At 38.7% G+C, this 144,179-nt stretch overlaps 3 protein-coding genes across 8 annotated transcripts; 1 reads left to right on the plus strand and 2 right to left on the minus strand.

Annotated features, from left to right (window-relative positions):
• Positions 1 to 14,333: 14,333 nt before the first annotated feature.
• TSPAN6 (tetraspanin 6) lies at positions 14,334 to 21,377 on the minus strand. Of its 2 annotated transcripts, none has more exons than XM_053579644.1 (8): positions 20,823 to 21,187; positions 20,214 to 20,402; positions 19,839 to 19,913; positions 18,994 to 19,092; positions 18,458 to 18,592; positions 17,708 to 17,791; positions 16,604 to 16,709; positions 14,334 to 15,871 (listed from the first exon to the last, which is right to left on the minus strand). In XM_053579644.1, exons 2-7 carry the CDS (start codon positions 20,223 to 20,225, stop codon positions 16,641 to 16,643), a joined length of 474 nt encoding a protein of 157 aa, XP_053435619.1. In that variant the 5' UTR covers positions 20,226 to 20,402; positions 20,823 to 21,187; the 3' UTR covers positions 14,334 to 15,871; positions 16,604 to 16,640. The 2 variants fall into 2 exon arrangements, with proteins under 2 accessions (XP_053435619.1, XP_053435620.1); XM_053579645.1 differs by lacking the exon at positions 20,823 to 21,187 and adding an exon at positions 21,220 to 21,377 and having other exon boundaries at positions 14,337 to 15,871.
• Positions 21,378 to 28,898: 7,521 nt separating this feature from the next.
• On the plus strand, positions 28,899 to 53,359 carry SRPX2 (sushi repeat containing protein X-linked 2). 3 transcript variants are annotated; one of them, XM_053579646.1, is made up of 11 exons: positions 28,899 to 29,244; positions 31,067 to 31,278; positions 35,553 to 35,633; positions 43,862 to 44,053; positions 46,157 to 46,333; positions 46,624 to 46,750; positions 46,915 to 47,036; positions 48,109 to 48,288; positions 48,618 to 48,751; positions 50,615 to 50,736; positions 51,834 to 53,359. In XM_053579646.1, the coding sequence occupies exons 2-11, from the start codon at positions 31,197 to 31,199 to the stop codon at positions 52,012 to 52,014; spliced, it is 1,398 nt and encodes a 465-aa protein (XP_053435621.1). In that variant the 5' UTR covers positions 28,899 to 29,244; positions 31,067 to 31,196; the 3' UTR covers positions 52,015 to 53,359. The 3 variants fall into 3 exon arrangements, with proteins under 3 accessions (XP_053435621.1, XP_053435623.1, XP_053435622.1); XM_053579648.1 differs by lacking the exon at positions 28,899 to 29,244 and adding an exon at positions 29,486 to 29,507; XM_053579647.1 differs by lacking the exon at positions 28,899 to 29,244 and adding an exon at positions 29,526 to 29,594.
• Positions 53,360 to 56,077: 2,718 nt separating this feature from the next.
• On the minus strand, positions 56,078 to 117,090 carry SYTL4 (synaptotagmin like 4). Of its 3 annotated transcripts, XM_053580671.1 has the most exons (18): positions 116,960 to 117,079; positions 115,748 to 115,799; positions 82,249 to 82,425; positions 81,781 to 81,996; positions 81,538 to 81,647; positions 81,184 to 81,286; positions 71,733 to 71,834; positions 71,097 to 71,172; positions 70,497 to 70,587; positions 70,281 to 70,384; positions 69,215 to 69,316; positions 67,905 to 68,083; positions 67,522 to 67,624; positions 66,856 to 67,017; positions 62,713 to 62,821; positions 60,516 to 60,615; positions 59,549 to 59,757; positions 56,078 to 57,697 (listed from the first exon to the last, which is right to left on the minus strand). In XM_053580671.1, exons 3-18 carry the CDS (start codon positions 82,356 to 82,358, stop codon positions 57,549 to 57,551), a joined length of 2,025 nt encoding a protein of 674 aa, XP_053436646.1. In that variant the 5' UTR covers positions 82,359 to 82,425; positions 115,748 to 115,799; positions 116,960 to 117,079; the 3' UTR covers positions 56,078 to 57,548. The 3 variants fall into 3 exon arrangements, with proteins under 3 accessions (XP_053436646.1, XP_053436647.1, XP_053436648.1); XM_053580672.1 differs by lacking the exon at positions 115,748 to 115,799 and having other exon boundaries at positions 116,960 to 117,090; XM_053580673.1 differs by lacking the exons at positions 115,748 to 115,799; positions 116,960 to 117,079 and adding an exon at positions 115,644 to 115,740.
• Between the last annotated feature and the right edge of the window lie 27,089 nt (positions 117,091 to 144,179).

Below are 144,179 nucleotides of genomic sequence, written 5' to 3' on the forward strand. Positions count from 1 at the left end.
CAAAAGGTGTTGGAAGAACTGAATAACCACATGTAAAAGACTGAAACTCGACCCACACATTTCACCACTTACAAAAATTGACTCAGGATGGATAAAAGAATAAATCTTTTACATGAAACAATAAAAATCTTAGAAGAAATTGTGGGAAATTTTTTAAGCATATTGGAGTAGGGAAATATTTTTATGATGAATATTTCAGTTGCAATTGCAACAACAAAAATAAGCAAATGGAACTTAATTAAGCTGAAAAGCTTATTCACAGCTAAGGACACAATAATCAAAGCAAATAGACAACCTTTAGAATGAGAAAAGATATTTGCATGGTATGAATCTGACAAAGGCTTGATAATTAGAATGTACAGAGAACTCAAATTAATTAACAAAAAAAAGCCAACAATCTCACCTACCACTGGGCAAAAGATATAAACAGAACCTCTAAGGAAGACAGATAACTTGCTAACATTAGAAAAAATGCTCACCATCCCTTATCATTAGAGAAATGCAAACCAAAACCACCCTGAGATATCACCTAACTCCAGTAAGAATAGCCCACATCACAATATCTCAAAGCTGTAGATGCTGGCATGGATGTGGAGAGAAGGGAACATTTTTACACTGCTGGTGTGACTGCAAACTAATACAACCTTTTGGGAAGGAAGTATGGAGAATCCTCAAAGAACTCAAATTAGACCTCCTATTTGATCCTGCAATCCCATTACTTGGCATCCACCCAGATGAAAAACAATAATTCTATCATAAGGACATTTGCACTAGATTGTTTATTGAAGCTCAATTTACAATCACCAAGATGTGGAAACAAACTAAATGCCCACCAACCCAGGAAAGGCTTAACAAGCAATGGTATATGTATACCATGGAATACTATTAAGCCGTAAAAAGATGGAGACTTTACATCTTTTGCATAAATCTGGATGGAGTTGAAACACATTCTTCTTAGTAAATTATCATAATAATGGGGAATTAAGAATCTGCTGTACTCAATACCAATATGAAGCCAGTAGGCAGTCTAATACATGCCCACACAAGAGAAAAACTCAATTCAACTCAGGGAAGGAGATTGGTATGCTTCCCCTTAATGGCCATAATGTGGGGGTATGTGGCATACCTTCTGTGGGGCAGGACACAACTACAATATGGACTCTACCTATCAAATGCAAACATAACCTAATTATTTGTACCCTCAAATTAACCTGAAATTAAAAAATAAAATTAAAAAAATTAAAAGTGTATTCAGTACACTGATTTTACCAGAATAAAACATCTGGGAAGAAAAATAAATGGTTCGTTAATAAGACATGGTTAAACAAATAATGATCCATCCCTACTGTAGAACACTACAGAAGATCTGCATGACCTGGTATAGAAAAATCTTTATGAAGCATTGTTAAATGGGAAAGAAAATCAAGCTAAGGAACACCTTGTATAATAAAATGATAGCTAACCAGGCACTGGAATGGCACAGTGAGGACCTCTATAAATCTACATCTCCATAAAAGCATTGAAAATATTGGCAAATTTATAAAAATCGTCTTTTTTAGAAATCTGGAAAATAACCAAAGACCTAAAGCAATCTGAGAAGCATCTATTCATGAAAAATACTGAATCTCCGTAAGAAAACTTTATGATATTTTTTACTTGGCTTACTCCCATGGTACCTCTCCCCAGTTTCACAGTTACCTTGAAAGCCAGCCAACTCACAACCACAGTAGCTGAAAAAAAGCCTTATAGTCACAAGATGGGGCAGACTGGGTTTTAAAAGTCTCATCTCAGAGTATTGGCACTATTTGACTTGTCTTGTACTTCCCTGAGAAAGCTCCATTTATAGAGTATTTTCATTATTTGACCTGACTCAGAGCTTGCTCCATGAGAAAACCTTACCTATAGCTCATTTGTCAAAAATAATAAACTGCAACTGTTTGACATCACAGCTGCCTGAGTTGACTATACCAGTTTGGGCAAGCCAGAGCCTGGTCAAAACCTTAAAAGGAAAATCTATAGAATGAGATAGCCACAGTGGGTTTTAAAATTTTCTGACACATTCCCAGGGATCTAGAATGCTACATGAAAGTGCAGGGCTGTGTACCTGCATAGGAAAACCTGAGAGTGCACTAACCTCTTATCTCTTCTTAACTTTAAACCTCTCTGCAAGCCAGAGTAAAGGCTAAGGTTGAATTACAACTTGTTTGAGTGTGCAAGGCATGCCTCAAATGGCAGAGGGATACCCACATGCATACACCTCTGGCAAACGGTAGAAAAATTGACTCAAGTCACTTATGGATATATCTGAAAAATCACTAGCTAATCATTAAACTGAGCAGAGACTTATATCATCTTACAATATAGGTAATATAAGCTTTGTAGAATTAGTCCAGAGAAGTCACTGGCCAAAAGGACAGCAAAACTGAAAAAACAAACCAAACAGCAAACCCTTGAGAGGGAGTGATATGATCTCGAGTTGCCAAATTATATTATTTAAAATGTCTAGTTTTTAACAAAAAAAATTACAAGACACATAAAGAAACAGCACAGTATAACCTATACACAGAGGAAAAACAGTCAATAGAAATTGTTACAAAAGGAGCTCAATATTGAACTTATTGGGCACTGACTTCAAACAGCTTTTATAAATATGTTCAAAAAACTAAAGGGAACTATAGCTAAAGAATTAAAGAAAAATATGACAATTATGACTCCACAAATACAGACTATCAATAAAAAGATAGCATTTTTAAAAAAAAAATTCAAATAGAAAGTCTGGAGTTGAAAAGTATTATAATTAAGATGAAAACTTCACTAGAATTGTTCAACAGAAAATTTAAGCTGGCAGAAGAAAGAATCAGAGAACTCAAAGCTAGGTCCATTGAGAAAATGCACTCCGAGTGACAGAAAGTAAAAAGAATGAAGAGAAAAATAACAGCCTCAAAGACCTGTAGTACACCATCGCACATACAAACATACATATATTAGGGATTTTAGGAGGATAAGAGAGAGAGATAGAGAAGCAGAAAAAATATTTGGCCAAAAATTTTCCAAGTTTTTTGAGAAACTTGGATCTATATATCCATAAAATTCCAAAACCTTCCAAGTAGGATAAACCCAAGGATATCTATACTCAGACAACCTGTAGCCAACCTGTCAGAAAGACAAGGATAAAGAAAGACTCTTTAAAGCAGCACGATAAAAGCAACTTGTCATGAACAAGGGATCTTCTCATCAGAACCCATGGAGGCCAGAATGCATTGGGATGACATACACTTAGCACTGATAGGAAAAAATTGTCAACAAAAATTTCTGTATTTGATAAGTCTGTCCCTCAAAAATGAAAAAAAAAATAACATTTCCAAATGAACAAAAATTTTTAGCTAACAGATCTGATATACAAGAAATACTAAAAGGAGTCTTTCAGTATGAAATGTAAGGACTAGGCAATAACTCACATCCACACAAAGAAATAAAGACAACCAGGAAAGTTAACTATGTGGGTAAACGTAACAGACAATGGGCACAATGTAGGGGTGTATGGCACACCTTTGGGGTGTGGGACATAACTACAAGAGGAACTCTACCTAACAAATTCAAATATTGTGACCTGGTTATTTGTACCCTCACATTAACCTGAAATAAAAATAAATAAATAAATAAAATAAATAAACAAATGCGTTTTTATAATTTTTGTCTTCTACCTTATTTAAAATAAAATTTCATAAAGATAATTATAAAATGTGTTGATAGACTAACAATATATAATTTGTATGACAATAATAGCACAAAGAAATGAAAAGGGAATGGAATTATATTGGAGTAAATATTACGTATACTGTTAAGTTAGTATTAATCTGAACGATATTTTTTTAAGATTGTCATCCCCAAGGCAACCACTAAGAAAATAATTCAAAAGACACATAATAAAATAAAAAACAAATTAAGACACTAGAAAATAGCTATTTCTCACAAAATAAGGTCATAATAGCAAAAGAGAGGTACAAAAAAGATATGACATACAGAAAATGAATAGCAAATGGCAGAAGTCATTTCTTCCTTATCAGCAGTTATATTAAATATAAATGAAGTACCCTCTCCAAATAAAAGATGGAAATTGACAAAATGGATATAAACAAACATGATTCAACTATATACTGTCCTGCAAGAGACACATTATATTCAAAGACTCAATAGGTTTGGAGCAAAAGAATGTAAAAAGTGTACAAAAGTTACATGCAAAAAGATAGGCAAACAGTACTGAAAAGAAGGCTAGAATATCTATAATAATAAACAAAAAAGACTTTAAGACAAAAAAGTGTTATTAGACTCAAAAAGGGACATTCTATAATGATAAAAGGGTCAACTCAGCAGGAAGAGATAATACTTTAACAGATGAGCAACTAACAAAAGAGCCTCAGAATACATGAAATTAAAATTGACATAATTTAAGGAAGAAATAGATAATGCAATAATAATAGTTGGAAAATTTTATATACCACATCAATAGCAGGCAGAAAAACTAAGCAGAAGGTCAACAAGGAAATAGAAAATATGAACAATGCTGCCAACAAGATCAATCTAACATAAATCTGTAGAATACTCTATCTAACAGCAATAGAATAGATATTTTTTTCAAGTGCACATGGAACATTGCCTAAGATATATGCTTGGTCATAAAACAAGTATTAATAAATTTAAAAGGAATACAATTACATGAAGTCTGTTCTGTGCCTAAATGGTGTTAAATTAGAAATCAACAAAAGAAGAAAACTAAGAAAATACAAAGTATTTGGAAATGAAACAACACATTCCTAAAAACCTCACGGATCCAACAAGAAATTCCAAAGGAAGCCAGAAGATACTCTGACCTAAATTAATATAAAAACACATAAATCAAAATTTATGAGATGCAGCTAAAGTAGTGCTTAAAGAGTAATCTACACCTTTTAATGCCTATAATAAAAAATACCTCAAATCAACAACTGAAACTTTTACCATAAGAAGATAGAAAAATGAAGGCAAAATACACACAAAGTAGAAGAAGAGTATAATGAAGTACAAAATGGAACTAATTGCTCTAGAGAATAGAAAAACAATAAAGAAAATCAATAAAACCAAAGTTGGTTCTCTGAAAAGACTGACAAGATTAATAAAGCTAGACTGACCAAGAAAAAAAAAAAAAGAAAAGATTAAAATCATGAATGAAAAAGTACTTTCAACTTTAGAAAAATAAAATCATTTTAAGTGAATGCTATGGAAAATTGCACAGCACATAAATAAATAACCTACATGAAAAGGGTGAATTTCTCGAATACACAAACTACCAAAATGGGTTCAAAAAGAAATAGAAAGTCTGTATAAATTTATAACAAGAGATTCAGAGGTTGCCATAGCTATGACACCATGGCATTCTACCCAAGGCAACAGCTTGAGATCTGTCTCAAAAATAAATAAATAAAATATAGCAAATTCAAATACCAAAAAAAAAAAAAAAAAAAAAAAGAATCTGTAAGCTTGGCAGCACCTGTGGCTCAGTGGGTAGCACGCCGGCCCCATATGCCGAGGGTGGTGGGTTCAAACCCAGCCCCAGCCAAACTGCAACCAAAAAATAGCCAGGCGTTGTGGTAGGCTCCTGTATTCCCAGCTACCTGGAAGGCTGAGGCAAGAGAATCGCCTAAGCCCAGGAGTTGGAGGTTACTGTGAGCTGTGATGCCACAGCACTCTACCAAAGGCGATAAAGTGAGACTCTGTCTCTTAAAAAAAAAAAAGAAAAGGAAAGAAAGAAAGAATCTGTAAGCTTTTTACAAAGAAAACACAGATTCAGCTGGCTTTGCTGGTTGATTTATCAAATATTTGAAGAAGAATTAATGCAAATCCTTCACAAACTCTTCAAAAAATAAATGGAAGGAACCACTTCACAATATATTCTATGAAGCCAATATTATCCTGATACCAAATTAAAACAAAGCTATCACAAGAAAACTATAAATAAAAGAATATCCCTCATGAATATAAGCACAAAAACCCTCAACAAAATACCAACAAACCAAATCAAGCAGTATAAAGAAAGGTGCATACATTATGACCAATTGAGATTTATCCTAGGAATGCAAGGTTGGTTCAACATGTAAAAATCAATCAATTTAATAATACACCTAAAATGATCAATTAGTATGTTTTTTTAAAAGACAAAAACTACATCATCATCAATTACTATATACTATATATGGAAAATACAGAAAAAGCTTTTGACAAAGTAAACAACTTTTCATGATAAAAATATTCGACAAACCAGGAATAGAAGGGAACTTCCTCAACCTAATAGAGGTCACTTATGAAAAACCCACTTCATAATTATATAAAAGACTGAAAACTTCCCCCATAAGATCAGGAGCAAAACAAGAATACCTGTTCTCACCCTTTTATTTAACATTGTACTCAAGGTTCTACTGAGGCAATTAGGCAAGAAGAAAAAATAAAGCCATCTAGATTGGAAAGGTAGAAGTACGATAATTCCATTTGCCTATGACATAATCTTATCTATAGAAAATCCTAATTCATAAATCAAAACAAAAAATATTAGAAGTAAAGCAAGGCCACAGGGTACATGATAAGTCCATGAAAAAGATGATCTTAGATCCTCATCTCACAACATACACAAAAATTTACTCTAAATTTTTTATATAGTTAAATATCAATACAAAAATCAAACTTTCAGAAGAAAACATAGGAGGAAATCTGTAAAACCTTAGATTAGGTTCTTAGATATAACATCAAAAGCACAGTCCATAAAAGAAAACAATAGTAAATTGGATCTCTTCAAAATTCAAATATTCACCTTTTTTATGCTTACATGGATGGAGCTTATATTCTTCTTAGTAAAGTATCTCAAGAATGGAAAAAAAAATACCCAATGTACTCAATACTATTATGAAACCAATATATAATCACCCACACTTTCATATGAAAGATAAAACACAATTATAGCCCAGAAAGGAGAGAAGATGAGGGCGAGGGGATTGGAGGGGAGTGGACAGGTGGAGGAAGGGTAATCAGTGGAACCTCACCTACTGTGCATATTGCAAGGGCACATGTCAAATATATTAAGAGTAGAATATAAATGTCTAAACCCAACAATTAAATAAGTGAGGTGAAGGCTATGTTAACCAGTTTGATGTAAACATTCCAAATTATATATAAAATCAGCACATTGTACCCCATAAATACAATAATGTACACAGTTATGATCTAATAAAAAATAAATTAATTAAAAAATAAAAAAATTCAAATCTTTTGTACTTCGAAAACACACTATTAAGAGTACAAAAAGAAAAGCAACAGGGCAGCACCTGTGACTCAAAGAGTAGGGCGCTGGCCCCATATGCGAGAGGTGGTGGGTTCAAACCCAGCCCCGGCCATAAACTGCAAAAAAAAAAAAGAAAAGCAACAGACTGGGAGAAAATGTTTGCAAAACACATATATGATAAAGGACTTGTTATTCAAAACACACAATAAACTCTTACACTTCAATAAGAAGACAAATCATCCAACTTCAGCAAACAAACAAAAGCCATAGCAGACTTTTCATCAAAGAAGGTATACAAACCATCAATAAGCACATAATAGGTGCTCAACATCGTCAGTCATTAGAGAAATGCAAATTAAAACCCCAGTGATATATTATTTTGTGCCTCCTATAACAGATATGAAAAGTAAGACAGACAATAGCAAATATTTGCAAAAGTGTGCAGGAACAGGAGCCCTCATAAATTGCTGATAAGAATGTCAAATGGTACAGCCACTTTGAAAACAGTTTAGCAGTTCCTCAAAATGGTAACATAAAATTATCATACAACCCAGCAATTTTACTTTTAGGTATCTGTCCAAGAGAAATGAAAACATATGTCCACATAAAGATGCATATAAATGTTCATGGCAGCATTATTCATAATAGCCAAAAATTGTAAACTACCTAAAATGTCCATCAACTGGCAAATGGATAATTAAAATGTGGTGTATCTATATAATGGAATACTCCTCAGCAATAAAGAGAAACAGACTTTTAACACATGCTACATCATTGATGAATCTCAGACACATTTTGTAAAATGAAAGAAAAAGAGACAAAAGAGACCGCACATTGTATGAGTCCATTAATATGAAATGTCTAGAAAAGCAAATCTTTGGTGATGAAAATGCTCTGAAACTGATTTTTGGTGGTAGTTGTATCCACTCACTAATGTAACTTTAAAAATCATTAAATTGTACACTTGAAATCAGTGAATTTTTATATGCAAAATATACAAATAACATCTCTTTTAAAATTAGAACTGACACTTATGTAGCACTTACTGTGCACTAGACACTGTTTTAAGTGCTTGGCATATAAGCAACTCATTTAATTCTTGTAACAGCCCTAGGAAGTAGGTAATATTATTTATCCCCCTTTCATAAGTGAGGAAACTGAGGCACAAATAGATTAGGTACCTTGCCAAAGAGCACGCAGCCAATAATTGGTAGAGATGAGACCCAAACCCAGTCAGTCTGGCCCTAAATCTGTGATCTTAACCATGGCTTCCAATTTGTGGGAGAAAAAAAAAAGATTACAGATACACTGGTACATGGAATATGTGGAAGGAATCACAAGGAACTTTAACCACTGATCCCCCCTGGGGAGTGGGAAAGAGGTTAGGTAGGAGAGGGAGACATTCATTTATTATTTTATACCTCTTTGAACTCTGAACTTTAAAAACGTTTTATAATAATTTGTGCATTATATTTTGTAGATAAGAAATACCTATTTTTAAATCAAATCATCAGTTACCTTTGATTTTTTTAGATTATACATTTTTAATTTTCCCTGAATTTTTAAAAATTTTCCAAATTCTTTGGAGTGGGTCTTTAGAATAAGTTCTCAAATAATGACCATGACATGTTTCCTGCTACATTTTGCCCTGCAGTGTTAGAGCCCCATGATGAGACTGATGCCGAGATGGGCCAGGGAGGAGGCTAAGAAAGACCATGACAGCATTTATCATTCACCTCACTTATTCAGTTGTTGTATTTAGCCATTTATACTCTACTGTTAATATATTTGACATGTCCGCTTTCAATATACACAGTAGGATATGTTCACCAGTTTGATATGAACATTCTAGATTATATATAGAGTTATCACATTGTACCCCATAAATGCAGTAATGTACACAGTTATGATCTAATAAAAATAAAATTAAAATTAAAAAAATAAAGTAATATGGAAATTCGTAGGAAAAAAAAAAGAAAGACCATGACAAACGGGCCTATGTGTTGTGCTATGCTTAGGTGAGACTGTGGTTGGGCTGGATTCAAGGCTGCACTGAGCTGTAGTGTACAGTTCCGAAGTCCCTGGATTCCCTGGGGCACACCAGGAGGGGGCTGGCATCCTAAGAAAATGCTGCTATCCTGTAGGGGGATAAATTATCTGTATGCATGTGTAGCTGTACAAATAAACCCATTTAATAAAATCATAAACTTGGATTTATGCCCTCAGGGTGAGTGAGTCTGCCTTCAGCATATGTGAGTGTCTGTGTGGCATAGGTTTATTTTTTGTTTTTGTGGATTTTTCCCACTTGATATTTAAAGATAATTCACAAGGGAATATGTTATGAAGGCAACTAAGTTTTGCAGAGTATCTTTACTAGCATAGAAAAGATTAGTTTATAAACTTTAGAAAACTTTAGACTGTGTGGCAAGATGCTTTTTTAAAATGAGGATTTTTGCATCTATATTCATAAGGGATGTTGGCTTGTAGTTTTCTTTTTGTTGTTGTTGTGTCCTTTCCTGGCTCTGGTATCAAGGTGATACTGGCTTTGTAGAATGAGTTGGAGAGGATTCTCTCCTCCTTAATATTATGCAATAGTTTCTGCAGGGTGGGTACCAACTCTTCTTTTTGATTTGTTAAAATTTGGCTATGAATCTATCTGATCAAAAAATAAATGCAAGTGGCATAAAAGCCAAGGGTCTTTTCAAACCACCAGACCCAAGGGATTAATTACACAGGAGGCTACTCAGAAACAGGTATTTGGAGAAATGCCATAATTTGCCAGAGATAAAATGTCACCTAACAAGTACCAGCTCATGATTCTGACCTGCCTGTGTGTGTTCCTCCACTCAGTAATCATAGCAACCAATGAAATGTCTTCTTAGAGGAAATAATTCATGTCTGCTGCAGAGAATCTGCTTGAGAAGTTGTGTACAAGAAAACTTTCCCATACTCAGATCCCTAGAAAGGTATATGCTAAAATAACTTGACTAGTGAGAACTAAAGCTTTTCCAGAACCAAGGCAAGAGGATGGAGAGCATAGGACTAAGAAACTTGACTGTTTCTTCCTGACTTTGACACTGGGCACGCACAGGACTAAGAAACTAAACTCTTTATTTCTCACTGAGCACGACGTGTGATCTTTGAGTCAAGGAACCGTTCTTGAGTTCAATTAGCAACATTAGTTTGTAAACTGGGAATATGATCACTTTACCCTTCCTTACTACTTCACAAGATTATTATAAAGACTGGTAAACAATCTTTGTTATGAGAGGAGTTAATGTTTAGACTGTGATTAACTTTATAATCTAAGTCCCTTTGTTCAATGACATCATGGGAGTGAGCAGTAACCCAGAGTTTGTTTGTTTTTAATATGTAGGTATTGTGTACTAACACCCTTCAAGGGCATAGTGTAAGGAAATAGGATACTCATAAAGGTTTCCTTTTTAAAGATTTCATATTCAATAAAGATTGATTAGAAGATATTTGGAGGAGAAGAGAATCTTTTTTTTTTTCTTCCTTCTGTTCTCTGGCTATGGACTAGGGTCACATAATACTCTCTGCTATTAAGATGCAGAAGAATCCAGTGAAAGAATCATGGGCTTCAGAGTCAGATTTCAGTTCAAATCCCAGATCTGCAACTTAATAGCTGCATGACCTTGGACAAGTTATTTAACCTAATCCTCAGCTTTTTTGCTATTATTTTTCTGAAAAATGGGAATAATACTACCTCCCCACAGTGGATAGTCAATTGAAACAATTATTAAATGCTCAATAAACATTAGTTCTCTTACCTCCTCTCTAGAGGAAAAGTTATTGAATGGGAAAAAAAATTTTTTAAATAAAAAGGTCTGTTCAAATGGCTTACCTTTCTTAAACCCATTTTCGTGCTTATGAAGTACATGGCCTTTCTGGACATGTGAAAATGTGTGCATGCCATCCTTTAACTCTCAGAATCTCTTAATGCTGTTCCCTAGGTGTGTTGCCCTAACAGTGTACATAATGTAAGTACTCTCCATTTCCAGTGGTGATTCTGAGTAACTGTATCACCTACCATACACTATATACAACCATTTGTGAACTGATTCTTTTTATCCAAGCAAGTGCCATGTCAGTTTGATTTGCTTGGTGGATGTTGCCGCTAGGCTTGTGTTTTCCCAGAAAAGGTGGTGAGAAACTTCTGCCAGGAGACAGAGCCTTTCCAACTCACCACTTCAATATTTTTTTTAAATAAAAACTTCGAGGATATTAAAATGAGAATACCACCAGATCAAGTATGACAATCCCAAAGAACTCATGCTCACCTGATAAATGCATGTGACAGAGCCAATGATAGTGACCACTTAAGACTAGCTGACCCATTTTCCCCAATTCTCATAAACCATGTCATCCTTGGTGAAGGAGCCAGCTCAGTTAATGTGGAAGACTGCTTGCTTACTGCCCATGCACTAAATGTTATAGGAGGAATGCTTTTAAATTTTTAAGCATTCAAAATGCTAAACTTTGGGGAGTTAGAGGGAGTGGGGAATACAGGCAAGCTGCTATGACCAACACACAACTAAAAGGCACAACTTGAGGGTAAGAGGTTTGCCCTGATAATCATCTGCATTTAATTCCTCAAGGTAAGGTTGGCATAATCTAAGAGCAGAAAGTCAAATACAAGGCCTTGGGGGCAGCTACACTTAAAAAGCAGAAGGAAATTCAAACAGCAAAGTAAAATAGAAAGAGCAGTGAAAGGGAAGGAAATCAGGATAGCACAAGGTCAAAACAAGAAAAAAAATTTTCAGTAACATCAAATGCAGCAAAGACTTCAAGAAAGAGAAGCAGCAAAAAGTGATTTGACCTGGAGGAAGTTAGCAGTGGTTTCTGAGGTTAAGTGGTTTCTGACTGGGCAGGTGGTTTCTATTACATAAATGGTGCCTTATATGGAATGAGATATTTAAATCAACATTTTATTTCACACAGAACATTAAAAGGCCATTATAATTAGACTCACTCATTCATTTATGCATTTACTGTGCTCTTACAAGTGCCTGACTCTACTAAGCTCCATGGGGTAAGAGGTACCTAATAAAAAACCATAATTAAATCATACTTGCTTCTCTCTCACAAGCAAGCTGGGCAAAGTTTAAACCTGAAGACTTAAAAATGAAAGTCTCATTTTCCTGTAGCTGTTACAGTTTTTCTGATATGTTAGCCTTTTGTTTTCCTTTTTTTAATTAGAAAGGTTTGATTTACCACATCATGTGTCAACCTAGAAAAGCAGCAAACATGTTAAATCTCAAAGTATCTTATGTATGCTGTGAGGAAAAACAGAAATAGCATTTACATCTTGCTTTAGTTTCTTTTTTTTTTTCTACAAACACAAACAAAAGCCCACACAGAATAGTCCAAAGGAACTGGTTTCCTCAGTTTCCCAAGAAAATGCATATATTGCTTTCTGTATCATCATTTAACAGTGTTTGGCCACATCACTGGCATACAACGAATTTGGATTTTGACAAGAGGTTGAAAACATCAAGAATCTTTTCTCAAAGAATCTTTTGTGACCTCGGAGGAAAACCAAAAATGGCATTTACAGTGTGTTAGGTATTTATTTCCACTAAAATGTGATGCCTAGAACATAAACCCAACAACCCACATGGAATCAGCGATGGAAAGCTATGAAGCCTGTGGCTCTATAGGGCGCCGGCCCCATATACCGGAGGTGGCGGGTTCAAAACTGGCCCCAGCCAAAAGCTGCAAAAAAAGAAAGAAAAAGAAAGAAAGAAAAGAAAGCTATGAAGCTTTCCACACTTTCAGAAAATATACCTAGAGATGTCTGCTTCTCAAAATGGAGTTCAGAGCTACCTTGCAGCAAGCAACCTGGTGCCTGGAAATAAGGCAAGAATACATTTGGCACATCGAAAATAATTATTTTAAACCTAAACCATAGATACATTGTGAAAAAAATGTAAAATTCTCCTGAAGTTACTTCAAAGCTCAGAGCCCAGGGCTCTGCCACTAATGAAATTCACTTTCTCTGTCATTACAGGTGTAACCTATGGAAAGGCACAGACCTACTGTGCCAAGTTACTATGAGCCAGGTGAAAACTGGGTCTCTCTGGATCTAGTGAGCCTTCTCTGTAACCAGCTTTTCTAATTAGCAAACTATTAAAGACACATGAACTTTTCTTTGCACCAGTTACAATCAAGTGAAATCAGATTCCTCATTACTTTGAGACTTAAGGCTTACAATCCAGTATGCATATGTACACATCAGCTATAAGGAACTTTTATAACTGGCTATCCAAAATAAATTCATTTTAAAAATAAAAAGACCTACCTGAAGGGCAATGTATGGTGTTTTTTCTCTTTCTACTTTCCTATAATTTTTTTTAATAATAAAGGGGAAACATTTTTATAAAAAATAAACTCCTACCTAAAAAACTTAAAAGGTTCTTCAAGACAATTATGATGAAAAATACCTACCTAAAAAATCACAGATGATCTATTAAATATTTGCTTCTTTACATTCAGTAATGCCCATAGCCAAAGATCTGATTTACTGCATTTGGAGAGATCACTATTTTTCAACTTTATTTTCTTATCACTTTATCTTCTTATGTCAAGTCATCCCTGTTAAATATTATAGTGGAAAATATCCTTTTCTGTGCCTAAATTTCATTATTCTTAAATAACTAGAAGTTTTTATCTACTTATAACTGATTGCCTCTTCAATTCAAGGACTATATGGCAATCAGAGATAAATTCAACTAACTGATATATAGACTCAAAACTAAAGAAATAATTCCCCACTTCAACTGAAATTTTAATAATTATTAATTTCCTTATTAAACTTCCTATACAACTTTTTATTGTAAACTAATCAAAAAGTCTTTCTCTAGGAGAATGCTAAGCATCTGCTGTTTCATATCATGGAATTTACATGTTTACAGGAAATAGTTTTTTTTAATAAGGACATTAAAAGTTATAATAACACAAAGATAAGACTTTATTTTTTTAAGACTTTAGCCCTACATTATATATCTGAAAACTATATTCCAAAAAGAAGTGTGTAGCTTAGCTTTCTCAGTGGAAACAATCATTCCAGTATATTTTCTAAAAGTTAATTTAAACACAGTTCTTTTAGAGGAAAACAATATTTATTGTGTAAAAGATTTATATTTATTAATCAAAGGCACAAACCAAAACTAAGACTATTAAAGTTGACCATAATATTGACAATTAAGTTATATCAACCTGGTAAGGAAATACCAGCTAAAGCTAATGAAGATAAGTTCCATTAAATTCCTAAGGAAAATACAATTCTGACACCATTTAAAGTAATAATTAGAACCTTTTGAATAATAGGGAAAAATAATAATAAATGCCTTATTTTGGAGGCAAAGAAATGTAAATTTTGTGCTGAAACCTGATATATCATAGAACATCAGTAGTGTCTTTCAGTCTTGGGTGCCACTCTGATGATGGATGCCATCCAGTGGCCTAATGGAATTAAATTACACATTGTGACTTTCTGCCTGTCATCAGAACAGAGAATAGTGGAACAGTTCAACTTCTTGGTGCACCTTATACAATTAAATCAGATAACCTTTGCTGGGAAGGGGCCAGTTCATGGAGGTCAATTTTCTATCGCACTACATCAATAGCAAATTCAGGGGGGTCAACTTTCCACCTTATAGCACTACATCAAAATAGCAAATTCACAGTGCCTTCCAAAGACTCCACGCTAAGAAGAATAACATTGTAAGGTACTCGTGAAACTAAGAAGAAGAATAACATATTCTTCTTAGTAAAGTAACTCAAGAATGGAAGAAAAAGTATCCAATGTACTCAGCCCTACTATGAAACTAATTTTTGGCTTTCATATGAAAGCTATAACCCAGTTATAACCTAAGAATATGGGGAATGGGGAGAGGGAAGGGAGGGAGGGGGGAGGATGGGCAGAGGGAGAGTGATAGGTGGGATTACACCTGCGGTGCATCTTACAAGGGTACATGTGAAACTTAGTAAATGTAGAATATAATTGTCTTAACACAATAACTAAGAAAATACCAGAAAGGCTATATTAACCAGTGTGATGAAAATGTGTCAAACTGTTTATAAAACCAATGTATGGTGCCCCATGATCGCATTAATGTACACAGCTATGATTTAATATTAATAAAAAATAGTTATCTGATCAATAAAAATGTTATGCTGGTTCTCATTAGTTCCTTTATGTTCACTTAACTTTTCAGTGATCTCCAAATGGGAAGCATCACAATGTTGTAGGCTTGTAACCTGTACATAATACAAATTAAATTTTCTCATTACAACAAAAAAAAAGAAGAATAAAAGTCAAGAGAAGCAGTATTATTTCATTTATAATTTACTAGCTCTTCCAGTGTTTTAGGGGACAATCTAAGATGAACGGGACAGAAGGTGGACTTAGAACATATTGAACAAGTATCTTGATCGAATCAGCCTATTGGTGTAGTTCTTAAGTCTACTTAGGTAAGAAGAGTCGTCAGTCTTCCATCCAGGCAATTTTATAATTCATGGGGGGCTACTTTAAGTATCCTAAAATTAAAGGAAAAAAGTTAATTTGCATGTTGCCCAAATTTCAACATCTGTATTCACTTGCAGACATGCTCGTCTATTCCCACCAATGAAGACCTTCCCATGTGTCCAATTAAAATGTGAAGGGTGCCTTAGGGATCAATTCAGCCAACAGTTCTCACAGTATTTTACCATTCAAACATTGAAGCTATTGAAACACATGTTTCCCCAAAATCTGGTTTCTGGTTAGGTCAGATGAGTTTATGGCTTCAACAAAAGTTCACGAAAAACAACTTTTTACCAGAAAACAACACTCAATTACTGGACTGTGGTAACTGAAAACTAGGTAAGGGACTAGGGAAAATGCCAATCAGTATTGGTCAAGAGCAGAGAGCACTTGCCAGGGAACCTCATGAATAAAGTCATTATTGGGATACTTTTGTTTCTCCTCACTCCATGTCAAAATATGTTAAAAGAGGAATCACCTATGATCTTTAGACTGACATATATATAAACATGTAAACCCAAAGAGACTCTTCTGTTCCACAAATGGACAGAGAGTGAACATATAATGAGCTGTAGCTAAGTCACTGCTTTCTGTCTGTGCCTTGTAGATAGGTCTCTTGTGTATATGGTGCAAGATTTAAATACACTACTGGAAAAGACCTTCTTGGCAAACTCAGTCCATGTATCACATGCAAAATCTGGAGTAAATATCAACACCAACAGAGCTGATGACCAAAATGAACTCACCTTGAAGTTGGAGAGGAGTAAATCGCAGATACACTGATTACACTATCTCATACTGGTTATTTGTTATGGCACGAGAGAGGCAGTATGCTAGAAAGATTCCAATAAGCTGGAAATAAAATATGAACAAAATTAACATACAAAGAGCTTGAAGACCTCAATATATTTTCCTTTCACTTGTAATTCATTAATAATTTCCTTCCTTGCTTTTTTCTACACAGTTTGTTTAGTGCTACACTGTATGTATAGCAGTGCCTGTAATATATTCAGAGAATACATGAGCCAGAATTTCACAACTGTTAATTCTGAATCTTGCTTTTTGTAGTTTCAATGCATGATTGCCATGGTAAAGAGTATATAAGATGGCAGTAAAAATTTAGAAACCTCTGTAGTTGTGTAGGAAAACATAAAACCCAAGACCTAAAAATACTGGAATGAAAAGAGCAAAACATCTACCCTCCCTAAATAAAACAAATATAAATAAATTTCTGAGTACAAGAAAATGTGATATATATACCATGGAATACTATTCAAACATAAAAAGGAATAAAATATTGTATTTTGCAGCAACTTGGATGGAACCAGAGACCATTATTCTAAGTGAAATATTTCAGGAATGGAAAAACAAACACCATATGTACTCTCTAATAACTAATCAATGAGCACATATGGGCACTGAGAGACATCAAGGCCATAGGAAATCAAGAAAGGAAGAGGAGGAGAGGAAGGGAGAGGTAAAAATCTACCTATCGGGTATAATCAACACTATGGGGGTGATAGACACACTAAAAACCCCAACTTAAGCATTAAAAAAGTATCCATGAAAGAAAAATATTTGTACCTCCTTAATAGTTTGAAATTAAAAAAAAAGACCTAATCGCAAATCAAAATCAATATTACAAATATACATTAAATCTAATCAAGATTCCACTATAAGAAAAACAAAGTATTTCTACACTGTAAAATTCTGAGAAAATGTTGACTTCTTCAAAAATGTCCTTCCTTACTGTTCCAGCCCCTGAGGCAAAAACTTTAAGCACTAAAAGTAAAAATCTTCTAGCTTACCCTATGAGAGGGATGAAGTATTTCCTAACTACAAGGACTTACCTGAAAGCAAGCAACTCCAAAGGAAATTCCTGCAACAACTCCCATTTCTGACTCTATAATGGTCATCACCTTTATAAAACAACCCTAAAGGAGGGAAAAATTAAGTACAGCTCAAGAAATCTTTGCTTTTTTTTTTTTTTTTTTGAGATAAGAGTCTCATTCTGTAGCCCTGAGTAGAGTACCATGGTACCATCATAGCTCATAGCAACCTCAAACTTGTGGGCTCAAGCAATCCTCTTGCCTCAATCTCCTGAGTAGCTGGGACTTACAGGCCTTTGCCAGCATGCTGGGCTAATTTTTCTATTATTAGTAGAGATGGCGTCTCACTCTTGCTCAGGCTGGTCTCAAACTCCTGAGCTCAAGCATTCCACCTACCTCAGCCTCCCAGAGTGCTAGGATTACAAGTGCAAGTCACCATACCCGGTCCACTCTGTGCTTTTCTTTATGGTAATACATACTTTGATCATACAACTCCACAGAAAGACATATATACCATAGCCTTTGATTGTCATTTTATTAAATTCTATTCTCTTCCATATGTTCTGAACATAATTGTCATTCCCAACTCTTTCCACCTTGTGAATTATGCATGTAAAAGTGTTACTTGCTAGTTCTGTGACCAATTCTTACCTGCCCAGACCAATTCCACTTACAGGTAATAAGGTGAGTGAAAATTAAAAATTGAGTCAACTCTATATTCAGTGAAGTCCTCAAATATTGTCAAACAAAAAGTTTTAAAAGACTCCTTACCTCATTGTTCACTTTATCGGCGTCTCTCTGTGGAGAACAACCTTCACGTTTACAACAACTTTTGGGAAATCCCTTTTCTGAGTAATAATTAGTATCTGTCCAATCTCTATAATCGGTGACACCACAACAGTGCAACTGAAAAATCCAACAAAAGCAACTATAGTTCATATTACAGCTCTATAGTCAAACATCTAACCTAAAATCATCTACTGCAATTTGTGCTCAAAATATTTATTATACTCAATGATCTCTCTCCTGGATTGATTCAAGAGATTAGTACTCCCCTCTCAAGAACTGGCATTAATTTCCTGCTACAATTGGTACTAATAGTACTTTGGTCTATCATGCAAATGGGGAGGGAAAAAAAAACAGGGGCACATGTAAGGAAAATAAAACAAGTCACAGTTCTTGTACAAGTGCACAACATCTAGTAGCCAGGCTCCATTCTTTTCTCTGAAGCAATAGGGAATGTGTTCCCCTCTTGAAAAGCTACCACCTATAACCACTTACCAAAGCTACCACCGATAACCACTTACCGTGTTTTGTATCTCGTCTACTGCATCGCTTTTATAATCTCCCGTAGAGTTATATTGTTTCAAAGCCTTCACATAATTATTCTTAAAGCTGTTCTTAATCTACAACAAAAAAACACAATGCCAGTAAAGAGATATTCTGCAAAGTTCTTTTGGTTTCTAGGTCAAATAGTTCTCATCTAACCATTGGTCCTATCTCTGACAGCAGCAACATGTATGATAATCAACTTCCATGGTCCAATCATGTCCTCTACAGCAATATAGTTTAGCTGAGGGGACTACTAAGTAAAACAGTATAATGTAAGATGATAACCACTACAAGGTCAAAGAGCTGTGGGAGCTGTGGGAGTATTTATCTAAGTACTGCTGTATTCTGTAATCTCCCATCTTTCTCTACTTTAAACTGAGTACAAATTTAAGCTACAAAACTTTACTTTCAGAGACCATACCATCACTTTGTAAAGCACTCTCGCTGATGAGTCTTCACTACTCACTGAATGATTTCCTAACAACCCTGGGTTTACCTGATTTCTAATTCAACATTAAATTTTGATCATCTGTATTAAGTATATCCAATCTTTTCAAAACACATGGCATAAGTGAAGAAAGTATCAATATTTTCCTATCATTAAAATTCAAAACTGTACTATCTCCACATTAACAGGATATTTTACAATATTCTAAACTTTCTATTATGTTAAAAGTGGGCCAGAATTTTTAGAAGAAAGTCATTTTTGTCAGCTACAGGTTTAAATACAGAGGCCTAACTCTGTTATTTAAGTTAATTCATTTTTATCTCTTAAATGATAATTTTTAACATATTAAAAGCTTCCCTAATTCAGGCTTACCTCATGTCTGAATACAAATCCTACAATGGCAGCGACCAGTTCGACCAAAAAAATGAGAGTCAGAAACATTGCATACTGCAGAATATAAAAGAAGTCCAAGTCAGCATAAATAAGCTATATCATAGCTCCAAAGAGAGTCAAAGAACAAATAATGTCTGCTCAATCAGTTCAGCATGTTCTTACTGAAAAGGGCAGGGGAAACAATAACAAAATATCTATTTTGAAAGTGGAAATTGGCAGCTGAACTGTTTTCTTGGTAAGTTTTCATAAGAAACAGGAAAAATCATAAAGGGCCATGGCCAGTTCCAAGAAAACAAAGACATACAAGAATCTTTTCTAAAACCAAGAATTGACTTAAAGAAAACAAGGACTCACCAGTTTTAGCATCCATGCAGAAGCTCGGCAGGTAGCAAAACAACCGAAGGTGCCCAAAAGAATAATGCCAGTGCCAGTGCCAATGAGCACAAAGGGGACATTGGTGGCCTTCTCGTTTAAAAGGGAAAAATAATTCTCTAGGCTCACCTTGCCCCAAATGCCAACGGCAAGGAGGACAACACCAGTGATCTACATGAGAAATCAAACAATAAAAAGTTATGTACTGTGTAGAGAAACATCTTCAAATCACAAGCCACGAGGTATTTAAGACAACGGGTGTGATACGCTGGAATATGGCAGACACGAGGGCAGGGTAGTGGAGAATAACAGAGGGTAGGCTGTGGACAAGGTATCTTAGCGAAATTCCCACAATTCATCTTTTGTGTAAACACAAGCCCAGGGCATATATGCCCTAGGGATCAAAACTTCCTTAACTGTTAGAAAGAAAACCTTCTTGGAGGAAAAAGTGTTTCAGTGAGTTCCAGGAACTTTTCCCCTCGTCCCTCCTCCCACCCTCAGTTTAGGGATGAGCCCAGGGGACAAAGGAATGGGTACGCAAAATCAAACCCAAAGGATACACTGGTGGGAGCAGAACCACACCATACTTACCTGCGAAACACTCCCCTCTCAAGAAGCAGTGAAAAGAAAGACACTATTATGCAAGTGAGCCCTCAAAGGGGCCGGCCGGACAAGCCTAGCCTCTCCAGCGGCCGTGGGACACCCTCTCCGTGCTCTGGAAACTTTACTTCCCTCCTCCGCCTCCCGCACCGACCTCAAATGCTCGGCACGTCTGGGTCCCAGCTCAGCCTGTCGTCTACCTTCGTCCCGCACCCCGACCCCGGCGCTGGAGAGATGCCAGAGCTCGGATCGTCGCCAGCGCCGGGGTCCCAGAAGCGACGGCCGTGCAAAGCACACACCACCCCCGACCTGAGCTCTCTGTGCTAAGGGTCACACCCCCTACCTAGCCCAGGATTCCCAGCCGCACTCGGGCGCCTCTGTCTCTCACCCAAAAGATGAAAGTGTAGATCAAGAGGACGCTCTTGAAACAAGTAATAACTGGTTTAGTCTGCAGTCTCCGAGACGGGGACGCCATCACTAGCCCGAGACCCTGCACCACCGCACCGGGCGATCGGAACAGAGCGAGCGAGACGCGGAGTCTCCGGAAACTGCCGAAAACTTACGAGCTTCTACAACTGAGAAGAGCCGGAAACACTGTTCAATTTTCTAGAGGGTGAAGTCCAAGAGGCTGTCCGGAAAGTGATGACAATTTCCGAGCGCCCCCTGCCGAAGGTTACTGGAAACTATATACAAAGGTTCTAGTGTCGGAAATTTCATAGGTCTTCAAGTGGAGCTTTCTTCTTTTTTTTTTTTTTTTCTCAGCTAAAGAATCTTTCCCGCTCCCACCCCTCCCCCGTCCTTATTAACTTTATCATATTGTTTCTATCACCAGCAGAGCCAGCAGCGCTCTGAGATCCGGCCTCCCCGGCCCCTGGTGCCCTAGAGGGAAGCAAAAGAATGAAAAGAGGTTAAAAGTGACCTACATGAGAAAATATGTACAAGAAATATATTTCCAATAAGAAAGCAGATGGCAAACCAGTATACACAGTTGCATATGCTTACACAGAAACAAAAGAAATGAGAGATTTACCTCTGGTGGAATTAAGCTGATTTTTTTCTCACTTGTTTTGTGCTTTTCAATTTATGAACATTATTTTATGGGATGGAGAGTGGGGACAAGAATGAACGAATTGAGGGAAATAATCACTTGTCTAAAAAAACTCCAAAGCTAGGTATAAAGATAACGATAAATTTTACAATTTCCCTACAGTCGTTACAAAACTCTATTATCCATCTCCTTCCTTATCCTCTAAAGAAAGTGTTTTAAATGTAAATAATAATGAAATGTACGCTCAGCTATTAGCTGCAGACTTCCAAGGGCCTCTATGGAAAATGCCAGGTAAATGTGACCCCCTCTTAAATGCTAAAACTAAAAGGCATCATAAATTCCAACCCCCATTAAGAACCAGCTGATCACATAGAGGTTAAAACTTAAGGTCACACAGTTAATAACAAAACCAAAAGAGATTATTATGCTTTCTAATCCAGGGTGTCTGGTCTCTTATACAAGTTGCATATGTCTGCTCCCTGCCAAAGAACTTCTCCTGGTTGTTTAGATCTTCCTGGAATTGTTGAGACTATGTTTTGTTCAAAAGGAGTTAAAGTGCTTACAAGATGAGAATGAATCACCAAAGTTTTCTGTTCCCAATATGTCCAGAAGTAGCCCTGAGTCAACCTTAGGCTTGGAATTAAAAAAAAAAAAAATGAGCTGATATTAAGAATAAAGCTGAGGCTCTTTTTGTTTTTGGCTTGTTCTCCAAATAGTTCAAAGGCCTTAAAAACTTGGATCATGCAAATCAGCAGCACATTAGAGTGTAAAGTTTTTTGATACATCTGTAAAATGCGAATATTTCTTAAGAGATGTATGTGGAAGTGCTTTGCCTAGTACATAAGAATAAATGCACAAATTTACTGAGCTGCAAATATAATGGTTCAATTCTATGCCTCTCATTAAAGGGGGAAAATGAGCCTAGACATTACAGATTCCCCATGTTTCCTGTTTTTTGGCATCTTTTAGGCTTCAAGAGTGATCAAATGAGCTATTTATGTTGCCCTCAATTTAAATAGGTCATTTGCTTCTCATGGAAGCCTCGGGGTTGGGATGTCTTTTTCATCTAGTGAGTTTTAAAACACAGTTACAAAATGAATTAAATACAAATAAATTAATAAAGTGGTATAGGCATCCTGATCTTTTTATTCAGGAACATTAGTTCAATCCTCACCATTCATCTTTCTAGAAATGCAGGAGAGATGTAATCCAGGAGAAAAGAAAGAGACCATGGTTGGGTGTCAAGACTCAATTTTCAGTTTAGTGGAAAATACACACTTAGTGAAAGTTTCTCTAGGCTTTCCTACTCCCTCTCCTATATGGGGAAAAAATAGCTATTTGCTAGAAAACCTAACACTAACAATACTAAAGATATGTAGGATCATCTAACTATATAGTGGATAGCTACTTTTTCAACTAAAATCAAGTTAACTTTGTAGAAGTTGGATGTTTAGTATTTTTTCCTATCATGTATGTAGGTCCATGTTTCAATGTAATGTATTATGAATATATTGGTCTATATTGTTACAGCAAAGAATGTGTATTAAGGTCTAATTTCAGTACCAAGTGCTTATGTGTTATCTCTAGAAGAATGGTGTTAGAGGGTTACATCAGTTCCCTATCCATCATTGTTGACATAAGCTTAATATCACAAGTAGCCATTTACTGTATTGCTATTGCAAAAAGCCCTGCATTTGTGTAGCGGTGACTGCTCAAATGTTTCTGCTTGAAACCTTGCTTTAACCGTATACCACAAGACTAGAAAACAGGAATGTTCCATTGACTGGTCACACAGAGCTTCCCTGTGCTTTGAATATTGACCTAGGACCAATTCCTATAACATCTTGCCAGATGTCTGGGGTACAAGGGAGCAACTATTAGAGAATGAATTATTGCACTGCCAGGCTTTATACTAAAATTTTATCCTAAAATTACAAAAAACACACAAATATATGGAGAGAATGGGTAAATGATACATCTATATACACTATACACCTATAAACACTTTAAGACAAAAAGCAAAAGCCACATCTTATTTCCAAGAATCTGTTGACTTTTCTCCTCTCCCTTCCTCTGCCACTCACAACGCTGCTTTGTTTGAATGACAGTCAATGCCAAATTAAACCAAAGGCTGACATGGAAATTCATACTTCTATGGCCACAACACCTTGCAGCACTGCCTCCCACTTGCAACACCCGCTGTCCCCTGCCCCCACCATTCCACCAAACCCAGAAGTTCAATTCAGTTCAAACATAGACTTGAGTCTGTATACAAACCCACATGAAAGAGGCATCTAATCCCATCTAAGGCAATTCAAGAATTCTTAGCCCATTAAGTAAGTTTATTCTGTAAAGTATTAATAACTATGATAGTGAGCATTGACTATGTACCAAGTGCTGTTGCTAAGAGCTTGATACATATTACCTCTTGCATACCTCACAAAGACCCTATTATGAGGTCATCACTACTACTGCCCTCATTTTACAGATGAAGAAACAGATTGAAAGAGGCTAAGTAACCTGCTAGGTCTTAACCTCAGCCAATTTCTGTTTTCTTCATCAGAAATGGGGCCTACTTTGTGATGAGACATGGCTGTGGTTGTACAAACAACTTCTCAGCCCAGAATAACCCAAGCAAAGACTGTTATCGTACAAACATTTATCCATGAACAAGAACTCCTAAAGCATGAGGACCTCAACGATTGCCACAATTTTGCCTTGAACTTAGGCTTTTTTTTTTTCTTGAGTTTCATTTTTGCCTTCAGTCCAATAGCCCAATCACCTAGGAAGTAACCCTGCCTATCCCAGAGTGGTGAGATAGAGAGTTCAATACTTTTTCTGGTTCAACCTCTTAATTTCTCCCTCTGAGCACAAAAACACACTTGATGTCAAAATGTAGGGAAAAAAGGAAAACACTTTCCCTAAGTATTGTTGCTGCTTGTTTTACATTCAACATTTAATAGGGATTTGTATCCCTTCTCCATTAACTTCCTGTAACCTTACAAGATTAGGTATAATGTTTTTCATTGGCAGATATCAGGCAAGGGAAATGACATAAACAAGAGCCCATTGTTAGGTCATACCTCCCCTGTGCCACCCTCACCTCCAACCTACCCCCATCCCCATGAATCTCCTCTCTCACACAATCTCAACTGATTTCTGACTACTTTCCAGTATGAATTGTCTGCTCTATACCAGGCCAATATGATTACCCACCCTGTAAGCAAACCCTGTTCCCTACTCCCTGCCCACTATCCAACTTCACTCAAAATTTCTGCCCCTACTCAATGTCCAGCTCAACCCCAGTTCAATATCAACCCCAGTTCAATGAGAACATCTTCCCCCTTCCCACCTCTTTATCTAATATAAGCACTCAATCTGACTACACATTCACATTAATTCAGACCCTTAGTCAATTACTGCAGTACCAGCTTACCATTTCTACTTACCTATACTACATCTTATTGTCTAGATGTTAAGAAACTACTGAAGAGCTAGGGTGGCAGGGCCACGGCACCCCCTTTTATACTCTCCTGTATGCCCTAGGTCATAATGCTCGATTGATGAGCTCATTTGGTGCTCAGCCAATCCCTGTTGAGCTGACTGCTACTGAGGTCATAGATAGGCTCTGGGGGTAACTAGTAGTTACTCAAGGATTGATTACTGAAATTAAATAAATAACTAAATGTCTAAGCCATCCCACTATCACACTGCTATAAAACAGAAAAATTAAGTTGCTGGATATCTTGGGATATTCCTAGTCTCTTTCTTAGGTACCAGGGAAGAGACATCAACCATTTCCCTCAAAATACATGTTATCTTTTATTCACATAATAAAGTTCCCATTTTCATTTTCTAATCCCTTTTCTAGCATTCCTTTAATTACTTTTGGCTAAGTGCTTATCATGGAATTTAAAAGCACCTCCTACTTATTTTCTTAAAATCTCATTTTATGTTGCAGTCATCAAATACCTCATCATTTAAACAGTTCATTGAAACAGTTAATTCATACCTACAGTTTTAAAAATTAGCTTCTGTAATATATTTTTATTCTTACTATCTTATATATATTCCCATTTTTTTCTGTGAAACTCTTTTGTGTCTATTTTTCATTCATTTTTTTCCATCTACTCCTTTCAGATTCTATATGAATCCTTTCCTCTATTTCCATCCCTGATCTTATCTTCATCAAAAAAGCTCATAAAAGGGCGGCGCCTGTGGCTCAAAAGAGTAGGGCACGGGTCCCATATACCAGAGGTAGAGGGTTCAAACCCAGCCCCAGCCAAAAACTGGGGAAAAAGCTCATAATATACAGTTTGGGACAGAAAGAAATTAGAAATAGTTTTGAATGATATTAAAATTCATAATTCCATGTCCACTTTCTAAGAAAGTTGTTTCTAATCTAACCTTGTTAAGCTTTGCTGACATTTCATCAGTTTCCATATCTAATATTTCTTAAAACAACACTTTACTGACTTCTGAGAGGCTTCAGATTAAAAGTCTTACAGTTGAAAATGGTACTGGACTTTAATAACTTTAAGAAATTTAGTATATATGGATATTATCAATCTTTTTGTCTTTGTTTTCTCTTTCCAACCAAACCATACAAAGAGGTGTTTTACACGTATGTAACTTTCTATCCCCATAGTGTCTAAACATAATCTTTTCCACACATAGTACATGCTGCAGAAATGTTGCTTTTTAATTAACCCCATCTGTTTCTGATGAGCTCTTCATATTATTCATCCCAGTACTTGACAGGAATGCTGTCCCTCTCCTCTCACACATCCCCTTAGTTTGATCTCCCTATGATTTCCATATTCTCTCCCTTCACTTTCTTCTTTAATCTCTGTCAGCCATCTGTCCCATCCCTTCTAGCTCTAAGTTAGATTGAGGCCTTATGAAGCATCCTTGCCCTAACATATGCTAGTCTCTGTGTTGGGTGCTGGGAATAGGAAGAAGGCTAAGACAAGTTTCTTGGCCTCTAGGCACTCACAGTCTAATATGAGCCAGAGATAAGTAAAGACAGTGACAACAAAGTGTGAGAAGTTCTATAATTGAGACATGTACAAAGGGTAGTGAGAGAAAAGGAAGGCAAATTAACCATCTCTAGCTGGGATGGGCTTGAAGAAGCTTCTCAGCAGCAAGGATAGATATGATTTCGACAGGCCAAGAAAGGAGGGAAGGGTCTACAGGGTAGAGTAACTATGTCTGTGTAAAGGTACCACAGTGTGAAAGGAAGAGCAAGCAGTGTCTAGAATATGGGCATTCATGGGGTAAATTGTTCAAGCTAGACTGAGGAAAATTGTTGGGGTTTGTCCTGTGGAGGGCATACTATGCCATGCTAAGGAGCTTAGACTGTACACCATGCCAAGAAGGCGCCAACAAAGGGGGATTCTAGAAAGAAAACATCCTTGGTAGAATTTATTGCTTTGTGTTCTCTCTCTCTCTCTCACACACACACATACACTTAATATATTCACTATTTCCTAGCACATGAGTTTAGAATAAACTTCTATATTTGATTTTCTGGCCCTATCCCATTTATTCAACTGTGTTTCCTTTCTCTCTGAACCCTCTCACCAGCCATCCCCTGTCCCTCTGACCTAACAATTAGCTCTTGTTTATGTCATCTGCTTTGCCTCAGAGTAGACCAAGGCCAACCTCTTCCCAGATGCCCCTGCCTCTAACCTCCTCCCAGAGTCCTCTAAGTCTATATTATAGCTGCTGGTGCTTTTTTACTACATGGTATTGTACTGTTTTCTAATTGATTATGTGCCCCTTCTCTCCCATACTAAACACAAACTCTGTGGTAGTTGGTGAATAAGCTCCAAATGATCAAAGATCACACATTTCTTTCTCAATACAGTGTCCTCAGTAATTAGCTTACGGTGGATGACCAACAAAGGTTCCTTAAACACACACAGTTATAATTAAGAACATTTTTGTTTGATGTCTGTCTCCTCTATTCCACGAAGGCAGGGATTTTTGTCTGTTTTTTCCACTGATGTTTCTTCCTTGAACAATGTGTGGTATATAACAAATGTTCAACAAATATTTGTTGAATGAATTATAGATTAGGATGCCAGGGATTTTGTCTGTTTTGTTCATCACTATACCCATCATTCCTAACATCATAGATGCTTTATAAATTTATTGAATAAAGGAGATTAAGATCATGTCTTCAGCTTCTTTATATTGCTGTCACACTGTTGAACACATGGTAGCCACTCAATACATATTTGTGATGGGTGGATTGGAAATGAAGTAGACTCAGGCTTGCTTCGAAATTTCGTATTACTGTAAGTGCAATTCCTCCCCTGATGACTGAGAAAGGGCTAGCAGTTTGCTTGTACACACAGAGGAGAAATCCTTTCTACATCAATTTTAACATTTTTCTTCTACTACCACTGATTTTTCAACAGATGGAAATGTAAATTGTGAGGGAAGGGAAACTGTAAGGAGTAGATCTATACTATGCTAGAATAGTTTCATTATCAAATACTAAAATGAAGAAAGCATGCTTAGTGAAGAGAACTGTTAGTCCTCCATCAGAGACTATTGGCAAACAGTTTATCAGTGGCTATAATCTTCCCATGCACGTATCATCTAAATTCACTTAAATAGCCTCCCACTAAATCCTCTCTAGGCATGTTTTCCCTCCATTCTTAATATGGGACATCAATCTTGATTCTTCAAGTATTGATGTCCTGGTGCTTTTTGTAAACAACATAATCTTATCAGAAACTAAAGTCCACAGAAGTTATATCACCAGAGTGGGGGTTTCAAAGTATGACTGGCCTTGTACCACATAGATGGCAAGGCAACCCAACATTAAAGAGTATAACGAATTACAGGAGAAATCTCCAGAGAATGTCAAAGGCAGCTACATTCTTCCCCTCTCCTTGGAGTTTGTGAAATCCCTTTTCATTCAATCCTGATGTCATGCTGAGTCATAAAAATTGTTCTTCAGTGCAACACATCTCTGGAGGCCTTTCAGCCAGCCTCTGTTAGTCATCACTAGACTCACGGGCTTAGAGCCAGTGCCATTCACACTTCCCCCTTTTCCCCAGCAGATGAACAGAGTTCCTCTAATCCCTATGCACCTTCTCTCCCATCTCTCTAAAACCTTTCTCTGAAGGAGGAACAACTATAGCTGTGGGGATAATACAGCTTTAAGGAAACTTTTGGCAGATGCGGACGTTCTAACATCTGGGCAGTGTTAACAGAATCCCGGAGGCCCAGACAGACCAGGAGCCACTCGTTCTAGGAATGTTAAAATAGAAGGTTTTTCCAACTGATGAGAAGAGCAGAGAGGAAGGAAAAAGAGGAGAGAGAAAGCAAGCACAAAAGACCATACAACAGGTAAGATTTGCAATTAACTCCACCACATTATATTACCCCAATTCACAACCATGGAGGGGATAAAGAGACCTGGGACTTGGGAAATATTACTGAGGTTAGGTGGGGAGAAGTTATTTTATGAAACTGAATCATACGCTGCATTTCATTTGTGCTGTGACCTAGCTGCAAACACATGTTCCTGCTACCTTCTCAGCCCACAGCAGAAGGATGATTGACTCCGGTGAGTCACGTTTTCAGTCTGAGATTGGGGAGGAGCTGGGCAGGTAAGTTGTCCACAGCCTCAGAATGTCAGGTCTAAAGAAGGAAAGCCCCTGCTCCAGAACTGGATGAAGGCTAGATGTGGGAGAGGGGTCAGTGACTAGTTATCTAGCTGTTCATTTTTATGGATCTCTCTCTAATCTCCTCTTTCTGCTCCTTTTGTTGCCTTTCTACTTTTATCCATCTCTTTCCTTTAGCTCTGTCAGATTTGCTTTTCTTTCTAGCTTCCTTCTCACATCTTTCTATTTTCCTTGCCTCCTTCACTTACTGTCACTTTCCTTGCCACTCTCTAGAAAAAATCTGAAGCCAAATAGCAATGAATTGGGAAGTAAGTTTTTGCCTTTCTTGGACTTTCCATGTCACTTAGTGACTCTGGCCAGAATCTGCCATCTTTTTGTTTCTCTGTTTCTGGGACTGACTGCTCCCCTGAGCATAGCACTTCACTGAAAGTATGTGGGTAAATGGGTGCTTACTGAAAGGTCCAGTGGCCAATTTATACCAATGGGCAGTAAGTTGTAATACTGTCATTTATGAAGTATTTGACCACTTGGAACCACAAAACTTTCATCCCATTAGAGTGAGGACAGGGCAGGAAGTGAGAGGGCACCTAGACCATGCTCCTCATGTACCTCAGTAGGTCCTCCCCAACCTCACACTGACTTCCTGCTGGCTCCGCATGGTAAAACTAGAAGGTCAGGCTAGACTTGAAAGCCAGAAGGCACTACCAAACCACTAAGCCTCAAAACCCAAAGCTAAGAAGAGAGCCAGAGTGTAGTTATCGCCTGGGAGACTAGAAGAGGAAACATCTAGTCCTACTCAAAACAAAGTTAGTAATAATATTATCTAATATATAGACACCTATTATGTATATGTATTCATTTGTACACACATACATACACATATATGACACCTATGTACACACATATTATATGATATGTCTAATATACAATGTCTAATATATACACATATTATGAGAAATAATTAGACAATATTATTACTAACTTTGTATTTTATATATATAATTGCTTCCTTAGGTGCCAGGCAATAATCTATTCTCTGAGGTAGATACTATTATTAGCCCCATTTTATAGATGAGGATATATGGGCTCAGGGAAGTTAAGGAATTTGTCCAAGGCCCCACAGCCAATAGGTGACAAAACTGGGTTTATATCCAGATCGGTGTAACTCCAGAGTTCAAGCTCTTAGACCATATATGCTAACATTTTCCCAGATGAGTGCTTAGGAAATGTTAGTTGAATGGGCAATACCATTAACTGGAAGCCTTCAGATCAGCAGATTACGTTGTGGTTGTATGTGACTTTATTTTGGCCTTATTTTAGTTTCGGTACCTCAGTGTCCCTCTCTGTAACTTGGACCACGGAACACTTGCATCTGATCCCACTAACGTCAGTTGAAGACTGATTATTTTATGTCCTACTCCCGGGAAGAAAAGAGGCCATAAATAACAAATGAAGTCATATCATTCTATAAGGTGAAAGATCCTTATATGGGAAGTGATATAACAGACATTCAGTAATTTTTAAATTTATCTTCTTCCACACAGGTGCTGTATTTCTGCTTTCCCTCACTTATGGAAACTCACTGATGGCTGACTTCTGAAAGTCATTTTTTATTGCCCTGGCACTTCGGGTTACATACCTGTATTCTTATCTCCCTAACTCTCCCTTTCAAGGATGGCAAGCCAACTAACTCAAAGAGGAGCTCTCTCTCTGCTGCTCTTCCTAACTCCAGCAGTGACACCAACATGGTATGCAGGTAAGTTCTGGGAGCTGTTATCCATTATTTCCAGGGAGGGCAGGGCCTAGACTAATACTTAGACTACAACGAGAGACCTCTATCTTAGATACAGAGAAGAACAATTAAAGGGCAATAAAGATGGTTAGCAACAGACTACCAAGGGAGGCTGTTGGGGCACCCTAGCAAGAGATATTTGAAAAATAAATTAGGCAAGCACAAAAATGAGAAGATAGGACAACATCACCTTTGAGGCCATTGTCTTTCCTGCTTCTGCACTTAGTTTCCTGAAAATCATCCTCTAATATGAATTTCTTTATGAGTCTAATCTTTATTAATATCAATTTCTTTGAGTCAAATACCCTTGTCAAGACCACAAAAACAGGCCTTAAACCACATACCTCATTTAGAAAAAAATAAAGGAGACAGGCAATCTTTTCAAGCGAGAAAAGAATCCATCAGACTTCCTTCCATTTTGTGTGTGCGTGTGCACATGCATGTGTGTTTGTGTGTCTACCTCTCTCCCACTCTCTCCCTGGCCTGATTTTATAAAATGAGATTTTTACAGCCCCTTTCTGCCAGCACTGTTAATGGCAATAGAGATTGCATTCTCTTAATCAGGAATTCCCCAGTCTCTTCTGATTCGTTTCTGACTTCAGAAGGGATGAAGATTTCTGGATTCCTGAACACTTCACCCTTCACCCTGGGAGACATAGGGAGCTGAAGAGAACAAATTCAGTGAGGAGAGGGAAAGGGGGAGGGGAGATTCATGAGGGAAGGATAATGAGGTGGCATACAGAGGCTTTTTATGGGGCACAGCTGGCATTCCAAGTGCTAAGAATATTCTGTGGCCTGCAGTGTCTGCCCTCACAGGGGCTGGGGAGAGTGGGGGAAGGAGACAGGCCCAACCAATGGGGTTAGGAAAATATCCAGAGATGAGTAAATAACAAACTACTCCCATCACAGTCACAGTCATTGCAGCTAAAATTTTCCACAAGCCCTTAGCTCCTGGTGGAGGCCTTTGGCAGTAGCTCTGTTTTTCTGGAACAGCTGCATCAAGCTTTCAAACAAATATGCAAACTTCTTCCCCTCTTTGGCTTACCCTGGCTTTGTAGGGGGTGAAACACAAGGGCTGACATTGAAATGAAAAAATTCAAGTCAAGCCCTTGGCAGAGCACACACTGTTTGGGGTTAAAGGAGCCCCAACTCTCCGGTAGATAAATATGCAGCTGCCCCCAACTCACACAACCTCCCCCTAGCTTCAGTTCAAGTACAGAAGACCAAAATCCAGCCAAAGACCACAGGATTAACAGAAGGGAGATTAGATGGCTGAAAGGCCAATTTTGAACACCTGTATGAAACCTCATGGCATGCAAAAGTAGATTTTTTTAATTTATATTCATTTGAGGTTCTCAAAGGGATGTTTGCAAAGATGGCACTCCCCAATTCCACTAGGGTAATGTCTACCCTAGTGAATCGCCAGGTCACTCCTTCTGACAAGCCCAGGCTGGTGAGATCTCTGACAGCCCTGCAAACCCACTCATTCTGCCCTCTTCTATTCTTAGGAGGCTGCATGAGAGGCATTTGGAATTTCAATGATCTTCCCCTACATTGCTAACTCAGTTTCTGGGCCTACCTTTGTGCATTTGTTCATTCATTCATTCATTCAACAAATATTTATTGACACACTCTGTGCATTCAAGACTGTTATATTCACTTCTATAGCCTTGTCCTCAAATGGGCATGGTATGAGGAAAGCAGAAGAGTGTGGATTCAGGGCTAATCAGGAGAAGGGTCCAAGGATTTGGAAGGGTTAAGAATATAAATAAAGCAAAGAGTGAGTTAAAAGTGTGTATTGGCATATCTGTACAGCTCAGAAAGTCAGACTGTATCTGTTATCATAAGCCAAGCATTAATGTGGATCTTAAAATAGTCTTCATTAATTACATGTCCAATAATAATTTTGTGAAGGGCAGTGCCTAGAGGGCCAGACTGTGCTGTGGAGGTTGAGGGAACCAGTAACAGACCACACAGTAATCAGCCACTGATTGACCTAAAGAAGCTGAGGAATGCTGCCCAAGCCCTTCCCTCCTCCCAGGGCTGAAGAGGGACAAGCACATAGAATAACGTAGGGAGTGGTCCCTCTAGGTTCATTCTTATACCCCATCTCAGTATTCCAACATTACAGAAACAGACAGGCAAAGTGAGGAAGGGTTTAAAGTGGTAAGGGAGGGCTGAGCTTATTCCCAGCACAAACCAAACTTGGCACTGGCCCAGCTACCTCCACACCCTGATGGACACTGTAATTATCTGATTGAATCTTCCACTCAGTTTTCCCATATCCCCTATAATTCTGGAATGATGTAAAATACTTGGTGGCCTTCAATCTCCCACACAATTTAAAAAGCTGGATTACAAGAAAGGTTTTGCATTTTCATCCCTGCTGGACATTGCCAAAATCTCTCCCTAACCACCATCTTTAGCGAAGTATCTGAGTCTGGTAACTAGAGGTCAAACAGACCTGGGCTGGAATGCCCACTCGACTACTTACTAGCTGTGAGATACTAAACAACTCCCTTGATTCCTCTGAGCCTGCCGCTTCTTCTGGATATTGAAGAGCAATAGTAATGTCTACCCTACTGAAATTTTATGGTGACATAATGAGTGAACATACATAATAAGCTTAACCCAGAGTCAAGCTGAGTAATGTTAACAATCATTGTTGTTGTCCTTGTGTTACTGTTATTCGGCCATATGCCACTGACACTCCCATTTTCTCTTCTAGTAAACAGCTATTTGCTCCCTGCTGAGTGTTACTACATAAGCCAGCTCTATAACAAGAGTGGGGAGACATAATACTTTAGGGAATCACACACATCTGGTCTCCTGTTTACAGGAGCTGTAAGACTTTGAGACTAATACTAAACTGAAACAGCTGACGAGAATTCCATGACCCCCCCCCATAAAGAAACCTTCCATTTGGGAAAAAAGCGAGCAGGAGAGATGAGGCCTAGGGGAAAAGAAAGGGGAGCCAGAAGAAGAACTTACATGGGAAAACAGGGGAAAAAAGAAAGGGAAAGAGAAAAAAATGAACTCTTTCCTTTGGAATGAAGGCAAACCAACAAGGACATGATTTCATAGGGCAAACTTTCAATTTGATTCATTCCCTTGTTCACCAAGTTGGACTGGTTTCCCAACACCTCCAGTCCGGGGAATGGAGGAGCTTCATATCTAGCCCTCTGCTCCACCCTTCAGTGCAGGGGGCCTGTGCCTCTTCCCAGTGATGAGGCATGCTTGTGGTCTGAGTGTTTACACAGGCCAAAGGGCTCCTGCACTAAAACCCAGTCCTGTCCTAGAAGCACACCCTCCCCTGGAAATGGGAAATTGTCTTCTAACTCCAGTACAACTGGCTTCCTTATTCTTGTGCGTGCATTAGGGCTCAGGGAGGCTAAAAGGAGGGCTTCCGGAAATTTCTCTCCGGAAAGGATCAAGTTGTTTTCCAATTAGTTTGCATTCATGACCGATTTCCTGCTGTCTGGTGGAACATACTGTTTAGTCTCCCAAACAGCCGCAGACCTGCCTCCACCAGGGACTGCATCACTTAACTGGACGGAAGTAGATAAGGAATGTTCTTTAGCTCAGCAGCTCCCTGTTAAAGCTCCTGGTGATTAGAGAAACAGGAAATTTATCCAAAGGACTCTGCTGTCCCTTTCCTCCAAACGAGAACAAAGTGCTGTTCTCATTTCTCCTTACCTTTTCAACCATCCCTCTCCTGCCTTGGCATACCACCCCCAGCAATGGCAATCAAGCATCAAAAAGGCTCATGCCTTGTGGGCTAATGAGAGCTTGAGTTACTGTTTCACTCTGAGGACTGTCAGCAGGTCTGTCACTAGAGAGAAGACACCTTTTTTCCTCCTACCTAGAACCAGGATCCATCCTCAGAGCTTGGTCCGTCAGTGTCTCACCAAGACTCATGTATTGCATCAAGGAAATGGGTCATATACATATATAGGCCAGACTGATAGAATTGATGAATGGCCAACAAGTTAGATTATTTCTTCTTATGAATGGAGTTTTCTAGTCCTACCAGTGAGCCCCCTGATCATGATCTTGCCCTATGTGCACCTGAGGTGCTGAAGAATGCCCATTATAGTTCTGATGACTTATAAGACAAAATTTCCCCCACAAAATATCCACCTGACTCGTCAGGAACAAAGTTGGATTTGTGGGAGAGGTTGGAAAGGATTTGAGAGAGAAATTAAGACACCATCTTGATATTGTCTTCTTCTTTCCAGGTTCGGGCTATTATCCAGATGAAAGCTACAATGAAGTATATGCAGAAGAGGTTCCACAGGCTCCCTCCCTGGACTACCGAGGTAATGCTTTCTGTTTTTCTCAAACTTAAGGTTTTTTTCTGGCCTGACACCTAGGTCCATCCCTGAGGCATCCTTATCAGGTTTGCTTCATATGTGCCCATAACTGCCACACAGGTAATCAGGGCCTGTGATTTCTAATCATGAACTTGGTTACTGACTTGCTATGTGACCTCACCTCTCTACCCTGAAGGTTGTCTATTATTAATCATTAAGTATTGACTAAGTATCTACTCTATGAAAAATCCTATCTAAAGCAAGCCTGTGGGTGATATAAAGTCTAGGATATGGTTTTTATGTCTCTCAGAGAGCTTATGTTCTGTTGGGGTCAAGAGGAAGATAAAATTAGCCTGTGTAGGGCAAGTAAGTGTGAAGCTATGTGGTAGCAGTAAATGCAATAGGAGTTAAAACAAAGAAGTCAGGAAAGAGGTCATGAGAGATGGTGTTTAGACTAGGCCTAGGATGATGGGCAAGATTTTGAGAACTGGAAAGGGCAAAAAGAAAGCATTCATCAAGGCAGATGGTTAAACATAAGGAGGTAAGAACAAAGGTGAAAGAGGAGGGAGCTAAGAAGAAACCAGCCTGACTAGAGGAGATGAACTATGGAAAGAATAGCAGAAAAGAAAATTTGAGACTGGGCATGGTGGCTCATGCCTGTAATTCCATCACTTTGGGAGGCCAAGACAGGAGGATTGCTGGAGGCCAAGAGTTCAACAGCCTGGGCAACATAGTGAGACCTTGTCTCTACAAAAAATTTAAAAATTAGTGAGGCATGCTGGCACATGCTTAGAGTCCCAGCTACTGGGGAGGCTGAGGCAGGAGGATTACTTGAGCCCAGGAGTTTGATGCTGCAGTGAGCTATGATCACCCCACTACACTCCAGCTCCAGACTGAGCAATGAAGTGAGACCCTGTCTCAAAAAGGAGAAAGAAAGAAGGAAGGGAAGGAAGGAAAAGAGGGAGGGAAGAAGGGAGAGAGGGAAGGAAGGAAAATATAAAGAGCACATCCAAATTAGGAAAGGTTCCATGACCTAGGGAGAGATCTATGGATCTATGGAGAGGCAGGTGGACTATCTGAGAAGAACGCTGAATAGCCATTCCTGCATTATAAAGAAAGTTAGGCCAAGTGATCTATAATATCCCTTCTGTTTCTGATTCTCTGTGTCTATGCTTTGAAAGCCATGCAGAAGGGTTTAGCTGTTGTACTAGAAGCTACACATATAAGAAGACATCATATATTTTTGCACGTGGAAGTAACACAGTAAATTGTAATTTTATAACATTAACTTGGTTATTCTGTACAGAAAGAGGGTTTGGGAGGCATAGAGCCTGAGTCAAGAAGAGTCTCCAGAAACCAGTTACAGGAATGTTGCCTAGAGATTATTAAAGGTAGTGGGAAAAATGGAGAGTAAGGATGAACCCCAGAGATGTTTCAAAGAAAGAGCTGACAAGACTTGGTACAGATTTGATGTACCAAAAGGCTAAGAAAGCAACTGATATCTGAAAGCATCCAGTATGAATATCTGTGAGAATTATAAGACCCCTCTCATAAAGACAAGGTTAAAGGGACAATTGGTTTGGTAAAGATTTTTTTTTTGGCAGTTTTTGGCCGGGGCTGGGTTTGAACCCACCACCTCTGGCATATGAGGCCAGTGCCCTACTCCTTTGAGCCACAGGTGCCGCCCAAGATGTCCCATTTTTTAAGCAGTTGGGAGTAGAAAGATGGAGCTTCATGAGTCATAGGCTTAGATGGATGGGCTGTTTGAGAGAGCATAGGGCCAAGGTCAGAGGCTTAGAAGACATCTATAGATATGAGAAAGAGAAAAAGGCCAACAACGGAAAAGGAGAGAGAGCTACTGGTCAGTCATGTAGGAGGAGAATGGGATGGTTTCTTTCATATCATAGAAACCACAGGAGAAGAGAGTTTTAGGGAAAAGGAGTGGTAAGAGATCAACTGTGTCAAATATTACAAAAAGATCAAATTAAGAGAAAACATTTTATCTGGAAACTGTTGGCCTTTGAGAAAATGGTTTCAATAGAGAAACTATCAGAGCTTTGGATTCCTCTGTGCTTCTTTCTAGCTACTGTCTACCTGTTTCCTTCTCACTGCCAAATGCTCCCCACCCATTGGCTTACTATCTCAACACCCATTAACTCATAAACTCCCTATAGTCTATTTCCCACCCACACACAGATCTCCAAGCTGAAATGACAACTCCTAAAGATCACAGTTCTCTCCCAATGACCAATAACAACCTGAGGAAATTGTTAGGTTGTTAGGAAAATAACAACCTGAGGTGCCAGCCTCTCATGTTGTGTCTTTGTGACCTCATAATCAGCAGCTCTGCAACTGTACTGCTTAAGAAATTTCCATAATTTGGAGATGATGGCAGTTGTGTGTCACAGATCACATGCTTAAAACTAATGCTAGTAATGTACACAGCTATTATTTAATAAATAAAAAAAAAACTAACACTAGAAACCATAGCAAGTTGTAGCTGGAAGAAGGATGAGACAGTAGCTCAAATCCAGACACGGACTTAGGGAATATCATTCATAGGGCTAGCTATTTTATGCATTCCATTTAATTTGATTTGTACAAGAGCCCTATGAACTGGTTTATTACCCCTCATTTTACAGATCAAGAAATGACCCTTCTTGTGATTCAGAAGCTTTAGACTCTTCAGTCCCTCTAGCAGCAGTGAGCATGTCTCTTTCTTCTTAACCTCCCTTCCTTGGGCTCCATGACATTTCACTATTCTGGCTACAGATGAAACTAAGAAAGAATATGGGCTCTCCAGTGGTGACGACAAAGAAAATGAGGCTGGGATCTAAATTTTGGCAACCCTGACCCATCTCCTGAGCTCCTGAACTCCAACTGATGCTGGGCACTTCCATTTGGCGATGTCTAAAATAAATTTCTTTACCTTGCCTGAAAAAGGTTCTATGAGCTGACCTTACTTCAGATAATGGTACCATCATTGTCTTGGTTACTTGGACTTCAAAATATCTTGACGTCACCTCTAATAGCCCCTATCACCTTTAGTAGTCCCTTTTTTCCTCATCACTTCTCACAGTCACCAAGACCTGCCCTTTCTTTATTAATCCATGGGATTAAAACATTTATTTCATACGTGGATAATGGCAGTTACCTCTAATTGGATTCTCTGATTCATGTTTCTCCCTCCCCCAGACCTAGTGACCATTTTTAACCAGAATCTGGCCTCAGTCTAGCTCCAGCCTGACAACTCCTTACCTATTCATTCTCCCCACATGAAATCTATGTTCAGCCTGGGTACTTTTCTTTGTTCCTGGATTGCCTTAGACCACACTGAGCTTTCCTTCACCCCTTAATTATTTCACTGAATACTTATTGAGTACCCACTATGTACCTCCTATGAAATAAATGTTTATTGTCTAAAACATTCATTTGGTATTCATTATGTACTGCTTCTTTGGTTTACTTTTTACTACTCTCAACAAAATAATTTGTTATTTAACAGAAGGATCATGTGTGCCACGCCCACCAAACCATGTTAAAAGTAGATGCTGACCATTGGCATTCTAGGAGCAGAAGCCAGATTGTAGGAAACTATAAATGGAAGAGGTTCATAGAAAAAAACAGAGGCACGTGGTACTTTCAAGGGGTCTGGTAGCCCTGTGATTACCATTAACTTTCTCCATTGGTTATTTTTAAATGAACAGAAATCCCTTTAGAAAAATACAAGCTGTATAGCAGATTTTGGCCTTGGGATCTACAGTCTCATAACTCTCTTAGGGACTTACTCTAAAGGCATAAAAGAAATTGAGTGAGGTTATCAATGATGAGAGGGAGAGGGTGGCCAGGAAAATAACAACCTGAGGTGCCAGCCTCTCACGTTATGTCTTTGTGACCTCATAATCAGCAGCTCTGCAACTGTACTGCTTAAGAAGTTTCCATAATTTGGAGATGATATCTCCAGATGGCAGTTGTGTGTCACAGATCACATGCTTAAAACTAACACTAGAAGCCACAGCAAGTTGTAGCATAAAGAAGAACGAGACAGTAGCTCAAATCCAGACACGGACTTAGGGAATATCATTCGTAGGGCTAGCTATTTTATGCATTCCATTTAATTTGATTTGTACAAGAGCCCTATGAACCGGTTTATTATCCCTCATTTTACAGATCAGGAAACTAAGCTCAGGTAAGTTATATTTAGAGAGACGAAATTTGGAGGTGGCACAGCAGGAATTTTAACCCAGGTCTTTGACTCCAAAGCCATGCTCAGTCTATCTCAGTCATCAAAAATGTAACTCATTGTTTAAGAAAAGAACTAGCCAATAAAAAATCAGATCCTTGTTTTAGAGCAAACTACCATGTCATTTGCTATCATTTTCACTCATTTCACACTTTCTGTCATGCCCTTATTCTGACTCCTAGCTTGAAGTCAGAAACCCTTTTCTGAAGTCTGCCCTCAGTTCGCTGGGCTGCTGCTTTCCTCACAGCTTGCCTCATCCCTGGGCAAGCCAGTCCTGGTTCCTGGGTTATCTGAAGATAATCACAAAGAAGGCCCTTTCAACCCTGTTGTCAGCACTTTTTTTTCTTTCTATGTCCTAAAAAGAGATGGATGAATAGCTACAGAAAGCAGAGGCCACAAGCCTGAGTTCAAATCTCAGTTCCTCCACCTTCTAGATGTTTGACCCTGGACAAACACCTATTATGTACCAATCATTGTGCTATATATTTTATGTTATTTCATTTAGATCAGTGTTTTTTGACCTTTTTTTAACTTCATGGCACACTTGAACCTATAGTTAAACTTCCACAGCACACTTAAATTATGTTAATAAAAAAAGAATAAAAAATAGAATATACTTATTGTGCTTTGAACCTCTTTCAAAAATAATTTAATTAAGGATCTTTAAAATTTTTCATGGCACACCAGTTGAAAATCACTGATTTAGATAAATCACATGCTTGCTATGTCGTGATGGAAAAAGACCTCTAAATACATCATTAAGTGTGTAACAGAGAGCATAATACTGCTATTCTGTGTGTTAAAAAGCAGAGGGAAAATAACAAGCTATGCCAACCTTTGCTTTATACGCATAAAGAAACTATTAACATTGGTTTTTGGGGAGGGGACTTAAGTGGATGGGAAGCAGACATTTTATTGTGCAACTTTTTATACTTTTGGAGTTTTTGAGCCGTGTAGATATATTACCTATTCAACAAGGTCAATGTTTACTTCAAAATAAAAGCCTATAATGCTGAAATGGCAGATATTGTGGTTAGAAAGGACATGGGTTTTAGAGCAAACCCATGTGGTTCAAATCCAAGCTTTGCCCCTTTACTTACTGAGGGACTCTGGGCAAGTTACCTCCTTATCTGCAAAAAAAAAAAAAAAACAAAAAAACAGATAAATTCCTACCAACCTCACAGGGCTATTGGGAGAGGTTTATGAGATGATGTATATGCTAAGGAAAATATGTAGTGTGATGCCTGCCTAGCACACAGTAGATTCTCAGTGAAGATTTACACATTCCCCACCAGGCAATTTTGCCATACAGTATTTAACCACATTCTTAGTTTCAGTTTCACATTAACATTCTTTAGGTACAGTTGCTCAGCCAGTTATGAATCTTTTAAACTGTATTTTCACTTCCCCTATATTTCTTCATCTCATCCACATTAATGGCATGAAAAGAATAATCACATGCCTCATTTATTTCCACAAAGTGTACCCATCACTTCTCCCGCTCTACCAGTGTGGTGACCCTACCCAAAAGGAAATGAGGTCAGTCTGGAATTACTTGTTTCCAAGGGCTCCTGGAGATCACTGCTTCTCTAACTGCCATAAGCCTTACATTTAAATATTCTAGAACACTATGCTATCAGTGTTATCAGTGTCACCAGCTTATACTTCCCAGAGGCTACCTTCTTCCTTATTTGAAAATTAAGATTATGTTTTTGCCCTTCTTGGTCTTTCAACATTTTGTCTTTATGCCAGGATTCCTCCAGTTCAGCAAGTTTAAACTTATTTATAATAGCTGGGGCCTCTCCTACTGTCTCAGCATTTATCCTGAGGTTTTTATTTCCCTTTACCATTCTTGCTTGTTCTCCCCATTCCAATTTGATGTGTTTTTTTCTTAATAGAATATGGGAGAAAAATAGAAGGGGAGTGATTGTTGAAGTCCCAGTCTCCCAAATAAGGTCTTTGTGACATGTGTTGTGGCTTTATAATCAACAGCTCTACAACAATAGTGCTTAAGAGACTTTCTGTAATTTGGAGATTGTGTCTCCAGATGGCAGCTGTGTGTCACTGCTACAAGCTCAAAACTAATGCTGGAAACCCCACATGTAGCATTGGTTGAAGAATAGTTTTCTCACTGTCATCCATCTTCATTCTCCAGCTGCACTCAAGCAGAGGCTCTAGCCTTTCCTTGTTCCTTTGGCTACTCATCTATTTTTCCAAAGCCCCCTCTTTTTTTGTCCCTTAGGATTTGGAAACTGAATCAGCTCACACAGACTTTAACCTTCGCAACCCTAGGCTACCAGATCTGCACCATGTTTTATATGCATCTCTAGGCAGGTGGCCCTCTGCTTGTTTACAAATGTCCCTTTAAACTCTGCACCCATTGAAGAGTCATTTATTTTGTATAGTCAATGAGGAATCTTTATGATGTCTTGATTTATGATTTAACAACCTATAACCTTTTGTGCTCAGTTCTGAACTGGGATTGGGCTTTCATTCCTAAGCAGATTTCGTTGATATCACATTCCCTTCTTCTCTCTAGCTCACATTTTCATGTTATTTTTTAAAAACTTATTTTAAATTTACGTACAGTAAGGTACCCTCTTTTGGTGCACAATTCCGAGTTTTGACAAATCCGTAGGATCAGGTAACCACCACAATACAAAACAGTTCCATCACCTCAAAAATTTACCTAGTACTACCCTTTTGAGGTTATCCCCTACCTTTACCCCAATCTCTGGCAACCACTGATCTGTACTTCATCGCTGTATTTTTGCCTACATATGTCTCTATATTTTGTCATATAAATGGAATTCTATAATATGTAGCCTCTTGAGTCTGGATTCTTTTACCTTGCAAAATGCATTTGAGATTCATCCATGTTGTTGCATGTATCAGCACTTCACCTTTTTTGCATGGAAAATCCTCATTTAGTTTAACCATTCACCCATAGAGAGACATTTGAGTTGTTTCTAGATTTTGTCAATTATGAATACAGCTACTTTAGACATTTGCATACAGCATTTTATGTGGATACAGGTTTTCATTTTACTTGTGTAAATACCTTAAAGTAGGATTGCAGAGTCATATGGTAAATGTACCTTTCTTTAAGAAAGTATGGTGCTACCTTTATAAGAAGCTACAAAATGTTTTCTAAAGTGACTATATTTTTGCATATCCACCAGCAATGTATGAGAGTTCCAGTTTCTCTCCATCTTCACCAGCTCTTGATATTGCCAGCTTTTGTTGTTAAGTTTAGACATTCTGATGGGTATACAAATGGTAACTCCCTGTGGTTTTAATTTGCATTTTCCCTAATAAATATTGATGCTAAACATCTTTTTATGTATTTATTTACCATGAGTTTATCCTCTTTGGTGACATGTCTAACTGGATTGGTGCCTGTGTTCTAAAATTGTTTGCTTTTTCATTATTGACTTTTTAGATTTCATTCTATATTATAGATACTAGTCCTTTGACAGATGTCTGGCTTGCAAACATTTTTCCCTAGTTTGTGGCTTGTCTTTCATCTCTTAATAGTGTCTTTCATGGCGCTAAAGTGTTTAGTTTTGACAAGGTAGGTCGAATTTATTAATTTTTCTTTTGAGTTGTACTTTTGATGTCACATAACAAACTTCCTTGCCTAGCCCTGGATCTGGAGATTTTCTCCTATTTTTTAAGTCCATTAATTATTATGAGTTAATTTTTCCATAAGGTATAGGTGGTTTTTTACATAAGGTATAGGACTTAGGTAGAGGTGGGTTTTTTTTTTTTCCTTTTGCATGTGGAAGTACAACTGTGCCAACACCATTTGTTTGAAGGCAATCTTTATTCCATTCAATTGCTTTTCCTCCTTTTTCAAAAATCATTTTGACATATTTGTGTGGGTCTACTTCTGGGCTCTATATTCTGTTACATTCATCTATATGCCTATTCTTTCATCACATTGTCTTAATTATTGTACTTCTAGCTCACTTTTCTTTTATTTCTACAGTCCCCAGGTGGTGTTATACATTAAATATCCAGGATGGAGAAGCCACATGCTACTCACCAATAGGAGGAAATTATCACAGCAGCCTGGGAACACGTTGTGAGCTCTCTTGTGACCGAGGCTTTCGACTGATTGGACGGAGGTCTGTGCAATGCCTGCCAAGCCGTCATTGGTCTGGAACTGCCTACTGCAGGCGTAAGTTGTATATGTGCATATGTTGATGTGTGTATTCCAGAGAAGCCAGCCAGTCACTGAGGGTACATACCTAGAGGTTTTACTATACCCTTCTCTCAAGTGCAAATTGAGAATTTTCCACAGACCCTCAAGCAGGCCTCTCCCCATGCTAAGATTCTAGTTCATTTTCTCTCCCTGTGGTTACTGCTTAAGCAGCAAGGACATTGCAACCCACCCTTCTGATTCCAGGAGCCCAGGAATGCACATACAGGGCTAAGGCTTGGGCCCGAGACCTGATGTGGACCTGGGCCTGCTTCTGGAGCTCCTGTGGATGTGCGGTATCAGACTCTTTTTTACCTGTGATTAACTGCTATACTTCCGGGCCTACAACCTTAGAATGCCTTAGCAGTGAAGTTGTGTGGTATCTGCTGGTCTTCCTTTTCTTCTTAAAATCAGAAGAATCCCAAAAGTTACAATATGAGGGTGCTAATGTGTAGTACACTCACATTCCAAATTGTTACCCTTCAGCTTCCAAATACCTACCTCTTAGTCAAGCTCCACAACCTACACTCTTTTAGCAGCTGACCTTTGTCTATCCATATGTCTGTGGCTCAGTACCATTTATATGACAGTCATGTGTGCAGTACCTATAGTGGACACTTTGGGAGCTTACTCACGTCCTCAAGTACCCACAGGCTGCTTGTAGACTAATGGGATAGAAACATAAATGTGAGCACACAAATGTCATGTAACTAGACGCAGAAGTGCTGAGCATTCAGATGGAAATGGGGCTGGTCAGAGAAGATGCTGTGGAGGAGAGAAGAAGCTTGATAGCCAGAAAAAAGGCAGTAACCAGACCTCTTCAGGTGACTTGAATTAAGTTGTTTCAGGACTTAGGCCCCATCATTTCCTAAATGAATTTGAATTGGCTTGATAAAATTGCAAAACATAAGGCTAAAAATTACAAGTGAACATAAAACCAGTTAAAAGAATGGAGACATACATATTTCCAGGTTACTAGAATGAGTTGATTACTGCATTGAAGCACTGAACCTAGCTTTGACCTTTCTCATAAGAAACAAAATAGCAAACATTATGGATCTCTTGTTTTCACTGTCATATGATACTAAGCAAACAAATCCATCTGAACAGACAAACCTTTTTTCTTGACCTTGATTTCAAGGAGGTCATTTTTACATAGGTCTTTTCATAAGGGACACTGGAAAACGGAAAAGGCAATAATCTTCTAGTGTGGTTTGGCCAAGAAGCAAAATGATCATAGTTTGTATAAATTTTTATTTAAAACTCCAACAACTGAATTTATGCAGGATTTGAACTTGAACAACCTACAGGAATATATGGCCTACTTCTCTTAAGTATCAAGTATCTCAAACAAGACTATAACAAGCACAGGCTCACAGTTAATTCACAGTGGCAGGCTCCATTTTTGGTACATGAGGTATCTAAAGCACATAAAATCCTCTGTTATCAAATACCACCACACCTGGCCCTTCAGGCACTAGTCTGATTTGTATTCTAGCTGGGGTAGAAGATCAGTCCACTTCCATGGGTAAGTGAGTAGTGCCTGTGGGAGTCCCAAAATTATACTCAAAAAGGAGCTTTCAAAGAGCTCGAGGGCATTAAGCATTTGAGGAAGAAGAGATGAAAATTAACAGTTGCTGAGGCCCTAAATGAGCCCCTAGGCTTATGTGTATTGTCTCTTTTAATCTGCACAACAATCCTATGAGATATCCACATTTTATTGATGAAGACACTGAGACTCAGAGAGATAAGGCAATTTTCCCAAGTTACAGAGCTCCTAAGAGATATAGCTGGGATGCAAACTTAGGTCTGATTCTGAAGTCCACGAGCTTGGACAAATAATTTCTTTATTTGAGAACCTCTCTCAAGAGACCTGCTATACTTTATAATATGAAAATATAAAGACAATTAGGGGAAAATGCAGTTAGGTACAAAAATGTAAGGGCAGTTCAGGTGGAATTTCTGTATATTCTGCCGTCTCTGATATGGCTCTCTTTGTGTTGGATGAACATTGTGGAAACTGAAAAATTTCCTCCAGATAGTCCCACAGGCCACTGAGCTTGCCACTTGGTTCTCTCTTAGAGATCAGATGCCATGCACTGCCATTCATCACTAGTGGCACTTACACCTGCACAAATGGGGTGCTTCTTGACTCCCGGTGTGACTACAGCTGTTCCACTGGCTACCACCTGGAAGGTGACCGCAGCCGAATCTGCATGGAAGATGGGCGATGGAGTGGAGGCGAGCCTGTATGTGTAGGTAAATGCCAGTTGCTCCAGTTGTCCTGCTGCAAAGAACCACCCTAACATTATATCCACAAAAGATGTGGAATTCTCACCACAGAAGGCATTCTTGTTAACTATGGTGGAAGCACCCTGAGCATACGCTTAACAAAATGATCATTTCCTCTGGAGCTGGGCTTCTTCTCCCAGTTTCCTTGAGTGCCTTGAACGTTTTACCTACCCAATGGTGTATGGTATTGTTTCTATGGGTTTCCTCCTGGGAAGGTAGGGGCCCACAAGTTAACACTTAATTGATTACCTTGGCAGACATAGATCCCCCCAAGATACGTTGTCCTCACTCACGTGAGAAAATGGCAGAACCAGAGAAACTGACTGCTCAAGTATACTGGGACCCACCCTTGGTGAAAGATTCTGCTGATGGTACCATCACCAGGTAAGCTTGGGTAACAGATGCCCCTTATGCCTCCCAACAGCTTCTCCCAGCCTCTCAACCTACTCACACCAAAATTGCACAGGCTGAGGCTACAGTGATAATGCCTCAGACCTCAATTCCAAAGGTCTCTTTCCTCAGTGGCTCTTTCAGCCTGTCCCACGCAGGGTGACACTTCGAGGACCTGAGCCTGGCTCTCAATTTCCTGAAGGAGAGCACGTGATACGTTATACTGCCTATGACCGAGCATACAACCGGGCCAGCTGCAAATTCATTGTGAAAGTACAAGGTCAGAAAGAATTTTTCAATTTCCAGTTCATTATTCCTGGTCTGCCCTACCTTCTAGAAGCCCACCACAACCCTCTCCTTTCTATGCCTGAAGTAGACATACCTCATTTATACTGGGAGAAGGAACAAAAACAAGTACACCAAACAGGCTCATTCAGGAAGCTTATATTACATGTGCTTATATGTGTTTCTGAAAATTTGACTCCCCAAGAAGACATTCTCATTCTATTTCTGGATAAAATTCACAAAGATACTCTGTATATTTTTCTTTTCTTGAACTTCAAAATGATCAAATCTAATCAGCCTTCATTCTCAGTCATCACCTCTGCTGAAATTGGTGGTACTAACTGCCTGATTCTTCCTCTTTACTTTGTATTTTATTGTTTTGTTTTGCTTGTCTCACTATAAAAATAATTCATGCTTACTGTTGAACATTTGATAAAGAAATATATAAAAGGAAAAAAATCTATTACTTCATCATGCAGATACAACTGTTATTAACCTTTTGGTATTTTCCTTCCAGGCTTTTCTTCTATGCATATTTTTTTAAAATATTTACTTGAAATCATACTTTATAGCCAATCATAGATAATCCTTTTTCACTTTTCATTAAAACAAAGTAATTTTCCCATTTTATTTAAAAATTCTTCAAAAATATTTTAATAGCAGCATAATAGTCTACTCTAATATCATATAGATAATTTGCTTCACCCTTCTCCCATCGATGGACATTTAAGAGTCCTGTGATTTGCGTATGGTATTAAAAGTAATTCTGCAAGGTGATCATCATTACACAGGGTGGCCATAAAGTTCTTTTATGACTGATAGTCTTTTGATGACAATATGAATGTATATTCACCTGTGTTTCCAGACTTTATGAACGTTTGTCTGCATTTCAGATTTAATTCCTTAAGAAAAATTCCAACTCCATTCCCAGCCATTGGAAACACAGGAAAGTCATTTGTTCTAATCATCCTAAGTGTCCTAATCTGGAGAGCCCAGCATAGGAAGCCTCTTAGCCTTTCTTTCTATGAGAGACATTATAACCCCTAACTTGAGCTCCTCCCTGATAGTGAGACGGTGCCCAACTCTGAAACCACCACAGCATGGCTACCTCACCTGCACCTCAGCAGGAGACAACTATGGTGCCACCTGTGAATACCACTGTGATGGAGGTTATGAGCGCCAGGGTACCCCCTCCCGGGTCTGCCAATCCAGCCGCCAGTGGTCAGGATCACCACCTATCTGCGCTCGTGAGTGAAACCAGGGAATGAGAAGAGTGGACATGTTGACTGGGGGGTACACTTTGGAGGATTCTCTTTCCCTGGCACAGGTTCCAATAGCAATGTATATGATGTGAAAAGGTGGGGCTCTGAGATGTATCTATTTTAAGGGTCAACATTCCCCCATAGAATACTCCTATCCCAAAAAGAAGAGCTTAAAATCAGAATTTCCCCCAAGGGAAATGGAAACTACTAGAAAGAGTTAACCTGAAAGACTGGAACTCCTCAAAATGTTAAGTTACCCAAGCTGAGATGGAGGAGAAAGCCATATTCTGACCAACCATCTGCTTTTGCCCTAGCTATGAAGATTAATGTCAATGTTAACTCAGCTGCTGGTCTTCTCGATCAGTTCTATGAGAAACGGCGACTCCTCATCATCTCAGCTCCTGATCCTTCCAACCAATATTATAAAATGCAGATCTCTATGCTACAGGTGAGTCCCACTCCCCTAATGAGGGTTTAGCTCCTTTGCATTACCCCTTTCCTTTTCCAAAACAAAGAATTGCCCTCAGCAACACACACCCTACTTCCTCAAACTTTTTGTGGATAGCATTTGATCGATTTTACTATAGACATACATATTCAGACCATTTTTAAAACTGCTTTGTTTTCACTGAAAATACAATGAAGCCAGTGAAGTGATGGTTGTAACTTGCAGAGGACTGGGTGAAAGAAGGCAAGCGGGTATGGCAAAGCACTCTGTAGAGACTTGTAAGACAGTTATGATCAAATGTAAATGTTGGGAATTAACCATATTTATGTTTTCAAGGAATAATAGCACTAACAAACAAACATTTATGCAGTAAGTGCTACTAATCTATGAGCTTTACATGTATTCATCCAATTCTCACAACAACCCTTATGAGGTGGGTACAATCATACCCTTCGAATAGGTGAGGAAATTAAGGGTATAGAGGTTAAGTAATTTTCCCAAGGCCACTAGCTAGTAAGTGGTAGAGCTGGAATTGCACCAGGCAGTCTGGCTCCAGGATAAGTGCCCTTAACCACTATCAGTAGCAGAAAAGAAGGAAAAGTGTTGTGATAGCTCAAAGTAAAATCAGACAGTCACATGATGATTTTTAACGTACTAAGAGCTACCAAGCCAAAGTCACTGGTGGTGGAGGAAGAGGTAAATAGGACAGAATAGATATGACCATGAGAGCTTATTAAAAGAACAGGCTGGGTTTCTGAGAATTTTAGGGTGTACTGACAAGACTAAGAGAAGCAGCTCTTGGGAACTATACGAGTTTGATCCTCATATAAGAGAAAAAGCTACTTAGAAGCTTTTTAAAGGTCGAATTTTAGATGTTGCTGAGTCAATACTGAGAGACCCATGATGGCAGAAGTTTTACCAAAAGAATGAACCCTGGGTGGGGTATAGACCAAAGAGGACCTCATTCCTTCAGGGATCTAAAAAATAAAGACATAGGCGACAGGTCCAGTTTGAACAGAAAGCAAGAATAAGAACAGGAACCTTCCAGTGAGGACATAACTCTGAGGGGTAAGGACAAGAGGAGGAGCCCAAAAATGAAATGTGATGGGAGACCAGGGAGTATTCAATGCCTCTTTAAACCTTGCCCTGGTAACTGGCTAATGGGCAATCCTGCAGGACAATGCAGGATAGAGAGCCTGGGTGGGGTAACAGGGTGTGAGGAAGACAATGAAGGGTAGTGAAAAAAGCACTGGGCACTATTTTGGAGAAATCCTGGAGACTGAGAGAAGACCCTGGTAATATAACCTAGTAATAAAGAGCACATACTTGAGCAAAGGGCATCAGCCTTCTGTTTGAATCTCAGCTCAGCATCTTATTGTCATGCAAATTTGGGCAGGCTACTTTCTCCTCTACAGAATCAGAATGACCCCCTCTAGCTTGTTAGGGGTGTTGTGAAGGTTAAGTTAGAATTTTTTTGTAAAGCATAAGGCATAAGTATTCAATAGCCATTATTATCATATCATATTAGTCATCCATTAAGGACCTATGCATCTTAAACCTATGCAAAGCTAAGCAATGATTATGTTTCTGTAATTTAGTCATGATAATTCTCTTTTCTATCCCACATCATATAACTGGTTTCATACACTTCACTAGAATGAAGAATAAAGGAAATACTTTTGGGCAAGTACTTCAGGAATGGCAGAGGGAAAATGTTATTGTACACCCAACAGCGCGATCATGTGATCATTGGGGGAGAAGCCCCTCCTTTCTCATACCTCATGTGATCCCAGGAGGAATCAGCTAAGTAGCCTTAGTTTTGAGTGCAAAGGCCTGATCCATAAAAACATTCTCTCCTCCCAGAAATCTACCTGTGGACTGGATCTGCGGCATGTGACTATCATCGAGCTGGTGGGGCAGCCACCTCAGGAGGTGGGGCGCATCCGGGAGCAACAGCTGTCAGCCAACATCATTGAGGAACTCAGGTCCAGGCTGGGAGGCTGCATGGCAGGGTTGGGCGGAAACCCTAGGCAGGCCACTGGCAACAGGGGGTTACAGGGAACCAGCAAACACTACTCTCTCGGGGAACTTCTTGTGTTTGAACTCTTATGGATGCATTAGGTGAGACCAGAGAGTGGTTCTTGATGCTGGCAAGACATCAGTATCAAATAGGGATTTAAAATACAAATGACTGGGCCCCCAAAACCACTCAGGAATGTGCTTTTACAAAGACATCTAGATGACTCTGAATCATGGACAAGGCTGAGACAGTTAGACTCAAACTTGACTCAGATAGTCCCGTGATCCTGTTGTCTTCTGGCTGCATCTCTATGCCTTCAGTTTCCAAAGAAACAAAAAGGCATCTTTAGGCACGTCAGGAATGTGCTTTTACAAAGGCATTTAGATGAATCATACTTACCAGCTTCTGGGAAAAGAGAAGGCTATAGGGGACAGACAGGTGGTAGAAGTTGACTTTTCTCATTATCTATCTATTATCACCCTTCCAAGGCCTCCACATATGCTCAGGGCCAATAAAGCCATCGCTGTTCTACAAACAATATTTGCCCTAGGGCTTAGTCTTAGCATAGACAGATTCAGTCTCAATTAGAGGTGAGACTACGAAACATAGGAGAGAGACTCCAGTCTTGCAGCTACAGATAGAAGAGTTAACCAAGTGGTGTTTATCAACTTCAGGGCTACCCTGTATGATACCCATACACAGCACAGTGTCTGTGACAGGTGACCCCTGGAGTTATTCTGTGTAGCCTACATAGCAATATGTGATTGTCCTGCCTAAAGGGGCCTATAATGGCACGGCCTGGTAATAGCAGGTAATAACAAAGCTGCCCCAGGTGGGATGAGGACAGTTTAGCAGACCTGAACACACAGAGGGACCAAAACTAGGATCTGAACCTAGAAAAGAAAAGAGACTTGAGACAGGTAGTGGAGGGGATGGAGACAAGGGATAGGATTGGAAAGACACTAGTCCATCAGTGGAGCTGGGAAAGGTAAGAGGGTAGTAGAGCCTGGTGGGACAGATGTCCAGACAAGATCTCACATCTCCCTGGGCTGCTCTCTCTAGGCAATTTCAGCGCCTCACTCGCTCTTACTTCAACATGGTGTTGGTTGACAAGCAGGGTATTGACAGAGAACGCTACATGCAACCTGTCACCCCCGAGGAAATCTTCACATTCATTGATGACTACCTACTGAGCGACCAGGAGTTGACCCAACGCCGGGAGCAAAGGGACGTATGCGAGTGAACTTGAGCCAGGGCATTGGTTGGGTTCAAGGAAAAAACTGGGGACGTATGCGAGTGAACTTGAGCCAGGGCATTGGCTGAGTTCAAGGAAAAAACTCTAGTTAGCTGAAGTTGAGGGATAAAAAAATTAGGAAATGGTTTCCCACAATTCTAGGGACAGGACTCTTGACGTGGGTGAGGTTTGCCAATCCAGAAGTTTCTAAGCATCTTTTTAGGGCTGTGTAATACTATGGCTAAGCTAGTGTTTGCTTCAGGTAGCACTGCAAAAACACAAGAAGCTAGGTAGGGGAATGAGGACAGGCCCTGGGCAGGTGGGTTGGGGGTAGAAAGCTTTCCTTTCCTAACCTGGGTCTTAGCCCAGTTCTCCAAATTCTTTCAGTAAATCCTAAACTCACTAACCGGCTGTTTTAACTGATTCTTTACCGTGAGATGACAGCAGGGGGCAGCACCATCACAACCACCAGGACACTTTAAGCAAGTGTAGCTTTCCTTTCAGCTTAAACTATATCATGGGACAGGGGTGGAGGGGGCTACAAAACATCCTTAAACCTACTTACCATTTTCCCTTCTCAGGCCTTGGGCTTCAAATGTTACCTGTACCATTGCTTCACTTAAGAGTTAGGAAAACACTACAGTGGGAGATTAGCTTGAGAAATTCAGTCAGAGCAGAATGCTCTCTCCTGCCCCTCCAGCTGGCTCATGGGCAAGGACCTCTTCTTCCTGTGGCCTCCAGTTCCCATAGCAAAGGGCAGGCAATGATGTTATTTCCTTGGAGGAGACCCCAGCCTGTTATCTAGGAGACTTAAAAACCACTACTACAGGGCGGCACCTGTGGCTCAGTGAGTAGGGCGCCGACCCCATATACCAAGGGTGGCAGGTTCAAACCTGGCCCCTGCCAAACTGCAACAAAAAATAGCCAGGCATTGTGGTGGGTGCCACAAGTAGTCCCAGCTACTCAGGAGGCTGAGGCAAGAGAATCACCTAAGCCAAGGAGTTGGAGGTTGCTGTGAGCTGTGACCCCTACAGCACTCTACCAGGGTGATAAAGTAAAACTCTATCTCTACAAAAAAAAAAAAGTAAATGTGGGATCTGGCTATCATCATGTGGGGCCACACAAAGATCCCTGCTCTGACTTCAGTCCCACTCAATGGTATGCCATAGTTTTAAAATGTTCTCCCCATTGTCTTGTTTTATATACTCATGGAACCCAGAGTTACAGCGAAGACTCAGCAGTCTTCCTCCTTCAGCTTTACCCAAAGGGTGATCAGTGGAAGACTAGAGAGGAGAAGGCAGCAGGCTGGGTGGGGAGGCTTGAACATTCACTGTGTGCCATATGAAATGCTCTATTGATTGGCCCTAAAGTCTTCACAAGAACCCTATAAGGTAGGTACTAGCCCCATTTTAAAGGTGACTAGATTGAAACTCAGCAAAGCTAGGCAATTTGCCTAAGATCAGGCAGCTAATAAGTGTGGTCAGGATTTAAACACCAGCATCCTGGTTCCAGAAGAAATATTTTTAGACATTATGCCATGCTGCCCCTTCTTCTTCTAGTTTACATTTAAAGACAGCTGAAAGCTTGAAGCTAAGAGAAAGATTCCATCTTTTATAATACTACTCAGATACAAAACTCAGAGTGGGCCTAGGAGGAAAGAAGGAAATAAAAGGCTCTCACCCCCCCCAAAAAAAATTCACTCTTTAAAGCACAGTGATAAGACGTTAATTATGAGCCCAGAGCACATGAGGGTAGCAGTGAGCCAGACAAAAGCTGTTTCCACCAGGGTTTTAGTGGAAATCTCAGTTTTTAAAATGCAAAATAAAAAGTTAGGCAGTTGCTGGGTAGAAAGTGACATGGAGGAAATGATCAAACTTAGAGCAAAAAGATCTCTTATCCCTCTTCCCTTCTAGGAAATACAGGATGTGTGAGAGGCGGGAGGCAAGTTATGGGCAGGAGGCAAAATACAATAGGTTTGGGTGGCAAATCTCTGGACAGACCAGGTCTGTGGTTCCAAAGGCAAAGATTCCATGTCAGGCAAGATGAACGCCCTTCCCTGTCCTTTATCACTGACATTTCAAGTAGAAAACCAGCACGTGCTAGCAGGTCTAAGGTCCAAACGCAGAAGGCCCACTATCCTCTGAATACAGTTCCCAGGTGGGCCTGACTCTTGCATATAAATGCTCCTCAAGCATAAAATAACTGAAGATCTTTTGTTTCATTCTGAATAGTCAAGGCAAGTCATTCTTCCTTTCTTTTTTTTTTTTTTTTTTTTTTTTTGTGCTTTTTGGCCGGGGCTGGGTTTGAACCTGCCACCTCCGGCATAGGGGACCGGTGCCCTACTCCTTGAGCCACAGGCGCCACCCCATTCTTCCTTTCTTTAAGTAAGGTTTTACTGTAACCTCCTTAGCAGATAATGATTCAAGAAATCCCAACTCCTAAAGCAGGGGAAAGAGACAGCAGCAGAATCAGGCTCAAAGCCAGACCCCAACCCTGTATATAGTGGGTCGCTATGAAAGTCTTGAGACAGGCTGTGTTATGGTCCATTATTTCACTTCCAAGAAACACAGCCAACACCATCCTTCCTGATTCAGCCATGCAAATTTCAACTTGTTTGGCTTATCCATGTTGCTGGGAGGAATTCATTTATTTCCATCCATGCAGATTTTATGTTTCTTTTTTTTTTTGTCACCCTCAGTAGAGTGCTGTGGCATCACAGCTCACAGCAACCTCCAGCTCTTGGGCTAGGGTGATTCTCTTGCCTCAGCCTCCCAAGTACCTGGGACTACAGGCGCCCGCCACAACGCCCGGCTATTTTTGTTGCAGTTGCCACTGCTGTTTTAGCTGGCTGGGTTGCCAGGTTGGAACCCCTCACCCTCAGTATATGGGGCCGGCGCCCTACCCACTGAGCCACAGGCACCGCCCAATTTTGTTTCTTGATTTTGTATATCTCAAAACTTTTTTAATAACCCACATGTCTATTTCTGTCTCTCTGTGCCTCTCTCTGTCTCTGCTTCTACCTTCTGCTACACTCCCCCTGTCTTCTCCTCCCACTTCCCTCTCCTCTATCCCACTCTCCTCTCTCTCTCTCTCTCTCATACACACACACACACACACACACACACACACACACATATACACATGCTATACAGTCACTATGTTGGCTAGGTAATATCCAAAGCATTCTGATTGTCCTACTTTGTAAATTAAACTTATTTCTTTAGGACTCAACTAAGAGGTCACCCCTTGTTTGACCCTGTGCCCATAACACACATCATTCTCACAGGAGGCAGCATGGTACAGTACAGTCAGACTTTGGTTGAAATCTCAACCCTGTCACATGACTGTGGACTTAAGTTACCTCATCTATAAAAAGGAAAGATTTATTTCATAAGACGGTTGGAGATTTTAAAGAAATAACACATAAAGCCTCATACATTCAATATATATCAAAAAGGCATTCAATATATATTAATGCCCTTTTGCACAAGAAGTCAGGAATTGCTCAGGCTCTACCTAGAAACCCACAGTCTTATTTCTGAGATGGTTAGTTAGCATCTGTGTTAATTTCTCTCTCAAAATGAAATAATGGTAGTAGGAGTAAAGGGGAGAGTCCCCACCTCCCAGAGAAATTGAAGGACGTAGACAGAAGTACTTATGGAAGGGAATATCTTTCCTCACCTCAGGTGTAACATCTCTCTCCTTCTTCCAGCATAGGAAGGTCTACAAAGCTAAAGGAGGAATTCCCTTGCTCCTTGAGAGAGAGAGAAAAGTGGCACCACTTTTAAGATGGGTCCTCTGTTCTCTCCTGGCATTCCATGTCAGGCAAGATGCCTGACAGTTTTTAAAATGCAAAATAAAAAGTTAATACCAAACACAAAGAATAAGGGATCAGAGATCAGCAAAGGTTTCAGGCAGCAATGTGGGGAAAGACACATTTTCTTCAAATCAGCACAGATGGTTAGGGAAGAGCATTTGTCATTTGGTTCTCACCCTTCAAACCATGGGAAAAGCAGCAGTAAGTTAGGACGTTAAAGACAAAAGCATCTATAGAACTAACAAATGCAAACACTTGACAAGTGAGAAAGCTTTATTGAAGCACACATACATTTTAGGGGGTGGGAAACAAAAGAGAAAGTTACAGCCCAGGATCCCAAGATATACCTTCCATTACAGTATCAATCTACACCAAATTAATCTTTTAAAAACATTCCTCCATGCAAGCTCATACATACAGTAGAAACCACCTAGCTGCCCTCAATCCAATGTCCTTACAGGAAATCAGCTAACAGTTGACTCTACTGAAAGAGATTTCTTTTCTGATATAGACTCCTTCCACATACAACATTGTATAGATACACTTATAAGAATCAAAAGGTCAATTTGGATTAATGAGTACAAGAAAATGAAATGTAGCTCACCAGACCCTTTGAAAAACTTCAAAACACCACACCCACATATGTAGGTCCTGTTTGGGAAACAAATACCAAAAATAGGAATTGAATCCACATGAGGTAAGAAGTCTCTGGCTAACTTTCTCTGGAACCCTAACAATCTCCAGCCTGGAGAAACACTGGACCAGTTTAGACAATACTTGGCTCTCCCGGCTAAGACAGTGGTATACAGACCACATTCTGTGTGGTAACACTCCCCAGACACAAACACTGAGAAAGATACGGAACATGAGAGTGAAGATATGTCATCTTTTATTAGAGAAATAGGCACTCACTCTCCAACAACTGCTGTATCCATATAAAATGCAGAGAATTCAACATGGGCTGTGAGACACTTTCCCTCACTCAGGTCCCCTGGGAACAGCTAAAAGCTCTCACTGGACATGTTCATGACTTAGTCAAAAGGCCATTATCTAATTAAAGTGCTTTTCTAAAGTGGTTCCATTACAAGAGTCCCCCAGAGGTCTAGTAAAGGTGTCTAGAACTGGAAAAAAGCTGGGTAATTTTCTTAGCCTTTCAAAGAAAAGCACTAGACCCAAACAAGATGGAAACTGTTTAAAAACAAGAAAAGTTAAAAGGCAAATTATGGAAATCTATCAAGGTAGAAAATGAGTTAAAAGCATACATTAGAGAGGAAGGAGGGGAACCACTCACCTCTCTCCCATATTGCTCTGTCTTTAGTAACCCAACCCTACTTCCCAGAGCCTTGGCCTCAGATCAGGCACACCTGGAAACACAGACTGGTACTAATGCCAAAGGTAGCCAGGGCTTCCTGGGGAAGTAGGAACAAGAAGAGCAAGATAAAGGAGAAAAGGCTGTTTCAAAAGAATTTTTAAGTTAATCAAACCTCATAAAGATCTAAGAAAGGATGTCCTCTGAAAACATACTAGATTATGCACAAATAAAAATATTTTAAAGAGACCCTTATTCTTGAGCCTGCTAACAAGCATAATGAGATTTGCAGAAATACACATTTGTACACACACATACACAACACACACACTTTAAATTATAAATCTTTGCTCTTGGTTTCTTCACTTCCTCTGACTTGCCCTGGCCAGGGCTAGACCTGCAGAGGAGAACAGGGACTCATAAACCCAGCTTCTGCTTGGCCATCGAGGAACGGAGCTGCAGAGTCCCTTCTGCCCAAGACCCTGGGTACTGTCGCATCTTCTGCCACAGGCTCACTTCTTCCCCAGTCGAGTCCATCCAGTCCACCACTTCCCCATTACTGATCCCTGAGGAAAAACACCAGAGGAGGCTGAACAGGGGCCCCTCTCCTCAGCCCACCAGGGAAAATGTGTTATACAGCAAGGGTAGCTGTCACATAAATGACAGTGTGCTATGAAGAGAAGCTAATGAGGACAACAGTTGGGGAAGTGTTCGCTGTTGATCTCGAACAGATAAATCTGTGCTCCTGAGACTCTATCGAGAGACTTAAGGTTGACGAAATGGGACTCCAAATGGTACACACTCTAAACTTCTGATCCTGAGACTGTTACAGAGCTCTAGTATCTGACACCTCATGCCAGAGCTACTACCCTTCCTTTACTGACAACTGGACTTACAGTATTTTTAAAAAGCTTAACACCTTTTTCTCTAGCTGCAGACTTCAACAACATTTACTGCGTGCCTACTATGTGCCAGGTACTCTTCTAGGGTCTGGAGATATAGTAAGCAAGCAGAGAAAGTCCCTTTTCTCAGACAGCTTACATTTGAATAGGGAAGACAGAAAATGCAGAAGCAAACCAATGAAAATATTTCAGATAGTGAGGTCTGTGTTATGAAGTAAATAAATAGGGTGATTTGTAATGCTTGGATCAGGATGTACTGTGCAGATGGAATGGTCTGCAGGACTTTCTAAGAAGGAGACATTTGAGTAGAAACCTGAAAGATGGGAAGAAGGCAGACTATCCAGACACGGGGAATAAAAACTACAAAGGTTCTGAAGAGGAAATGAGCTGCTTGGTATATTTGGAGAGCAGAAAGTCATTGCGGTTGGAGCACAGTGACCAAGCAAAAAAGTGATATAAGAAGCATCAGAAAGGAACAGCGGGCTCAGCTTGTATGAGGGCCTCTAGGCATGATAACAACTTTGGATTGTTTTCTTAGTACTATAAAAAGCCACAGAAGGGTTTTAACAGGAAACTGACATGAACTAGCTTACATATGTAAAAACATCATGCAGATGCTTTGTGTTAAACGCTTTGTGTGGGTAGTTAATATACAAGTAGTACTTAAGGCCGTAGGCATGCAGAGACTCAGGGGGAAATCAAAGAAGATTCAAAATGAATCCCTGAGAAGCACCAACATTTAGAGTTTGGGTATAGAAAGAGGAACCCACAAAGAAAGTTAACTGCGAAGGGATGAGCAGTGAATTTAGGGAAATCAGAATGTGGTGTCAACAGAAGCTCGGTGTTCCAAGAAAAGGGGAGTGATGCACTCTGTTAAATAGTGATGAAAATTCTAGTGAGATGAGAACAACACTTTGGCAGGAGAAATTGCTCAGCAGAGTAGTGGGACAGAAGCCAGATCACAGTAGATTGAGAACTAAAGGAGAGGTGAGGAAATGGAGACAATTATTTTTAAGAATTTAGATGGAGGACATGTCAAGAGGTTTTATTTTGTTTAATAAGATTGAAAATACCAGAGCATATCTATATTACCCTCTAGTAGGTAGGGAGAATGAAACTGACAGATGAAGATTACAGAAATGAAGTCAATGAGAAGACCAAGAGGTCCAGAACACTTGGAGAGAGCTTGTTTTTTGTTTGTTAGGGTGGCAGATAAAAGGTAATAGGTATGGATATATAGGTAGGTTTGTAGGTTTTTTTCAGTGAAAAGATGATGGAGTTCCTGGAAATCAGGGTCACATTTATCTGTACACACAATAGTGCATGAGCTCAGCCTTACCCTACTCCTGGCACACAGTAAGCACTCAATAAATGTTTGTTGAATGTTAACTGAAAGGAAAGAAAACAACTCTCGTGAGAGAGGAACTCTGTGGCATGTGTAAGGCAGGGATGCTATGGGGAATGAAATAGACAAAAAGCTTTTCAGACAAGTGAAGATGGGGGAGAGGCTCTCACCAGTGCCAACACCCAGCCTGACCCCTCCCAGGAAGTCATTGCTGGCCAGGGGCTCTCGGTCCCACACAGTCAGTTCCAGGCACATATGCTGTAGATCTTCCAGCCTCACACCATTGTAGACAAATGTATGGTTGTAGTGGGGATTCAGGGTCTTCTTCATCACAGGAGTTTTACGCTTATTGGCCTTGTTCCTCATGGGAAGGAGGTATCTGGCAGAGGGTGGGGAGTAGTCAATGGCCTACTCAAAGCTGGCAATGTCTATCTAAATTCCCCCTTCCCCTGCCACAGGCCTAGCCCAGCAAGGTGAGTCAACACCCAAATCCTAGTGCACACACCCAGCTTTTGAATCTGCTGAAGCAGAGTTCCTACTGTACTACCTCCACTAGATCATTAACCTGATTCAATTTCCTTTAACCTGGACAGAAAATGAATATAATGTTATTAGTGGGACTGTTGTCTGTGCTTCGCCAAAAATGGGTTTTAAATATTTACTTCCATTTCTACTAGGCAAGGTTCTTTGTAAATAAAATCAATATTAATACCTATAGGCTTAGCCAAACATGATTTGTTAGAAAACTTAAGTTAGTGGGTAATCTATAATTTAGGGAAAGCTAGCCTTGCTTAAAAACTGTGGAGAACAAAACTTTGAGTTTCCAAATCTAGAGACTCTGCAGATGTGGATTTTTACCCAGGATTAATAAAGAGCATGAGTCAGAGAAAAGTCAGAACCTATCTGTGTACCAGCCTCCTCTTTGGATATCAACACTATGGCCCAGTCCAAACTGAGCTCAGACCAGAGCAAAGATGGTAAGAGATGTTTTGCAATTACCTAATTTCAGGAACAAAGTTGGTTGCTGGAGGTGGTAAGACACAAAAGATAATAACAACATAGAAAAGTTAAATTGGGTTCTTCTCTTAGTTCTCTTGTCCTAAAACTGGTTAGTTTGGTGCTGGCCCAGGGACTCACCCCTTGACAAAGCTGTCTGAAGTCCCTCCTGATTTGGCAGCCATGAGGTTCTTGGCTTCTTTGATCCACACTTGGAGCTCTCCCCCTTCCCCACCTTTACCTGTAAGGAATTTCAGCCATAGCAAGTGAGCCCCTACAGCTCCAGATTTATCCTGAGCTTCATCTACAGAGCACTTCCTTTTCTTGCTCCTAAAGGCTTCAAATGACATCCTAACCATGCCTGAGTTCTAGGTATCCTCAGTACCTAGAACAGTGTGTGATACTAAATAATAGATACTCAGTTAATAACAACCACAATAGCAGTAAGTGTTTATTGAAAACTGGCTATGTGGTAGGTACTAGTAAGCATTTAATTCTCAAAACAACTCTACAAGATATATGCCGTTACTGTCCTCATTTTGTAGATGAGAAAATTGAGACTCAGAGACACAAAATTGCCTGGTATTTGTTGAATAATTAAAAATGAGGGAACTCTTCCACTTGAGTTCTTGATTCTACCCTCACTTCACAGGACTAAGTGGGTATCATTAACTTCAACCCCCACCTCCCATGTTTAATATCTCTTTCTCCAGTGGACCCTTTTCCTCAGTCTAAATAGATGCTAATCTCAATTCTTTTTTTTAAAAAAAAAGTCCTTAAAAGAAAGCCTTCCTCAAACTATTCACTTCTATGATTCTTCCTTCTTCCACCATCAATTACTGTAAAAAAAAAAAGTCCATACTAACCACCTCTACTTCTTTGCCTAATTCAATCAGCCTAGTTTCCAGTAAAATCTGGTTTCTGCTTCCACTAATCCCCTGAAAATGCAATCTATAGCCAATTAGCCATGTCTTCTTAGTCCTCATCTGGCCTGACCTCTCTGTAGCATTTCAGTGCTCTTGACAACCCCTACCCCTTCTTCTTGAAGCTCCCTCCTGGCATTTTCTTCTCTTGATAACCCTCTACTTCACCGGCATTTCTTTTGTTATTCATTCTTTAAAATTTTGTTGTTCCCTGTGATTTTATATTTGCCTGTCTTCTCTAGTCATTCTGCATATCATCCTTGGGGATGACATTGATTCCCCCAAGTCCTCTAGATTAGACCTGGCTGAAGAACTTTGCCTTCCCGTTGCTAATGGGTCAAGTTAAACTCCTTACCATTGTGTTCAAGGTCATTTTCAGTAAAGCTCCAGCCTCATCTCCAATTACAGCCCCCCTCTTACATATAGCAAACTCATATAAGAGATTCACTCTCCCATGCTCACATACAACCCCATATTTACTATGTCATTGCAAAACCTTTGCTCTTGCTATCCTCTCTTCTGGAAATAATCTTCTCTCCCCATCCTCCTCCTTTTCTTCTTGGTAAAATCTTACAATACAGCTACTTCCTCTTCAAAGCTCTCCCAAAAGTAACCAGACAGAATTCACCACTCCTATAAATATGTGTCCTTTTAGTACATGACTGTATTTTTTGTAAAAACTTAAGTTCCTTGAGGGAGAGCAAATATCATGTATTACTCATTTATATATCCATAATCACTAACACAGTGACTGGCATGTTGAATTACTCTTCCTCAGCCTTCATTTTCCTGTCTCATTCTTTACCACCCCTTCCAACTACCCTTCTCAGCTCCAAAGTTTCTGTTCTCTTTTGCCCTGATAGGAACTTGCCAAAGCTGGACCAAGACCAAGTTAATTTAATAGCTTAAAAAAAAGGAATGTTGGCCAGGTGCAATGGCTCACATCTATAATCCTAGCACTCTGGGAGGCAAAGGTGGGTAGATTGCTTGAGCTTAGGAGTTCAAGACCAGCCTGAGCAAGAGTGAGACTCCATCTCTACTAAAAATAGAAAAATTAGCCAGGCACTGTGGTGGGTGCCTATAGTCTCAGCTTCTCAAGAGGCTAGGCTGTGAGCTACGATACCACAGCCCTCTACCCAGGGCAACGGAGTGAGATTCTGTGAAAGAAAGAAAGGAAAGAAAGAGAGAGAGAGAAAGAGCGAAGCAAAGAAAAAAAGGAATGTCAATCCTTAGGCATTCCCCTCTGGCTGAAAAATGCAGAGAAGGCTTCCTCAGTAAAGGAATATTCCCTAGAAAATTCAAGGAACATCCGAATCTGGTCTCTCCAACAGTACTAGTCAGTAGCTAGCACCTGCCTCACACATATCTTGTGCACAAGCCTAAGAGCTAAATCCAGGGCCCCAAAGAAAACTCACTCTTTTTCCGGTCACCTCCAACAGGGAGTTTGGAGGCTGGGATGTATTTCAATGAAACCACCAACTCGCCTTTGTGTGATGGCAAGCCAGTCGGGGACTCAGCACTGATCTGAAACACAGGGAAACCCAACAAGTCAAGCTGGGCTTCTCAGGAATTGTTGGGACGTTTCCCCCCCAGGAACAGGATCCTTCTCCTTATGAATACAATGCAGGGTCCCCCAAGTCCATGGCAGCCAGAGGTTTCCAAGGCAATTCTTCAGAAGGAAATACAGAACCAACAAAAGATCTCCTGCAATACCAGTATGCCACTTGAATTACAGTTACTAGATCCCAAATATTCTCAAAGGTCTCCTAGCAAGGTTGCCTCACAAATTCACAAAGGAATGACACCATGATGAAGAATATTGCTACCAGCGTTGTTAATAATAGACACAAAGTGGAAATAACCTAAATGTCAATCAATATATAAATATATATAAATTTTAATGCCCTCATATGACATGTGACATGTAGCCATCAAAAAGAATGCAGTGAATCTGTACATTCTGACATAGATAGATATCTAAGATCTATTAAGTCAGAAAAGCAAGATATAGAAAAAATTCCACTTATATTAAAATATATTCATACTTTCACATGTGAACATATATGTATGCACATACATGTATGAAAATAAAAAATATTATTATCACATATATGGCACTTACTATATGCCAGGTACTGTTATAAGTACTTTAAGTATATCATTTTGTTTAATCCTCAAGATAATTTCTATGAAATAGGTACTGTTCTCTCCATTTTACAAGTTATGCGACAGAGGAACAGAGAGGTTAAGTAACTTGCCCAAGATCACACAGTTAATAAATGGCACAGCCAGGATTCAAATTCAGACAGACTTGTTCCAGAGTTCAAAAACCGAAGATGGAGACAAACTTAACCCTTGTTTCCTCTAGGGAGGGAAGCAGAATGGGGAAAGACAGGGGGCTTTCTCTTTTTATTCTATAGTAACATCTACAATGTCATTTTAATGAGAATGGCAAATATCATTTGCATGATTTTTTAAATAAAAAGTACTTTTTAAATGAGGGCTTCCAAAGATTTGAGGGCTAGATGTAGTGGAACTCTGTTATACAGATTTAAATATGCTACAATTTTTAATTTTACATTTCTTTGGGTTATTTTTTATTAATATTTGTCTGTACCACTAGAATCTAAGTGCAAGGAAGATAGAAATCAAGCCTATTTTACTCATCATAGTATGCCCAATGCTTATCAAAGTACCTGGCACATAATAGGTACTCCACAAGTATTTACTGAATGAATGTAATACTGTAATTTGTTCATGTAAAAGTGAGCAAATGAATGTGTGTGATGAACAGCTAGTGGCCTATCATTTTTGGATTTGGATGGCAGAATCGTTTCACCCTGTTGGCTCTCTATGTATAACTCTGTACTTTATGCTTTGGTATCCAGAGAATGAGCTGGCACAGACTAGAGGTGCCCTTTCATCTGCCTATGTCTGCTGGGGTTGCTCCACCCCTGTACCCACCACTGACCATACCAATGCTAGAAAAGCAGAATCCCCATAGGTTTGGATCAATATGCCACATGCCCAGGACACATAGAGTTTAGTATATGGCAGAGAAACCAAAGAATCAGGAAGTGGATGCGAGCATGAGAAAACTGAATGGGAACAAATGCATTGCCAGGGCAAAACAAAACAAAAATCAGAAACAACAGACATAGAATCTATACATATATATATATACACACACACACACACACACACACATACATACACATTAATGGTCTTTTATTATTTATAACATGTCTATACAATTTATTAATATCTAGACTGTGAACTTCAGTGTTCTCTTAAAAATTAGAGTTTAGCATAAGCTAGAAACTGGCATAATTGTTTCAGTGGTACGTTTTCTGGCTCAAAATATATGCAAAGATTAAATACTTCAATTTCTTCTCTTCTCTTATGTAAAAATTTCAGTTTTTTGTCTTATGTAAAACAGTTTAACTAGTAGTAGTATATAATGGTTTAGAGTGACATTGTTAATATATCGACCGCAGGTCCCTGAAAGAATTGCTTGGGTGCCAAATGGTTAAAAAATTTTAAGTTTCTGATAACATATTAGAATTAGTTTGGTAATAGTTTCTTTCTTGATTGGTTTCATTAATATGTAATATTTGTACCTATTTATAGAGGTATATGTGATATTTTGATACATGCATAGAATGTGTAATGATCAAGTCAGAGTATTTAGGATATCCGTCACCTTGAACATTTATCATATCATTGTATTGGTAACATTTCCAATCTTCTCCTCTAGGTATTTTGAAATATATTACTAACTACAGTCACCCTACTGTGTCTATCAAATTAATTCCTGTTTTTATTAGTATTTAAAGGGAAAATTTAATGCTGTTACTATTTTTGGGAGAGTAAGAGATATTAAAATATTGGATGTACATTTCCTTTGACTCAGCAATTCCACCACCAAGAATTTCTCTGATACTCGCATTCACATGAGAAGGCCAAGATATAATACAGTACAGTTTTAAGAGCAACAAAAAAACATATAAACAAGTTAAATGCCTATTAGTGGGAGAATGATAAATAAATTATAATACAAGTACATGAAGAAACAGCATGCAGCACTTAAAACGTCTATCCATGATTAATTAAATGAAAAAAATCAAGATATGTATGAACATGAGTTTCATGTGAGCCCATTTGTATGAAAAATATATATACAAATTCATAGATATATATCTTTGCTGCTTTAATAGAAAAATTTCAGAAGGATATCCAAGTATTATAAAATTTTACAAAGTAAATATTTACAGAATATTCTCTGTGTGTTGGCCACCTCTTTGTAAAATTTTGTAATGAATATTTTGTAAGTAAAGGTAAGTTAGCTACAATTTCCCATTTTCCCTATGTATGGCAACTTTGGGGACATCCTATATTAACAGTGGTTATTTCTATACATTTTATGTTATTTTACTTTTGAATCATGTGTATGTAAATCCTCTTATGCTTTTCTTAACATGATAAAAAGTTCAAATGTTTAAAAAGGGCATATAGAGAGGGCGGCGCCTATGGCTCAAAGGAGTGAGGCACTGGCCCCATATGTCAGAGGTGGCGGGTTCAAACCCAGCCCTGGCCAAAAACTGCAAAAAAAAAAAAAAAAAAAAGACATACAGAGAAAACTAAATCTCCCTTCCTCCTCAGTTCTCTTCCTAGAGGCAGCCACCATTACTAGTTTCTTGTCTGTCTTCCCATAGCTATTCTATGTACTGTGTATGGTTTTAAACAATTAAGATGCTAGTATAAAAAAATTTTAAAAAGAACTTTGCTGTGTCATTGTATAGTTCTGATCATCAAGAAGTCACTAAGACTTTTGTTTTATCAATTTCATTTTAACCAAAATGATAGTAACCTACTGAATGTCCATATGTGCCAGTCACTGACTGGTACTTTGTATACAACCCTGCAAAAGAGGAAAATTATTGCTATCTCTACTTTATATATGATCAAACTAAGGCCCAATGAAATTAGGTGATTTTATAACTTAGGTGACCCACCTAACTGGCAAGTGACAGAACCAGGATTCTAATCCAGGTCTGCACTCAGATCCCAGGCACATTTTGCCACTCTGCTACACTCTTGCCTAAGGTGCTATCTCCAAAGTGAAATATTCCCTAGCTTGTGTAAGCAAGAGTACAGCAATTGGAGCTCCATGAATTGCTTTAGTTCCCACTTCTTTAGGGAGAAGGTTAACTTAGAAAAGGACTGCCTATTATAATACACCTAGAAGGTTAGCTTGAAGAAGAGGTGAAAGTTAGGAAATCAAGATATACCTAGATTCTATAAGGTTATGAGGCAAAGCTTGGCACACATCTGACAAAGTTTTTGAAGCAAAACCATGGCTTCATACTTCATACACAGAACTCACACTTGATGTACAAGTGCCTCTGAAATTGCTGTCAAACTCAAAAACCCCAGCAGGGTGCACTAGAAGTCTACAGAAAACTACATTCGAAGACAGTACCAACACAGACCAGCAGAGGCCACTGCAGACAAATCTACCTCACATCCAAGCTGTGGAAGTTGTTAAAGCAGACTACCTTTCCATGTAAAGGGAGGCAATGATCCAGTTTCTTATCAAGCTTCCAGGAATCCATCTGGACCTCTGCCTCTCCAAGGAAAGTGTTTCTACCAAAACGACCATGATGCCAAACCGAGAACTGCAAAGTCCTCTGGGCCAGGAGAGACTCTGGGATCTCATACTGTGGAGGGAAAGCAGAAGCCCAAGATGATTAGTTAGGGGTAATTCCTCAGGAAAAAAAAAAAAAAATTCTAAAACCTGAGCATCAACACCCAAAGTCCATAGTTCTGAATGCCAAGTTACGTTAGTCCCTAAGTAGTTTGTTTCCCTCAATTTACCCCATTTTACAAAAACCTACCATATTCCACAGTAGGACCTAGCAAATTAATTTGTTTTTCCTTGAGTGTATGAGAGAACACTGGAAACTCCAAAAAGAAGTGCCAAGGAGACTTCTTATGTCAAACGACTTTTAAAAATGAGATCTGTGGCCACATGAATCTCCAACTTCAGAGCAATCCAAGAAAGCCATATCACTTTTGTTGTGTGGGAGGTCAGGATGTGAACAGATGCCCAGAATGAATCCTCAGATACAAAAACCCATGTTATATGGCCATGTTGCACAGGAATAGCTACAGTTTAGGGGAAAAGATAAATTTCTCCTACCCCTTGGTATCTAAATACTTACTCTGAGCATCTCATCATATAGTGGATTGACAGTGTCTCGCTTGATGCTGGTTTTTCTTTTTCCTTGGCGGGACTTGTCAGGCAGAAGATAAGTCTTCACATATCTAGCAACCAAAAAGAGCACTATTCGCTTCCCTTCCTCAAGCCCATTCACAAATTCCCTGCTCTCCATATAAACATGCCATGGAGAAATGCAATGTCAAGAATGTCACATCAAGCTCTCTTAGACATACTCCATTCCTGCTTTTTTCCAATACTGGTCCCTTTTCTACATCACTCCTTCCCACTCCTAGAAAGTGTTAAGTTCTCTTCAAAATTGCTTAGGTAGATGCCAGGGTCTGATCTCTAGTCCCAGAGCATTAGTCAAGTTCCAGAAGCACTCACGGGTTAGAGCGCTTCTTGGCTTCCTCAGCATAGGCCAGCTGGTGGCACTCCTTCACGTGGATGACAAGAGTCTGTGTTTGCTGTTCATACTTCAGGGAAAAGGCAATCTTGCCGGTCACAAAGATGTTCCCAAAATCACCAGCTTCACTATATATGCTCATCATGCTGCCGATCGTACTCTGAAGATAAAGCACTCACAAACATCTGAGGAAGGCACACTCCCCCACCACATGGCTCACATTTTTTCTCATGATAAAGCCACAGTCACTGAATAAAACAAAAGATTCAGTACCCTTCCAATGAGCCAGCACAGCCAACAGTCCTTGACGCAGAGAATAAAACAGAGCTACCAGCACACTAACAATTGTTCAGGTCACTAAATCGGCTTATGGCTCACATAGGCTCACCTAGCTTCTCTTCTTCCCCTCTTTTTAAGCATTATACTGTTAATTTTCACTGTCCCAGGAGGTGGGAAAGTAGTAGACAAGTATGGTATAGGTAAGTCCACTTCTCATAATTGTTATGTATGCTAAAACATTAGCTAGAAGGAATTCAATTAAAGGTACTAATTAAAACAAGGTACCTTAATTGTCCATAGATTTCTTTTATCTACCTGTTATCTCTAACAATATCTAAGAGAAAAGAGATTGGGCCAGAATTGGGAGTGAGTTGGTAGGGAAGAAATACTACCAGAAGTGAAAAAGCACCTTCTCTGGTAGTAGTAAGCTGTGCAAGCCAACATTCTCTTTCTGTGAATGTGTTTGAACAAACCCTAGTCACCCTTGTTCCTATGTTTCCCCTAACTATCAACCTTCATACTTAAGACAGAAGTAAGTCCTGATTCTTAAATCTCCCTTTCACTTCCTGATTCTGACTAGTATTACTGATACTTAGCCATACCCTGATGCCAATTAATCCTGCCAGAGCCCTCCTCATGACACTAATTTTCCTTTAATGTGAGAATTTGTAGTAGGCTATGATGAAAAATTCTGATCATGCTCACTTCATAGCCTGCATACCCCAGGGAAGGAATTACAGTTACTGTTCACAAAGCTGTGATGAATAATGTTCCTAGCCCGAATTATCTAATGTAATAATCTCTAGGGCAGAGGCTCAGGAACTCACCTATTTGGTACACTAAACACCTATAGTCTAAACTGAGGATAAAAACAAACAAATGCATCCCGCTTACCTGGAAAAAATAACTAGAATGATTTCCCCAGGTCAGGTCCTGAATCTGTTCTAGAGAGGCACTCTTTTTCTTCTTGGTACCCCAATGTGTCTATAGTCTCAGAACTAATATAACTTACCAAGGAAGAGCCACTTTGCATGCTGCTTCTAGCTAGCTTCTGGCGATGCAACTTTACCAGGTGGTCAATGTCTTCTTCCTCTTCCTCCTCCTCTTCTTCTTCCTAAAGCAATAAATATAGATCTGGAGTTAATAAAAATAAGAAAAGCTTCAAATATTAATAGCTTTTCTTTGGTGGAAACCATAAGTGTTGCAAAGCTCTGAGGTGTCATGTGTATGCACATATCCTCATTTTATATGTTTTCCCATTTCAGGCTTCCCAGCTCTGTTCCAACCATCTTCCTCATATTTCAAAAGAATAAGAAGATTTAATGTTTTTCATAAGAGCTACAACTCTTTCTCTTTTGACTACCCTAACTCATCTATATCTTTACATTTTAATCAAAAGAATTATTTATTTGAGACCCCAACCATATATGCAGCAATATATTGAAAATAAAAGAAACAGCAAAGACAATGCTTTCCTTTAAGCAAATTAAGAAGCAGATTTACTTCAGAAATTTAGGGGAATCAGGATTTATACTGCCTTTTCCTAAAGAATTAAATAGATGGATTGAGAGTATCAGGTACTAATCCATAATAAACAATGTATATTACCATGGAATACTATTCAGCTCTAAAAAATGGAGATTCTACATCTTTTGTATTAACCTGGATGGAGTTGAAGAACATTTTTCTTAGTAAAGTATCACAAAAATGGGAAGTATCCAATGTATGCAATACTAATATGAAACCAATAGATAAACAACTATACTCCCACGTGAAAGAAAAACACAATTAAATTCAAATTGCGGGGAGTGGGGAGGAGAAGAAGGGGAGAAGGGAAGAGGGAGGGGGATTGGTAAGCTCTCACTTAATGGGCACAGTATAAGAGTTTATAGTACAGCCTCTGGGTGAAGGGCTCAATTACAAATTAAACTATAACTAACAAATGTAAACAATGTAACCTAATCATGTGTACCCTCATATTAATCTGAAATTAAAAAAGAGAGAGTATCGGGTACTAAAGCCAACTCAGGATAAATAAAATTTCATATAGCAACCAAATGAAACACAAGGGCACTTACCATATCCACACTGAGACCTGGGACAGATTTGCTTCTGTCTCCTAAAGAACCACTTTCATGCCCCATATCCTCTGGGCGAAGATCTATCACAGATTTAGTGTATTCTGAGTGGAAGACCAAAAACCCAAATCAAAAGAGACCCATTCTTCATACCAAGAGCACTTCAAGTGTACTCAGAACTTTAGTCCCAAAAGGCCATGAAGAGAAACCAGCTACCTGAAGGCCTGAGGATTTTTCTGGTGTTCTTCTTGAATATCATTTCACCCTCATCGACAGATACCACATTTTGACCCCCAAGCTGAGTTTCCTAGGAAGAAATAAGGGTGAGGAAATGGAAAAAGGACAGATGGGTAGGTGGAAGGAGTGAGGGGCAAGGAAATGGAAAAAGGACAGATGGGTTGGTGAAAAGAGTGAGTAAGGAAGGAAAGCCTTAAAAAGAATGAGGCTCAGATTTTTAGCAAACTATGACGAGCTTAAAGGAAAGATTAAATGCCTTAGAAGTAGTAAAAAAAAAAATCTATTTTCTCAATGACATCAACCAAAACCTTACAAAATGTTTTCAAGGGAATCTGAACTGTAATTTGTTTAGTTAAATTCCTGATTTAGATTCTGGGGAAGAAAGGAAGGGAGGGATAAAGGGAGGAGTGCTGACAGAGAAAGAAAATTAAAAGAAAAAAGGCAAGGAAAGGAACAGGAAAAGCGAAGCTAAGGAACTGGAAAAGAGAGAAGGGGAGGGGGCAGGAAAAAGGAAGGGAGAAGAGGACAAAGGGAAGGTATCAGGCAGGCAGGCAAACTGACCAATAATCTGAAGCTTACCTTTTCTACTTGAGATTTGGGGGCAGACATCTTCTTCCATTCTGGAAAGAGGCCAGACTTATCCAGAGAGTCTCTCCTGGAGGTAGATTCAAAAGTTTTAACTAAGTCACCTCCTCTCCTTCCCCCAGGACCAAAGCTCTACAGAAGGAGAGCCATTGGCTTGGGATCATCATGATAATGAAATCTAGAGGGTACATTTCACATGTAATTTGACTTGAAGGAATGCAAAAGATCAGATAAACAACTTTTCATAAACACAAACACTCATACCCCTATTTCTAAGGGAGAGCAGCATCCGTTGCTGCTGGATCAGGAAGAATCATTAACATACTCCATAAAGTACACAGCTATGATTTAATAAAAAAAAATACAATAAATTAAAAAAAATAAACATAAATAATAATAATAAAATAAAATAAAATAAAGACTGAAAAAAATAAATAAATCAAAAAATAAAGTTGTATTTAGAGCCAAATCAGTAGAAGTGCTACCAAAAGACATCTGGTGAGGTCAGAAAAAATACTTTATTAAGAAATTAGGAACACTGAAAGAATAGAAGCCTTGCATCCTGATGCTAGAAAACAAAAACAGGAACTCAGGTTGAGCAGAGGTAAGGTACATGGAGGGGAAACTCACCTGGAGGTACTGTCTGAGTCAGCTGTGAAACTATCCAGACTCTCACTCTCCGCCTCCAGTGTGCTCTTTCCACTTTTCAGCTTTGGCACTTCAAATGGCACACTAGGATAAAAACCAAGAGCCAACATTTAAAGGAAGCAGGCTCTCCTGCCTCTAGTCCAGCCTCCTTCTAAACCATTCACAATGGAAGCCCAGGTGATCTTTCTAAAATAAACATTTTTTAAAGTATTTACATATTTATTATTTATTTATTTATTTGTAGAGACAGAGTCTCACTTTATCGCCCTCAGTAGCTCACAGCAACCTCCAACTCCTGGGCTTAAGCGATTCTCTTGCCTCAGCCTCCCAAGTAGCTGGGACTACAGGTACCTGCCACAATGCTTGGCTATTTTTTGTTGCAGTTTGTCTGGGGCTGGGTTTGAACCCGCCACCCTCGGTATATGGGGCCGGTGCCCTACCCACTGAACCACACATGCCACCCATTTATATATTTATTTTTAGAGACAGGTCTTGCTATGTTGCCCAGGCTAGAGTACAGTGACTATTCACAGGTACCATTATGGCTCACTACAGCCTCAAGCTCCTCGGCTCAAGCAATCTTCCCATCTTAGTCTGAGTAACAGGGACCAAAAGTGTGTACCACTGTGCCCAGCTAAGTACACTTTAAAAATTCTTCAGTGATTCCCCATTGCTGTTGGGATTGAGTTCAAACTCCTTAACACAACAAAAAAAATCCTTATGATTTGGCCCCTTCTCACTTCTCCAGCCTCCTCCTGCACCCCCCACATTTCATAAATGTCTCCTCACATTTCAAAAAGATGAAGTTCTTTCAGTTCTCTGAATATACCAAAGTTCTCCCTCTTACCTCTTTTCTCTGCCTGGAATATTTGGTCTTTTCACGATAGCCACTTTTCTTCCCCTTTTTTTCAGGTCTCTCCTTATTTCTCCACATCTCTCCCACCATACCCCCAGCCCAAGTCTAGATTTGTAACCTTCCTATGTGCTCCCAAAACAACCTGATATATTGGTAGCAGTCATGTAACTATTTGTTTATGTCTTTTAAACAAATTATTTAATTTATTCAATAATTTAAACAAATGATTTGTTGAATGTCTTTTGCTTCTGTTAGACTAAGTTCCATAAGATCAGTGACCACATAGCTTGTGCACTGCTGTGTTCTCAATGCCTAGAAGAGAAACTAGCATAGAGTAGGTACTCAAATATCTGGTAATTGAATTCTTGTGTAAATGTCCTCAGTGGGGCTTAGGTATATCCATAAATAAGCAGTATGTCTGGGAGACAATACTCAGAAAAAAAAAATTCTTTTCAGCTTAATCACCTTAATGAAGGATAGACCTGGGGATTCAAAATGGCAGTCTTCATCTCTAAAGGAAAGGACATTGTTCCTGGGCTCCTTACCTCAAAGAATTAGTAAGAAAAGCAAGAAAAGGAAAAATATCATTCTTCCTCAAGTAACTCAAATAATGTCCCTTGGCTCCCAGAATACCACACTCTCCTCGTTTCCTCTTCCATCTACGCTGGCTACTCCTTTTCATTCTCCTTTGCAGGCCCCTCCTCCTCTCCCAGATCACTAATCTTTGGACTGTGTCTGGGCTTTTTCCTTGGGCTGCTTCTCTTCTCGATCTAGAATTATTTCTAAATGCTCTAATCTAGTCTCATGGCTTTAAATATCCTCTATAGACTAATAACTCAAATTTATCTCTTACTCAAACTCCAGACTTGTTTATCCAATGGCCTATTCTGTGTCTCCACTTGGATGTCTCAAACACAACAAGCCCCAAACCAAAGCCCTAATCTCCTTAACCCACTCTTCCCTCAATCAAATGGCAACTAACCTCCCCTTTCACTTCTCAGATCAAAAATCATAAAAATCATCCTCAATACCTCTCTTTTCTCTCACAAAACAAATCAAATCTGTCAGCAAATCCTCTTGGGTCTAATTTTGATGCTTATCATGAATCTGATCCTCTTTCATCCCCTCCACTCCAATTACACTAGTCAAAACCACCATCATCTATCTCTTGGATAGTTGCAATAGCCTCCTAACAAATCTCCCTGCTTCTTTCCTTGTCCTCATACAATCTATACACAACACAAAAGCCAAAATGAGCCATTAAAATATAAATCAGACATAGAACTACTATATGATCTAGTAATTCCATTCTATTCCAAACAAACTGAAAAACATGCCCACACACAAACTTTTACATGAATGTTCAGTGGCATTACATTCCCAATAGCCAATATGCCCATCGATGGATGACTAAATAAACAAGATGTGGCATATCCATATGATGAAATATTATTCATCCATTCAAGGGATTTAAATTCTGATACATGCTGCAACATAGTTGAACCTTGAAAGCATTATGTTAAATGAAAGAAGCTGGACACGAAAGGCCACATTATTGTATGGCTGCATTTATGTGAAAGGTCCAGAATAGGCAACTTCAAAGAGACAGAAAGCAGATTAGGGGTTGGGTGAAATGCAGAGCGACTACTTAATAGGTAGAGTTTCTTTGGGAGGCAATGAAAATGTTCTAAAATTAGACAGTGGTGATGGTTACACAACACTCTGAAAGTACTTACAGCCACAGAAATGTATACTTTTAAATTGTTTAAAACAATTATTTATGCTATGTGGATTTTACCTCAATTTTTAAAAAGAAAACAAATAAGATTGTGTTGCTCAGAGCCATCCTTCTCACTCAGAATAAAAAAAAAAAAAGAGTTCTGGCTGAGTACAGTGGCTCACACCTGCAATCCTAACACTGTGGAAGGCTGAGGCAGGTAGATTGCTTGAGCTCAAGAGTTCAAGACCAACCTAAGCAAGACTCCATCCATACTAAAAACAGAAAAATTAGCTGGATATCATGGTACACACATGTACTCCCAGCTACTTGGGAGGCTGAGGCAGGAGGATCACTTGAGCCCAGGAGTTTGAGGTTACAGTGAGCTATTATGACCCCACTGTACTCTACCCAAGGGGATGACAAAGACTCTATCTCAAAAAAAAAATAAAAAAAAGGCAGAGTCCTTATAAGTGCCACCAAAGTCTTACATTATCTGCTTCTCACCCCATCTCTGTCCTCATATCCCTCCAACCCCCCTTGCTCACCTAGTTCCTTACTCAAAACTGTCAAACACAAACTCACCTATATACCTCCTGCCTCCTCTGCCTACAATGTTCTTTCCCCAGATCCCCTCAGGATTTGCTACTTCATTTCCTTTACGTCTTTGCTCAAATATCATCCTATTATAAAGACTTACCCAAGCTATCTTTTTAAAAAGTGTATATACACGTATGTATATATTCCTGGCACTCCATCTATCTTAGGTCTAATTATTGTTTTCCATAGCAGTCTCAACATAAAACAATATTATATATTTACTTATTTATTTTCTGTGTCTCTCACCCCCCAAATCTAAGCCCCACAAGCAAGAAACCTTTTGTATCACCAGTGTATCCCACCACCTAAAACTATGTCAGGCACATAATAGGCATTCCTAGATATTTGTCAAAAAACAAACTAATAAATGAACAAAGAATGTGGTAACCAAAATCTATAATGTCTTAGCCAGTAAAGAATAAACTTCTTTCCTAGTTGCCACATGATATTTGGGATAGTTCTGTCAAAATAAACAGCAGGGGTGAAAGCCCAGGACATGCAAGAGATGAAATGGCCATTATTTCTTGAGAGACATATTAGCTTTATAGTACAAAACACAGCAGGGGCTTGATTTTTTTTTTTTTAACTTTAGAGTCATTCTTTTCACCCTTTTGCTCCAAAGAAAAAAGAACTGCAAATGGACCAATTCCTCTAGAGATGTAGTTTTAACAATGGTTCACGGAGAGTGTCTTTTGCTTGTATGTTTTTCCTAAAGATTAATATGTACTGATCCAGAGCTGATAAAAACAACCCCAGGGCAAAAAAGCAATTATTTGACATCTGTGCAGTAAAAACTAGACTAGGAGATGGGAGCCCTGGCTTCTTAACTATCTGTATGATCTCAGGTAAATCACTTATCCTGCTTTCTTTTCTGTAAAAATAAAGGGGTTGAATTAAATTATCTCTGAGGCTCCATAATTTTATGGAAAAAATCGTTTGTGGTCACTTAATCTGTTTGTTTAGGATAAATAAGAGTCTTCTGGGTCCAATGAGACAAGAGGTCACAGACAGCCAGAAGCAGCAGGTTTCAGAAATTACATTCTGACCGATGATGTCAGATGTGTTAATCAGGTTCAGCAAATAAAAGCCATTCTTATCCTTATCCACAAAGAATAAAGGGGGCCTCATCACCTGGAAAAGATGAGTCACCCACCCAAGGCTGTGTGGATAAAAACACACTACAGGCAATCCCCAGGTTACGGACAAGATAAGTTCTGTAGGTTTTCTTTTAAGATGAATTTGCGTGTAAGTTGGAACAGGTACATTTACCTATTACCTGTAATAGCCTCTGACCATGTGAGTTGTACTTAAGTTGGATGTTTATAACTTGGGACTGCCTGTAAATACATATGATTAAATGCCATACAGATACAGAAGAGAATGAAGTAGATCCTTGGCACTGACACAGAAAAATTTCCAGGTTAAATTTTTCTACAATTTTTTTCTTTTACATCTTGACTGCACATGTTTAAGCGTGCATCCTCAGGAATCTTGACATATGTATACACCTATGAAACCATCACCACAATTAACTTAATGAACATATCTATCACTCCCAAAATCTTCCTCTTTTCCCTTTGTAATCTCTTCCTTCCTCCTTGCTCCTGTCCCCAGGCAAGTGCTCATCTGCTTTCTGTCAATAAAAACTAGTTTTTTCATTTTTCTAGAATTTTATAAAAACCAGAATCATACATATGTATTCCTTTTTGTTAGGCTTCTTTCACTTAGCATAATTATTTTGAGATTCATCCATATTGTTGCACGTATCAATAATTCATTCCTTTCCATTGCTGAGTAGTATTCCTATTCACCTGTTACTAGACATTTGGGTTGTTTCCAGGTTTGGGATATTATAAATAAAGCTGCTGTAAACATTCATGTGCAAGTCTTTGTATGAACATATGCTTTCACATCTCTTGAGTAAATACCTAGGAATGTAATGGCTTAATCACAAGGTAGGTACACACTTAACTTTTTGAGACACAGCTAAACTGTTTTTAAAAGTGGCTGCAGCATTAGACATTCTCACCAGCAGTGTGTGAGAATTCTAGTTGTTCTACATCCTTACCAACAATTGATGTGGTCGGCCTTTTTAATGTAGCCATTCTACTAGGCATATGGTAATATCTTCTTGTGATTTTAGTTTGCATTTCTTTAATGACTAATGACATAGAGCATTTTTTCATGTGTTTATTTGATATTTGTATAGTATCTTTGGTGAAAATGTCTATTCAAATCTTTTGCTTATTATCTATGGAATTGTCTGTATTATTTTTCTTTCATTGTTTTCACTTAACACATATATAGTATCATGCTTTTCTAGAATGAAATTAAAAATTTAGGAATCCAACCCATATGTGTACATTAGATAGGTTGGTAGTCCATACACCAAAACCATTAATGAGTATTAACAATATTTGTGTAGGGTGGAGGCAGTGAAGTTACTGGAGGACATACTTTATATATTTCTGTATTGTTTTTCAACAACCATTTAAAATGTGATAAATTCATTTCCCTTTGGTTGAGAGAAAGGGGGAAATGCATACACGCACACATACACGCAAAGCTAAAAATTCAGTAGCAGCAACAAAATGAGGCAAAAATAAAGACTCAAGTCACAAAGTTCAAAAAAATCAGGCTAAGAAAACAGAAGATTTAGGTCAGTGAAGCTCCTTAACTAATCCCTTCTAATGTGGCAATGTGCAGATTAAGCAAGTGAGTAGGTAGTCCTGAGGTAAGTCAGAAAAACAAAAGTCCTCAAGATTTATAACTCAAGGTACCACTGAGGGACCTCAAAACAGGCAGAGAAGACTGCTAAAGAATGTCATCTCCTAGGGTGCTGGTATGAACTAGAGGATTCACCGAGAGATGGGACAAGTAAGCCCCAGTCTAGGGCTTTTAAGAGAATTTTAGGAAACCAAAATCTAGGGCTCCAGGTTGCCTTCTTCTGCTTCTCTCAAGTCATAAGTAAAGAAATATATAGAAAGCAATATTCAGTTCTTAAACTTAAGTATAGTTAGGTGTGGGAAATAGATAGTTGAGGTGAGAAGCCTATCTAAAAGAATTCACATACTATATCAGAGCAAGCAAAGTTACAGAAAAAACTTCCCATATTAAACATGAGTGAAATGAAATCAAATCATCTGGCAGATATATAAATAGCCATGAAGTGAGGAGAGATGAAAACAATTTGCAGGATGGGCAAAGAACCCAGTCTGGAAAAGACTATAACCCTGGGAAAATAAGTAAATTTATTTTGAGCACTTTATACTATAGGTGAACTTAATAAGAATATAGATTTTTAAAAGCACAAGAGTTCAAATACAAGATGACACAATAATGAAACAAGAGAAAAATATTAGATCAAAGAACAAATTAAACCTAAATAAGATAATTTATATAAATAATTAAATCAGAAAAGGACAGGAGAAGGAAGGGGGAGGGGAGGGTTAGAGAAGGGAAGGGAGAAAGAAAATGACTGAAAAACAACTAGCATGGAGGAATGAGTTGGGCTAACCATAGTTAATTGCTTTCATCTTTCTCTTTTTCCTATTGAATTAGACAGTAAAAGAAAAAACAGAAATAGAGGATAAGAAAATCCAGTATCTCTAAAAAGTACCAGGGAAAATGATACAGAACTAATGCCATTGAGTTATATCCTTAAATTTCAAGAAAAAGAAAAAGAATTTTTTAAGCAATACCTCTCTCTCTCCCCCCCCACCTCCACACACACACACACACACAGTTACACACAGAGTTACCTATGAGGGAGAAAAACAAGAGTAAAGTCCTCAGACTTCTTCACAGTTATACTCAGTTTCAGTAGAAAATGAAACAACGTCTACAAAATGCTGAAGGAAAGAAAATGCAACGTAAGAATATAATATCCAGCCAAGATACCAGTCAAGTATAAAGGTATTTGGCAGATGTTCTTAACGTGAAAGAATGTAATAAATACAGACCCGCAAGCCCTTCTTGGAAGAACTTCTCAATGATGAAATCCAAGCAACCAGGAAATAAATCAAAGTCAAGAATTCAAGAATTCACGGCACAAGGCCTTATTGTAAGCACATAATCCTTTTAATATGAAATTAAAACAAAACAGATAAAAAGGCAAATTATTTATGGCTGTACAACAAAATGTAAATGTTATAAACCCTGACAAAGTAAAAATAATTTAAATAACAAATAGTGGATATAGGGGAAAAAAGCATTTGGAAGAAGTGTAAGAAAGCTCTTCCTCTTTCATAGCAAAGTTCACTGATAATTTTTTTTTTTTTTTTTTTTCCGGCCGGGGCTAGGTTTGAACCTGCCACCTCCGGCATATGAGACCGGCGCCCTACTCCTTCAGCCACAGGCGCCGCCCAGTTCACTGATAATTTTTAAAATTGAAACAGGTAAAAAAAAAAAAAAAAAGGAAAAGAAACAGGTAGACTTAAAAAATGACTGGTTGTTAAATCCATTCTTAGGTATCTACTTTAGAGAAATGAAAACATGCATCTACACAAAATTCATAATGAATGTTCATAGCAGTTACTACTCTTAATGGCCAAAAAAGTGGCAATAACCCAAATGTCCATCAACAGATGAATAGATAAAATGTGGCATTATGCAAATAATGAAGTATTATTTGGTAATAAAAAGCAATGAAGTACTGATACATGTGCTACAATATTGAAGAACCTTGAAAACACTATGTTAAGTGAAAGAACTCAGTCATAAGAACCATATATTATGTGATTACATTTATATGATTTATCCACGATAGGTAAATATATGGAGACATAAAGTAAATCAGTGATTGCTTAGAACAGGGAAGGATGGAGAGGTTAGGAGAGAGTGACAGCTAAAGAGTAAAGGGTTTCCTTTTAAGGTGGTGAAAATATTCTAAAATTGATTGAGGTGATAGCTGCAAACTCTGTGAATATAATAAAACCATTGCATTGTACACCATAAATGGGTGAATTTTATGGTACATGAATCATATCTCGATAAGGCTGATACCAAAAAAAACACTAAATATGGGACTAATTGCACAATGGCTTTCATAACATGTTTTCTCGAGTTTAGAGGAATGTTAATGGCTAATATCTTTTAGGATTAAAAAATTTTATCTCTGGGCGGCGCCTGTGGCTCAGTGGGTAAGGCGCCGGTCCCATATACCGAGGGTGGCGGGTTTAAACCCGCCCCCGCCAAACTGCAACCAAAAAATAGCCAGGCGTTGTGGCAGGCGCCTGTAGTCCCAGCTACTCGGGAGGCTGAGGCAAGAGAATCGCTTAAGCCCAGGAGTTGGAGGTTGCTGTGAGCTGTGTGAGGCCACAGCACTCTACCAAGGGCCATAAAGTGAGACTCTGTCTCTACAAAAAAAAAAAAAAAATTATCTCTATCCAATGTACTCAGTACTTCCATGAAATCTACTTATATTTACTCACACTTTCTTATGAAAGATAGAACACAACTATAGCCCAGGATAAAGGAGAGAAATGGAGTGGGAAGGGAAGGGAGGAGGGACGTTTGATAGAGGGAGGGTAAAAGTCGAGACCACACCTATGGAGCATATGACAAGGGTACAAGTCAAATCTGTCAAATGTAGAACATAGATGTTTTGGCACAATAATCAAGTAAATGAGGTAAAAGCTATGTTGATTGGTTTGATCTAACCACGTTAGATTGTATAAAAAAAATCAGCACATTGTACCCCACATATGCATGAATGTATTCATGATCTATGTGTATTTGACTTAATAAAAAAAATTATCTGAAGATTAGCAGTTTTCCCATTTTATTTCAATGTTTTATTCTCTTAAATTCAAGCAAAATCAAGCAGAATTATTTTAATTTATATTATGATACAATACTCAAAATTTTTTTTCAGTTTACCCATCCAGTCACCCTCTACTTATATAAATAGAAATATAGTTTTCATATAATGTGAAAACTTGGGTAATAGAAATTTGGGTGATTTGCTGTTTTCTTATTTCCTATACTGGTTAATTTTTTAATAATAAGTATGTGTTATTTTTATTTGTCTTCAAATTTTTCTTACTATGTATAAAGAACAAAGTAAATGTGTCAAAACGTTAATATTTACAGTGAGTAGTAGAATTAGGAATGATTTTTTCTCCTCTTTTATTCTTTTCTGTACTTTCAAATTTCATATAATAAACATCTATTACCTTATAAACAGAATAAAGTAAAAAGAATAACTAGAGATTTAAAAGACATTGTACTACTTCTTTAAATTATTACTTGCTTCTTACCTGGGCTCCTTCTGCTGCTCCTGAATGATCTTTCTTCCTGGCCAGATATCACCCATCTGTGTCTGATAAAGGAGGGACTGTCCCACTGTCTCTCTTTTATTCACTTCAAGACAAACAAAAGCATGGCAGGGTTGTGGTTATGAGGGGGGAAAGGAAAACAAATCTCATAGCATCTCCTCTTGAAACACACCACATCTGCAAAAGGGATAGCAATACAGTCTCTTACATTCTTCACAAACTGGCTGAGCCCCCAGAGTTAAAACACCACCAGTCAGAATAGACTAGGATTCCCACCAGAGGATCTAGCACTGAGGTTAAGCCCCACAGGGAACTATCTCTAGACAGGTCCAGTACCTGCAGGTTTACGGCGCAGGGACATCCTGATTATCTCACTTCCTGTGCGGTAAGCAAAACGATTCACTTTCTGGTCATAAAACCAGTCCCCGGTTGCTTTCTTCAGTTCTCTGGAAAGGAATAAAACAAAATGACAAAGAAAGAATGGCTCTTGCCATGCAACTAACAAAGGCTGAGGCAAGAAATTCTTCCTATAGCTGGGGCCTCATCTTCTCTCTCTACTTAGCCATAGATGACACTCACATTTCCTTGGCGCACACCTTGCACCTCCAGGTACCATTGCTTTCCTGGATGCGGCAATCCCGACACACCAGGTGATTGCAACCTCGACAAGTATTGGTCTTAGGAGTCAAACGTCCCAGGCTCTCCTGGCACCGGGCACAGGTCCGATCACTATAGTGTTGGCTGCCCCTCTTGGCTCCTTTCCTTTTTATCTCCAATAACTCATTCTTCAGTCGCCTGTCAAGACCCAAAAGAGAAGCACAAGTGGCTTCAGGATCTGTATACGTTGGATGGAGAGGGGCTAAGGGGTAAAGACAATAAGACTATTTGGTTCTGTGAAAGCAACAAACTCAGAGCCCAGCTTAGCCCAACAAAGAATGGTAAACATCATAGATATAAGTTTCTCAGAAAGTCATTGGGAGACATAAGAAAAGCCCAGATATCATTGGTCAAAAGCTTGGGATCCCATGATTTTTCTGGAACTCTTACCTAATCCTTTTTTCATCTGCTTTCCGGAGCTCTTCATCTCGCTGTAGAACATTAAGGATCAAATCCCTTTCTACTTCAGATAGAAAAGAGAGGTCCAGTATCTCTGACATGACTTACTTTACTTCTTCTACTCTTCTTAGTTCGAAGAAACAATACAAGGAGAGCTATCAAAGTTGTCTGAAATGAGAGAACTGATTTCACACAGGTGATTTACCCTAGAATAGGCCCACAGCTTTAGAGACTTTCAGTAGGCTACTTCTCCCCTTGAGCCAGGCTAAAGAGACAAAGTAGAAGTACCTAACCTTTTACCTTTCCTATTCCCCCCTGAATCATGCCCTGAAAATGAAGAGGCAATGATTTTGCAGGAAGAAAAGGTTATTCATGAGTTTTGGAAAGGGTTGGGTCTTTTAGCATTAAGTATCTTAGTATGGAAAAAGTATAGAACAGCTGAGTCAATCTCCTGCTCCACCAAGTGAGCCCTCAATCATCCAATTTTTAATACTTTAAATGTTCTCATATCCCAAATCAATTTGCAAATCAATTGCAAATCAAATCAATGCAAATGATCAGGCTGCTAGTCTCTGTAGTGGAGGGAAGAAGCACATGAGGACCTCTGCCAGTTTAGGTCCATATTCCCATTCTCAACCAGCTTCCATGTTCTAGTCATCTTTCTGCTAATACTTCAAAGCTTCCACCTATCTACCTCCCAAAGTTCTTTTTTTTCTTGCAGTGATAAGATAGGATTTTATTAGAAAGAAATACAGAAAGACTAAAAAGCACCAGAGCTTCTGGCAGAGGGAAAGACCCGAGTGGGAAGTCTCTATGTGGACTCTTTCACTAGGGGTATTAGGTCTTGAGAATTACACTTGGCCAGGACTTGGCAAATAGAAGCACAAACATTTTTAACATTAATGAGTGTTATCAACAAATGAATTAATGCAGTCCCTCCAGTTCAGGACAAAAGATCAGGGTGTTCCCTTCATGAAATTGCCCATGCCTAGGAAAACCGGGGTCCTATTGCACTACAACTACCTCAAGAATATCTTCCCCCATTTCACCAAACAGTTGTTGAGCACTACTCTGACAGAAATTGTGCAAGGTGCTGGGGATACAGAGATAAGTGAGACACAGTTTCTTCCCTTAAGAAGTTTACAGAGTAGCAGGAAGGAAGACAGAGAAACAAATACAGTACACTGTACTAAATGCTATAAGAGGGATTATAAATTAAGTACTATGGGAACTTGGAAAAGGAAGTAACTATCTTGCATAAAGAAGGGAGAGAGGGAGAAAGCTGTACACATGGGAAGTTTTGCAGAAGAGGTAGATTTTTCTTTATAGAACAGAGTACATATTTGTTGGTGGGGGAGAATGGTAGGAAAGATAGGTTGGGACCAGATTATATAACTCTTAAATACTTTTCTTAAAAATTAAGAATTTTTAAATTCATTGTATATGAACAACAAAAGTTCATCAAAAATCTTTGGTGTTGCTTTTTGATGCTGGGAAATCACATGATTAAATTTATTTTACAAATATCACTCTAGCTATAGTGTGAAAGATTGATTCAGAGTACAGATTGAAAGGCAATTTGCTAGTACATATTTTAAAACAAGTAGAGTCCTTAACCAAATAATAATACTTCTAATAATGTACCTCATATTGCCTCAGCTCAAAAGTTCGAGACCAGCCTGAGCCAGACTGAAACCCATCTCTAAAAATAGCACAGCATTGTAGTGGGTACCTATAGTCTCAGCTATGTGGGAGGCTGAGGCAAGAGGATCACTTAAGGCCAAGAGTTTGAGGTTGCTGTGATCTGTGACATCATGGCACTCTACTGAATACAACAAAGTGAGACTCTGTCTCAAAAAAAAAAAAAAAAAGGAATGTACCTCTTAGAAATTTTCAGACAAATGCTCATGTAAGGGTATATGCACAAGAATGTTACTGCAAAATTATTTGCACAAAATTAAGTTATTTAACAGAGCAATCAAGCTGGGTGCAGTGGCTCACCATCTGTAATCCTAACACATTTGAGAGGCTGAGGCAAGGGGATCACTTAAGGTCAAGAGTTGAAGACCAACCTGAGCAACATGAGAGATCCTGTCTATACAAAAAATGGAAAAAATAGCTGGATATGGTCATGCCCACCTGTAGCACCATCTGCTTGGGAAGCTGGGGAAGGAAGATTGCTTAAACCCAGGAGTCTGAGGTTGCAGTGAGCTATGATACCACTGAACTTTAGCTTTAGCTGGGATGGCAGAGTGAAACTCTTTATCAAAAAAAAAAAAAAAGAGAGAGAGAGAGAAATTATCACACAAAATATAAATCCATATAGTAGAATACTCTTCTGCTATAAAAAATGGTAGATCTGTACATACTGACATGAAAATATGTTCATGATTGAAAAAAAGTGGTTGTGGGACAATACCGAATGATCTCTTTCATAAAGTATTTAAACATTTGTACATGCAAAGAGAAAAGTCTAGATTCAAAATCCATTATCATTGGTTTCTGTTAGAGAATTTTTTTTTTTTTCTTAGAGACAGAGTCTCACTTTGTCGCCCTCAGTAGAGTGCCGTGGCATTACAGCTCACAGCAACCTCCAGCTCTTATGCTTAAGCAAGTCTCTTGCCTCAGCCTCCTGAGTAGCTGGGACTACAGGCACCCACCACAATGCCCAGCTACTTTTTTGTTGCAGTTTGGCTGGGGCCGGGATCAAACACACCACCCTTGGTATATGGGGCCAGCACCCTACTCACTAAGCCACAGGCACCGCCCAGGAAGTAGAATTAAGAAGAGGTAACTTTCACTTTTTATTTTGTACAAATCCAATATGTTTTTGCACATATCTTCCTTTTATATCTCAGAAAAAAATATGTAGGAAGCAGACAGACTATTATAATAGTCCAGGCAGATTTACTAACTGTGCCTATAGACAATTAGACAAGTCATTTTATTTCTGTTACCTTCCAGTTTCTCACCTACAAATGACCTATCTCAAAAGTTGTTAAGAAAATTAAGTAATGTGTGTTAAAGGGCCAATCATAATGTTTGGAACACATATTTGGAGCACAAATACTTACTGAATCTTCTAAAATGATAAAGGCCTGTGCCGGCAGCAAGAATAAACAGAGAATAGGTTTGAAAAGTAGAATAGATAGAATGAAACGACTAAGTGGAAAGATAAGGGAGGTGAAGTCAAAGATGCCTAGGTCACATGTCTAGGTTAGACAAGTGACTGGCTAGAGATAGCCCTCATAGCTGTTAGACATAAAAGAAACAGCCTTAAAGGAAGACAAAAAGTTTCATTCTAACCATATAGTTTGTATTGCATACTGGATTACCCAGGTAATTAAGCATAGGAAGTAGTTGGGAATACAGGGCTAGACCTTACGGAAAAAAAGGGGATCTGAAAAATAAAGAATTGGGCGGCACCTATGTCTCAAAGGAGTAGGGCACCGGCCCCACATGCCAGAGGTGGCGGGTTCAAACCCAGCCCCAACCAAAAACTGAAAAAAAAAAAAAAAATGAAAATAAAGAATTGGTGGCCATAGGAGTCAAAGAGCCACAGGTAGATAAAGAATGAAAAAGGAAATAAGGATCATACTTACCTTCTCTGCTTTGCCCTGAAACTAGACAAGCCTCTTTCACTTTACTTTTATATTTATTTATTAATTACCTATAAGATAGTAGAAAACATAACACAGAAAAGCTATACAGCTTCCGAAAATTTCTATATTTTGTCAACTTGTCTATTTCCTGATCCTGATAGAACTATAATATGCTAAGCCTTTTTCACCAGGCCCCTTCTTAGACTTCCTTAAGGAAGACTTCTTAATTCTTACCCCTGAGGAGAATGTATATTCTCCATAAAACAAGAACGTTTGCAATATTCTCCTATGCACCTAGCCCAGCGTCTAACAAATATCTGGTACACAGTGTGGTATATGCTGCCAATGTTATTGACAACCATCACTGTCATGGTCACCCCAGCAATTCCATTTATTGAGAATTTACCATATGCCAAACCAGATTAAAAAAGCATTATAAAGAATAGAAAAGATCACTTCACAGAGATAATAAACCTGTTTGCAACAATAAAACATCAGGTCAGGCACGGTGGCTCATTCCTGTAATCCTAGCACTATGGGAGGCAAAGGTGGGAGGATCCCTTGAGCTCTGGAATTTGATACCAGCCTGAGTAACAGTGATGCCCTGTCTCCACTAAAAAAAAAAAAAAAAAAAATAGAAAAATTAACTGGGCATTGTGACGGGCACTTGTAGTCCCAGCTACTTGGGAGGCTAAGGCAAGAAGACTGCTTAAACCCAGGAGTTTGAGATTGTTATGAGGTAGGCTGACACCATGGTACTTTTGCCTGGGCAACAAAATGAGACTCTGTCTCAAAAAAAAAAAAAAAAAAAACCTCCAAATATATAAAGGAACAAGAGAGAGAAATTGAAAATCAGCCACCAAAACCTCTTTATTGTTCCAATTATTAATAGTAAAGGCAGATAAAAACTAGTAAATCGATAGACAAGTTGAACAACAAAATGAGCTTGATGTAATGGACATATGAATAATTCTATACCCAACTGGAGAATCACATTCTTTTCAAGCATGTATGGAATATTTACCCCCCACAAACTGACCATGTACTAGGCTTATTGCAATTCTAAGTGAATTAAAAATAAATCGTTCTTATACAGAGCACAGTCTCTGACTTCAAAAAAGTTAAACATGTAAATTTAAAATAAGAATCTTTGGTATTAACCTGGATTGAGTTGGAATACATTCTTCTTAGTAAAGCATCACAAGAATGGAGAAGCAAGAATCCAATGTACTCAATTCTAATATGAAGGCAGTAGAAGATCTAACACAAGGTGTGGGGTAGGGGAATGAGCAGTGGGGAGAGGGGAAAAAAGAGGAGGATGGAGTCATGGTGTATGGTACACATGGCACACCTCTTGGGGCAGAACACAATTACAAGAGAGACTTTACCCAACAAACATAATCAGTGTAACCTAATTTTTTGTACACTCAAGGAAACCCAAATAATAAAAAAAGAAGCTTTGATTTAATGACAATTAAGGTTATGGGGGGGAAAGCAGAAAGAGGGACGGAGGGAGGGGGGTGGGGCCTTGGTGTGTGTCACACTTTATGGGGGCAAGACATGATTGCAAGAGGGACTTTACCTAACAATTGCAATCAGTGTAACCTGGCTTATTGTACCCTCAATGAATCCCCAACAATAAAAAAAAAAAAGAAGAAAAAAAAATAAATAAGCAAATAAAAAGAATTTTAGAAGTGAAGGACAATAAATAAATAAATAAATAAATAAAGAAGCTTTGATCCCAATACTTTTTCAAAATTTAAAGATAACTTCTAATAAACCATAAGTCAAAGAAGAAATCATAATGGAACTTAAAACTATCCTTATCATCTTAGAGGAAAAAAAAAAAAAAAACTTGCCTCCTGCCTCACCACTAACCCCCATACCATGACATAGAATGTTCTCTAGAAATTCAAAAAGGAAAATATGGAATAAAGTTTCTTATGCAATGAAATTAAGTATTATATTTTTATGTTAAATGGTACATGACAGTTGGAAAACTAGAACTCAGGAAAATAATTGAGGCACAAATACAGTTACAATAAGAAAACCAGATATATGTGAAATTAGGAAAGCTACCACCATTTAGATGCTTTCAATTTATGAATACTAGAGTTTAATAGAGAAACTAAAGCCCAAGAAAACTTGTTAAGACCCTTCATTTACATTCAGTTGCAGGTGGACAGACAAAAGGGCAAGGATTATCTACTGAGCAGACAACAACTCAGATAACATGAGTGTCAGAACCTGAGCTCTGATGGACAATTTGTTCCCTGTTAGTCTGAGGTGTTAAGATTCAGATGCAGTATCTTAATATAGCATCTTTGTGGGACCCATGCCCAGAAAAAGATATTTTTTAAAAGGTGGTTTATTGATGAAAATATTTCAAATTGTATATAAAACCAGCACATTGTACCCCATTATTGCATTAATGTACACAGCTATGATTTAATTTTTAAAAAGGTGGTTTGTTTAGTTTGCAATTATACATATTTATTGCAAAAACTTAGGATAATATTTCAATACAAATAGTTACAAAAGCAAGGGGGCAACTGAATTAGAAATTTCTAATTTCTAGCATCAAAATAGAAAGTTAGCATACCTCTGTCAATTACTGATAGCATAGCAGATGAAAAATGAGTAAATATACAGACAAGATAAACAACATAATAAGTTTTACTTAGGCTCAGTGCCCATAGCACAGTAGTTACGGCACCAGCCATATACACGGCAGTTGGTGGGTTCGAAACCAGCCCGGGCCAGCTAAACAACAATGACAACTACAACAAAAAATAGCCAACATTGTGGTGAGCACCTGTAATCCCAACTACTTGGGAGGCTAAGGCAAGAGAATTGCTTGAGCCCAAGAGTTTGAGGTTGCTTGAGCCCAAGAGTTTGAGGTTGCTGTGAGCTGGGACGCCACTCTACCGAGGGCAATATAGTAAAACTCTGTCTCAAAAAAAAAAAAAAAAAAAGCTTTATTTAATAAGCATATGTAGAGTTCCATGCCTAATTGGATATAATCCAATCTATATCCTAATTTTATAGATTAAGAAATAATAATGAATGAACATTAAATATTAACACAGCTGGGTTTCAAGAAGAGGAGAAGAGAGCTATCTCAAATTATTCCAAATTCTGAAGACCAGTTTTAAAAATGAAAAACTGGGCCAAACCCACAAGAAGCATGGAATAATGAAAATAGTGGTATAAGACAGACGTGAGTTCAAATCCTAGCTGTACTACTTATTAGCTATCATGACCTTAGGCCATATCCTACAATATAGAAAAAAAGATTACCAAAACTATATAATTCCTTGCAAGAACACTACTTAGATTAAAAATTATTGTTGGTGTACCCCAAATGAAAACTGATGTGAATCAGGAGAATACTAAGTAATATCCCTGCACTGGCACAAATATAACAGATTTTGCTGTGTTATTAATATATTTGTTGAGCACACTGGACCCTTCTTTCTCCCAGATATGAAGACCACATATAAATGTGAAAGTAGTAATATACTATACTTGTGCTTAAACTAGAAACTTCTACCAAATGTGACCTTTAGAGTAGTAGGTACCCTACCTGAACCTCATATTCCCAGAAGCTTGGCAGTATCTACCACAAAGTATGAGTTCAGTAAGTGTCTAGCAAATATCATCACTCAGAAATCTATTTATTTACAAAAGCAATCCATGTAACCAAAAACATTTATACTCCCATGATATTTTGAAATTAAAAAAAAATCTGTATGTTTAAACTTAACTCCACAGAAACTAAAGAGTAGTAATCAAGCTGAGAGAAAAAATGTTTTTGTTTTCTTGAGGCAGTCTGAGTGGTGGCTAAAAGCTTGGAGTCTGGAGCCAGACTGCCCAAATTTGAATTCCAACTTCACCATTTACTGTGTGACCTTGGGTAAGTTACCAAACCTCTAAGCACATCAATTTCCTCATTTGTAAAATGAAGATAATCACTGTACCTAGCCTTTTAGTCATATTTTATAAATATTACAAGTATTTTATAAAGATAACATGAGTTTTTTAAATATGTAAAGTGCTTAAAGTAGTGAAAACACAGAGAATGCTCTCTCAAAGCTAGCTATTTTTTTTTTTTTTGCAGTTTTTGGCTGGGGCTGGGCTTGAACCCCCCACCTCCACCATACGGGGATGGTGCCTTACTCCTTTGAGCCACAGGCACCACCCCGGGCTAGCTATTCTTATGTTTTCAGTTTGTATATGTTCATTTGTGCTTTCAGACTTAACTGGGTCTTTAAAAATGACATTAATTTTCTTTTAAAAGAAAAGATGAATTATGAGTTAACTGTCTAGACAGTATTTAAGTATCAGGCCTTTTTTCTAAGAGAGGAACTATCCTGAAAACCTTGTAGAAGACAGAAATTTTATTTCCAAATATTAATTAAAGGGGTAGCATGTTTTTGTTATGTGAATACCTTGTATAATGCTTAAGTCAGGGCTCTTGGTGTGCTCATTACCAGAATAGCATTCTTTGCACCCAACAGATACCCCTCACCCTCCTCCCAACTTCCCCCTTTCTTGGTTTTCCATGTCCTTGTCTTGTGCCCACGTGTACACAGAATTTAGCATCCACTTATTAGTGAGAACACATAGTGTTCTTTCTACTTCTAAGATACTTCACTTAGGATAATAATCTACACTTCCATCCAAGATGCTGCAAATGACATTATTTCATTCCTTTTTTATGTCTGAGTAGTATGGCATACATATAACACATTTTCTTTATCTACTCATGAATTGATGGGCACTTGGGTAATTCCCCGTCTGTGGAATTATGAATTGTGAAGGGATAAACATTTGACTGCAGATGTCTATTTTATAAAATGACTTCGTTTCCTTTGGGTAGATGCTGTATCAGGAGTTAGGGCTACATTTATTTCTTTAAGAAATCTCCATGCTGTTTTCACAGAGGTTGTACAAATGTGCAGCCCACCAACAGTGGATAGGCATTCCTTTCTCTATGCATCCACATGAGAATCTATTGTTTTATGACTTTTTAATAATGTCCATTCTGATAGAACTAAAGTGGTACGTTATTGTAGTTATTTTTCATTCAGATTAATATGAGGATACAAATGATTAGGTTACATTGTTCAAGTTTCTAAGGTAAAGTTCAAGTTGTAGTTGAGGCAGTTGAGCCCTTCATCCTGAGGGTGTGCTGTACACCCTCACAATGTGCTCATTATATTCTTAAATTGCATTTCCCTGATGATTAGTGATGTTGAGTATTTTTTCATATATTTGTTGGCCATATGACTACCTTCTTTCAAAATCTTTCTTCATATGTATTTTGTCCACTTTTTGATGGGGTTGTCGTTTTTCTTGCTGATTTGAGTTTTTGTGCATTATGGATATTATTCCCTTGTCAGATGTATAGTTTAAAAATATTTTCTCCCACTCTATAGGTTGTCTAGTCACTCTATGGATTATTTCCTTTGCTGTGCAGAAGTCTTTTAATTTCATAAAGCCCCATTTATTTTTTTTTGTTGCTACATCTACCTTTGGGGTCTTAGTCTTAAATTCCTTGCTGAGGTCAATGTCTAAAAAAAGTTTTTCCTATACTTTCTTCTAGATTTTTTATGGTTTCATTGAAATCTTTTATCCATATTGAATTAATTTTTGTATATGGCAATAGATAGGGATATATTTCATTCTTCTACATGTGGCTATTCAATTTTCTCAGCACTACTGTTTGAATACAGCTTCTTTTCTCCAATGTATGTTGCTGTCTGCTTTATCAAAGATCAAGTGGTTATATGTGGCAGGTCTTATTTATGGGTTCTCTATTCTGTTCCACTGATCTATATGTCTACCTTTATACCAGTACCATGCTGCTTTGGTTGCTATAGCCTTATAGTATAATTTGAAGTCAGGTGATATGATTCCTCTAGATTTGTTCTTTTTGCTTAAAATTGCTTTGGCTATTCAGGCTGTTCTTTGGTTCCAAATGAAGTTGAGGATAATTTTTCCTAGATATATTGAATATGATGTTGGTATTTTGATGGGGCTTGGTTTGAATCTGCAAATCACTTTGAGCAATGCGGACATGGTGGCAATAGCTTTCTAGACAGTGATCCCAGGTGTCAGAGCTGTGGATGTTTGCTCCATCCAGATCTAGATGTAATGGCAGTACCAAGCGAGGGGCAATTTGTGGTGTCAGGTGTGGACCACTGGAGTGGCATCGTGCAGTGTTATGGGGGCTTGGATCACTAGCTGACACATAGGGCCAGGGGGCTTGTTCTATTGGTCAGCTCTTGGGACCACAGGAGCATGGCTTGCTACCTGGTACATAAAATCAAGGGGTATGGCCCCACATGGTATACAGAGCTGCTGGTCTGCCGTGTGACCCATAGGCCAGGGGTAATGTGCTGCCAGCTGGTGCATAAAGCCAAGAAATGTGGCCTGCAATAGGGTTTGCAGGAATGCAGGAGTGTGGCCCACCCTTTGAAGCACTAAGGTTGGGTACATGGCCCATTACATTGGGATTGGGTCTGCAAGAGTATGGATCTCCATGTGGCATGTGAGGCCAGGGGCTTGTTTCTCAGGTAGGGGTACAGGATCATAGGAGTGTGACCTGTTGTTTGGCACACAGGTCTATAGGGCCATGGACCTCCAGTCAGCATACAGGTCTAAAGAGGTGTGTGGACCTTGGTGCTGGGGTACATGGGGCCACGAGGCTTGTTCCACCGATGAGTGCATAGGCCATGGGGGTTGGGCTGCCAAATGGCTGGGACTCTCTCCTCACACATTTCCCGCTGAGGCTGCTACTGTGGGACCTCTTGAGTTCCATTCAAGTTCCCTGGTTGTTCCCTGGCTCCAAGTCAGGGGTGTATGAGAGTGTCTGCTTCCCCTGTTCCCTCCCCAGCCCAGCAAGGGGTTATATTAGGGCAGCTGCAGTGAGCCGATCCCTGTGTAGATCAGGAGCTCTGGATCTGAGAACTCAGAGTGGAATCTGCTGTGGCAACCTTGGAACACAAACCAGCTGAGCCTGCTCTCCAGTGCAACTTTACTGGGCAGTCTCTAAGCAGTTCCCTGATCAGTACAGAGGTACTAAGTAGGGAAGGAGGGGGCTCACAGCTAAGTCACAGTGTCTGTCCACAGTGAGTATGATGTCCTGATGTGTTCTCCTTTATCACTTCCCCACATGTAAGGGTCTCCCCTAGGTATTTTCTAATCTTGAAGAGTGGATCTTCCTATCCCTGAATCTTTTATTATGAATGTCTCCTATCAGTTCTCTGATGATTTATGATGTTCTAAGAGGGTCCATTTGTAGATGAGGATCTACTTGCAGTTTTCATTCCTCTCTCTAGGAATGTTTCTAGCCTGCCATCTTAGCTTACAGTCCAAGGACAAAAGATTTTCCAAAAACTTGACCCCTATTCAAGGGCAAAAAGGCTGAACTGATATTAAATTTTTCCTCTAAAATTAAAAGTAGTACTATGACAGTTTTGCATATAAATTCTAAGAGATTATCATGTCCTACCAAAGTGATATGATAAAATTATTTTGTTCTTTGGGCTAAGGAAAATAGACAATTTTGATGATATTCATACCTCACTTAGCATTAAAAGTGAACCATAGTCTATCAAAGGATATTATTTTAACTAAGAGACCCTGAATTAAAAGGCTTTTGTTAGCAAATGATACTGATCTATACAGAAACTGATTAGTTATTTGAGATTGACATGCCAGATTCTGTATACTTTTGAACATGTATTTAAAAGTGATTTGGCTATGTCAAACATGGAACATGATGGTGTCTACACTTTTGAAAGATAAGAATTGAAATTGGGCTACAAATTATAATTGGTCATGATAACTTGGAATTATAAAATGTCAGTGGACTTCTATTTCTGGTCAAGAGGAAGTAAGAAAGAATGAATTTTCATCCTACCCGAAACAGTAACAATAACAAACAAACAAACAAAATACATGAAGCAATGGATTTCAAAATACTGAATATCAGGCAATGAAGGACTATGGTATCTGAAAGATAGAAAACAAGGTTGTTGTTTTTATTTATTTATTTATTTTTTTTGGAGAGACAGAGTTTCACTTTATCACCCTCAGGTAGAGTGCCGTGGCGTCACACTACTCACAGCAACCTCCAACTCCTGGTCTTGGGCAATTCTCTTGCCTCAGCCTCCCAAGAAGCTGGGACTACAGGCGCCTGCCACAACGCCCGGCTATTTTTTTGTTGCAGTTTGGCTGGGGCTGGGTTTGAACCCGCCACCCTCGGTATATGGAGCCAGCGCCCTGCCCACAGAGCCACAGGTGCTGCCCAGAAAACAAGTTTTTGTTTTCCATCTTACTATTTTGAGAAAGTTTCTAGGCCATAGTACCAAAAGGACAAACCCAAGTAGAGACTGGTGAACTCCCTGAGTTGAGGAGTTATAACTGAGAGTCTGGGAAAATCCAGGTGGCTGGAGTTCACAGGAGAGAGTACCTGAGAGAGCTACAAAGAAAGAGAAAGATCTTCAGAGACCTGGAGAAGGTCTTCCTCAAGTATTCAGCAAAAGACTGATCAGGCCATGGTATGCCTATGAGGAAACTACTCTAGGCCTGGGAAAGAAGGATAAGTGCTTGTCACTAACACAGGGCTAGGAATAATGCCTATTTCCACCAGCCAAACTGGAAAACTTCATGATTCACAGGGCACTAGCTAGAGTACTCAGAAGGGTCTTGCCTCCCATAGAGGGAAGTAATTAGCCCTAGACTGTGCACTGCTCTGGTCCTGCCTAACAAATCTAAACAGCAAAGCCTGAAAGGATCAATCTGTAACCAAGTAATTTAAGTGCATCATAAAACAGAGTTGCAAAAATATTTATAGTAATACAAAAATATGCAGTACTCAACAAGGTAAATTCCACAGTATCTGTTACCTAATCAAAAGTTAACAGGCATGAAAAAAAGTAAGAAAATGTGATCCATAAAAAGAAGGAAAATATGACCAAGAACATACACAAATGTTAGAATGGGAAAAATCATTAAAACAGTTATTACAACTACATTCCATGTGTTCAAAAAGTTAAATAGATGACAGGCACAGTAGCTCACGCCTGTAATTCTAGAACTCTGGGAGGCCTAGGTGGGAAGATCGTCTGAGTTTAAGAGTTTGATACCAGCCTTAGCAAGAATGAGACCCCCAAATCTACTAAAAATAGGAAAAAATTAGCCAAGCATCATGGTGGGCCCCTATAGTCCCAACTAGTCAGGGGGCTAAGGCAAGAGGATCACTTGATCCCAGGAGTTAAAGGCCACTGTGAGCTAGACTGATGCCACAGCACCCTAGCCTGGGCAATAGAGTGAGACTCTGTCTCAAAAAGAAAAATAAAATTTAAATAGAGACATGAAAGACATAAAAAGATTAAAATCAAATGTAAGAGATTAAAACTATAATGAAAAATACACTGGATGGGATTAACAGAAAATTAGACATTACAGTTGAAATGATTAGTGAACTAAAAGACATAGTAATAGAAACTATCCAAATAAAACACAGAGAAAAAAATTGAAACTAAAGAACAGAACGAATGAGCCAGAGGACAACTTCAAACTAACTTAAATACATGTAATCGGAGTCACCAAAGTAAGTAGGGGCAATGAAAAAATATTGAAATAATGGCTTAAATTTGATGAACACTATAAACTTGCAGGTCCAAGAAACTCAATGAACTTCAAGAACAAGAACATAAAAATACACCATATATTATACCATAGTCAAGTTGCTTAAAACCAGAGATAATGAGAAAATCATAAATGTAGCTAGATCCAATGGCTTACACCTATAATCCCAGCACTTTGGGAGGCTAAGGCTAGAGGATTGCTTGAGGTCAAGAGTTTCAGACCAGCCTGGGAAACATAGCAAGATTCTTTCACTATAAAAAAAAAATTTTTTAAGTTATCCAGGTGTGGAGGAGCATGCCCGTAATCCTAGCTACTCAGGAAGATGAGATAGGAGAAGCTATGATGACGCTACTGCACCCCAGCCTGGGTGACAGAGTGAGACCTTGTCCCTAAAATAAAAATTTTCTTAATAAAATTAAATTTAAAAAGCAGCAAGACAGGGAGAGGGACACATTACATATAGATGAACAAAGATAATTATGAAAGCAAATTTATAATTGGAAACAATGCAAGTGTAAAGATAGGAGGACATTGTATCTAAAATGCTGAAAGGGAAAAAACTCATCAACCTAGATTCTACACCTAGTGTAATATTCAAAAACAGAAGTAAAATAAAGACTTTTTCAGATATACAAAAGCTGAAAGAATTAATCACCAGCAGTCCTGCACAATAAAAAAAAAAAAAATTAAGGGAAGTGCTTTGGACAGAAGGAAAATAATACCATATAGGAATATGGGTCTACAAAAGGGAATGAAGGACATGTGCAGTGCTAACTATGTAAGTAAAATACATAAAAAAGAAAAAAAAGAAAAAAATACTTTTTTCTTATTATTTAAATCTCTTTTAAAATATTCTTGACTGTTTAAATGAAAAATAATAACAATATATTGTGAGATTCAAAACATATATAGAATAAATTTGAAATTGCACAACTGATTTCAAGACATATTATAAATCCATAGTAATCAAGTGAATATAATATTGGCATGAAGATAGATTAATAAGAACAGAGCAGAGAACACAGGAATCTCTATATTTATAGTCACTTGATTTTTGATAAAGGTACAAGGCAGTTTGGTGGAGAAATGACAGTCTTTTCAATAAGTGGTGCTGGACAAACTGGATATCCATATGAAAAAAAATGCATGATATGATATGACATCTAAAAGATGATCCAGAACTTGATAAAGTAGACTTCATCAAAATTTTAAACTTCTGCTCTTTGAAAGATAATTATAAAAAAAATTAAAAGACAAGCCGTATATTGAAAGAAAATATTTTCAAGCAGTATATGTGATAAAGACTTATATCTGGAATATATAAAGAACTCTCAAAACTCTGTCATTGAAAAAAATTTTCAACTGACAAAAGGCATAAACAAATATATCTCCAAGATACAAATAGCAAATAAGCACATGAAAAGATGCTCAATATCATTAATCATTAGGGAAATGCAAACTAAAACGACAATGAGATATCACTACATGCTTAATAGCACGGCTAAAATTAAAAATATACCAAATATTGTCCAGTATTTGAAGCATCTAGAACTCTTATATACTACACTGGAAAGTAAAATGATACAACCACATTGGAAAACAGCTTAGTGCAACATACATCTCCCATTGACCCACCCTCCCCACTTTTAGGTATTTACCCCAAGAAAGCAAAAGCATGTGCCCATGAAATTTGCATGTAAATGTTAACAACAGCATTATCTATAATAGCTAAAACCTGGAAACAACCCAAATGTCCAATAAGAGGTGAATAAACAAATCATAGTAAACAAAATGTACATTAGATGGAATACAAATAGAAAGGAATGAATTACTAACACACACGGCATCATGAATAAATCTCAAAATAATTATGCTGTCTGAAGAAAAGTCAGGCAAAAAAGAACACATACTGCATAATTTCATTTATATAAAATTCTAGAAAATGCAAAGTCATCTATACTGATAGAAAATAGATCATGGTTGTGGGAAGAGGAGGAAGAGAATAGTATACAGAGGGACAGGAAGGAAGGATTACTACATGGCACAAGGAAACTTTTTTTTGTTTTGTTTTGTTGCAGTTTTTGGCCAGGTCTGGGTTTGAAACCCCCACCTCCGGCATTTGGGGCCGGCGCCCTCCTCCTTTGAGCCACAGGCGCCTCTGACACAAGGAAACTTTTGAAGGTGATATAATAATTCAATATCTTGATTCTGGTGATGTTTTGTGAATATATACAGATGTTGAAATTTATCAAATTATATACTTTAAATATGTATAATTTATTGTCTATTAATTCTACCTCAATAAAATTGTTCTTAAAATTTTTAAGATTAAATTACAACTCCCTTTCTTCTTATAATCATAAATTTTCCAATCTCAGAATACATATAAGGCACTAGGGGGTTTTAAATTAATTGAAATAGTAAAATATTTTACATCAAGGTTTCTTAGAGAATAAACAACACCAAGATTTGAAATGTTTCCATTACTTACAATGTTGCTGTCTAAAATATGTGTTTTGCCTTCTAAATCTTCCAAATTAAGAATTTCAGTGAGTTTTGAATGATTTGTTAAAAATGTAAAAAGCATGCTCAGAACAGGAAAAATAAAACAGCAACAAAATGTTTGTATAATTGGTCCCTGGAACCATAATATGATTATTTATCAAGTACATCCAAGAATGCACTTTTTTATTTTTTATTAAGTCTTTTGTACATAGATCATAAATACATTTATGCCCACTTCAGTGCTGATTATTTGTACAAATTGGAGTGCTTACATCATACTAATCAGCATAGCTTTCATCTCATTTACCCAATTATAGCATTAGGACATTTGTGTTCTACACATGATAGAACCAACTTGTACTTGCAATGTGCTCCATAGTTGTGGTCCCCCTACTATCCCCTACTATCCCTCCTACCCCCTCCCCATTCCTCGCCCTCCCCTTCCCTCCTTCATCATAGCCTAACGTTGTGCTTCATTTTTCATATGCAAGTGTGAGATATTATAAATTGGTTTCACAGTAGTACTGAGTACACTGGATACTTTTTTTTCCATTCCTGAGATACTTTGCTAAGAAGAATATTTTCCAGCTCCATCCATGTAAACATAAAGGAGGTAAAGTCTCCACTTTTTTTAAATTATTTTTATTTCTATAACTTTTTTACAGATATAGTGAGTACTAGTGCAGTTTTGTAACATGGATATAGTACATAGTGATGAAGTCTGGGATTTTCATGTAACCAACACCCAAATTATCTCCCATCTTCCAAGTCGCTAGTGTTTATCATTCCTCTCTATGTTCATTTGTATACATTACTTAGTTCCCACTTTGTAAGTGAGAACATGCAGTATTTGACTGTTTCTGACTTATTTCACGTAATAAAATGGCCTCCAGTTCCACCCGTGTTACTGCAAAAGACACATTTTCATTCTTTTTATCACTGAGTAGTATTCCATGAATGTATGTGTATACGAGTATATATACAGAAGATGCCAAAAAAAAGTATACACATTTTAAAAAAGGAAAAGACTGTATTAAATCTGTAAGACTCAAGTCATATTTGACCTCTCCAATTACAAGAGGTACTCAATGTGATTTGTATTCATCTTTTGTTATCAGTATAAATCAAGTATTGTAAGTTCTTTATCCAATTATCCACTGATGGATACTTAGGTTGATTTCATATTGTTGCTATTGTGAATAGTGCTGCAATAAACATACAGGTAGAGGCATCTTTGATATAATGATTTCTTTTCTTTGGGGTAGATACTATACCTAGTAATGGGATTGCTGGATTGAATGATAGTTCTAACTTTAGTTCTCTGAGAAATCTCCATACTGTTTTCCATAGAAGTTGTATTACTTTACATTCCCACCAACAGTATACAAGCATTGCCTTTTCTTTTTTTTATTAATATTAAATCATAGCTGTGTACATTAATGCAATCATGGGGCCTATGAAGCATTGCCTTTTCTTGTATCCTCGCCAACATCTAACTTTTTTTTTACACTTTAATAATAGCCATTCTGACTAGGGTAAGAAAGTATATCTCACTGTCATTTTAATTTGCATTTCTCTGATGATTAGTGATATGGGCATTTTTTCATATGTTTATTGGCCATTTGTATGTTTTCTTTTGAAAAAGGTCTATGTCCTTCGCCCACATATTTTTAAATTGATATACTTTGTGTAGTATCAGTCATTAAAATTAAGCATATAAAAATAACCTAAGAATAGGGAGAAGGGGGAAAGGGAGGGGAGGGAGGGGGGAGGTAGGTGGAGGGAGGGGGATTAATGGGATTACACCTGCGGTGCATCTTACAAGGGTATATGTGAATCCTAGTAAATGTGGAATGTAAAGGTCTTAGCAAAATAACTAAGAAAATGCCACGGGCAGTACCTGTGGCTCAAAGGAGTGAGGCGCTGGCCCCATATGCCGGAGGTGGTGGGTTCAAACCCAGCCCCGGCCAAAAACTGCAAAAAAATAAAAAAATTAAAAAAAATTAAAAAAAAAAAAGAAAATGCCACAAAAGCTATGTTAACCAGTGTGATGAAAATGTGTCAAACGGTCTATGAACCAAGTGTATAGTGCCCCATGATCATACTAATGTACACAGCTATGATTTAATAAAAAATAAATAAATAAATAATTAAATTAAGCAGAAAAATAAACAGAAGTTAGAATTATGTCTTCAAGATTTTGTTTAAATAAAGTACATTTAACATATTCTTCATAGTAAAGTATCTCAAGAATGGAAGAAAAAGTATCCAATGTACTCAGCCCTACTATGAAACTAATTTATGGCTTTCATATGAAAGCTATAACCCAGTTGTAACCTAAGAATATGGGGAAGGGGGAGAGGGAGGGGAGGGAGGGGGGAAGATGGGCGGAGGGAGGATGATTGGTGGGATTACACCTATGGTGCATCTTACAAGAGTACATGTGAAACTTAGTAAATGTAGAATATAAATGTCTTAACACAGTAACTAAGAAAATGCCAGGAAGGCTATGTTAACCAGTGTGATGAAAATATGTCAAATGGTCTATAAAACCAGTGTATGGTGCCCCATGATCACATTAATGTACACAGCTATGATTTAATAATAAAAAAGAAAAATATATAAATAAAGCACATTTAATGTCATTGCTATCATAAAAATGAGAGCAAAGCAAAAACAAGTAAAAGAAAAAATGAGAGCAAAGCTATTACACTATTAATACTTATTAAAATTAATTTTAAACACTGTTCATCTCTCACCCTTCTTTATTTCTATTTTTGTGCATGTTTTATAATATATTATTAATACAATGGTAAATATATAGTTCATAAATAAATGTATATATTTCAGGGATAATCAAAATTTTGAGTGGTAAGGGAGAAGGATCAAAACAATTGGGAAACCCTTTATTTAAAGATGGGTCGAGGGAAACTATTCTACAGACTGTCATATGCTGTGATTCTGCTTGCATATAGATATGATGTATGTTAATCAGGAGAGAATAAGTCATAATGATTATAATACAGTTGCCTGGATGCAAGTACTACAGTATAATGAATAAGAATTTGTGCTGCCATAAAGCACATTTCAAAGTGGAATCTATTAACAAAATGTGACCAAGGCAATGACATTATCTGAAGCAGAACAGTATAAAGCACTGTCAGAACTAATACTTAAATAACTTATGTGTGTGGTTTCTAAAACATGGTTGAAGCACATCCTTAAAGGCTATCAAAATCCAGAACCTGTTGGTGGTGGCAGGAAAGGGGAGGTACTGGTTATTTGATAATCAAAAGGTAAAAGAGGATTGATTTTAGAGCACAGGAAAATGAGACCAAATCCAGAGCATGAGGTGAGTCTGCAAAACTTAAATAAATAAAAAAATTTCATGTCCAAAAGAAGCTTCCAAGGATGCAGGCTTCTCTTATCTGGACCCAGTCACCTATGCAGAAAAGCACCAACGAATAACATCTTAACCAGTAACATCTGAGTTAGCAAGCAACATTGCTTACAGTCAGTAAGATGTTTACATTGGTATACTATTTTGGTCATTATATCAATGGTCCCTTTCAATTTTAGGGTGATATCCCTCCTGGGAAACTATAAATATGCTTATTAAAATTTATTTGTCTTATAGACCTATTTCAGGCTATTCAGACAAAACCAGGGCAGATTAAAATTGCAAAGCTGTTAAATCTAGTTTCTCATAAGTTTCAAAGGTCTCTTTGGATTCAGACCCCTAATCCCATCTCCCCAAATCTCTTCTGGCTCTTATATTAAATAATTTAAATTTATCTGGCCCCAAAGACCTCCCTCTGCTATCCTAGTAGCTATCTCTGAATGTCTGTGTGATTTTAGGCTTTCAAAATCCTACTTTTTTCCTGATCTATAGCTCTGTATTCTGTACTGTTGACAGAATGCCAACTAGTTAGAAGGGCCAACTATGTGCTGAGTGCTACGTTAGCTGGATAAGGATAAAATACTAAAGCATATTCCATGCCCACAAAGAGTTCACAGTCTAGTGAAGGAGATATTTAAATACACAGTACTAAAATGACATGGTAAGCAAAGAAATATATACATGGGATATTATGAGAATACCTAAATGGGGCACCTAATCTAGCTTGGGGAAAGGGAACTAAAAAGAGGATATCCAGTAGCCGCACATGAAATGGTTGTAAATTAATGTGTACCAGTTGGATAAGCAAGAGAAAGAAGTCTTTCCAGCTAAGGTGCATAGCATTTACAAAAGCATGGAGGCATAAAGCAATGTGATACAAGAAAGCAATGAAGTGATGCTGGGTAGTAAATTGTAAGGAGGATATGGAAGAGGCAGGTGGGGAATAATATCACATGGGGCAGGATGATCCTGAGATGATACGTTCAGAAATACAGCTAATTAGTTTTATCTATTTGTTTGTTTATTTATTTATTCATTTATTAGACAGAGACTCACTCTGTTACCCCAGCTAGAACCCAATGGTGTGGTCATATTTCACCCCAACCTCAAACTCCTAGACTTAGGCCATCCTCCTCCTGTCTTAGCCTCCCTGGTATCTGGGACTGCAGATGCCTACCAAAACACTCAACTATTTTTTTTTTTCTATTTTTTAGTAGAGAAGTAGCCTCGCTCTTGCTCAGGCTGGCCTCAAATTCCTAACATCAAGTGGTGCTCGCTTACAGTCAGTAACATAATCCCAGAGTGCTGGGATTACAGGTAATGAGCCACCGCACCTGGCCAGCTAATTAACTTTTGACAACAGGAACCATTGCAGAGTTTTAGGTAAGGCAAAGACTTGTTAGAGCACTCTCACGGTTTTACAGAATATGGACTTAAAGAGGCTGTGGTATAAATCCAAGGACAAGATGACAAGAGCTAAGCTAAGAGCAGAAGGCAGTGGCAGTAGAGATGAAAAGGGGCACACTGAAGACATAGCACTGAGGGAAAATCTAGAGGACCTGTGAATGTTCTGTAAAACAGAAACAGCCTCTTCTACTGGGACTTGGAGTGCTGATGTGCTACATTTCTAATTAAGTTCAGTCTAGCATCAAATAGTGCTTAAAGCACTGGATCCGGCACCAGACTGTCTGGGTTCAAATCGCAGCTTCACTGCTTTTTAGCCGTGTGAACTTTGGGAAAGTTGTTTTAACCTCCTTGAGTCTCAGTTTCCCCATTTGTAAAAGTAGTGATTAATAGGCCGGGCACAGTGGCTCACAGCTGTAATCCTAGCACTCTGGGAGGCCAAAGTGGGTGGATTGCCTGAGCTCTCAGGTTTGAGACCAGCCTGAGTCAGAGTGAGAACTCGTCTCTAAAAATGGCCGGGCATTGTGGCGGGTACAGGTAGTCCCAGCTACTTGGGAGGCTGAGACAAGAGAATCGCTTGAGCCCAAGAGTTCGAGGTTGCTGTCAGCTATGAAACCATGGCACTCTACCAAGGGTGACAAAGTGAGACTGTCTCAAAAAAAAAATGGTGATTAATAATAAAAGCACACTGCAAAGATCCAAATATGCATCGTGAGTAAAAGGCACAGCATAGTGCCTGGCCTAGAATAAGCACCCAATATTCACTGGTAGCTGCTTAGTTTTAATTATCATTAACCATATGTTTTGGAAAATACATGAGCATATGGCTGTTTTAACATCTTTCTATGAAATTTGAGAAATCTAATCAGTATTCTTGCCCAGATGGAAAGTCACTGTACCTCTCTGCATGGAGGTAGGCTGATAAGCATAAATATTAAGCAAATGTTAGTAATTAGATACGATCAGTTTAAAAGATATTTATTTATACACTGTTCCAGACAGGACTTAAAGTGACTTACAAAGATAAATAAAATATAACAAAATAGCATAAATTTTAAAAAAGATAGAATCAAAAAGAAGGAAAACAAGAATGGAAACAAAATGGTGAGTCAGAATCAAGGTCCCAAAACCAGAGGGCAACTGAGGCTTCCCAGTGGTCAGCTGAGGTCTAGATCCCTCACTGACCCATCCATGGAGCCTATCTATGCCCCACATAACATGCCCCAGGGCCTGCCTCACCGAGTCCATTCTCAAAAGTTTTATGATAGCAAAGTTGAATTTTATTTTTCCCTAACAACCAGAGTTTATAACTACCTCTCAATTTTACAAGATTCTAATTTTTTGTTTTTCACTAAGGTTTTGGCTCCCTACAATCCTATTCAAAATAGACTCTACAAAAGTGGGATTTTGCAAACGCTGAGACATTGTGCAGTTTTAGCTCCTTATATCCACCGAATGGTAAAGATAAAAATGATGATGATGATGACAACAATAGCTAACATTTTTTGTTTGTTTGTTTTCAAGACAGAATCTCACTATGTCGCCCCTGGCGGAGAGCCGTGGCATCACAGCTCACAGCAACCTCCAACACCTGAGCTTCTGAGCAGGGGTCCTCAAACTAAGGCCCGTGGGCCACATGAGTCGGTGTGATTGTATTTGTTCCCATTTTGTTTTTTTACTTCAAAATAAGATATGTGCACTGTACATAGGAATTTGTTCATAGTTGTTTTTTTTTGTTTTTTGTTTTTTTTTTTTAAACTATAGTCTGGTCCTCCAACAGTCTGAGGGACAGTGAACTGGCCCCCTGTTTAAAAAGTTTGAGGACCTCTGGTCCTGTCCCAGCCTCCCAAGTAGCTGGGACTATAGGCGCCCACCACAACACCCAGCCATTTCCCTTGTTGCAGTTGTCATTGTTGTCTAACTGGCCCAGTCTGAGTTCAAACCCACCAGCCTGGGTGTATGTGGCTGGCGCCATAACCACTGTGCCACAGATGCCGAGCCAATAGCTAACACTTGTATAATCAGGAGGCTTTTAAATCACTTTACATACACAGAGTTCCGTAGTCCTCACAATCGCACTATGAGGTAAGTACTATATTATTATGTCCATTTTACAAAAGTGAGGCACAAATTGAGTGAACAACTTGCCCAAGGTCACACAGTCTATGAGAGTCTGGTTTTGGACCCAGTCAGTCTAATTCCAAAGTCTAAGCTATTAACCATTATGTTACAACGTCTCTTCATATTCTGGCAATATTGCTCTATATGGCAACATTAGGAAAAAGAACATCTTATCCTTGGGAACTTGAGGTGGTGTTTTTTAAAAGTCCTCAACTAATAACAGATGAATGTTTGAGAAGCCCTCAGTCTGGCTTACTTTCCCAGTCACCTGACCTCCCCCAGGAGATAAGGTGTAACAGGCTGAAAGCAACTCTACACGCAGGAAAGAACTCATTCTCCTCAGCCAGGACATCCATTCTAAAGGATGGCAGGAGTATAATGGCCAGTGGAAGTAACTAAAATATAATCTCTTTTGTTAGCTCTTAGAACCATATGTGGGGACAATTTCCTTCGGATGGTATCTACATAGGTACTTTTCAATACCATCAAATTCTCTTTATAAATGGCTTGAAGATGGTGGTGCCTGTGGCTCAGTAAGTAGGGTGCTGGCCCCATATACAGAGGGTGGCGAGTTCGAACCCAGCCCTGGCCAAACTGCAACAACAAAAAAATTTTTTTAAAAATTTCAAAAATAATAATAAATGGCTTGAAGAAATTGTCACTTAAAACAATATACTTCTCTGAAGTAAGTCCCAGAGGGAAGCTGTATATCATAATACTATATATACATTTCTCCATCAGAGTGGTTGTTTGGGATACATAAAAATTTGGTCTTATTTTCATAATTTCACACTTTTCCCCCTGCTTTTCAGCAACTCTAAAAAGTGCCTTAAACCTACCACCAATCCTAGAAGGCAGATCTCCATAAATGTGTTGCACAGAAGAAAGTATAAAATATCATAAAAACAAGACTATATGTCTAAACACCCCACCTGGTAACAAAGGAAATCCATATATTCAGACAAATCCCATTTAGCGTTCCAGCTTTCTAAACCTACACTTGAAGTTTCCTCTCACATGAGCCAGGCAGGCTCACAAGAGCCCCATAAGGTTAATGGGTATAGGATGGCCAGTTCACCTTCTCTACCAAAGTCCCTTTCCTTAATAGCCCAAAAACTTAAGAAGATCTAAAATCCCCAACCAAGGTAGAATGTTTTAAAATCCAGGTCATTCATATGAATAATTTTTTGAAAAATCTGGTGAGAGCGGACACATTGTTGTTTTTCAATAAGCCTCATCACAGGTAGAACACCATCATCTTTCTTTAGTCAACAAGCTTTGATAAAGCAGCACCCCTGCAGGGAAGACCCTTTTCTCCTGCCAGGGTCACAGATGGTGAGGATTTCTAAACTGAACTCTAACCGGAATCCAATTCTTTCTTGCAGGACATGTCACCTAAAAATCACCTACACGGTCCCCTTAAATGAGAAATCATGATGGTTTATGACTAATCCAGCCCACATTCACACATAACTGTGATTTCATGCATTTGGTTTCTTTTTAATTTTAGGGATGCTGTGATCTAGCTATGGCCACAGAAACCTTAAAACAATCACATAACCTGTAGTTGAACTTAAATTGAACTGTATATGTGCCAGATAATTTTAAAGTGCTATTTAAGGCTAGATGTTAAATGCTAATTTCTTTCACATAAAATATGAATAAATATACACATAAGCATATGTACACAAAAAGGTAGATATAAATTTAAAAATAGTATCAAATACCCTTAAAATATTAACTTACTGCAAGCCCTCTTTCTCTCCTAAGCTGCTTAACCATAATTACTTTACACATTACAAAAATCTCTAGAGCGAGATTAGTACATATATTGTCAACATCCATCAACATCTGATCTACAGCTAGAAACAATGTGCTAATATTTTTAAAAAGTATAAAAAATTAAAACCACAAAAATGTTCAAATTAGATTAGTATATATCTGTTTATCTTTAATACTGACATAGTACATAAAAGTACTCTAAAAAGTTATAAGAAGGGCATAGGTATGACTTTTCATAACTCAGCTAATATAATTTAAGATAAGGCAAGGTATTCAAAATGTCTAGATGAACCTTCTTAGCCCATCAAATATGTAAATATTTGATCCTGATATTATCATTAGTTCTACCAGGATTATACATGTACAACATTGCATAAGGATGCTCTTTTATTTTATAAAAATGAATATTCTCCCCCACTAGATTGTAAGCTGAATGAGAGAAGGGAATTTTTTTTTGTAGAGACAGAGTCTCACTGTACCGCCCTCGGTAGAGTGCCGGGCCTCACACGGCTCACAGCAACCTCTAACTCTTGGGCTTACGCGATTCTCCTGCCTCAGCCTCCCGAGCAGCTGGGACTACAGGCGCCCGCCACAACGCCCGGCTATTTTTTTGTTGCAGTTTGGCCGGGGCTGGGTTTGAACCCGCCACCCTCGGCATATGGGGCCGGCGCCCTACTCACTGAGCCACAGGCGCCGCCCGGGAATTTTTTTGTTCATTTCTTTACATTCAGTGCCTAGAGCACTGTCTAGCCCATAATAGGCATACAGAAAATACTTGTGAATGAATGAGCTGGCATCAAGAATACCCTACATTATATTCAGCCACACCCAAGGCCTTTAATATGAATGATTCAGTACTCCCCTCTGACTACAATCCTCTATCCTTCTAGCCTATTCACTCAATGACCTCCCCCAACTCCACACCTATTCTCAGACATCTTGTAGGGACAGTCTTTCATAGACCCTTCTACTTTCACCTTATCAGCTCCTTCCTATCTTCACTTCCCCTCCTAGATAGGTTAGATTCCATTGCTTCGACTGCACTCTTGTCAATGTCCTCAATAACCCATGATTTCATTGCAAAGATCTGATAAAAACATAATCCTTCTGAGCCCAACTGTTGTACTTTATGCCTACATAGGGACTCTTGAGATCTACTGGAGAAAAAAAATCATAGTCTGGTAGATTATTACCCATATGAATTCTTGGTCACCAAGCTCACTGCAACACAGCCTGGCACTGCAACTATGCTTCCCTAACCTGCTCTCCTGTTGTCCACAGTAACTATTTTAAAACTTCCTCAGGCACCTTCAATATCTAACCCAAACCTTGTTCCATCTCAACCTCTACTCTAAGAGGCTGGGCTTTCCTTGTTTTTGTTTGTTTGTTTGTTTGAAACAGAGTCTCACTCAGTCGCCCTGGTATTGAGTGTTGTAGCATCATAGCTCACAGCAACCTCAAACTCTTGGGCTCAAGTGATCCTCTTGCCTCAGCCTCCTGAGTAGATAGTACTACAGGCACCCACCACAACACTTGGCTATTTTTTTTAGAGATGGTGGTGTCACTCTGGCTCAGGCTGTGCTCAAACTCCTGAGCTCAAGCAATCCACCTGCCTCAGCCTTCCAGAATGAAAGGATTACAGATGTAAGCCACTGCATCCAGCCTCTTGGCCTTACCTTTTATATCATAGAGAAACATAAATGCCATCAGACACATTCCTATTGCCAAATCTATAAACCTATTTTCAACTATACCTATTCAGGATAATCCTCTATCTTGTTCTGGATCCCCTCCCATCTGGCATAAGGACTTAGCCCTGTAAAAACTCTTCTCTATCAATTATCCCTTCCTTCCCATCAGCCTTCAAAGATACTAAGTCCCTGAGGGGATAAAAGGGGAGGGGAGAGGTCATATTGAGGGAGGATGAATGGTGGGATCACACCTACGGTGCATAATGCAAGGGTACATGTCAGATCTATTAGTATAGAGTATAAATGTCTTAACACAATAATTAAGTAAACGAGATGAGGTATATATTAACCAGTGTGATGTAAGTGTTCCTAATTCTATATGAAATCAGCACATTGTACCCCATAAATGCATTAATGTATACATGATCTATGTGTTTATGATTTAATTAAAAAATGAAATTATATTTTGGACATGTCTGGTTATATATAATATTAACATAATTAAAATCTATTATTAAATTTTTTAAAAAAAGATACTAAGTCCCTCCTATATTAAAAACAAATTCCTAGGTTCTCAACCCCTCCCCTGCTATCACACTTTCTCTGCTCTTCAGAGCCAAATTTCTTTTAAGGAAAGAAAGAAGGAAATGTACATATTCACTGACTTCACTTTCTTATCTCCCTAGTCAGTTCTCAACCCACCATAGTTTTAGCTTTTTACCCTACACTCCCTGAAAAGGTCACCAAAAATATCCTAAATCCAATGGAAGTTCTTGGTCTTTCTCTTCCTAGACTTCTCTCAATCTTTAGTACTACCAACCACTTTTTCATGGAGCCATTCCATTTTGAAACTTATCCTACAATATTAAAGTAAGTTCACAAATACATAGGAAACAAAAAATATTAAAGAAGCAAGCATCCATCAATAGGAAACTGAATAGTTACATTACAGTACGTACATATTATAGAATACCGTGTAGCCGTGAAAAGAAGGCACTATGGCTGGGCACAGTGGTCCACACCCATAATTGCAGCATTTAGGGAGGGCAAGGCAGGAGGACTGCTTTGAGGCCAGGACTTTGAGACCAGCCTGGTCAACAGAAGGAGATCCCTATCACTACAAGAAAGAAAGAAACAAGGAAATGAAGGGGGAAAGAAAGGGGAAAAGGGAAAGGAAAGGAAAAAATTAATTTTTAAAAAGAGGTTACTTTAGTTTGGTATATACTGATGACACTGAAAGCTTTCCACAACATATTAAGTAAAAAAAATACATTGTAAATCATATATTTTTCATTTTTTACATATAAATGTATACAGATTAGATTGATGAATGTAAATATTTTATATAGGCATGTTAAAATGTTTTGAAAGAATACAAATTCAACATATTTTTCTGGGAATGGAATAAGCAGGAACAGAAGACTTATATGTTACTTTTTATTGTGTCACATAATAAAAATATAGTCCTATCCCTGAACACGCCAACACTTCTAAACTAGGTAAGAAAGAAGCTCAAAGGAGATCAAATGGGAATGACCATAGAGACTGGGGAAAAATATATTAGGGTTTCCAGAGCTAAGAGAGTAAAGAGAGAAGTGTAGCTAATTGTTTCAAACATGGAAAGAGGGATCTACTATAAATAAGGAGAAGCAAGTATCCAACAGAGAATATGAACAATTCTTAAAAAAGGAAAATCAAATGGCCAATAGATATCAAAAAGAAAAAGTTCACTCTTGCTGGTAACAAAGGTTTTTTTTTATGTTTGTGTATTGATTCAGCAAAATTTTAGAAAGATAATATTCAGGTTTTTAAAAGAAGGATATAAGAGTACTCATTTTGTTGGTAAGTATAAATTGGTAAAAACCTATTAGAAAGCAATGTGACAATTTGATTTCTAAAAACCAAACTTCACAGAACTTATCACAATTTCAATTAAATTATTATATGATACATTTTTTTAACACATGCTTCCCCAGCTGACGTTAGCTCTGTGAGAAAAAGGCCATCGTCTATTTTCTTCCGCACTATATCTCAGGCATCTAGCTTGATGGATAGATGGATAGATAGATGGATCCTTTTGTAGGATCCTGGCACATTGTTAGCCCTCAGTAAATCAAAGCATGCTTTCTGAAAAGTTGCTGTCAATAGTTCAAAGACACCAGTACTAAAGGGATTCTGGTGCCTGAACTGATACAGCTACAAACAAGAAACAGTATAGATGTCATGGAAATTTTCCATCTCTTAAATATTACTGAAGTTCAAGGTAGGTTTAGATCAGAGGTGTCCAACCTGTGCCTCATAAGCCGCATGCTGATTTTGTGAAGACTTTTTTTATCTGTGGTGCTGGATATCATGAAAAGTATCCATGGACCTTTTTTGTTGTTGTTGTTAATCAGCTTTCATTAGTGTTTGTGTATTTAATGTGTATCCCAAGACAACTCTTCTTCCAGTGTGCATCAGAGAATAAAAACAGTTGGACACGCCTGGTTTAGATAGTCACAGATATGAAAGCCATGGAGGTCCATAATTTCAACTATTATTCTGTCAGCACCATCCAATCTCCTGTCCTCATGTATTTCTATAACAGCCAACAGAAAAATTCCTTAAACTAGACTTGCCACACTCTATTTTTATACCTGTGCTGATGAGGGCTGCCTGAGAGAATGGATACAGGGTTCTGTGACTTGAGACAAAGACAAATTCAAAGACAAGTTATCCAAGCCTTTTCCTTGTTCATTTTATTTTATTCCAGTTTTATGAAAGTATAACTGACACAAATTATATATATTTGTAACGTACAACATGATATGCACCTAAAGAGCTCTTCTTTTCATTCCTATCCACCACTATTCCAACCCTTTACTACTCTTCCCTCTCTAGGCAACCCTTCACACACTCTTCAGGGGACCTCCCTCAAAATCCTGTCCCTCCATAGCTCCTTCTTTCTCCACAACTACAACAATCCTCCGCTCTCAATGGAAGAGCTACCATTCTTTCTCTAAGGCCAGGCTTTCCCCCTGCCCTTTTACTCTAGTACTCCCATCCTCCAGCTTCCTTGGGGAGCTTGCATCATCAAGTTCTATGTCATCTACACATAAATGGACTCATCTATTTCCTATGTTTAAAATAAAACAAAAGTGTGGGCTCTTCTTGTACCCTTTGCCCTAGTGCCTATAAGACACACTCTCTTTTTCCCATCATAGCTAAGCTTCTTCAATATGTGCACCACATATTTTATCAGTCTTCACTCCCTAACCCTCTACAATCTGCCTTCTCTCCTCCTGCTGAACTGATGTCATCATTGACCTCCTAATTGGCAAAATCTAATGAGCATGTTTTTAAATGTTTTATGGTGTGTTTTATCTGATTACAAGAGAAAGTTATGACATATGACAGACTGGAGAAGAAAAAAACCCATGTACTATATAATAGGCAATGGACAAATAACCCTAATAAATAAATATAATATAACCCAAAGAAAAATGTGCAAATGATATAAAGGAGCAAGTCTCAGAAGAGATACGAATAGCTAACACATATGCTCAGCCTCTCTACTGATCAGAGAAATGCCAAGTTAAATCAGTTAGATACTATTTTCCACCTATCAGATTAGCACAAATTAAAGACTCTCCATGCTCAACAAGAGCATAAGTAAAAGCACTCTCAGTGGTGAAATTCTAGACCACCGTGGATGTCACTTTGGTGATGTCTATTTTAATTTTTTAAATGTACATGTCCCTTAACCTAGCAATTCTCCTACTAGAAAGCTATCCCACAGAATTACTTGTGTGTATCTATATCCTTGAGCATTGTACAAGAAATGTTCACTGCAGCTTTGTGGTAGCTTGGACTAAGGTGATAGGCAGGAGTTGGAAACATCTGTGGCTTGGACTAAGATGATAGGCAAGAATTGGAAACGTGGCAGAATGCATGATGCAGTTTGAAGATCAGGTCAGCCCAACTTCCTGATGAATTGAATGTGGGCAGGGGAAAGGAGGGGGGAGAAAGAAGAATCAAGGGTGATCTTAGGTTCTTGGATTGAGCAACTGAATGGATGATGGCCCCATTTCACTGAGAGAAGGGTGGCTGAGGGAGGCGGGTAGGGATGTAAGGGCAATCAGGAGTGCTGTTTTGGTCAGGTTACATTTGCAATGTCTACCTGATAGACAAGTAGAGATGTCAAATAGATTACTGAATATGTGAGGCTGCAGCTTAAAACAAAGGCCTGGGTAGAGACATAAATTTGGGAATTATTAGTGTCTAGATGGTTGTTACTTAAAGCCATGGAGCTGGATGAGAGCCTCTAGGAAAATTTTAGATGGAGAAAAGTCCACAGACTGAGCCCTAAGTCACTCCAATGTCCAAAGTTAGGGAAACAAATTTAGTAGAAGAAGAGATTGGGCAGTTTTTATACAAACTTAAGTTTTAAAGATGTTAACATACATTAATTGTGAGAATCACATATTGACCCCCTTTATCAAGGGCCCAATGCCTTATAAGTCTGTCTTTAAAGAGATTCTGGCCTTTTTTCTTTCCTCAACATTTCAAAACATATTTAAACAGAATAGCATTTTTGTCTCTTATGTTGTATAGTGTTTTTTTCATACTGCATAATCCTCTTAGTATAAAACTAGTTAAGTACTACACAAGTAGCACTCAACTTTTTTTCCATGAAGTTCATTATCCAATAATCACTTTACCCCTAAAAGGCTAAAGGTGATTTGAGGCCAAATGTCTAATTTGTGGTATCTTTTATTCTGAACTGTTAACTTCCCCATTACACAGTAACTTTCTCCAGCCTCTTACTGAGATTGCCAAATGCCTGGAAGGTCTCAAGATATCTGACAATCTGCATCCCCTCCTCCTAGCGCAACCTCCCTTCCTATCAACAAGAAGCACGGCATCTTTACATTCTTAATTTTAAACCTTAGAAGTTTCCATCCAGAGATCAATACTTTAAAAAAAAAAAAAAAAAAACAGAAAGGAAACACTTCCAACTAGGTCAATGTTGTCATGAAGAATGCAATTTCCAAGCAAAACTCTGCAGAAGGAAAACTGTGGAAGAACTGAACCTGGCACCAGTTACACCTTACACCTTAGGGCAACAAACTAGGTAGGCTTAGTTTTAGGCCCAGTGAGCAACAGAGAGTGCCAAATTCCTAGAATAATAATGCCATTCATTAATTCATTTCATGAATATTAGTATGTACCTATGATGTGCCGGAGTCTGTTCTAGGTCTTGGGGTTCACTGGCAAATACAACAGACAGCAATCCCTACCCACACGGAGTTTATGTTCTTGGGTGGGGGCAGAAAATAAGCAAGAAAAATGTAATAAGGTAGGCAAGGGGCATATCAAATGTTCCATAAAAGAGATCATAAGTTTAATATTGACTGACATACTAGAAAACAAGATTTTTTTTCTTGGAGCCATGGTGTTTTATTACGAAGATAGAATAAAAACTTCAAAAACAAAATGATCCTTTCTAATTTAATGAAAAATTTGGATTTTTTCATTGTTTTCTGTGCATGAGTTATATGCAACCCATGCAGTGCTGCAATCAATTTTTACACTGTGTGCCCCATGAGCTGTATGTGACTCACGACATACTTATTGAATTTGTTTCTGACAATTGAGTCTTTTGTCATTCCACAAATATTTAGTTGTGTCTGGAGTAGAGCTTGGGTGGACCTAGTATGTACAACAATGTCACATCGCCACATACTATCATATCAATTTTGATTTCATTTAAATAGCCACCAGGCAAATATTCAAGGCAAAATGTACAATTGGAAGTTACATAAAACAGGGAACCCAGATCCAGCGTACGTGGCTGCGCTTGGGCAGCCACCTGGAGTGGGGCAACTGGAGATGGAGGATGTGCTGATTAATAATGAAAACAATGAGCAGAGGTTACACAGCTTCAAGAGGCGCCAGGCTCAAAACTAGTGTGAGTTAAATATAACTCACATAGTAGTTAATGTGTTACATATGACTATCAGAGAATGCCTCACTAAGGTGATATTCAAGTACAAACTCCTAGCTATGGGATTTCAAGTCCCTCAGGAAAATGTCTTCTGTACTTCAATGCACCATCACCAGACCTCAGCCCCTTAAAGGCATAGTATCCCCAATTTCTAGCACAAATATTTATTAATCTCTGTGTTTAAGACAAAGGGAGCTTTAAGATTAAGACCTTAGCCTTAGAGAAGTTACAAACTTCCCTGTGGAAAAACAACTAAGAATGGTGTTAGGGGCTTTACTGAGGTGTAAATAAAGAGCTTTTAGGACAAAGGACAACTAGTAATTCTTCTTAGAGGAAGGAAGTATGTGTTCAGTAAAGCTGTTCCAAAGGCGGTGCTTTTAAAGCTAATTCTTGAGAGATGAATAGGAATTAATGGGGAGGAGAATATGCTGGCAAGTTAGCTTTTCAGAAAGGAAGAAAAAAGGAACAGTTTGATTAAAGTCCCAGAGACGGGATCAGAAAGGATATTTTCTCCCTGACTATTTCTGCCTCAGGTACTCCTTCCATTCCATGACAACGAGCACACAATCACCCTCGGGCTCTCTGCCCTGGCTATTAGGAAATCCTCATCACTTCCCACATCCTAATTTCTCCCCTAGCCAGCAAGAGAGGATGAAGTTGAATTAGGCACACGTTCCTAGAATCCAGGCACACACGCCTAGAATCTTCTCCTAAGTTCAGGACAATTGCCATGAGGAGATTTCCATTCATGTGGGTACACACAGGGAGGGGTGTGCACTTATAGTAGCAACTGGACACATGTTGGAAATGAAGTGGGTAAGACAGCAGTAAGATAAGTGGTCCAAAGTCTCTGCAGTGCATCTGAGGTGGAGTCAAAGACCAAAACTTATATTTCAGCTTGAAAGTGAAATTTTTAATCACTTAATCCTCACCCATGAGCTAGTCAATGGTCTTAACATCCAAGACAGTAGAAGTGATGTGATAGGATAGGAACAGAAGCTCTACCTCCATCAATGATATGGGGCAAGACACTTAACTTCTCAGAGTCTTTTTTTCATCAGAACATGCTAATTATAGCTACTACTGCATAGAGTTATTGTGAGGATTGTGTAATTATGATGTAAAGAACTTATCACAGTGTCTGGCTGAATAAAGTCTAATAATCATTATTAGTAGCTGCCTTTAAAAGGAAAATCTCAGAAAACAGCAACCATAATGCTACATATACTCACAGACCAATTACTCCAGAACAGGCCTCCAAGTTCCACTTCACTGCTCTGACCTAGAGTGAGGCACCTGAAATTGTGTGACCAGAAATGTTCATCCTTTGCCCTACCTAGAAGAGCCTCATGAACCAAATCCTCTTCTACTAGGATTTCCAGTAGGTACTAAAAAAACAAACAAAAAAGCAGAATTAGGGCCACAACTCTGCATTGAACATTGTTTTCACTACAGCAGAGGAGAACACTTTAGGTCATTAATATTTCAATGTTAGTGGATTTATGAGGGAGGGGCTGAAAGAGTAGAAAAAAAGCCAGTTAAAAATGGTTCCAAGATGTACTGCAGACTAATTTCTGCCACAAACGTACAAAGCCAAAGGTGAACTCTACCAAGAGCAGTATTCTGGAATGCTCCTCTGATCCTGAAGAAGCAGTACAGCAGAGGAAGAAAAGATTGGTTTATGAGAAACTTAGCACTTTTTCAAGACACCAGAATTCTAAACAAATGATTTCACCGCCAGAAAACTCATCTCATTCAATGTTAAGGGCTGGAGAAACACCTTTTCTGCCCTGTTATAAACATCACAGGAGCTAGAAGTATTCTATCCCCCTTCTGAGGGTTCTGAGGACCCTCCTCCAGAAGCCAATCTCCAGAGCCTGCTTGTAAGCAGTTCAGCTCCAGAGCACACAGTCCAATCCCCAGTCCCAACTACAGAAGGAGCCCACTGAGGCAGGACTCAGGCCAAATGGCCTCCAGTCTTTACCTGTGGAGGATGGGCCAAGGCCAGAGAAACTGAGATCCGGAGACAGCGCAAGTTAGAGACCCGGTGGGAGTGCTCAGAGCTGTGAGAGGAACCTGGGAAAAGGTGACTGGACGTCTTGTAGGGCACAGCGCCTGTTAAGAGGTTTGATCTACTCCCGCCCCCAGGGCAGCTCTCTGGAGGGGCCCTGGCACCCACTGGCGGGAAAAGCCCGGGCACTCCGCGTGAGGGGAGACAGAGAGAAGCCAGCGCCCAGAGGGCACAGCCCACGTTAGCGACCGGTGGGCCAGGGAAGTTGCCAGAAGAGACCCCGGATAAAGAAAAGTATCGGGGAGGGACCGCCCCAAGCAGACGGGAGTCAAAGCCTGGGGGGTGCGGTCCGGAAAGAGGACTGGGGAGACGGGACAGCGGTCACTTGGGAGAAGGAAAGCGGGAGAACAGAAAGGGAAGGGAAGGAAGCAGGACCCTGAAATGGGGGAGGGGGCTGCTTCAGTAGAGAAAGGGGCTAGGGGCCAAGAAGGAGCCCCGAACCGAGGGTAAGGGGGCGGCCGCTGACTGCGGACCTACCTGTCACCTGCAACAGGTGCCGCGAGAGGGCGAGACGTCCCAGTGCAGGATTCAAGGGAGGGTCTGCAGCTCTGGGAAGACCACAACCCCGCTCCGGCTGCCGGCCCTTCTCACCCTCCCGGGAGGCGGAAAAAGCTTCAACTTTCCCTGGAGCGGGGAGGAGCTGGACTCTTAAAGGGGCCGCACAGCTCTCCTGGCTCCTTAGTAGGGGGCCACGCAACCTGAAAGGGAGCCCTGAGAGCCAACGCCCTAAGGCACTGGAGGAATGTCCTCCCCGGTTAGGAACGGCAGCTTGGGGCTAGGAATAGGGGTCTAAGTCTAGGCGTGCTGCAGTCTACGTCCATCTGGGTTCACTCTCTTTGAATGTAAAATCAAACTTCTTCCGTTCAGCTAAGCTAAAAGTTGTAAATTGTCTCCTACTTTTTTTTTTTTTTGGCTCATACGTTTAAGAAGATAAAGAGTCTGAGCTATAAATTTGGGAAGATAAAATAAAGGTATCATTCTGATCCTCTAGCTTTTGGCCTTTGTGGTAAATGAAAACTGTCTAAAATGGAAACATTTGGGGCAAAGGACATAGACTAAATTTACACATACACACTCAAAGACACAACTGATTAAAATATTCACCTCACTAGTAATCCGAAAAAGAGCAAATTAGAGCAATAATGAGATTCATTGATAAAGAGATTTGTTTGTGTTTTTAGTAACATTTGACAAATCGGCCACCAAGCTTCCTCATAATTTGCTGGTAGGAGAGTATGTTGATTAAAAATCCTTTTAGAAAACATGTGACCAATTTATATCAATAGACTTTAAAATGTTCATCTCATAAGTAAGTGAGGCGATGGTTATGTTAACCAGTTTGATGTAAGCATTCCACATTGTATATCAAAGCAGCACATTGTACCCCACAAAGTTACGATTTAGTAAAAAAAATTAAAAACTAAAATGTTTATCTCTATCCTGTAATTGCAAATTCCTCTCTCTTTTTATCTCCCCCATCTTCCTTAATCAGACATTAAACATGCTTCGGTCTTTTTTATCTGTCATCAGCAATTAAATATGCTCAGGTTTTCACCAGGTTAAAAATTCTGCCTATGCACAAAGTCCCTCTTGAACTCCTTTGTATGGGCAAATTTATTGAAAATGTACTTTACAAGTGCATTTGTAATTTTCATTCCCTCACTTCTAGTTCATTTCTCAACCCTCAGCAATCTGGCTTCCTTCCCCCACTGAACGTGTGCTCAATAAAATACCCACCCAATGACTTCTGTGTTAATAAATTCATTAATAAATAAATAAATAGGGCATTTTCAGTCCTTATCTTGCTTGACCTCTCTCATATATTTAACACTATTAACTATTTCCTCCTTAAAACTTTTCCTGGCATCTATGACATCATACGCTCTTGCTTTTTCTCCTTTGCCCTCTCCTCAGTCACATTTCTTGGTTCCTCTTCTGTTATCTAATCTCTGAAAGGTAGGCATTCTCAGGACTAGGATACATATACTCACTCCCTATCAGGGGTCCTCAAACAGGGGGCAAGTTCACTGTCCCTCAGACTGTTGGAGGGCTGGACTATAGTTTTTAAAAAAACTATGAACAAATTCCTATGCACACTGCACATATCTTATTTTGAAGTAAAAAAAAAACAAAAACGGAACAAATACAATCACACCGCCGCATGTGACCCGCAGGCCACAGTTTGAGGACCCCTGCTAAATAATCTCTTTCACTCACTTGGCTTTAATTACCATGTCCATGGCCACATCTTCCCTGGGCCTGACTGATGACAATTTCCATTTCATCAGTTTGTTTTGTTGTCCTTTTCCTTTAAATCTTGGACTTTCAACCCTACCTATGATTCAGTAGGGGTTGGTACTTATGTGTGACACTGACAGGTAAATTAGTATTAGCGTTCTAGTTTCGGCCACCTTTTAAAAAGTTTATTCTGATGGCTGTATTATATTGGAAAAGTTTTAAACAACGAAGCTAAAGCTATGTGAAAGTTGAGCTCAAAGTAGAGGAAAAGTTACTAGAAAGTAGTAGTACCTCGCTGCCTTCTGTAGAAATCTATGCTACCCGTGATGCTTAGCGCATTAAGAATGAGTGTGCCTCTTCCTCATATGTGAAAGGAGGACTCTGTGTCCTCTCGTTTTATAAGACACATGCTTTGAATGGCTTTTCTATTAATGGAGCACCCCAGAGGCTCAAACTATGCCCTTTATGACTGACAGCTCATTTGTAAAAAGGTCCATAGGGATAAGGGGTGAACTTCATGGCTATGGAAACATAAGATACTCTTCTATTGGAAGCTAATTAGCCCACAAAGGTGATGGACCTATAGCTTAGGCCTTAATTGGCATTCTACTCTCGTCAACAACTCTTTCTAAACTATATTTATAGCTTTCTAGCCTACACATAGTCTATACATAGATGCATATTTTAGCCCAAGTTAGCTAGAGATTTAGTCTTTGTAAAGGCTATATAGATTTCTATTTCCTTTCTTTACTTATCCTGGCTCAGGTTCTTTTCTGATGGATTTGTTCTTTTTTTTATTATTATTGCTGGGGATTCATTGAGGGTACAATAAGCCAGGTTACACTGATTGCATTTGTTAGGTAAAGTCCCTCTTGCAATCATGTCTTGCCCCCAGAAGGTGTGGCACACACCAAGGCCCCACCCCCCTCCCTCCTTCCCTCTCTCTGCTTTTCCTCCCCCCCATTACCTTAATTGTCATTAATTGTCCTCATATCAAAATTGAGTACATAGGATTCATGCTTCTCCATTCTTGTGATGCTTTACTAAGAATAATGTCTTCCACGTCCATCCAGGTTAATACGAAGGATGTAAAGTCTCCATTTTTTTTAATAGCTGAATAGTATTCCATGGTGTACATATACCACAGCTTGTTAATCAGTTCCTGTGTTGGTGGGCATTTAGGCTGTTTCCACATTTTGGCGATTGTAAATTGAGCTGCAATAAACAGTTTAGTACAAGTGTCCTTATGATAAAAGGATTTTTTTCCTTCTCAGTAGATGCCCAGTAATGAGATTAAAGGATCAAATGAGAGGTCTAGCTTGAGTGCTTTGAGGTTTCTCCATACTTCCTTCCAAAAAGGTTGTACTGGTTTGCAATCCCACCAGCGGTGTAAAAGTGTTCCCTTCTCTCCACATCCACGCCAGCATCTGCAGTTTTGAGATTTTGTGATGTGGGCCATTCTCGCAGGGGTTAGATGGTATCTCAGGGTGGTTTTGATTTGCATTTCTCTAATAGATAGGGATGGTGAACATTTTTTCATATGTTCTTAGCCATTTGTCTGTCTTCTTTAGAGAAAGTTCTATTCATGTCTCTTGCCCATTGACATATGGTATTGTTGGCTTTTTTCATGTGGATTAATTTGAATTTTCTATAGATCCTAGTTATCAAGCTTTTGTCTGATTAAAATATGCAAATATCCTTTCCCATTGTGTAGGTTGTCTCTTTGCTTTGGTTGTTGTCTCCTTGGCTATACAGAAGCTTTTCAGTTTAATGAAGTCCCATTTGTTTATTTTTGTTGTTGTTGCAATTGCCATGGCAGTCTTCTTCATGAAGTCTTTCCCCAGGCCAATATTTTCCGTGTTTTTCCTATGCTTTCTTGGAGGATTTTTATTGTTTCATGCCTTAAATTTAAGTCCTTTATCCATCTTGAATCAATTTTTGTGAGTGGGGAAAGGTGTGGGTCCAGTTTCAGTCTTTTCAATGTGGATATCCAGTTCTCCCAATGCCATTTATTGAATAGGGAGTCTTTCCCCCAAGGTATGTTCTTATTTGGTTTATCGAAGATTAGGTGGTTGTAAGATGTGAGTTTCATTTCCTGGTTTTCTATTCAATTCCAAGTGTCTATGTCTCTATTTTTGTGCCAGTACCATGCTGTCTTGACCACTATGGCTTTGTAGTACAGACTAAAATCTGGTATGCTGATGCCCCCAGCTTTATTTTTATTACTAAGAACTGCCTTAGCTATACGGGGTTTTTTTCTGGTTCCATACAAAACACACAATCATTTTTTCCAAATCTTGAAAGTACAATGTTGGTATTTTAATAGGAATGGCATTGAATACGTAGATTGCTTTGGAAAATATACACATTTTAACAATGTTGGTTCTTCCCATCCATGAGCATGGTATGTTCTTCCATTTGTTAATATCCTCTGCTATTTCCTTTCTGAGGATTTCATAATTTTCTTTATAGAGGTCCTTCACCTCCTTCATTAGGTATATTCCTAGGTATTTCATTTTCTTTGAACTGTGGTGAAGGGAGTTTTATCCTTAATTAGCTTCTGATCTTGACTGTTATTGGCGTATACGAAGGCTACTGACTTGTGGACATTGATTTTATATCCTGAAACATTACTGTATTTTTTGATGACTTCTAGGAGTCTTATGTTTGAGTCTTTGGGATTCTCTAAGTATAAGATCATGTCGTCAGCAAAGAGGGAGAGTTTGACCTCCTCTGCTCCCATTTGGATTCCCTTTATTTCCTTGTCTTGCCTAATTGTATTGGCTAGAACTTCCAGCACTATGTTGAATAGTAAAGGTGACAGAGGACAACCTTGTCTGGTTCCAGTTCTAAGAGGAAAAGCTTTCAGTTTTACGCTATTCAGTAAAATATAAGCTGTGGGTTTGTCATAGATAGCTTCAATCAGTTTCAGAAATGCCACCTATGCATATACTCTTCAGTGTTCTAATTGGAAAAGGATGCTGGATTTTATCAAATGCTTTTTCTGCATCTATTGAGAGGATCATATGATCCTTATTTTTGCCTCTGTTAATACGGTGGATAACATTTATGGACTTGAGTATGTTAAACCAGCCTTGCAATCGTGGGATGAAACCTACTTGATCATGATGTATGACTTTTTTGATGATAAGCTATAATCTATTGGCTAGGATTATGTTGAGAACTTTTGCATCTACATTCATGAGTGAAATTGTTCTGAAATTCTCCTTTTTAGTTGGGTCTTTTCCTGGTTTTGGTATCAGGGTGATGTTTGCTTTGTAGAACATGTTGGGGAAGATTCCTTCCTTCTCAATCCTTTTGAATAATTTCTGCAGTCCAGAAATAAGCTCTTCCTTGAAGGTTTGATAGAATTCTGGTGTGAAGCCATCTGGACCAGGGCATTTTTTGGTTGGAAGATTTTTTATTGTTTCTTTGATCTCAGTGCTTGAAATTGGTCTGTTCAGGAGCTCTATTTCTTCCTGGCTGAGTCTAGGGAGAGGGTGTGATTCCAAATATTGATCCATTTCCTTCACATTGTCAAATTTCTGGGCATAGAGTTTCTGGTAGTATTCAGAGATGATCTCTTGTATCTCTGTGGGATCAGTTGTTATTTCCCCTTTATTATTTCTGATTGAGGTTACTAGAGATTTTACTTTTCTATTCCTCGTTAGTCTGGCCAATGGTTTATCTATTTTATTTATTTTTTCAAAAAACCAACTCCTTGTTTCATTAATTTTCTGAATGATTCTTTTGTTTTCAATTTCATTGATCTCTGACTTGATTTTGGATATTTCTTTTCTTCTACTGGGTTTAGGCTTAGATTGTTCTTCTTTTTCTAATTCCATAAGATGGCTTGTGAGTTTATTGATGCACTCTCTTTCTGTTTTTTGAATGTAGCTATCCAAAGCGATAAATTTTCCTCTCAAAACTGCTTTTGCAGTATCCCACAGGTTTTGGTAGCTTGTGTCTTCATTGTTGTTATGCTAAAAGAAGTTAGTGATTTCCTGTTTTATTTCTTCCTGTACCCATCTGTCATTCAACAGAAGGTTGTTTAATTTCCTTGCCTTTGTGTGGGGTCAAACGTTTTTGTTAGAGTTGAGTTCCACATTTATTGCCTTATGGTCTGAGAAGATACAAGGTAAAATTTCAATTCTTTTGATTCTGTTGATATTTGTTTTTTGTCCCAGGATATGATCAATTTTGGAGAATGTTCCGTGGGGTGATGAGAAGAATGTATATTCTTTATCTTTGGGATGGAGTGTTCTATATGCGTCTATCAAGCACAATTGTTCTAAGGTCTCATTTAAATCTCTTATATCTCTGTTTAATTTCTGTTTAGAGGATCTGTCCAGCTCTGTAAGAGGAGTGTTAAAGTCCCCTGTTATTATGGTATTATCAGATATCATATTGCTCGGACTGAGTAAGGTTTGTTTCAAGAATCTGGGAGCATTTAAATTGGGTGCATAAATATTTAGAATTGAAACATCTTCTTATTGTATTTTTCCCTTGACCAATATAAAGTGACCATCTTTGTCTTTTTTTTGACTTTAGTTGCTTTAAATCCACATGTATCTCAAAATAAGATAGCAACTCCTCTTTTCTTCTGAATTCCATTTGCCTGAAAAATTGTCTTCCAACCCTTGACTTGGAGTTTTAATTTGTCTTTTGAAGCCAGGTGTGTTTCCTGCAGACAGCAAATGGATGGCTTGTGTTTTTTAATCCAGTCAGCCAATCTACGCCTCTTCAGTGGGGAATTCAAGCCATTAACATTTATTGAGATAATTGATAAGTGTGGTAGTATTCTATTCATCTTATTTTGTGAGAGTTCATTGCTTAGTTTTATCTTTTGCATCAGTGTGGAAGTTAGGTTTTGTACTTTAATTTCTGAGTTCTTACTTTGCTGCTGATCCATTGTGATGGTCAGTGTGTAGAACGGGTTGAAGTATTTCCTGTAGAGCTGGTCTAGTTGTGATGAATTTCCTCAATGTTTGTATATCAGTAAATGATTTGATTTCTTCATTAATTTTAAAGCTTAGCTTAGCAGGATATAGAATTCTGGGCTTGAAATTGTTCTGTTTAAGTAGATTAAAGGCAGATGACCACTGTCTTCTTGTTTGGAAAGTTTCATTAGAGAAGTCTGCAGTCACTGTCTTCTTGCTTGGAAATTTTCATTAGAGAAGTCTGCAGTCACTCTGATGCATTTGCCCCTATAGGTCAACTAGCACTTACTCCTCACAGCTTGAAGAATCTTTTCTTTGGTCTTGACTTTGGACAGGTTCATCACAATGTGTCTTGGAGAAGCTCGGTTATAGTTGAGGCAACCTGGGGTCTGATATCCCTCTGAAAAAAGTGTGTCAGAATCTTTGGTGATATTTGGGAAATTTTCATTTATAATATTCCCTAGTATGGCTTCCATTCCTCTGGGGCATTCTTCTTCCCCTTCTGGGATTCCTATAACTCGTATGTTGGAATGCTTCATAAAGTCCCATAATTCTGTCACTGAACCTTCTGCTTTCTCTCTCTTCTTTTCTGCCTCTCTAACTATCTGAGTTATCTCAAGATCTTTGCCCTCTACCTCCAAAATTCTTTCTTCTGCATGGTCTAATCTGTTGCTGATATTTTCTCTTGCATCTTTAAGTTCCCTAATTGGCTGCTTCAGTTCCTTCAGCTCTGCTATATCCTTTCTATATTCTTCATATTGTTCATCACTTATTTGATTCTATTTTTGGATTTCCGTTTGGTTATTTTCCACTTTATTAGCAGTTTCCTTCATTGTTTTCATCATGTGTATTCTACATTCCCTTTCTGTCATTCCTAACATTTCTTTATAGGTGGAATCCTCTGTAGTAGCTACCTCATGATCCCTTGGAGGGGTTGCTCTGGACTGGTTCTTCATGTTGCCAGGAGTTTTCTGCTGATTCTTCCTCATGACTGATTTCTTTTATCTGTTTCCTTATCCTAATTTTCCTTTCACTTCCTCCTGCTCTTTAAGTTCCCATGCCTGTGGACTAGGGTTTTGATGAATTCTTTTGGTACAGGACCAGAAGGATGAGAAGGTTGAAGAGCAAGAAGGGATTAAAGAAAGAGAAAGAAAGAAAGAAAGAAAGAAAGAAAGAAAGAAAGAAAGAAAGAAAGAAAGAAAGAAAGAAAAAATAGAGAAAGGAGAGGGGGTGGGTAAAAGGGAATATTGACAAAAAGAAGAGAGGCACAGAAAGAAGAAGACAGAGCAATATAGGTGTACAGTAGGGTACTTTGACACAATCTTCAGAAAACCCCAACCTCTGGGTGTGCCTCATTGGGTGGTTCCCTTGAGGTCAGCAGCTCTTTGCTAACCTGATTGGATACAGTACCCCACCTCCACCAACTAGAAAGGAAAGACAAAAATGCTACAAATCAAACCCAAACAAACAAATACAAAACTTTACAGGATAAAATTGGGTGAATAACCAAATAATAGGGGTAGAAACACTAGCAAAAATGAAGTTCTAATTATTGAAATAGACAGTAATGTGTGGCGCCTGTGGCTCAAGGTGTAAGGCGCCGGTCCCATATACCAGTTCAAACTCAGCCCCGGCAAACAAAAAAAGAAAATTATGGAGAAAAATATCACAAGGTTATACCCCCTACCCAGCTTAAGAAATAAGGCATGACCACTACAATTAAAGCTACCTTTGCACTTCTCCATCCCGAGGATTTCACAGTCTCAGATTTGGTCTTAATAATTTCCATGTATATCTATATACATTTACTACATATGTGTCTATTTCTAAATAATATGTAGTACTTTACATAAATAATATCATTTTGTAGGTACCTTCTGCAATTTGCTTTCCTAACTCAACATTATGCTTATGAGATTTATCCTTGTTGATGGATGTAGCTCTAATTCATTTATTTTCACTGCTATAGAGCATTCCAGGGCCTAAAGATATTGCAATTTATATCTCTGTTCTCCTATTGATCAGGTACTCTTTAATAGCTACAGTTTTAATTCTTGTTGCCAAGACACACTCCCTCTTCACGTCATGTTGAGTAACAGTTTGCTTTTGTAAACACAAAACATACCAAAAAAAGCAGGCTTCCCTGTACTAGTGATCTACAGTGAGTATGGGGTGTAAAATGTAGATTCAGTCTCTCATTTAATCAAGATCAAGTTTCTCCTTCTCTGCATTTTTGCTATTTGGGACTGGATACTTCTTTGTTGAGGGAGGAGGGGGCTGTCCTGTGCACAGGAAGATGTTTAGCAGCATCTCTGTTCTCTGTCTATTAGATACCAGTAGCACTTCCCCAGCTGTCAAAACAAAAATATCTCCAGATATTGTCAGCATCCCCAGTTGAGAACTACTGGTCAAGATGTGCTGAGAACCCGCTACATGTAAAGCACTTTAGTAGGTACTGTGGGAAGATAGAAAATGAACAAACACTGAAAAAAAAAAGTGTATTCGTTCAAAGATATGTATTGAGTACCTACCATGTGCAAAGTACACTATGCTAGGTAGGCACTGGGATTTTGGTAACCTTTCCTCAGGGAGTTCACAGTTTATTTAATGGGGTGAGGAGCAGCAGGAAACTATAAACATAAAATTATAATGCAGTACATAAAGTGCAAAGCTGGGCTGATGCTCTGCACATGGGGGAATATTTTGGAAGACCACTTACACCAGCCTGGTGTGAGAGTGGTCAGTGAAGGTTTCCTGGAAGAAGTAATGGCTTCTCTGAGCCTTAAAGAATCATTAGGAATTAGCTAGACCAAAAAGATAGAAAGCCATCCCAAGCAGAAGAACAGCATAAGCAAAATCAAAAAGTCTAGAATCACTAGATACATGCAAAGGAAATACAAGGAAGTTTGTGTTGCTGCAGTATAAATGAAAGAAAAAAGTGATTATAATTGGACTAAAAAGATGATGTATTAGTTAGGGCTTCCATAACAAAGCACTACAACCCGAGTAGCTTAAACAACAGAAATTTATTGTCTTACATTTCTGGAGGCTAGAAATCTGAGATCAAATTGTCCATAAACTTGGTTCCTTCTGAGAGATGTGAGGAAAAATCTGTTCATGCCTCTCTTCTGGGTTCTGGTGCTTTACTGGCAATCTCTGGTATTTCTTGGCATATGGAAGCATCACTCCACTTGTTGCCTTGATTTTACATGGCATTCTCCCTGTGTATGTGTCTCTGTGTCCAAATTCTCCCTTGTAATAGGACACCAATTGCATTTGATTAGGGCCCACCCTAATGATCTTAACTAATTACATGTAATGACGTTATTTCCAAATTGGAACACATTCTGAGGTACCGGGGATTAGAACTTCAACAGAAGAATTTTGGGTTACACAATTCAATTCATGATAGATGGGTGGGGGAAACAACAGAGGCCTCATGAGTCGTGTTAAAGAATTTGAGCTTTGGGCGGCGCCTGTGGCTCAGTGAGTAGGGCGCCGGCCCCATATGCCGAGGGTGGCGGGTTCAAACCCAGCCCAGGCCAAACTGCAACAAAAAAATAGCCGGGCGTTGTGGCGGGCGCCTGTAGTCCCAGCTACTAGGGAGGCTGAGGCAAGAGAATCGCGTAAGCCCAAGAGTTAGAGGTTGCTGTGAGCCGTGTGACGCCACGGCACTCTACCGAGGGTGGTACAGTGAGACTCTGTCTCTACAAAAAAAAAAAAAAAAAGAATTTGAGCTTTATCCATTAGCTAATTACAACATTTCCAGGAGCTCTGGAATTCCCTACTCCACCATTTTTGGTGACATTACTCAAATCATTTGTCATCCTTTTTATGGCTGAATAATATTCCACCATATGAATATATCACATTTTGTTTTTTCAGATGTTGATGGGCATTTGAGTTGTTTCCACACTTTGGCTTTTATGAATAATGCTACCATAAACACTCATGCATGATGTCTCTGTGAACATATGCTTTCAAAACATTTGTGTGTATACCCAGGAGTGAAATTGCTGGGTTATATGGTAACTCTATTTTTAACCTCTGCCCCAGTATGATCTGCAGGAATGTTTTGAGGGTTTGCCAGCCTGTTTTCCAAAGTGGCTGCATAATTTTACACACCCATCAACAATGTGTTGGGGTTCTAATTTCTTCATATCCTCAGTAACACTTGTTGGTATCAGTCTTTTTTATTATAGACATCCATGGGGGTGGTAAGTGGTATCTCATTGTAGCTTTGTTTTGTATTTTCCTGGTAACTAGTAATATTGAACATTTTTTCATGTGCTTACTAGCCATTGGTATATCTTCTTTTATTTTTTTTTATTTCAAAATATTAAGCAAGTACAAATGTTTTTATTGCATGGATCAATTATTTAATTCTTGAGTCATGGGTATAAGTGTGCCCATCAACCAAATAGTGTACCATTTTTGAATAAATGTCTATTCAGATCCTTTGTCCACTTTTAATTGAGTTGTTTTTTATTATTGAGTTATAAGAGGTTTTTGTATATCCTATTATGCTTTTGAAAAGAGAGAAGTTAGGTAAGAGGAAGAGAAAAGGACATTCTTAGGAGGGGAAGTCTCATGGAGTTGTATACAGACATACACAGCAGGTTTTATTATTTGACTCAAGAGGAGAGTCCAAGGCAGAGAAAAACATGCTGAATTGTATTAAGGATGGGCCCTTTAAGGTTATGGCCAAGACTAAATAATTGCAGGACTTGTTTGTTCTTTGGAGGTTGGTATTGCAGGGCTGAAAACTTTTAAGACCTGTTATCAAAGATTTATTCTGAGTAGTCATTCATTTTAATAAAAGCATCTTTCAGGGAAAGAAAGCTCATATTTACCAAGATTTGAAATCAAAAAATGGGACTCCTTGTTACAAAATGCAATGATTGCTTTTTAGTTTTATTTTCCTTTGCCCCTTTAGCAATGTTTGACATGGTTGACCACTCTTTCCTTGTTAAATTCTTCTCTACTATGGTTTCTGGAACATCATGACCTCCTTGTTCTCCCACTTTTCTGGCTATCTTACTTAATCTTCTCAGATCCCACATTTTCTGCTCATACCCTAATATTGAAGGCTTAACTGTCACATTAATTTGTTCAGAACAAGTTTTAGGGCACTAACATTTACTAGTACCTATTCTATGCACTGTTTTTTAGGAACTGAAAATACAGCAGTAAACTCTTGCATACATGGAACTTATATTCTAAGTCAGAGAAAAACAATGGCACTAATAGTAAATACATATAGCACTTACTGCTATCCTAATTACTATTCTAAGGTACTAATCTAAGAAACACAAACAAATGGACACCTGCACATAGTCTTTGCATAAATCCCATGATATAGATAATATTATTATTCTAGTTTTACAAATAAGGAAGCTGAAGCACAGAGATGTCAGATGGTCAACTCAGGATTTGAAGCCAGTTTATAACTTGAATCCATAATCTTAACTAGCACTCTACTGCCTCTGAGCAAATAAACAAACATATAATGCATGTATGTGTATGTATATATACAGGGCAAACATAAAGTTAATGTGCAATTTAACCCTAACTCACCCCATAATCAACTCTCACCTGGGCTACAGAAATAGCTTGGTTACCCTATTTCCAATCTATTTTCCACACTACTTCCAAGGTAATCTTCCTTAAATCCAAATTGGATCGTGGAGAAACCCAATGGTTCTCAGTGTTTCTCAATTGAGTCTTTTACATGACTTAAGGACTTTAACAATCTACTCTCTTTTACAGTCTTCTATCATACCACTCCTTGTTCTTGATCATTCTGCTCCCAGGCAACCTAAATGATTTGCATTTTCCTTCAAACACCATGTTCTCTCATGTACCTTCTATCCTTCCTTTATCCTCTCCAGGCTAATCCTACTTATCCTTCAGCTCAGACATGATCTCTTTTGGAAAGCCTTCCTTGCACCCCACTAGAGTGGCTGCCCCTCCTCAGTGCTCCCACTGTCCTATAACATACCACTCATTACACAGTATTCTCACTGTGTTTTCAAGTGGCTGCCTCTACCACTAAAATGTGAACTCCTTGAGAGCAGGACCTATGTCTCATTGATCTGTTTCCCTAAGGCCTACGCATGAAATAGGTTCCCTATAAAATCCAAACTGTTCCTCTGCCTGAACTCTTCTTTCCCTTATGCCTTCTTGCCCTTTGAATTTCCAAACATTCCTAAAAATTCAATTTAGTCTACACCAATTTAGTTTTTGTATGCCAAAGAGCTAGCTGATTTTTTTTTTTTCTAGGCCTGGTTCTCAACCGGGTTTGTCCTCCTTCCCAGGGGTCATTTGTCAATGTCTAGAGACATTTTTGGTTGTCACAACTAGAGGAGAGGTGATATTTGCATCTATTGCAGTGGTTCTCAACCTTCCTAATGCCGCAATGTATTTTCATTTTTGAAAAGGGGTCATGACCCACAGGTTGAGAACCGTTGATCTAGTGGGTAGAGGGCCAGGAGACTGTTAAATACCCTATAGTGCACAGGACGGCCACCCACAACAAAAACATATCCAGCCCCAAACATCAGCAGTACCAAAGCTAAGAAACCCTGCCTTTGGTTAAGCGAAGTCCTTCATATGGTGTACTTTTGAGCCTTATTTCTCTTATGCTAAATTACAGTGCTGCCGGTAAAATTCAGTCTTGTCTTCTGGAGTTTAAGATAATGGTGAAGAGGAAAAAAGGAGTCCTAAAGATAAAGTTCTTGTGGGGTAGAAGGTTTCACTTATTCTTGCTGGATGAGAAAAACACATTTGAATATAGGTTAAAACCCATATTTGGGGAAAAGTTCATTTACAAAGAGATAAGCCATTTTACAAATGGCCCAAAGGGCTTTAACTAAATTCAGAGAACACTTTAGAGCTACTATATTTGACTTAAGCTAAGCAAACTAGAAAAACTCCTGTAAAAGTGCAAAAAGAAAAGGGAAATGATAAATTTTTGAGCTATTTCTATATGCCAAATATTGTGCAAAGTGTTTTACAAGCAATATCTCTTTTTTTTTTTCCTTTTTTTTATTTCAGAGTAATATGAGGGTACAAACAATTAGGTTACAGTGTTTGCATTTGTTAGATAAGGCCCTTGTTATAGTGTGTTCCACACCCAAGAGGGGAGGCAGAAGGGGGAATTGATGTGCTCCTACTTTATGGGATCAATGTAAAGGCCTAGAGTGCATTATCTCTTTTAATAATCACAATAGCATTCTAAATTGCCACTGTTACTATCTCCACCTTACAGATGAGGAAACTGTGGCTCAGAGAAATTAGATCGCACATTAATGTGAAGAGAAGAAAGAAGAACTTAAATCCAATGTCTTTTTATTATACCATGCTAGAAAGATTCAGAGCTCAAGGCACATCAAAATCGTTCTTAAAGCAGAAGATGTCCTCTAATATTTTCAACATTTTGTTTACTCTGCCAAACTTAAAGAGATAAATCAGTTTGGCATCCACTCTGAATACAGTTAACCCTATGTTTGATTCTTCATACTTGAGTAGGACCTATCTTCATTTGGTATATTTCTATTTGGGGACACCATAGTCCAATAGGATCTTACCTGAGTTGGGAATCAAAAGGTGTGATTCTCACTATTCCCTGGTTTCTCATCTGCAAAATGATACGGTTTGATTGTGTTAATAATAGAAAATGATAAATGTGATATATCCTACATATAGACCTTTCTAATATGCATCTTCAGAGTACCTATTCATGCCAAGACTCCCCAGCCAAAGGCCTCTGGAAGTCAATCTTCCTTTCTCTCTTTCCAAAAGTACTACCACTTTCTTTATACCCCTGTGGTTCTCAATACTCTCCTTCCCCCATTCTTTGGAATGGGACACAATCTCAATAATCCAGAAAACAATCACAGGAATTCTTTTTATGTAACCAGTTATAGCACTATTGAGCTACCTTTCCTTTATAGCAGTGGTTCTCAACCTTCCTAATGTTGTGGCCCTTTAATACAGTTCCTGTGGGTCATGATCCACAGGTTAAGAACCACTCCTTTATAGAGTGTGACTATTTTCATGATATAGACTCAGAGAAAAATATGGACTGTGCAATTTTTCTGTTATTATTAACAACACCATTAACGACTATTCTAGCACCATGCATAACATTTCATAGGGATTAGGGTCATTGTAACAAGAGTGTGCATGTTCTATAATGCCTCAATTACTCAATCATCAACAGTTGCCCTAATACAAAGAGCAATCTGTGCAGATACTGTAGTGTATAGTGTGACCATTACATAACACAACCTGCATTATTAGCCTTTCTCCCACTCCATTTCTATCCATTTCAATATTGATATTACAAGCTTCATCTTAAGGATCTTGAAGTCACATCTTCACCTATCTTGATGTTGCATTACATTTTAATAAATCAGCCCAAAATTTCTCTTTCAGATTTATAAGGAGGAGCTATGTGCAAATCACCTGATCTAGGTTTAATGCTTCCTTTTCCTAAAATCTTTGTTATGGTTCTTCTGCATTCCTACTTTACAATCTTTGTTTGTTTGTTTGTTTGTTGTCACCCAGGCTAGAGTCCAGAGTGGTGTCCCCATAGCTCACTACAACCTCAAACTCTTGGTCTCAAATGACCCTCCTGCCTCAGACTCCCAAGTAGCTGTGTCTATAGGTAGGCACCACCACATTTGGCTAATTTTTCTATGTTTTGTAGAGACAAGGTCTCCCTCTTACTTAAGTTGATCTCAAATTCTTGGCCTATGTTGTCCTCCCCAAATGCTGGAATTATATGCATGAGCCACTGTGCTGGGCCCTACTTGGCAATCTTAAGGCTCTTCTTACTGTGCAGCCAAACATGTGTGAGAATGAAGGTTGACAAAAAATAAACTCCAATTAGATGTGCAGGCAGTTAGTAGGGAGCTTCAGCAAATTTGTTAAGCCTGGCACTCATTTTGAGAAAACAAATAAGTTTATTGAGAGTCCACCTTGCCCAGATACTTTTCTATTGGAAGCTCAGTAAACTTACAACTATTTCACTTCACAATGAACTGAAAAGGTGCAACAAGATTTCCAAAAGAAAGGTATTTGACTTAGAGAGTTAAAGTGAAAATTAGTCTTTATAAAAAGAAGAAGGAGGATTGGTTTCCTCTGGACTCTAACCAATGATTAGGTTGTGACAAATTTTTCACATTGATAGCTCTTCAAGAAAGCAACTCACAAACAGGTTCTTTTTAGTGTGAAACTCAGGATGTGAAGAGTAATTGTACAAGAAAGAAATAACAAGCAAGGATATCCAAATTTAATCTTTCTGTTGCTACTCTAACTATCCAGAAAAGGGAACTGGCAGAAAGCTGATGCTTCAGTTGCTCTGAAGTAGTGAGACAAATAATCAGATGGGGACTCTCCCTCCTCGCCCCCCAGAAGAAAGATTGTGCATGGACACCAAAGCAGCTAGTATACAGTAGCCTCCACTTTGCGTATGTCTTTGCCTGGGCAGATTCCCTCTCTGGGCTCAATTTTCCTAGCCTAATTTATAAGTTTGATAACAAACGGGTTATTTGGGGTCAGCATAACACTAAACAGTGGAAAAGCAAATATAAGAGACAAGATGTTCTAAACATACATAATAGTGTCATTTCTTTTGAGGAGAAATCAAATAGCAGAGAATTTTAGCTCTTCTGACTCTGAGGGAAAACAAAATGACCTTGTCATCTAGCAAGTAAGCTCCAGTTCTGAAGATTGAAGTTATTACCCACAATAAGATTTGATTCTTCCCTGTGGGAACACCTTTTCAGGGCTGCTAGAGTAATAATTGATTTTTAACTTCTCTCTCTGGACTGCCTCAGGATGAATTTTCCATGTATTCCAAAGAAGCTTTGCCCAGGGCAGCCAGCTGTGCAACTGTGGCTTATTTACCCATGCCTCTGGCATACATTCCTCTGAGTGTAAGAACTGTGGAAGGCGGCCCCACCCAGAGAGCACACAAGCCCAGCCCAGTGCAAGAGCACTTCGTGTGGGTGGAGTCTATCCAGTGCATGAATTATGACAATGCAGAAAGGGGCTGAACTGTGAAACCACCCCAGGTCTGCTTCCTCCTTCACTGTGCTTTTCTTTACTTCAATTGTTTCTGCTTTCCCCACACTACCACAGACAGGGGCAGTTATGGAAATTCCAAAAGCCCAAAAATTCTAGCTGGCACTGCCTTGTGAATTTTGGGATTTTAAAAGAAGTATACAATTTAGACACCTGTAGTTAAAAGAAAAGATTCATCAAAATGTTAACAGCAATTATTTCTGTGGAGCGAGATTACTGAAGATTTTTATTTTCCATTGTGTTTTCCTAAATTTTCTGTCATCACCATATATCTGTCTGTAGACTTTTTAAATTTCTTTTTTAATAAGATAACCTTCTGAGATGAGTCATTTTTATTTCTCCAGTGCTCTATCTCCATGCACTATAGAAGAGCCCTGAAAGTGTATAGAAAAACACTCAAGTGGGGAGTTTTCCTCTTCCAGTATTACTGTTCTTTAAAATCATGGAGACAAAGCAAAGAATGAAGATATAAATAGACTTTATCAGCAGGGCCTCAGAACGAAAATAATTCACTCTAAATGGTTCACATGAAGAGAGTTTGGAGAAGACAATTTGCACCACAGGGAGTGGTCAGGGTTACAGGAAGAAACAAGGAATAGTGAGGTTTGACTGGGAAACTGTTACCACCCCATGAGCCAAGGAATCATGGAATGAAATAAAGCTATCAGAGTCTAATGAGTGCCAGTGCTACCTTGGAGAAATTGCCCAGTGGGTACTCCGGTTGTGCATGGATATGCAGCTACTGCTACAGATGCAGTGCCGCAACAGAAAGAGCGGGAAATAAATACCCTTACCCCTCTCTGCTCCCACTAGCTAATCTCCTATTATTTCTCCTCCCTTACTAAATCCAACTGGAAACCAACAGGCAAGGGAACCAAGAATATGCAATCCATAGGGGTAAACACCCTAGTACATAAAGAGGGACTAGGAAGAATAAAAAATGGAGATAAAGAATATCTAGAATATCTAGATAAAGAATATGCTACCCCTTTTATTAAAAAAACACTTTACTGAGGTATGATTGATATGTGAAAAGCTGTAGAGATTTAACTTACACAACTTGATGAGTTTGGAGATCGAAATATACCCATGAAATTATTACCACCATCTGTGCCATAAACATATCCAATCACTTTCAAAGTTTCCTCTTTCCCTCTTTATTTTTTAGAATGCTTAACATAAGATCTATTCCATTAGCAAATTTTTAAATTTATACAATCCAGTATTGTTAACTATAGACACCATGCTGTACAGTAGATCTCTAGGACTTACTCATTTGCATAAGTGAACTTTGTACACTTTGACCAATAACTTCCCACTTTCTTCTCTCCCTATCCCCTGACAGTTACCATTCTACTCTCTGCTTCTATGAGTTTCATTATTTTGGATTCCTCATGAGTCGTATTATATAGTATTTGTGCTTCTGTGTCTCAGTTATTTCACTTACCATACAAGTAATTTCCTCCAGGTTCATCCATGTGTTACAACTGTTAGGATTTTGTTCTTGTTTAGAGATGAATAATATTCCATTGTGCATGTGTGGGAAGGTCATTACAAAAGTTTTAAGACACACAAAAGAAACAAAATCTGCATAGATGGAAACACATGAAGCACTCCCAACAATACCCATAAGCGAAGCAAGTTCAAACTCACACGGATGAATCAGAAAGGATGCTGGTGGCGATGTTTCTTACAAGAGAAATAATGATCATAACACACTCTGTCTCAAAACTTTCATGTACACACACACACACACAAACACGTAAGTTCACTACAAAACTTTTGAGACAGCGTGGACGGAGTGTGTTGTGGTCCGTTACTTTACTTCCAAGAAACACAGCTGATAGCATCCTTTCTGATTCACTCAAGCAAGTTTCAAACTTACTTGGCCCATGGGTGTTGCTGGGAGGGCATAATGTTTCCCTCCATGAGGATTTTACATTTCTTTCATGTATCTCAAAACTTTCATAATGCGAGGAGGCGGAACAAGATGGCAGCCGAGTAACAGCTACCTTGCATCTGGGCACCGTGGGTCTGGGGAGATAGGACTCCAGGCATCTCTGGCAGGTGGGATCTGCCTATCATCACCCCTAAGAGGATACAGGGAGTCAGCGAGAGACTTCTGGACCCCAAGAGGAGGACTAAAACAGTGGAAAACCAGCAAGTGGTCGCGTGTGTTCAATCCGTCTAAACCCACCCGCAACTGTAAGTTCAGTAGCAGTGACACTGCAAACCAGAAAGGCCTTACCTGTGAACTGTTTTGGTGTCTTTGGACTTGGCACTCAGCTGAACTGCCTTGGGGAGAGCCTGAGCGGGAGTGTGGAGAACTTTGGCCTTTGTCTAGGGCCCCAGTCTGAGCCGCTGAGCCAGACGGAGCTAATAGTGTTTGGCTCTGGGTCACAGGCAGCCATTGTGAGCGATCGGCCCCCGCAAGCTCTGCCCTCAGGGTTGCAGAGCTAGCATTGGGTGGGAGCTGGTAACCCAGTGACCAAGTAGCCTCAGGGTGGGGTCTGAGCCGCCTTGCAGCCCTAACCCTCGGGGGCAGAGGGAGACCAGTTTTGGTACACAGGGTAAGTGGATAGCCACTTCAGCAGTGATTCCAGCGACAAGCACTTCCCTGGGAAAGCTTCTCCTCAGCAAGTGAACAAGTTCAAAGTGCCTTTTAAGTGGGCTGAAGAGAGATTTAGGGTGTCTACATGCTGGGGTTTGAGAAACTAGCAGCCTCCAGTCGTATCAGAACTGTGATTAACATCTCATACCCCAGAAGACCACGTGTTGCCCAGACAATATTCAATAACATATACACACTGCTTTGTTTTTGGTTGTGTTTTTTTTTTTATTTTGATGTTGTTGATGTTGTTTCGTTTTTTAAGTTCAACCTTTTAAATGCAGATCATTTTTCTTTCTCAATTTTTCTAGGTTAATTATAATTTCCCATTGCTGCCTATTTCAATAATTAGAACTTCATTTTTGTTAGTGTTTCTACCGCTATTATTTGGTCCACCAATTTTATCCCATAAACTTTTCTGTTTGCTTGTTTTGGTTTGATTTATAGCATTTTTGTCTTTCCTCTCTACTTGGTGGAGGTGGGGTACTGTGTCTGATCAGGTTAGCAAAGAGCTGCTGACCTCAAGGGAACCACCCAACAGAGCACCCCCAGAAGGTGGGTTTTTTTTTTAAGGTTGTATCAAAGTACCCTACTGTACACCTATATTGCTCTGTCTCCCTCTTTCTGTGCCTCTCTTCTTTTTGTCAATATTCCTTTTACCCACCACCTCTCCTTTCTCTATTTTTCTTTTCTTTTTTTTCTTATCAATTGGTCCTCCTTTCTTTCATCCATTTTTTGCTCTTAAACCTTCTCACCCTTCTGGTCCTGTAACCTTTAGTCCACAGGCATGAGAACTTAAAGAGCAAGAGGAAGTGAAAGGAAAATTAGGGCAAGGAAACAGGTAAAAGAAATCACCCATGAGGAAGAATCAGCAGGAAACTCCAGGCAACATGAAGAACCAGTCCAGAACAACCCCGCCAAGGGACCATGAGGTAGCTACTGCAGAGGATTCCACCTATAAAGAATGTTAGGAATGACAAAAAGGGAATTTAGAATACAAATGTTGAAAACAATGAAATAAATGATGGAAACAATGAAGGAAACTGCTAATAAAGTGGAAAATAACCAAAAAGAAATTCAAAAACAGAATCAAATAAGAGATGAAAAATATGAAGAATATAAAAAGGATATAGCAGAGCTGAAGGAACTGCAACAGTCAATTAGGGAACTTAAAGATGCAATGGAAAGTATCAGCAACAGGTTAGACCATGCAGAAGAAAGAATTTCAGAGTTAGAAGACAAAGTTTTTGAGATAACTCAGATAGTAAAAGAGGCAGAAAAGAAGAGAGAGAAATCAGAACGTTCACTGTCAGAATTATGGGACTTTATGAAGCGTTCCAACATACGAGTTATAGGAATTTCAGAAAGAGAAGAAGAATGCCCCAGAGGAATGGAAGCCATACTAGAGAATATTATAAAAGAAAATTTCCCAAATATCACCAAAGATTCTGAAACACTGCTTTCAGAGGGATATCGGACCCCAGGTCACCTCAACTCTAACCGAGCTTCTCCAAGACACATTGTGATGAACCTGTCCAAAGTCAAGACAAAAGAAAAGATTCTGCAAGCTGCCAGGAGTAAGCACCAGTTGACCTACAGGGGCAAATCCATCAGAGTGACCGCAGACTTCTCTAATGAAACTTTCCAAGCAAGAAGACAATGGTCATCTACCTTTAATCTACTTACACAGAACAATTTCCAGCCCAGAATTCTGTACCCTGCTAAGCTAAGCTTCAAAATTGACGGAGAAATAAAATCATTTATGGATATACAAACATTGAGGAAATTCGTCACAACAAGACCAGCTGTACAGGAAATACTTCAAACTGTTCCACACACTGACCACCGCAATGGATCAGCAGCAAAGTAAGAACTCAGAAATTAAAGGACAGAACCTAACCTCCACACTGATGCAAAAGATAAAACTAAGCAATGGACTCTCACAAAATAAGACAAATAGAATACTACCACACTTATCAATTATCTCAATAAATGTTAATGGCTTGAATTCCCCACTGAAGAGACATAGATTGGTTGACTGGATTAAAAAACACAAGCCATCCGAGGAGGCGGAGCAAGATGGCAGCCGAGTAACAGCTTCCTTGCATCTGGGCACCGTGAGTCTGGGAATATAGGACTCCAGGCATCTCTGGCTGGTGGGATCTGCCTATCATCACCCCTGAGAGGATACAGGGAGTCAGCAAGAGACTTCTGGACCCCAAGAGGAGGACTAAAACAGTGGAAAACCAGCAAGTGGTCGCGTGTGTTCAATCCGTCTAAACCCGCCCGCAACTGTAAGTTCAGTAGCAGCGAGACTGCAAACCAGAAAGGCCTTACCTGTGAACTGTTTTGGTGTCTTTGGACTTGGCACTCAGCTGAACTGCCTTGGGGAGAGCCTGAGCGGGAGTGTGGAGAACTTTGGCCTTTGTCTAGGGCCCCAGTCTGAGCCGCTGAGCCAGACGGAGCTAATAGTGTTTGGCTCTGGGTCACAGGCAGACATTGTGAGGGATCTGCCCCGGCAAGCTCCGCCCTCAGGGTCGCAGAGCTAGCATTGGGTGGGAGCTGGTAACCCAGCGACCAAGTAGCCTCAGGGTGGGGTCTGAGCCGCCTTGCAGCCCTAACCCTCCGGGGCAGAGGGAGACCAGTTTTGACACACAGGGTAAGTGGATAGCCACTTCAGCAGTGATTCCAGCGACAAGCACTTCCCTGGGAAAGCTTCTGCTCATTAAGTGAACAAGTTCAAAGCGCCTTTTAAGTGGGCTGAAGAGAGATTTAGGGTGTCTACCTGCTGGGGTTTGAGAAACTAGCAGCCTCCAGTCGTATCAGAACTGTGATTAACATCCCATACCCCAGAAGACCACGTGTTGCCCAGACAATATTCAATAACATATACATACTGCTTTGTTTTTGGTTGTGTTTTTTTTTTTTTTTTTGGTTTCGTTGGTTTTTTTTTTTTGTTTATTTTGATGTTGTGGACTGTTGTTTTGTTTTTTAAGTTCAACTTTTTCCATACGGATCCTTTTTCTTTCTCAATTTTTCTAGGTTAATTATAATTTCCCATTGCTGCCTATTTCAATAATTAGAACTTCATTTTTGTTAGTGTTTCTACCGCTATTATTTGGTTTTTCCAGCCAATTTTATCCCGTAAAGTTTTCTGTTTGCTTGTTTTGGTTTGATTTATAGCATTTTTGTCTTTCCTCTCTACTTGGTGGAGGTGGGGTACTGTGTCTGATCAGGTTAGCTAAGAGCTGCTGACCTCAAGGGAACCACCCAAATGGGCACCCCCAGAGGGTGGATTTTTTTTAAGGTTGTATCAAAGTACCCTACTGTACACCTATATTTCTCTGTCTCCCTCTTTCTGTGCCTCTCTTCTTTTTGTCAATATTCCTTTTACCCACCCCCCTCCTTCCTCTATTTTTCTTTTTTTTTCCTTATCACTCGGTCCTCCTTTCTTTCATCCCTTTTTTGCTCTTAAACCTTCTCACCCTTCTGGTCCTGTAACCGTTAGTCCACAGGCATGAGAACTTAAAGAGCAAGAGGAAGTGAAAGGAAAATTAGGGCAAGGAAACAGATAAAAGAAATCACCCATGAGGAAGAATCAGCAGAAAACTCCAGGCAACATGAAGAACCAGTCCAGAACAACCCCGCCAAGGGACCATGAGGTAGCTACTGCAGAGGATTCCACCTATACAGAAATGTTAGGAATGACAGAAAGGGAATTTAGAATACACATGTCGAAAACAATGAAAGAAATGATGGAAACAATGAAGGAAACTGCTAATAAAGTGGAAAATAACCAAAAGGAAATCCAAAAACAGAATCAAATCAGAGATGAACGATATGAAGAATATAAAAAGGATATAGCAGAGCTGACGGAAATGAAACAGTCAATCAGGGAACTTAAAGATGCAATGGAAAGTATCAGCAACAGGTTAGACCATGCAGAAGAAAGAATTTCAGAGGTAGAAGACAAAGTTTTTGAGATAACTCAGATAGTAAAAGAGGCAGAAAAGAAGAGAGAGAAAGCAGAACGTTCACTGTCAGAATTATGGGACTTTATGAAGCGTTCCAACATACGAGTTATAGGAATTCCAGAAGGGGAAGAAGAATGCCCCAGAGGAATGGAAGCCATACTAGAGAATATTATAAAAGAAAATTTCCCAAATATCACCAAAGATTCTGACACACTGCTTTCAGAGGGATATCGGACCCCAGGTCACCTCAACTCTAACCGAGCTTCTCCAAGACACATTGTGATGAACCTGTCCAAAGTCAAGACAAAAGAAAAGATTCTGCAAGCTGCCAGGAGTAAGCGCCAGTTGACCTACAGGGGCAAATCCATCAGAGTGACCGCAGACTTCTCTAATGAAACTTTCCAAGCAAGAAGACAATGGTCATCTACCTTTAATCTACTTACACAGAACAATTTCCAGCCCAGAATTCTGTACCCTGCTAAGCTAAGCTTCAAAATTGATGGAGAAATCAAATCATTTACGGATATACAAACATTGAGGAAATTCGCCACAACAAGACCAGCTCTACAGGAAATACTTCAACCTGTTCTGCACACTGACCACCACAATGGATCAGCAGCACAGTAAGAACTCAGAAATTAAAGGACAGAACCTAACCTCCACACTGATGCAAAAGATAAAACTAAACAATGGACTCTCACAAAATAAGACGAATAGAATACTACCACACTTATCAATTATCTCAATAAATGTTAATGGCTTGAATTCCCCACTGAAGAGACATAGATTGGTTGACTGGATTAAAAAACACAAGCCATCCATCTGCTGTCTGCAGGAAACACACCTGGCTTCAAAAGACAAATTAAAGCTCCGAGTCAAGGGTTGGAAGACAATATTTCAGGCAAATGGAATTCAGAAGAAAAGAGGAGTTGCAATCTTATTTTCAGATACATGTGGATTTAAAGCAACTAAACTCAAAAAAGACAAAGATGGTCACTTTATATTGGTCAAGGGAAAAATGCAACAAGAAGACATTTCAATTCTAAATATTTATGCACCCAATTTAAATGCTCCCAGATTCTTGAAACAGACCTTACTCAGTCTGAGCAATATGATATCTGATAATACCATAATAACAGGGGACCTTAACACTCCTCTTACAGAGCTGGACAGATCCTGTAAACAGAAATTAAACAAGGATATAAGAGATTAAAGTGAGACCCTAGAACAACTGTGCTTGATAGACGCATATAGAACACTCCATCCCAAAGATAAAGAATACACATTCTTCTCATCACCCCATGGAACGTTCTCCAAAATTGATCATATCCTGGGACACAAAACAAATATCAACAGAATCAAAAGAATTGAAATTTTACCTTGTATCTTCTCAGACCATAAGGCACTAAAGGTGGAACTCAACTCTAACAAAAATGCTCGACCCCACCCAAAGGCATGGAAATTAAACAATCTTCTGTTGAATAACAGATGGGTGCAGGAAGAAATAAAACAGGAAATCATTAACTTCCTTGAGCATAACAACAATGAAAACACAAGCTACCAAAACCTGTGGGATACTGCAAAAGCAGTTTTGAGAGGAAAATTCATTGCTTTAGATGCCTACATTCGAAAAACAGAAAGAGAGCACATCAACAATCTCACAAGAGATCTTATGGAATTGGAAAAAGAAGAACAATCTAAGCCTAAACTCAGTAGAAGAAACAAAATATCCAAAATCAAATCAGAGATCAATGAATTTGAAAACAAAAGAATCATTCAGAAAATTAATGAAACAAGGAGTTGGTTTTTTGAAAAAATAAATAAAATAGATAAACCATTGGCCAGACTAACAAGGAATAGAAAAGTAAAATCTCTAGTAACCTCAATCAGAAATGATAAAGGGGAAATAACAACTGATCCCACAGAGATACAAGAGATCATCTCTGAATACTACCAGAAACTCTATGCCCAGAAATTTGACAATGTGAAAGAAATGGATCAATATTTGGAATCACGCCCTCTCCCTACACTCAGCCAGGAAGAAATAGACCTCCTGAACAGACCAATTTCAAGCACTGAGATTAAGGAAACAATAAAAAATCTTCCAACCAAAAAATGCCCTGGTCCAGATGGCTTCACTCCAGAATTCTACCAAACCTTCAAGGAAGAGCTTATTCCTGTACTGCAGAAATTATTCCAAAAAATTGAGTAAGAAGGAATCTTCCCCAACACATTCTATGAAACAAACATCACCATGATACCAAAACCAGGAAAAGACCCAAACAAAAAGGAGAATTTCAGACCATTCTCACTCATGAATATAGATGCAAAAATTCTCAACAAAATCCTAGCCAATAGATTACAGCTTACCATCAAAAAAGTCATTCATCATGATCAAGTAGGCTTCATCCCAGGGATACAAGGCTGGTTTAACATATGCAAGTCCATAAACGTTATCCACCATATTAACAGAGGCAAAAATAAAGATCACATGATCCTCTCAATAGATGCAGAAAAAGCATTTGATAAAATCCAGCATCCTTTTCTAATTAGAACACTGAAGAGTATAGGCATAGGTGGCACATTTCTAAAACTGATTGAAGCTATCTATGACAAACCCACAGCCAATATTTTACTGAATGGAGTAAAACTGAAAGCTTTTCCTCTTAGAACTGGAACCAGACAAGGTTGTCCTCTGTCACCTTTACTATTCAACGTAGTGCTGGAAGTTCTAGCCAATACAATTAGGCAAGACAAGGAAATAAAGGGAATCCAAATGGGAGCAGAGGAGGTCAAACTCTCCCTCTTTGCTGATGACATGATCTTATACTTAGAGAACCCCAAAGACTCAACCACAAGACTCCTAGAAGTCATCAAAAAATACAGTAATGTTTCAGGATATAAAATCAATGTCCACAATTCAGTAGCCTTTGTGTACACCAATAACAGTCAAGATGAGAAGCTAATTAAGGACACAACTCCCTTCACCATAGTTTCAAAGAAAATGAAATACCTAGGAATATACCTAACGAAGGAGGTGAAGGACCTCTATAAAGAAAACTATGAAATCCTCAGAAAGGAAATAGCAGAGGATATTAACAAATGGAAGAACATACCATGCTCATGGATGGGAAGAATCAACATTGTTAAAATGTCTATACTTCCCAAAGCAATCTACCTATTCAATGCCATTCCTATCAAAATACCAACATCATACTTTCAAGATTTGGAAAAAATGATTCTGCGTTTTGTATGGAACCAGAAAAAACCCCGTATAGCTAAGGCAGTTCTCTGTAACAAAAATAAAGCTGGGGGCATGAGCATACCAGATTTTAGTCTGTACTACAAAGCCATAGTGTTCAAGACAGCATGGTACTGGCACAAAAACAGAGACATAGACACTTGGAATCGAATTGAAAACCAAGAAATGAAACTAACATCTTACAACCACCTAATCTTTGATAAACCAAACAAGAACATACCTTGGGGGAAAGACTCCCTATTCAATAAATGGTGTTGGGAGAGCTGCATGTCTACATGTAAAACTGGACCCACACCTTTCCCCACTCACAAAAATTGATTCAGGATGGATAAAGGACTTAAACTTAAGGCATGAAACAATAAAAATCCTCCAAGAAAGCATAGGAAAAACACTGGAAGATATTGGCCTGGGGAATGACTTCATGAAGAAGACTGCCATGGCAATTGCAACAACAACAAAAATAAACAAATGGGACTTCATTAAACTGAAAAGCTTCTGTACAGCTAAGGAGACAATAACCAAAGCAAAGAGACAACCTACACAATGGGAAAGGATATTTGCATATTTCCAATCAGACAAAAGC

Source organism: Nycticebus coucang, chromosome X (genome assembly GCF_027406575.1).
Source record: "Nycticebus coucang isolate mNycCou1 chromosome X, mNycCou1.pri, whole genome shotgun sequence".
Lineage (NCBI taxonomy): Eukaryota > Metazoa > Chordata > Mammalia > Primates > Lorisidae > Nycticebus > Nycticebus coucang.

What these genes read in the sequence shown, in the direction of transcription:
- TSPAN6 (XM_053579645.1), bottom strand. Translation starts at nt 21,306, where the DNA reads ATGGCGTCCCCGTCTCGGAGACTGCAGACTAAACCAGTTATTACTTGT. An exon ending in CTGCATGGATGCTAAAACTG is followed by an intron (nt 19,914 to 20,213) that starts GTGAGTCCTTGT and finishes TATATTCTGCAG; the next exon opens with TATGCAATGTTTCTGACTCT. An exon ending in CCGATAAAGTGAACAATGAG is followed by an intron (nt 17,792 to 18,457) that starts GTAAGGAGTCTT and finishes TCCCTCCTTTAG; the next exon opens with GGTTGTTTTATAAAGGTGAT.
- SRPX2 (XM_053579646.1), top strand. Translation starts at nt 31,197, where the DNA reads ATGGCAAGCCAACTAACTCAAAGAGGAGCTCTCTCTCTGCTGCTCTTC. An exon ending in TCCCTCCCTGGACTACCGAG is followed by an intron (nt 35,634 to 43,861) that starts GTAATGCTTTCT and finishes TTATTTCTACAG; the next exon opens with TCCCCAGGTGGTGTTATACA. An exon ending in ATCACCACCTATCTGCGCTC is followed by an intron (nt 48,289 to 48,617) that starts GTGAGTGAAACC and finishes CTTTTGCCCTAG; the next exon opens with CTATGAAGATTAATGTCAAT.
- SYTL4 (XM_053580672.1), bottom strand. Translation starts at nt 82,358, where the DNA reads ATGTCAGAGATACTGGACCTCTCTTTTCTATCTGAAGTAGAAAGGGAT. An exon ending in GCAGATGAAAAAAGGATTAG is followed by an intron (nt 81,997 to 82,248) that starts GTAAGAGTTCCA and finishes GGGTCTTGACAG; the next exon opens with GCGACTGAAGAATGAGTTAT. An exon ending in GAGCAGCAGAAGGAGCCCAG is followed by an intron (nt 71,835 to 81,183) that starts GTAAGAAGCAAG and finishes TTTTTATCCTAG; the next exon opens with TGTGCCATTTGAAGTGCCAA.